General features: G+C 31.8%; 6 protein-coding genes across 8 annotated transcripts; 4 read left to right on the forward strand and 2 right to left on the reverse strand.

Annotated features, from left to right (window-relative positions):
- Window positions 1–14,698: 14,698 nt before the first annotated feature.
- On the forward strand, window positions 14,699–17,550 carry LOC143084454 (pendrin-like). Its single transcript, XM_076260810.1, has 2 exons — window positions 14,699–14,784; window positions 15,093–17,550. The coding sequence occupies exon 2, from the start codon at window positions 15,093–15,095 to the stop codon at window positions 17,328–17,330; it is 2,238 nt and encodes a 745-aa protein (XP_076116925.1). The 5' UTR covers window positions 14,699–14,784; the 3' UTR covers window positions 17,331–17,550.
- Window positions 17,551–32,902: 15,352 nt separating this feature from the next.
- LOC143082516 (dynein axonemal assembly factor 1-like) lies at window positions 32,903–48,994 on the forward strand. Its single transcript, XM_076258226.1, has 14 exons — window positions 32,903–32,997; window positions 35,909–36,054; window positions 36,516–36,612; window positions 37,707–37,798; window positions 38,399–38,620; window positions 38,875–39,041; window positions 39,475–39,549; window positions 40,243–40,307; window positions 42,881–42,966; window positions 43,679–43,894; window positions 44,620–44,667; window positions 45,837–45,865; window positions 46,195–46,257; window positions 46,849–48,994. Exons 2-14 carry the CDS (start codon window positions 35,931–35,933, stop codon window positions 47,320–47,322), a joined length of 1,758 nt encoding a protein of 585 aa, XP_076114341.1. The 5' UTR covers window positions 32,903–32,997; window positions 35,909–35,930; the 3' UTR covers window positions 47,323–48,994.
- A 2,601-nt stretch (window positions 48,995–51,595) lies between these two features.
- On the reverse strand, window positions 51,596–76,578 carry LOC143082522 (V-type proton ATPase subunit C 1-A-like). Of its 2 annotated transcripts, none has more exons than XM_076258234.1 (13): window positions 76,419–76,578; window positions 71,874–72,016; window positions 71,134–71,201; window positions 68,869–68,954; window positions 68,188–68,282; window positions 67,482–67,573; window positions 60,463–60,561; window positions 59,257–59,325; window positions 57,527–57,619; window positions 56,743–56,836; window positions 56,220–56,317; window positions 52,350–52,476; window positions 51,596–51,800 (listed from the first exon to the last, which is right to left on the reverse strand). In XM_076258234.1, exons 2-13 carry the CDS (start codon window positions 72,003–72,005, stop codon window positions 51,705–51,707), a joined length of 1,149 nt encoding a protein of 382 aa, XP_076114349.1. In that variant the 5' UTR covers window positions 72,006–72,016; window positions 76,419–76,578; the 3' UTR covers window positions 51,596–51,704. The 2 variants fall into 2 exon arrangements, with proteins under 2 accessions (XP_076114349.1, XP_076114350.1); XM_076258235.1 differs by lacking the exon at window positions 76,419–76,578 and adding an exon at window positions 76,293–76,405.
- An 8,678-nt stretch (window positions 76,579–85,256) lies between these two features.
- Window positions 85,257–113,536, forward strand: LOC143082517 (uncharacterized). Its single transcript, XM_076258227.1, has 8 exons — window positions 85,257–85,509; window positions 98,836–98,996; window positions 99,699–99,875; window positions 101,725–101,874; window positions 102,765–102,954; window positions 103,356–103,447; window positions 105,306–105,416; window positions 108,833–113,536. The coding sequence occupies exons 1-8, from the start codon at window positions 85,365–85,367 to the stop codon at window positions 109,037–109,039; spliced, it is 1,233 nt and encodes a 410-aa protein (XP_076114342.1). The 5' UTR covers window positions 85,257–85,364; the 3' UTR covers window positions 109,040–113,536.
- Window positions 113,537–116,204: 2,668 nt separating this feature from the next.
- LOC143082518 (uncharacterized) lies at window positions 116,205–128,559 on the reverse strand. 2 transcript variants are annotated; one of them, XM_076258229.1, is made up of 10 exons: window positions 128,472–128,559; window positions 125,461–127,314; window positions 125,004–125,113; window positions 124,391–124,597; window positions 123,959–124,072; window positions 122,326–122,424; window positions 121,793–121,870; window positions 120,713–120,823; window positions 118,697–118,780; window positions 116,205–117,314 (listed from the first exon to the last, which is right to left on the reverse strand). In XM_076258229.1, the coding sequence occupies exons 2-10, from the start codon at window positions 127,292–127,294 to the stop codon at window positions 117,255–117,257; spliced, it is 2,697 nt and encodes an 898-aa protein (XP_076114344.1). In that variant the 5' UTR covers window positions 127,295–127,314; window positions 128,472–128,559; the 3' UTR covers window positions 116,205–117,254. The 2 variants fall into 2 exon arrangements, with proteins under 2 accessions (XP_076114344.1, XP_076114343.1); XM_076258228.1 differs by having other exon boundaries at window positions 128,461–128,494.
- Window positions 128,560–130,587: 2,028 nt separating this feature from the next.
- Window positions 130,588–143,543, forward strand: LOC143082520 (uncharacterized). Its single transcript, XM_076258230.1, has 5 exons — window positions 130,588–130,753; window positions 139,893–140,097; window positions 140,484–140,628; window positions 141,342–142,193; window positions 143,089–143,543. The coding sequence occupies exons 2-5, from the start codon at window positions 139,903–139,905 to the stop codon at window positions 143,532–143,534; spliced, it is 1,638 nt and encodes a 545-aa protein (XP_076114345.1). The 5' UTR covers window positions 130,588–130,753; window positions 139,893–139,902; the 3' UTR covers window positions 143,535–143,543.
- The last annotated feature ends 636 nt before the right edge of the window (window positions 143,544–144,179 follow it).

A 144,179-nucleotide genomic window follows, 5' to 3' on the forward strand; every position in this document is an offset into this window, starting at 1 on the left:
AATATTAATTCAGCTGTAAACCATGGGGGTAACTTATCAGATTTTTTTAACATTGAACGGGGTTGTAGACAAGGCGATCCGCTTTCTCCTTATTTGTTTATATTGTGTGCTGAAATACTAGCTATTAAGCTTCGCAACAATAAGAAAATAAAAGGGTTAAAATCTGTTAGTATTGAAAATAAATTGTCTCAATTTTCTGATGATACTGCTATTATTTTAGATGGATCGGAAGAATCTCTAATGGAAAACATGAAAGACCTTAATTATTTTTGGGAAATCTCAGGTTTAAAAATTAACTACAGTAAAACCCAGGTTGTGTGGATTGGCAGTATGAAATACAGTCAGAATGAATTTTGTACTAGCTTAGACTTATCATGGGGTAAACATAATTTTTCGTACCTTGGAATAGACTTTGATGTAGATTTATCAAAGATGATACGATTAAATTATGATAAAAAAATATTGGAGATTGAATCTCTTTTAAAGCAATGGAGCAAGAGAAACTTAACTCCTATTGGGCGTATTACAGTGGTTAAAACATTGGCATTACCAAAGCTTATCCATCTGTTTTCACCATTGCCAAATCCAGACTCCAGATTTATTCAAAAACTTGATAACTAGTTTTATAGTTTTGTTTGGCAAAAACCAGTTGGTAAAGTTAAGAGAGAAACATTAGTGAAAGATTATTTTGAAGGGGGTCTAAAAATGATTAGTTTGAAACCTTTCATAAAATCACTGAAATGTACATGGGTCAGAAGTTTGATCAATAATAAAAAGTTACAGGAAACTCTTGCTTTTTATGGGATTGATTTTGATTTATTAGAAAATACAGGTGTTAAAAAACATAGAAAAAAGTATCAATGTATGCACAAATCCATTTTGGAAAGATGTTTTGAGTGCCTGGAAAGAAATTGTTGCATTAAATATTGAATATACATGGGAATATTTTTTGAATATGCCTTTATGGTTAAAATAGAAAATGATGTTGTTTTCTACAAAGACTGGTATGACAAAGGTGTACACATTGTAAATGATTTATTAGATGAAGCTGGAGAATTTTTTTCTCTGACCAAATTCCAGGACGTGTATCATATACGTACAGACTTTCTGAAATATTATGGCTTGATGAATTGTATTAAACAGTATTCACAACATTTTGTTAAAAATGCTGCATCACCAATTAAGAATTGTTACCCAAGCATTCCTAATAATATCAAGATTTCTTTTAAACATAAAAATGGTTCTAAAGATATGTACTTCATATTGAGAAAAAATCTTACAGAACCAACAAATAAAAAGAAAATTATGGAAAAGTTTGGTGTCACTAATGATGAAATGAAACTTATTTATACACTTCCATTTAAAACTACTACAAATAGTAGAGCACAGTGGTTCCAATTCAGGATAAACCACTTAGTTTTGACTACTAATTATTTCTTGGAAAAAATAAAACTTGTACAAAGCCCTCTTTGTACTTTTTGTAATATACAACCAGAAACCATTATACACTTATTGTGGGAATGTGAAGAGGTACAAATTTTGTTAGAAAATTTTGATACATGGACTTCATCTACAGCACATGTAACACTTAACTATAATTGTAAGACTTTTGTATTTGGTATTTTTGATGTTAGAAATTGTATTGTACAAAATAAGATACTGCTCTGTATTAAATATTATATTCATTCAAGTCGATGTTTGAAAAAAGTTCTATCACTTCAGGCACTCAAACATAAGTTAAATGTTCTGTACTGTACTGAAAAAACTGTAGCTATTTACAAACCAAACCAAGAACAGTTTGAGAGAGAATGGAATAGCTGGCACTTCCTGTGTTTATACTGAGAACAATCACACAAATACATGAGACTTTTGTTTTTTAAATTTGCTAACGAAAACCTATAAATCTGGCTATTTACTTTCCATCTTTCTTGAATCAGATACCATATAATTGCAGTGACATTTAGAGCAAAACGCGGTTGACCAATTCTTCTTTTTTTCTTAAAAATTTCAAAGTTAACTTGTAATTTTTTTTTTTTTTTTTGTTTTTTGTTTTTTTTTTTTTGTTTTTTTTTGTCAAATTTATGATTTTTTTTTTGATTTTTTTTTTTTTCTCTATCAAATTTTTTTTTTCTTCTTCAAAATTTTACTATAGAAATAAAACAAAACATAGACAAATTACTTGCAGCAGAAAACTCAAACTGTTCTTAAGAATTAGTAATTGTAAGAATGGTTAAAATTAACTAAATTATAATTATCCGACATTGTATTATCTGCATTGTAAAGAATAATTATATACCTTTGTATATTATCATGATTATGTATTGTGTTTTGATAAAATAAAATAAATATAAAAAAAAAGTTTACTGTATATGCAATTGGTTTCTCTAGATCTACGCCGATGAATACATTGGCTGTACCAGAATGAACTCTTATGTCTATTCTTTTGTCCCACTTTTTGAACATAGTGTTATGTATTAATAGAAACTTCCTAAGTTTGTGATCAAATATAAAGGTATGCAGTAATGACATTTATTAATCATTCTGCTTGCATGATCCTTCCTACATATATCATGCAAATCATACATAATGTATAAAATGAAACTACATTATGTAAGATATATAAAAGGAAGTGGCTACTTAGTTCACTATATCATAAAATTTATTCATCATTAATTACATAAAATATAATATGATGAATGCATACATGTACATCTTATGCAAGCGCAAATAAAAATGATACAAATAGAATTGATAGGATTATACTTCGTGTGGCTTTATTAAGAAACACCCATTGAGGCTCTGTAAGCAAACTTCTAAATTGGATCTGTACTCGGAATTTAGAAAAACTTTATAACATACAATTAATGAGACCTCTGCTTGTTGTAAACACATTAAAGGATTACACAGAATTTAATTATTTTGATTTATTTATATTCTAAACATTTGAAAATTATCCTTTTTCCTGCAAAATGATATATATTTTTTAGAATGTTCGTTTTGTTCAGAATAAGTCCTCATATGTTTCAATTAGACTATTTGGTTTTGCTTATTGTTGAAGGCTGTAATTATTGTGTCAATTGTTATCGTGTTTTGAAACCCTTGCTTAAGCATTGACGTATGCCTCAATAAAGAGGGAAACAAACTCACACTTAATTGTAGAGAGGCCGGAATCAGCAACAGGAAAAGCTAGAATACAATAAGTGTTCGAATTGTTTAATGAAGAATAAAGTTAAAACATTACAATATTATTGTTTTTTCCAAAGTAATTGTAAATTGAAAAAAATAATAAAAAATGAAACATACATTTTTAATTGTTCTTAATATAATTAAACAGTTATAATGAATACAGTGCTTATGATCTAAAAACTTTCTTTAATGAAAAATAAATAAATTTAACTATTAGAAATTATCTGAAGATAAATAGTGTATTTCAAATTATTTCAAACTTACCTTATTGTAATTACTGATTATCAAATTATCTTTGATGCCACGACCACTACTGATAAAATTTCGAATCATGGACGTAATGTTTACGATTATTGTTTAATTATACGTCCAATACTTGACCTTCAAATAAACAGAAACTAATGTAGCATCTGCTATTTGTCCCAGAATACACTCATTTAATTTTCATTATGATATAAATTGTAAAAAATTTGTTTATTTTTAACTTGTACTGACAAATAAATTATTTAACAGTCTTTGTGGAATTGAGCAACTCAATTTCCATTCTTATAACATCATATTGATACCAATAATCTATAATAATATCAGGAATAGTCTATACTTTATATTGAACGATAGCTATACCAAACACAATTATTAATGTTCTGTCGTTGTTCTCCTATATTTAATGCGTTTCTCTCAGTTTTAGTTTGTTACCCCGTTTTTTTTTTTTTTTGTCCATAGATTTATGAGTTTTGAACAGCGGTATACTACTGTTGCCTTTATTTACATTACATTTTAACCAATAGTCATTAACTTCTATATCATTTAGTCTCTTGTGGAGAGTAGTCTCGTTGGCAATCATACCATATCTTCTTGTTCTTATATTGGTACATATAACATAAGAATTAACTCAAAATTGTTTGAAAACAATGTTAAATGCAACTTAAAAAAAGAGTCGGCAATCTTCCAATTATATTTGATTGAAAGTATGATATTGTTATGGACGTCAAGTTGGTTACTTATTCCCTATTCCCTATTCGTTACCTATTCCCTATTCCCTATTCGTTACCTATTAGTTACTTATTCCCTATTCCCTATCGTTACCTATTCGTTACTTATTCCCTATTCCTTATTCGTTACTTATTCTATTTTTAATATCCTTCCCCCTTTTTAATTGTTTATACTCTTATATCTGGTAATAGTTCTAAATTTGTTGAGGTAAAATGATCTTTTTATGACCTATTTATACGTGTTTGTGATCAACCGATCCTTTTACTTTATGTTCGATACTCATTTGTTCCTTATTTGATTTTTATACGTTCTACCTTTTAACTGCTTTATGTCCGTATGTTTGAAGATGGATTATGGTTCGAAGGGATGAAATCACCGTGTTAGCGCTTTCATAAAAAAAAAAAAGATGTGGTATGATTGCCAATGAGACAACACCCCACAATAGACCGAAATGACACAGAAACTAAACTATCAACTATAAGATAATGTACGGCCTTCAACAATGAGCACAGCCCAAACCGTGTAGTCACCAATAAAAGGCCCAGACATGACAATTTCAAACAATTCAAACAACAAAACTAACGGCCGTATTTCATATACAAAAAAATAAACGGAAAACAAATATGTAACACAAAAACAAACGATAACTACTTAATTTCAGGCTCTTGTCTAGGGACAGGCACATACTAACATAATGTGGTGGGGTTAAACATGTTAGCAGGGTGTACATCGTTTCGGAGCATGCTATTACCTTGTTTAATTCGTTCCATCACTCGCTTATAATTCGCTTATAATACGTGTATCATACGTTGCACCTTTTAAAACATGATTTTCAATTGTTTTGTTGTCTCTGGTGGTAGATTTGGGTTCTTGGAGGTGATATAACTCTATAAGCGCATATGTACCCGTTCCAGCGCTCGGATAATACCCTGTTAAATATTCGTTACTTATTCGCTTTTAATACGTTTGTTGTACGTTGCACCTTTTAGAAAAGGATTTTCAATTGTGTTCATATCTCTGGTGGTAATAATGTGTTCTTATAGATGAAATACCCCTATTAGCGCGTAGGTACCCGTTCCAGCGCTCGGATAATACCCTGTTACCTATACGTTCCTTGTTCGCTTTTAATGCGCGGGGTAAGTATACGTTGCATCTTGAAATAAATCGTTTTTTAATTGTGTTCATGTCTCTGGTGGTAACAATGTGTTCTTAGAGACGAAATGACCCTATTAGAGCGTATGTACCCGTTCCAGCGCTCGGTTAATACCCTGTTACCTATTCGTTACCTATTCACTTATAATACGTTTGTTGTACGTTGCACCTTTTAGAAAAGGATTTTCAATTGTGTCCATGTCTCTGGTGGTAACAATGTGTTCTTAGAGATGAAATGACCCTATTAGCGTGCATGTACTCGTTCCAGCGCTCGGTTAATACCCTGTTAAATATTCGTTACATATTCACTTATAATACGATTGTTGTACGTTGCACCTTTTAGAAAAGGATTTTCAATTGTGTTCATATCTCTGGTGGTAATAATGTGTTCTTATAGATGAAATACCCCTATTAGCGCGTAGGTACCCGTTCCAGCGCTCGGATAATACCCTGTTACCTAAACGTTCCTTATGCGCTTTTAATGCGCGGGGTAAGTATACGTTGCATCTTGAAATAAATCGTTTTTTAATTGTGTTCATGTCTCTGGTGGTAACAATGTGTTCTTAGAGACGAAATGACCCTATTAGAGCGTATGTACCCGTTACAGCGCTCGGTTAATACCCTGTTACCTATTCGTTACCTATTCGTTACCTATTCACTTATAATACGTTTGTTGTACGTTGCACCTTTTAGAAAAGGATTTTCAATTGTGTCCATGTCTCTGGTAGTAACAATGTGTTCTTAGAGATTAAATGACCCTATAAGCGCGCATGTACCCGTTCCAGCGCTCGGTTAATACCCTGTTACCTATTCGTTACCTATTCGTTACTTATTCGCTTTTAATACGTTTGTTGTACGTTGCACCTTTTAGAAAAGGATTTTCAATTGTGTTCATATCCCTGGTGGTAATAATGTGTTCTTATAGATGAAATACCCCTATTAGCTCGTATGTACCCGTTCCAGCGCTCGGATAATACACGGTTACTTATTAGTTCCTTATTCGCTTTTAATGCACAGGGTATTCGTTGTACCTTGAAATAAATCGTTTTTTAATTGTGTTCATGTCTCTTGTGGTAACAATGTGTTTTCTTACAGATGAAATGACCCTATTAGTGCGCATGTACCCGTTCAAGCGCTCAGTTAATACCCTGTTACCTATTCGTTACCTATTCATTTATAATACGTTTGTTGTACGTTGCACCTTTTAAAAAAAGATTTTCAATTGTGTCCATGTCTCTGGTGGTAACAATGTGTTCTTAGAGATGAAATGACCCTATTAGCGCGCATGTACCCGTTCCAGCGCTCGGTTAATACCCTGTTACCTATTCGTTACCTATTCACTTATAATACGTTTGTTCTACGTTGCACCTTTTAGAAAAGGATTTTCAATTGTGTCCATGTCTCTGTTGGTAACAATGTGTTCTTAGAGATGAAATGGCCCTATTAGCGTGCATGTACCCGTTCCAGCGCTCGGTTAATACCCTGTTACCTATTCGTTACATATTCACTTATAATACGATTGTTGTACGTTGCACCTTTTAGAAAAGGATTTTCACTTGTGTTCATGTCTTTGGTGGTAACAATGTGTAATTAGAGATGAAATGACCCTATTAGCGTGCATGTACCCGTTCCAGCGCTCAGTTAATACCCTGTTACCTATTCGTTACTTATTCGTTACTTATTCGCTTTTAATACGTTTGTTGTACGTTGCACCTTTAAGAAACGGATTTTCAATTGTGTTCATATCTCTGGTGGTAATAATGTGTTCTTATAAATGAAATACCCCTATTAGCGCATATGTACCCGTTCCAGCGCTAGGATAATACACGGTCACTTATTCGTTCCTTATTCGCTTTTAATGCGCAGGGTATACGTTGCACCTTGAAATAAATCGTTTTTTTAATTGTGTTCGTGTCTCTGATGGTAACAATATGTTCTTAGAGATGAAATGACCCTATTAGCGCACATGTACCCGTTCCAGCGCTCGGTTAATACCCTGTTACCTATTCGTTACTTATTCGCTTATAATACGTTTGTTGTACGTTGCACCTTTTAGAAAAAGATTTTCATTTGTGTTCATGTCTCTGGTTGTTACAATGTGTTCTTAGAGATGAAATAACCCTTTTAGCGCGTATGTACCCGTTCCAGCGCTCGGCTAATACCTTGTTACTTATTCGTTACTTCTTATTTCAAGGTGCAACGCATAGCACGCGTATTTAAAGCGAATAAGGAACTGAAACGGGTACATATGTTCGAATAAGGTTATTTCACCTCTAAGAACCGACAGTTATCACCAGAGACACAAAAATATTTCTTTTTAAGGTGCAACGCATAACACACGTTTTAAAAGTGAATAAGAAACGAATAAGTAACAGGGTATCAGTGTTGCGCTGAAATGGGTAAAAATACGCTAATAGGGGTTTTTCACTTCAGAGAACACACAATTACCGCCAGAGACATGAAAGCAATAGATAATCGATTTATTCCAAGGTGCAACGTATATCACGCGTATTAAAAGCGAATAAGGAACGAATAAGTAACAGGGTATCAGTCGAGCGCTGAAACGGGTACATATGTTCTATTAGGGTTATTTCACCTCTAAGAACCGACAGTTACCACCAGAGACACAAAAATATTTCTTTTTTAAAGTGCAACGCATAAAACACGTTTTAAAAGCGAATAAGGAACGAATAAGTAACAGGGTATCAGTGTAGCGGTGAAATGGGTACATATGTGCTAATAGGTTTTTTTTTCAACTCGGAGAACACATAATTACCACCAGAGACATGAAAGCAATCGATAATCGTTTTATTTCAAGGTGAAACGTATACCACGCGTATTAAAAGCGATTAAGGAACGAATAAGTTACAGGGTATAAACCGAGCGCTGGAACGGGAACATACACGCTAATAGGATTATTTCATCTCTAAGAACACATAGTTACCGCCAGAGACAATAACACAACTGACAATCAATTTCCAAAATGTTCATTTTTATACAAGCGCTAAAAGGTGATTTCACCTCTTCGAACCAAGAACCAGATCTTCAAACATACGAATATAAAACATTTAAAAGGTAGAACGTATAAAAATCAAATAATAAATAAATAAGTATCTAACATAAAGCAACAGAATCGGTTGAGCACAAACACATATAAATAGGTCATAAAAAGGTCATTTTACCTCAACAAATTTAGATCTATAACAAGAGATAAGAATATAAACAAGAGTGCACACGCTGAAATGTCTCTCCTTCTTTACTAATCATTGATATTATGTTGATAGTCTTAAGTATAAAGCTTTATAACAACTGTCACATAACTTAACATTAACCAAGATAACAAAGACCAATGAACCATGAAAATGAGGGCAAGGTCAGATGAAACATGCCAGACAGACATGTACAGCTAACAATGCTTTCATACAACAAATATAGTTGACCTCTTACTTATAGTTTAAGAAAAATAGACCAAAACACAAAAACTTAACACTGAGCAATGAACCGTGAAAATGAGGTCGAGGTCAAATAAAACCTGCGCGACTGACATACAGATCATATAATATTTCCATACACCTAATATAGTTGACTTATAGCATATAGTATTAGATAAAAAGACCAAAACTCAAAAACTTAACTTTGACCACTCAACCATGAAAATGAGGTCAAGGTCAGATGACACATGTACACCTTACAATCATTCCATACAACAAATATTATAGATCTATTGTGTAAAGTATGAGAAAAGGAGACCAAAACACAAAAACTTAACTATAACCATTGAACCATGAAAATAAGGTCAAGGTCAGATGACACCTGCAAGTTGGACAAGGACACCTTACAGTCCTTCCATACACCGAATATACTTGCCCTATTGCTTATAGTATCTGAGATATGGACTTGACCACCAAAACTTAACCTTGTTCACTGATCCATGAAATGAGGTCGAAATTAAATGAAAACATCTGACGGGCATGAGGACCTTACAAGGTACGCACATACCAAATATAACTATCCTATTACTTAAAATAAGAGAGAATTCAACATTACAAAAAATCTTAACTTTTTTTCAAGTGGTCACTGAACCATGAAAATGAGGTCAAGGACATTTGACATGTGACTGACAGAAACTTCGTAACATGAGGCATCCATATACAAAGTATGAAGCATCCAGTTCTTCCACCTTCTAAAATATAAAGTTTTTAAAAAGTTAGCTAACACCGCCGCCGCCGCCGCCGGATCACTATCCCTATGTCAAGCTTTCTGCAACAAAAGTTGCAGGCTCGACAAAAATTAAAAAGGGTGAGGATATCAAAAATCGAATAAGTAACGAATAAGGAATAAGTAACAAATAGGTAACGAATAGGGAATAGAGAATAAATAACGAATAGGTAACGCATAGGGAATAGGGAATAAGTAACGAATAGGTAACAAATAGGGAATAGGGAATAAGTTACGAATAGGTAACGCATAGGGAATAGGGAATAAGTAACGAATAGGTAACAATTAAGTAACAGGGTATTAACCGAGCGCTGGAAGGGGTACATGCACGTTAATAGGGTCATTTTATCTCTAAACATATTGTTACCACCAGAGCCATAAACACAATTGAAAATCCTTTTCTAAAAGGTGCAACGTACAACAAACGTTTTATAAGTGAATAGGTAACGAATAGGTAACAGGGTATTAACCGAGCGCTGGAACGGGTACATGCACGCTCATAGGGTCATTTCATCTCTAAGACCACATTGTTACCAGCAGAGACATGGACACAATTGAAAATCATTTTCTAAAAGGTGCAACGTACAAGAAACGTTTTATAGGCGAATAAGTAACGAATAAGTAACAGGGTATTAACCGAGCGCTGGAACGGGTACATGCACGCTCATAGGGTCATTTCATCTCTAAGAACACATTATTACCACCAGAGATATGAACACAATTGAAAATCCTTTTCTAAAAGATGCAACGTACAACAAACGTATTAAAAGTGAATAGGTAACGAATAGGTAACGAATAGGTAACAGGGTATTAACCGAGCGCTGGAACGGGTACATACGCTCTAATAGGGTCATTTCGTCTCTAAGAACACATTGTTACCACCAGAGATATGAACACAATTGAAAATCCTTTGCTAAAAGATGCAACGTACAACAAACGTATTAAAAGCAAATAAGTAACAAATTGATAACAAATAGGTAACAGGGTATTAAAAAAAACGATTTATTTCAAGGTGCAACGTATACCCTGTGCATTAAAAGCGAATAAGGAACGAATAAGTAACCGGGTATTATCCGAGCGCTGGAACGGGTACATACGCGCTAATAGGGGTATTTCATCTATAAGAACACATTATTACCACCAGAGATATGAACACAATTGAAAATCCTTTTCTAAAAGATGCAACGTACAACAAACGAATTAAAAGCGAATAAGTAACAAATTGATAACAAATAGGTAACAGGGTATTAACCGAGCACTGGAACGGGTACATGCGCGCTATTAGGGTCATTTCATCTCTAAGAACACATTGTTACCACCAGAAACATGAACACAATTGAAAATCCTTTTCTAAAAGGTGCAACGTACAACAAGCGTATTATAAGTGAATAGGTAACGAATTGGTAACGAATAGGTAACGAATAGGTAACGATTAGGTAACGAATAGGTAACAGGGTATTAACCGAGCGCTGGAACGGGTACATGCGCGCTTATAGGGTCATTTCATCTCTAAGAACACATAGTTACCACCAGAGACATGGACACAATTGAAAATCCTTTTCTAAAAGGTGCAACGTACAACAATCATATTATAAGTGAATAGGTAACGAATAGGTAACAGGGTATTAACCGAGCGCTGGAACGGGTACATGCGCGCTAATGAGTCATTTCGTCTCTAAGAACACATTGTTACCACCAGAGACATGGACACAATTAAAAAATCCTTTTCTAAAAGGTGCAACGCACAACAAACGTATCATAAGTGAATAGGTAACGAATAGGTAACAGGGTATTATCCGAGCGCTGGAACGGGTACATGCGCGCTAATAGGGGTATTTCATCTATAAGAACACATTATTACCACCAGAGATATGAACACAATTGAAAATCCTTTTCTAAAAGGTGCAACGTATAACAAACGTATTATAAGTGAATAGGTACCGAATAGGTAACGAATAGGTAACAGGGTATTAACCGAGCGGTGGAACGGGTACATGCGCGCTAATAGTGTCATTTCATCTCTAAGAACACATTGTTACCACCAGAGACATGGACACAATTGAAAATCCTTTTCTAAAAGGTACAATGTACAACAAACGTATTATAAGTGAATAGGTAACGAATAGGTAACAGGGTATTAACCTAGCGCTGGAACGGGTACATGCGCGCTGATAGGGTCATTTCATCTCTAAGAACACATTGTTACCACCAGAGACATGGACACAATTGAAAATCCTTTTCTAAAAGGTGCAACGTACAACAAACGTATCATAAGTGAATAGGTAACGAATAGGTAACAGGGTATTAACCGAGCTCTGGAACGGGAACATGCGCGCTAATAGGGTCATTTCATCTCTAAGAACACATTGTTACCACCAGAGACATGGACACAATTGAAAATCCTTTTCTAAAAGGTGCAACGTACAACAAACGTATTATAAGTGAATAGGAAACGAATAGGTAACGAATAGGTAACAGGGTATTAACCGAGCGCTGGAACGGGTACATGCGCGCTAATAGGGTCATTTCATCTCTAAGAACACATTGTTACCACCAGAGACATGAACACAATTAAAAAACGATGTATTTCAAGGTGCAACGTATACCCTGCGCATTAAAAGCGAATAAGGAACGAATAAGTAACCGAGTATTATCCGAGCGCTGGAACGGGTACGTATGCGCTAATGGGGGTATTTCATCTATAATAACACATTATTACTACCAGGGATATGAACACAATTGAAAATCCTTTTCTAAAAGGTGCAACGTACAACAAAAATATTAAAAGCGAATAAGTAACGAATAGGTAACGAATAGGTAACAGGGTATTAACCGAGCGCTGGAACGGGTACATGCACGCTTATAGGGTCATTTAATCTCTAAGAACACATTGTTACCACCAGAGACATGAACACAAGTGAAAATCCTTTTCTAAAAGATGCAACGTACAACAATCGTATTATAAGTGAATATGTAACGAATAGGTAACAGGGTATTAACCGAGCGCTGGAACGGGTACATGCACGCTGATAGGGTCATTTCATCTTTAAGAACACATTGTTACCACCAGAGACATGAACACAATTAAAAAACGATTTATTTCAAGGTGCATCATATACTTACCCCGCGCATTAAAAACGAATAAGGAACGAATAAGTAACAGGGTATTATCCGAGCTCTGGAACGGGTACATACGCGCTAATAGGGGTATTTCATCTATAAGAACACATTATTACCACCAGAGATATGAATACAATTGAAAATCCTTTTCTAAAAGGTGCAACGTACAAACGTATTAAAAGCGAATAAGTAACGAATATTTAACAGGGTATTATCCGAGCGCTGGAACGGGTACATATGCGCTTATAGAGTTATGTCACCTCTAAGAACCCAAATCTACCACCAGAGACAACAAAACAATTGAAAATCATGTTTTAAAAGGTGCAACGTATGATACACGTATTATAAGCGAATTGTAAGCGAGTGATGGAACGAATTAAACAAGGTAATAGCATGCTCCGAAACGATGTACACTCTGCTAACATGTTTAACCCCACCACATTATGTTAGTATGTGCCTGTCCCTAGACAAGAGCCTGAAATTAAGTAGTTATCGTTTGTTTTTGTGTTACATATTTGTTTTCCGTTTATTTTTTTGTATATGAAATACGGCCGTTAGTTTTGTTGTTTGAATTGTTTGAGATTGTCATGTCTGGTCCTTTTATAGGTGACTACACGGTTTGGGCTATGTTCATTGTTGAAGGCCGTACAATGACCTATAGTTGATAATCTCTGTGTCATTTTAGTCTATTGTGGGGTGTTGTCTCATTGGCAATCATACCACATCTTTCTTTGATGCAAGCGCTAACACGGTGATTTCATCCCTTCGAACCAAGATCCATCTTCAAACATACGGACATAAAGCAGTTAAAAGGTAGAACGTATAAAAATCAAATAAGGAACAAATGAGTATCGAACATAAAGTAATAGGATCGGTTGAGCACAAACACATATAAATAGGTCATAAAAAGATCATTTTACCTCAACAAATTTAGAACTATTACCAGATATAAGAGTATAAACAATTAAAAAGGGGGAAGGATATTAAAAAATCGAATAAGGAATGGGGAATAAGTAACGAATAGGTAACGATAGGGAATAGGGAATAAGTAACGAATAGGTAACGAATAGGGAATAGGGAATAGGTAACGAATAGGTAACGAATTGGGAATAGGGAATAGGTAACGAATAGGTAACGAATAGGTAACGAATAGGGAATAGGGAATAGGTAACGAATAGGGAATAGGGAATAAGTAACCAACTTGACGTCCATGATATTGTTAGTGACATTTATGCTAGGATATAAACCGTTAAGCATATTTCCAAGCAACATAACAAAGCTCTTTTCTGTTTAAATTGCTTGTATGTATATAAAATAATTTACCACAAAACAGTATATATGCTAATTAAATAGGGTTTTTTATTAAAAAAAAAATAGATGCAACAATAAAAAATCCTTATTGCTAACAGACTAACAGAACAACTGAGAGGTGATTTATAGTTGATGTGTAGTTGACGTTTTTTTTTTAACTCGGCATGCATATCGTAGAATAATCGTGTACATTTCATTTTAAACCAATTGCCCCTTTTTAATATATATTAGCAGGATATTTATGGTTCTGCGGTACCTGTGAAAATAGTATATATCAAAATTCTAAACCAGTTATTGTATGAGAGCGTATTCCAGACACCTGCCTAAACTATCATGTATATAGGGCTCAGTGATCAGGGAATGACACCTGCTTTAACTATCATTTATTCAGAGCTTATTTAGACCGAAAAACAATTTCATCACGGTCGTCACCTTTGTCATAGTATATCTTGTATTGAGTTTCAATACCTATAATAACGTATATGATATAAAGTTTCATTGTTAGACCTTATTAACTTAAGTATCATAAAAGAAATTCCTTGATTGCATAGTCTACCTTTCGAGAATATAGAACTCAATTAGCATTACCAACAAATCCATATTTATTTCGTTGTTCAATTGAATTCAGAAGGTTTCCATTCTGTTTCTATGGAAACCGTTTTTTCTCTTTGAAATATCGTATATCTCTTTTCCCTGTGTATAATTATCCTGAAAGCTCGCGACATTTCCTCAAACCTACCTGTGATTTAAGGGTTAAAATTCCGTCATTATTCAATAAAAGACAAGCAAATTACAGCATCAAAGGTAAGGATTTTCATTTTCCAGGCTAAAACTGATCTCAAACCAGAAACAAGACAGTTTTTAAGTTCTTTATTAGTGATGATTTATTCAATTTTTAATATTCACAAAGGAACTACAACATAAATACAAGATTAATAAAGAACGAAGCTGAACACACTGTAAAATAGGAATTTTGTACATTCTTTTTCGATATTCAGTATAAATCTTTTTGCAATTATACTTTCTTCTAAATATAACAATTTAAAAGTAAAAACAGCTGTTTATTTTTTTCTTATTAATTTTCAAAATTCTTTTGTAATCCATTTCTTCAGATGCTGATGGACGAAACTGATCAAATATCTTTAAAAAGAAGATTTTATTCGACAGAGAAATTGGACGAAACATATCGCAGAGTAAATCCGCAGAGGAGGTCTTTTTTGCAAAATTTCAAATCTCAATGTTATTGTTCCAATAAACGGGCATGGAATATTCTAACAACCGTCCTTCCGTTTTTGAAATTTTCTGTTGAATACAAAGTTAACAATATAGTATGTGATATCATCAGTGGATTAACAGTCACAATGCTGCATATAGCACAAGGTATAAGCTTCGCCATGTTGGCCGGTCTCAAACCGCAATACGGGTTATATACATCAATATTTCCAGTTGCAATATACTTTATCTTTGGAACATCTCAGCACATTTCCTTTGGATCAAACGCAGTGTTGGCTATTTTAACCAGAAATGTAATACAGAGAGAAGTTGAACTGCAGAGAGAAGGTTATTATTTGAACACTACAACTACTGTCTATGCAAGACAGTTTCCTATAAATGCAAGTGAAGATTACATGTCCTTTACAACGGAGTCCACTATGATTTCATCAGGGGCAATGACTGCAAATACGTCATACCAACCTGTTAATTACACTACTACTACAAAAAGAGTACCAACAACCGATGATGATGACTACTCTATGCTAAAAGGAGAAATCGGTGTTATTGCTTGTATGCTGACTGGTATTTGGTTGACAGGATTTGGAATCTTACGATTGGGATGGATTTCGAAGTATCTGTCAACTAGTTTTATTGGCGGTTTCACAACTGCATTGGCCATTCATATTTCATCATTAGAAATTCCAACCATGCTTGGTATACAAGTTTTACCTCGTTTTGGTGCAGGAAGATTAGTATATCTGTATGTTGACCTATTTACAGAAATTAAGATGACCATTCTCGGTGACTTCACAATTGCCTTGGTTACTCTCGTTATCATCTTGACATATAGAATTATAACAAGTAAATACAAAATACATCTAAAATTCCCTATACCTTTCGAACTGCTTATGGTGGCAATCGGTATTGTTGCTTGTTATTTTGTGAAACTGGAGAGCAATTACGACATTACGGTACTTGACGAGGTACCAGTCGGATTTCCAATACCTTCAGTGCCTACATTACAACGAAGTTCTAACATGATTTCTGATTGCTTAATTATGGCGCTTTTAATATTTATCATTTGCGTTTCAACAGCAAGAACAGCAGGGGAAAAAGAAAAACAGTATACGGACTACAACCAAGAACTGATAGCATATGGGCTCTGCCATGTTTTTTCTTCTTTCTTTTCTTGCTTTCCTCAAGCCACTTCACCACCAAGAACAATGACTCTCAAACACTTGCGCGCTAAGACAACTTTTCACGCGATAGTAACTGTAATCATAATGGTTTTAGCCATTTTATGGATGGGACGGGTTTTTGAATCCTTACCTGTGGCAATGATAGGAGCCATCGTTGTGGCATCGATGATAGATTTGTTTGCTCAGTTCTCTAAATTACCAAAGTACTGGAAAGTTAACAGGTTTGATTTCTTCACGTGGATGATCACTTTTCTGGTATCAATATTTGCTGATTTAGATTATGGATCAGTTGCTGGAGTTGTTTTTTCGTTCTTATCTGTTGTCATTCAACACCAAATTGCAAAAGGGCGCACAATCGGGTTTTCCGATAAAGAAAGTGTCACTTTTGATGAAAAGAGAAGAATTCATGTAAAAGAATTTCCATCAGTTAAAGTATTTATGTTTGATGCTCCAATTATTTTTGCAAATGCTGAAATATTCAAAGACAAACTTTATCGACATGTTCCTAAACCTCAAATTAAGACGGAAGCTGCTCGTTTGCCATCTAATGATTCTGTTGGGAGCAGAACCAATGAAAGCGACTACTGTGATAACTTAAACGTAAATGGTCAGATGCATGTAAAGAATGACAAAATTTGTTCAGTGGCCAAGTTGAAACACGTGGTTATCGATTGTCAAAAGGTGAATTATGTTGATATTTCTGGAGTAGATGTTCTTACTGAAGTAATAGAAGAATTCAAGGAAGTTGAAATCAATGTTTATTTTGTTAACTGCTCAACGAGAGTCATAGATGCACTAAAAGCTGCAGGTTTCTTCACAACATTCCCGAAAGATCACATTTTCTACGATGTATTTGATGCTATATTTGCAATTGATAATTCTTTTCTAGCTACCCCGCTTAAAATTTCAACGGTCGAAGAGATAACAAAGCTATGAAAAAGATTGTCAAAGAGATATGTTTTGTTATTAGTCACTTTTTTTATCAAAATCTTTGAAGTTTGATGTTTGTGGCCTTGTGTGTTAGATATGACCAGAAGACAATGTTGGGATAAGTTGTTAAACATTTCTGTGAAGTTTTGAAATATTGTCGTATATAACTTTACCTTAATTTCGAACGTTTTACATTTTGCATAATAAACATTGTCGTGGTTAGTAAGTGTATGTTGCGTCTCTTTTATGAAGTATTTCGTTTCGTAAATGCAAAAGACTCGAACGAACAAACAATCCTTATTTGAAGCAACATTGTCAATCGGTTATTAATAGAAAGCACTGAGGTTTCACTAATTGTACGAAAACATCTTTTTGACATTTGCCTTTTTTCAAAATTGGTTAAAATTCTTGGTAACTATTTCAAATTAGATTTCAAGGTCTAAACGGCTTTTTTTTTTTTGCTTATGTGTGGTAAATGGTAATATTATCAATCTCAATAAATGGATCGCCTGTCAAGTTTGTTATATAATTTTCACAGACGACACATATATTTTGAAGCAACATTGCCCTCTTTAAATATCAGTAGAAAGCACAGAAATTCCAGTAATTGTGCGAAAAAGTCTTTTTGACTTTTGACTTTTTCAAAATTGGCAAAAATTCTTAGTTACCATTTGAAATAAGTTTCAAGGTCTACACGTGTTTGTTTTTGTTGTTGTTGTTGTTGTTGTTTGTGTGTGGTTAATGGTAATCTCAATAAATGGATCACCTGTCAAGTTTGTTATATAATTTTCACAGACGACACATAACTTTTTCGTGTGTGACTACTAGATTTATGTATTAGTCTCAGTTTTTATACATAATCCTTTCAAATTTGAACTCAAATCCAGTTGATTATATATAAGAATGTTTACAAAAACGAAACCACATTAATTTGAATATGAGAAAGCTTTTTATATTTCAAAAACATTGTTGTGACCTCCTGTGAATCTGTATTGTCATATTCACATATTATGTAATTCTTATAAAAGATGATGAAAAACTAATTTGATGACATTATATTTGTACGTTTGTTAAATAATCAGTGTGTTTCAAATATAGGTGGTTGATTTATGTTTGCTTATTGTCCAGTGGCAAATATGTCATACATGTTCAGAACTATTCAAACATTGAAACATCATAAACTCTTATAATACTATCAATATATAGGAAGTTACTTGTTGTTTATCAGTCAACTAGATATCCCCGTTTGTTCCATGGTATTATGTCAATGGAACGCATGAAACTTAATCAGACAATAATATGTTTACGTTGTAAATGATAGTTTTACGCTCGTCCATTATAGATGGACGCCGGTCAGATGGTCTAATTGATTTGACTACCATGTTGTTAAAATTAGACTAGAGAACTTCGTAAATGCATTTACGGCTGTAAATTATAATTAGCTCGTAAATGAAATGATGTGTCTGTATAAAGTATCATATATGCAAGATATCAGACGCTGTTGATATTGAAATATGTCGTTTGGATCAACAACAAAAAAAGAATATTCATTGCAACTGTAAGTTGTAGTACTTACTAGGTAGTTTAAACACAAATACAGGCAATAGATACAAGAATATGTGGTATGAGTGCCAACGGGAAGACTCTCCATCCAAGTCACAATTATCAAAGCAAACTGCATTAAAGTTCAAAGTACGGTCTTTAGTGCCTGAGTTAGTGCATTGATTTACTTTTTGTATATAATTATAAACACGCAGAAGGGTGTGTCAAATTCAGTACTCGTATTAGTTAACCAAAAAATAGTTGTCTTGTATTTTGGAATAAATCCAAACTATGACAAGGAGTTCAAATTTGTATTACAGACAAAACCAAATCAAATTAAGGTGTTCCTAAACATCACTGTTTGCTAAAGCCAATGCTTGATCAGCTAAATAGATAGACGAAAATGTGATATGAGTGCCAATGAGAAAACTCTCCATCCAAGTCATAATTTATAAAAGTAAACCATTATAGGTCAAAGTACGTTCCTCAACACGGAGCTTTGGCTCTAACCGAACAGCAAGCATAGACATTGCACTTTATTGGAGTGCTTTATTTATTTAAACGTAAAATACTCTACAAATTTAGTTATGTTATTAAACCTGTTTCGTCAAATGCGGATATAATTTAAAGATATCAAATAAAAAAAATATTCCTCAAATGCAAATGGTTATACACATAAATAGACTGATAAATTGTCAGTGAAGCATGCATTACTTTAACTTTTACTTTAAAAAGTCACCTTTAGTATAATAAACCAGTATCTTATGAACTATATGAATCAGTGCATTCAATAATTGGCCATCTAGATCAGGATTATTTGCATTAAAAAAAAATGTCGATTTATGTACGATAATACGTGGTACGATGTTAAGTTTTTTTTATTTAAAGTCGTTCACACGAGTTGAATAAGCATTTAAATCCGTATCCAAGCAACCTTTGATTAACCTTTGGTATGAGATGGGTTGCACATGTACTTAGAATGTTCAGTGATTGACAGAATATCAGCATAATAAGTGAATCAAGAATATGCAGCAGATTTTTGCGGGTGCGAGTGCTGCCTTGTAGCGGCATTAGCCTACTCTTTTTCGAAATCTACAAGGGTGTCTTTAACGTGCAAGAGATATGACTCTCTCTTAACACGGGTCAGCCATTTATCGTCCCCTTCCGACGGACTATTATCGTTTCCTCAAGACCATACTCGCAAATGGTGTCAAGGGAGAGCCGAAAATCAGTCCTTAAAATTTTCATCCTAGACAGGAATCGAACCAGGAACCTTTGTGTTAGTAGTCCGATGCACTAACCACTACACCACGGCTCTCAATGAAACCAGTGTAAGGAAGGTAATCCAAATATATTGAGGTAATCCAGACATGTTTGATTACCTCCCTTACACTGCTTTAAAATTATGTGTAAAGAATTTTTTCCCATATCAGATTTCAGAAATTAAAAAGAAAAAAGTGGGGAATACATTTTTCTTTTCTTCTTCGGATTGTGGTCATTATGCAACAGCATAGTGTATTGCACAAAATTAACAAAAAAAGGAGGGTATTTTTTTTATTTTTGGAGGGGGTGGGGCAATTCGCAACAGTGTAGTGCAGAAGCAAAAAATTAAGTATAAATTTAAATTATATAACCAATTTTAAGTTCTTTGACTACAGTTATTCTGAGTCAGAAACCTATTATGTGTCAAATATTTAATTACATTCCAAATTCAGACCTGAATCAAGCGTGAATAGTGTGTCCATTTTGTGTTGAAACGGTTCAGGGTTGGACCTCTGCGGTCGTATCCAACTGTGTTCATATTTTAACGCATGTTTCTTACGACGAGTGCCTTGGAAACGGTCGCTTTAAGGGGTCTTCTCAAACATAGCTTCGACGACCTTGGAACACGGGCGTGTATGAAAGCACCCTTGACGATGTAAATAAGGCTAAACGTTCTTCAAAACAGGGGTCCAACTTGTTTCACAAAGGATAGGCGAACGGCGAACGGCTAACGGCGTACGCCGTATTTTGACTCAAAACAAGTAAACCGGCATATCATCCAACATTAGGAAAATAATAATTTAGCCTTTAAATCTGCATTTTTGCATAATTACATATTTAAGGAGTTTTATTAAAACATTGACGAAAATATTCATGCTTTAATATTTTTATTATCTTAATTTAATTGTATTTTAGGTTGTCATTGCTTTGTTTTTAAAGAAATTTTCTGTTTCGTAATAGGTTTAGAGATTAATTATTATGTTTTAAAAAAAAAAAACGTTTTCTCTTCACCATCTTCGAAGTATGAAGATAAATTGCACATAACAATAATATTTTTTCGTTTACTGGTTGTTTTTCAGTATTTGTAACCTTTAGTTTTTCTCACTTACACTCTTTCCGCCATCTTGAAATGAAAATGCGCCGCCTTCGCATGAGTCCTGAGATAGGCGAGGGCGGCGTAAGCCGTTATTACGCGCGCATCCAAAATTTTGTGAAACAAGTGCACCGGGCGTTCGCCACCGGCGAAAGGCGTAGGCCTTTTTCCGGAAACAAGTAGGACCAGGAAATACGAACGGTCAGAAATTCACAGTGCTTTCTTCATTTTTCGCATAAAAGACTAAAAGGAGAAAAATATACATGATTTAAGCATAACATTAAAAAAAAAGAATTATATATAAATACTGACAAAGTCACATGTATGACGTCGACGGTATTTGGTGCCGCTTCGCTCCCAAAACGCATTCTCATCTTACACGGTCGCCTCTTGGGTCCTTTCGTACCATATTTTGAATTCACTTAAATACCGGTTGAATTAAATGATGTCTTGGATATTTATTTTTGAAAATGTTTTGCCAATGACGCAATGATTAACTGTAAACAAATGATAGCGATGTAAATAACTTCATGTCATCGTACAGCTTTCAAAAACAGGTAAACTTGTGACCCGTATCAGAGACATATATGTGTATATGTCTCTGCCCGTATAGTATGGTTTACAAACATCGGGGCGGGTTTGTTTTTATGCTATAATCCGTTTGGCGTTTTATAACAGTTTGTTTCTGTCATAAATATGTTAAAAACTTGAAATATCTTTATTTCCAAGTATTTTTAGGAGTTTTTTCCCGTGTATACGATATATTTTTCCACTGCAAAATTTTGATAATTATAGTTATACCAAAACAAATTTGAACATGCCAATTTTCTAACAGACTTAATACTTAACATTTTCATTTAAAGATTTGTTTACCTGCACGAAACATGCGAAAATCATCTGATAATTTTTCTCGTAACACAATTCTATGATTTCCGGAACACTAGACTAAGTCCTATAATCTAAGACATCGGGGCCAATGTTTTCTATTTTTATGATACTTTTCTATTATTTATTTTGTGAATTGTTATTTTGTTGATTTGCAATTTTCTGTTGTATCTATCAATATGTCAACCGAGTTCATATTAAAAAAAAAGAAATATCAGCATTAAAACTAAAATAATTGAATCAAAGCACTGAATGTCATTAAAATAGACTAATGGATCCAGCAACTTTCCTATTTCACTAAAATCATTATTTGTTTTCCTGCAGAAATAAAAAGACACCTCAATAATTTGCTGTTTTCCGCCTTTTCATGAAGATGAAAATTGATCATTCGGGCGGATCCAGCGGCATTTTGAAAGGGGGTTCCCAACCCAGGACAAAAATGGGGTGTTCCAACTATATTTCCCCATTCAAAGGCATTGATCGTCCAAAAAAGGGGGAACCCGGAACTCTCCCCCTGGATCCATCACTGTCAAAAGTAACCGGGACTGGCCTAGTATTCCGACCTTATATATCGGTCTATGATATAATTCCTAAATACTGCATGCTTTGCGGAGAACCGCAAAATTTTTGGTTTCACCATGTCGGGATTTTGCTAGGACATACACCCGCAGCGTGTCGGACAGTCTCAAACACTACTAAAGACTTTATATATAAAAAAAATCTATACTACTACTAGGTTCAGGAAAAGTTTGGATTGTAATTTAAAAACTACGCCCTGTATACACAAGCACGCTATATTAGCCGGTGATGTTGGCAAACTTTAACTTCTATCTTAATTTTTGACATGTTTTTTTAAAAGGTAAGCTAATAAGGAAAGTTCTTGAGTTTCATTGGCAATCATACCACATCTGCTTTTTTTCATATCGTATGGTTAACATAGAAATATGACTAATCTGACAGATGACCCCTTGATTATACAGGGTGTTGAAACAGCTGGATGTATACATACGAAGCCTCGTAGGGTAAAAAGGGGGAAATTTACCTATACATGCACCAATAATTGTCCATTCATTTTTTTTATGGCAGTCCATATATCTAGCTCCCGTCTTACTTTGCATAACATTCATAATTGATACTTATCTGCATGTTCTCATCCGTATTATGCTTGAAATACTTGCCAGTGATCATTCAGTATGCACAACTTTAATTTTCATTATGTGCAGTCATATAAAAAAACGTAATTTCTGGGACTTTTATTTGGTTGACTATGTGGTATATCAGTTTATAGTAATTATTGAAGTCCGTACGGGGACATAATTGTTATCTTCTATGTAAATTGGTCTCTGTTGAAGAGTTGCCTCATAAACAATGATACCCCATCTTCCTATTTTTATACCCTACGCAAGGAAGTGGTGCAGGGTATAACATTTTTGACCCGTCCGTCCGTCCATCAGCCAGTCTATCAGTCCTGTTTCTTGTCATCACAACTCCTCTCAAACCGCCCAACAAAATTTCATGAAACCTTTTTAGAAAACAAGGACATACTATGCAGATGTGCATATCGACAGGAAATTACGATTCAAACTTTTTCTATGAGTTATGCCCCTTTGAACTTATTTGCCTCAATATACTACTGCAAGTTTGTCATCGCATCTCCTCTCAAACCGCACAATAGAATTTTATGAAACCTTTTTAGATAAGGACATACTATTTCGATATACATATTTTTTTTCTAGGAGTAAGGCCCCTTTGAACTTATTTGCTTCAATATACTACTGCAACAGTTTGTCATTGCATCTCCTCTCAAACCGCACAACAGAATTTCATAAAACCTTTTTAGATAATAAGGACATACTATGTAGATGTGCATATCGACAGGAAATTACGAATTGTTTTTCTAGGAGTTATGCCCCTTTGAACTTATCTGCTGCAGTATACTACTGCAAACAGCTTGTCATCGAAACTCCTCTGAAACCACACAACAGAATTTCATGAAACTTTGTAGATAATAAGGACATACTATGTACATGTATATCGACAGGAAATTATCGTGATTTAATTTTTTTTTCTTAGTTATTTTATTTCTCTAGTGGCAATGTGGGGACTGACTGCCAAAGCGGGGTTAGCTTCAGTTATTTGCAATATAATCCACCAATGAGCCCCCACCCTATGTTGGACTCTGTAACAATCATCCCATCAACCAAATATTTTGAAACATATTTAGAATTCAAGAAACAGACAAGTCCATGAAAATGAGGTTAAGTTCAGATAAACCCTGCAAGACAGACATATTTGTTATTCATTTATTATTTTGTACATAAATCACCCATTAGTTTTCTCATTTGAAATGTTTTATATTGTTCATTTGTCATTTCGAGACCTTTAAAACCAACTATGCAGAACATGTTTTACTCATTGTTGAAGTCCATATGGTGACCTACAGGTATAGTTATTTCTGTGTTATTTGGTCTCTTGTGTCTCATTTACAATCATATCACATCCTCCTATTTGATATTTTAATTTGTTATAATACATTTAATAATCATTTTATAGACCAAATATACATGAAGATGACCTATTGATTACACAATATAGCATATTAAAAGAGGACTTACTGTTGACCAATGAACCATACAAATGATAATGTGGTCAATGACAATTGCCATACAGAATTGTAAATTATTTCACCCAAATAGTTTATCTACTACATGTACCTATTAGTATTTATTATTCTTGAGTATATGTCCGACATGTTGACGACGGACAGTCAATGGTATACCATAATATGTCCTGAAAACTGGCGTAAAAAAAAGGCTCAACTAAATCAAATTTTTGAAACGTGATTGATTTTCCTCTAATATCTATGAGATCAAATTTATAAAACATCTATTAATATAATTAATTTCAATGTACTAGTATACATGTAAGAATTGTTGCCATTTATACATCATGTGTACACATGTACAATCATTAGCTGATCAGCTCTATATTTTCTTTATTTTTATTCTCCTTCACTGTTTTTTTTTATATAGGAGTAGACTCAGATCTGTATTTATCATTGGGACAGGTATTTGGAGGTTTTTAATGCACCTACCTAACACTCGGCTATATGATATATCTTTTGAAAGGTATTTTATCGTACATTCAGAATAGCCTGGTCGTCAAATTTGGAAATGGTCACACTTTTCTAAAAACGTCAAAAAAGGTTGAAAAATATAAGTAATAATTTGACGATATTGTTCGAAAAATAAAGTTTAAAAACAAATTCATCTGCAATATAATATAAAATACATGTATATCATTTGATTAACTTAAGTCTATCTTATTTCTGTTTCTGAAATAATATTTTAAAAAAAGTGTTTAAAATGAAAAAATCTCGTATTTTTGTGAAAATCATAATTTTTACGGGTGTTGACGCAAAACGCTCGGTAATATTTAATTTTGCATCGAAAACACACAAGTTTTATATTAATAACATGTTTAACTAGTTTTTCAAGTTCTAATGTCTCGCCTAGTATGTTTTTTATACCGACAAAATATTGATCAAACTATATTAAAACATACCGTAAAACTGGTTAAAAACGCATATTTACCATGTTTACAGCACAATTAAAAAAATATATTATTTTGGTCTCTTGTTAGCTCGACAGTTATAAATGCATTATGGTTTAATTTTCTTAAGCTTGCAAACCACGTCTAGGTCGAAGATCACCAGCAAGGTTTTTTATTTTTATTTTTTATTTTTTTTAATATTTTTTTATTTTTTTAACTACCACTATCATGACTATCATCGCATACAGAACTTAAGTACGCAACCATTTATCTCAGCTGGTATAGTTATAACAAAATCACAAATTTAATAATAATATACATATTGCAAGAACTTAAATCTTGCAGAAAATCGGACGTCATCATACCTAAAAGTAGACTGGATCCGGGCCATGTGAACTCTTTTTCCATCCGTATTCATAAGGAAACAAAGGATTTGGGTGATTGAGATGTGAGGACATCCAAATTTTCGTTTGAAGACATGACCGCAAAACATGTTCTTTGAATGCAGGTTTGCTTGGTTTCAATCACAACAAACTTGTGTCTTTGCATGTTGCAAGTTTAACACGTAACTTGTTTAAGTCAACATGTGATGGAGCGAATTTGTCTTTTGGGTCATACAAGCTCTCTGGCTGCTGACAACGATTTACTTAACTCATGGATTGGTATGTACCTTCTACAGTCCCTAAGTGAATAAGCTGACCCCGTCAAAAACCACATTTGTTCAGTCGACACAAAAACCTTGAAATAATGAACACAGAAAACAAGAACATCTGTAACACTTGAACACTTGATTATGATTCGTCCCCTTATATCCAACAGCTGAAAGAATTTATCAGAGTGTATAACATGAAGCAAGATTCTTGTGTCTGCTTCTTCGTGCGAACAGAAAAGGTCTTGGAGATCGATTACATGCTTATTAGAGAGTTGTCGCACTATTTCTGAATTGGAAAATGCACTGGCAAGAACTAAACATTTATTTTCCTCCTGGAACATATCAGACAAATTTCTGCTCAGATAATTCCCAAGGAAAGTTATCAGAGCTTGCTTGTTTTTGCTGTTTGATAGAAAAAAAAAATCCAATCTGGAACAGTTCGGCCTTCAGCGATAATGATAAACTTTTTGCGTAGTTGTTGTTCCCCATCTCTATGTCGCTCTAGATTTTATGGAATGTTCAGTGTCATAGCGATCGAAGACATCAACAACCTTGTGTATGAATTTGGAAGCATGATTGTACCTACATAATGTAAGATTTGGCTAAGTCTCCAAATGTGGACATCCTTTTAACATCAAATGACTGAACTAAGCTCATTCCATCTCTAATTAGTACGGTGTTCGAATGGAGGAATTTTAGGGACTGATCGTACTAAATTTTCCAATTAATGGGCAAGATCAGACTTATTTGTCTTCCTCATAGTTTGGGAACTTCCATCATCATGAAATAATGCAGTGGGAATGGGACAAATTGGATAGGACAAAACAGTTTTCACAGATACGTCATCTCTACATTTAGTTAGAGATAGTGCACGTCTAAACACAAGCTCGGGATTCAAATGACCTTTTACAACTTGCCCAGATTTGCATTTTAGTTGTACTTTGGGGTTCATATCTTCAAAGGTCTTCAATCCTGATCTTTGGATGGGATGGTAAAAGCTACCTGCCTTATCTGTTGATAGAGCAGCTGACTCAACAAATATCTTCATTCTAGTTCTTCCAGTTTCAACTGATTTTAACAGTGACTCTTCAATGTCGTGACTTGCATTGAGACCAGTTGAAATGTTAATAAGCTGACGGGTGATTATCAACGTCAACTGGATTTGTCATATTTTCTGTTATATAGTTATATAAACAATTAGATCTTGTACATGTTTTCCATCCCTTTTCATTGCAGCTGGTTTCGCCTTATCGTGACATTGGTCATCAACCTGGACAATACACGCACGTGCGTGCTATCATTGCCGTTGTTATCTGATAAAGCACATGCCTTGTAAGATTCCATGTTATCAACGAAACCTTCTTCCTTGTTAAACAAACAATGCCTCTTATGTATCAACCTCACTCACAAACAACCTAAACACATCATCTTGTCTTTGCCGTACAGCATTCGTTAAGGTTCTAAAACCTCTATCAGTTGGCATACTGAGAGTCTCTTGTGTAATATTTTGACATATTATACAGCCTTGCCAATTTATGGACATGCGATCTTGCTTCATTGGAGGTGGCGCACATTTCACAAGACTTGGACACTCATCCATGATTTTAGAGAAGTCGTCAAACATTTATTATCCATCATTGAGCTTCGAAATGTGTCGTAATCTTTTCAAGGTATATTGAATTCATAAAAGCAAAAGATATGAGAGTTTTAATAAGTCATTGACACTGACAATCTTAAAAAATATGGTATTTTTTTTTTTTACATTTTAGGGTTGGTCTGACAGATATCTCTGAATTAACTAATTTTTCCTAAAATCTTCTTTTTTTTGGATTCGATGTCTTTTTAGAATGTAGTCAATGCTATCTTAGATAAAAATGAATAATATATTTACAACAATGCCGATATATTCAATGTTAAATGTCACCATATAATCCATAGTATTTCGACATGTCAGTGTTCTCGTGAGATTTGTAAGAAACGTGACCAGAACTTTGACGACCACCCAAATTGTATGCTCTAGAAGTTTTTCTTTCATTTGATACCAAAATTAGCTGTGTGTTAGATAGGTGCATTAAAAACCTTAACGAGAGGCTTTTTCTCAAATCGGCGCTCGCCTATAAGATGTAGTTGAACATTTAAATATAGAAGCATCAAGAACCTTCAAACTCCGAATAGAAAAAGACAATATTTTGTATACGGTTATTGCATATATTCTAATAGACCGATCTGAACTTAAAAAAACTAGAGGTAAAATTCATTTGAGAGGTTCATAGGAATCATGCAGCTTGATAGTTATCAAAGGTACCACGGTTATAATTTTATAAGCCAGACGCGCGTTTCGTTTACACAAGACTCGTAAGACTGTTATGCTAAAATTCACTATCAAATAAGCCCAAAACAACAGTTTAATTCATTCTCGTATAACTTCGATTGAGGAAGTTAACAGAAAAAAAAATCACAGAATCTAATGAAATACATATTATGTTTAGGACAACAAATGGGATAAAGTGTCCATGTCGGCTGGACAGTCTGATGCGCGAAGCAATTATCTGTAAATTTGCGATATATATTGAAAATAAGCTACATCTATCTTCTATACTATTAAACGAGAAGACCTCATTTTGTGTGTCGCTTCTCTTCCTTCCACAATAAACCAATCATCATGCCTCTGTGTCCTATAGTTACATGCATAGTCGCATTCGTCATCTATTCTTATGATTATTCAGATTGCGTTATTTTGGGAGAAAAACGACAAAAAAGAAGTCCGGATATGATTCCGTCATCAGACTGACTTTTAGTCATAGATATAATTTCCGGTTTGAAACATGCATAAATACAACCAATCGTATGATAGATAACAAAAATGAAAAATAAATAAGCCTATCAGAGCGTTCTCCATATAATGGTGCATTTTAGATCGCAAGAACCACAACTATTATACCTCCTTATAGAGGACAATTATTTTTCGCTTTTATCTACATGTAAACCACGATTATACTACTTTTAATATATAGATACTCTCTGTATTCTGTCTACTGTTTTTTTTTTAAATGTTTACTATTTAAGGGGTCATACCAGTTGCATATATATTAAAATAAGTAAAACATGAAACACAAGTACAACCAATCGTATGATAGATAACAAATATGAAAAATAAATAAGCCATTTAGAGCGTTCTCCATATCATGGTGTTTAGTTCACAAGAATCGCAACTATTCTACCTCCTTAGAGAGGACAATTATTTTTCGCATTTCATATATATCATGGTGTTTGAATCGCAAGAACCACAACTATTATACCTCATTAGAGAGGATAATTATTTTTCGCGTTTATCTACATGTACACTACGATTATACCACTTTAATATATAGAGACTCTCTGTATTCTGTCAGAGACTTTCTATGTTAGTATAGAAAGTCCCTGATTCTGTCTACTGTTTCTTTGAAATGTTTACTATTTAAGGGGTCATACCACTTGCATATATATATTAAAATAAGTAAAACATGCTCAACTTCATCTAAAACTACCTCGACCAAAAACTTTAACCTGAAGCGGGACAGACGGACGGACGGACGGACGAACGTATGGATGCACAGAGTAGAAAACATAATGCCCATAAATGGGGCAAAACAAAATATTGTTGAAAGGGGAAACAGTGATTTGGCAAAAATGATAGTAGGGTAGAGATTAGAGGGAGGCAGGACCTTTTTCGGGGCGTCGGGATCGGGTGTTTTTAAGCTCGGGATTTGGGGATTGATCCTTACGGGATCAGGGAATATATTTTTCGATTTCGGGATATGCATTTCTTTAAATTCTGCATCATGGGCTCGGGATTTCATGGTTATAAGCCCGGGATTTTGGGATCAGGACCCATTCGACCACCCCTCAAATTAGCCTTAACTCGGTCTTAGTCATTTATATAAACCTGATTCATATCCTACCAATGGCATGTTAATAAGGCTCTTAAAAGAAAAAGCACTGATGGGTTGTCCTAGACGCATATTTTGTTAAACTCATAATGGTCTATATACAAGCAGTTACATTTATTACATGTTTGAAACGGTGCAAATTTTTAATTTGATTTAACGAAGCATTGTAGCAAAGGAGAAGAATAATTGTGGTCTGAGGCCAGAAACACGAAAATGAATTGAATTTAACAGAAAGGAAACAAATATCGGACTTTGGAAAAAGGGAGAGGGCTTTTGGTACCTTTTATGAAATTCTTCATACATAATATCTTTTACAAAAAATCATCCTACAAAAGTTCACAAGCTGTATGCCCGCGATTTCGCGAGTGTGTTCTAGTTTAAATAAAACGACATACATCAAATAATACAGCAATAAAAAAAAACACAATTTTACAACAAAAACATCTGACATTAAAAATATTTGTATCTTCATATTGTTATTTCTGTTTATTTCAATTTCAAACTGTTCATTACTGAATATACATCAAATGGTAATAAAGATATCGATTTTTATTCTAAAAAAGAAATAGGAACCATCACTCTACTAAGCTAATGAACTGTATATTGCGTACTATACGTTTCTGTTTACCATACAATTGTTCATATTACAAAATCCATATTGTTATTGAAACACAACTTATTTTTATTGTAATAACGATTTACACAGGCATATCATATATATATTACATTTTCAAATAGACACATAAAAGCTAATCTCTACCAGTTGTTAAGAAATTTTTATTTTTTTATCATTCATGCGTGTTTGTTATTAAATCAAACATATTTTAAATCATTATGAAACAGCATTATATCAAATTATATGAGTGTACAATGCTTTATGACAACAAAATAAAAACACAAATACTTACAAAATATTCGTGGTGTCTTTTATTTTAGGTTGAACAGTCTGCCGGTGAAACGGATGTGAAATCGATAACAAATCAGGAGCAATTCAACAGCCTGATGCAACAGATTAATTCTAATACAAAGGATGTAATAAAGGTGAACCCGGATAATGGTTTTCTTAAGTACACACGACGCAGTATTTCCTTGGAAAATGATATATAAATTTTACCACCCCAAGAAAATGAAATTGTAACTGGCAATGTTGATATCAATCAAAACCTCAGCGACCTTTGTAACTGTAATGCTCTTAAAATAGTTCAGTGATGACAGTAAGACTGTTCAGTCCTTCATTTAAGATTTACATAATATAAAAAAAGGATACATTGTATTAATACTTTTGTAATATTAAAGTATATATATATTGACCACTACTTCTCTTCGATGGGTACACATTTGGCATGTCACGTTGCAAGGCAAAATTATCCCACCTCCAACCTCTTTTCCTTTCTTGGTTGCATTCTATTTTGCCTGTCATTTATCAATTTTTACATTTCGATTACCTAGTAAGTCACGTTCAAGATAAGACAATACAACATCTGTAATACAGCATTCAGAACAAGTCTGTATTGAAAAAGTTGGATTATTTAATAAAAGTGTAAATTGTTATGAACTGGCTGTTTCTGTATTGGCACTGGTATAGATACTCGGTCAGCTGTATTGGCCCTCGACCCGTAGTTAATAACACTATAATATAACCGAAAACGACGAATATATCAAAAACATGTAAAAAGGTACACTGGTAAAACATTTGTTAAATTTAGATTGATGATTTGCGCGTCTTAGACTTACATGAAGAAATTCGATTTAGATAAATTAGAAGGAATTTTCGAATGCTGATGCGATGAATACAATGTTAAGAATCAAAACAACATATTACAAGGGAAATTTTAAAGGTCGATATTGACGATATCGACTCTAGTTTAAGATTATTACCAAGTAAAAGATATACAAAGTAAAGAATGAATGTTACACATTACAAGGGAAATTTACATGTTGATATTGAATCGATTTCGACGACATCGGTAGCATAAACAATAAATAATACGACATTTTTTGAAAGAACGGAATTAATGCTTCACATTAGAAGGAAAAATTAAAATGTTGATATCGATTCGATGTCGTTGTTATCGTAAATATCGACAAAATTCAAAGCAACCAATGACCAGGGAAATTGGAAATTACGATATCGAGTTTATATTGTCGATATCATCGATATCGTTCATATCGACACATACAGATGAACCAGGACAGCTAACTATTATCCATGAAGTAGATAAATGGGGATCTATAGTAGTTACCTGAACATCGATATCGTCGATATCCACACTTACAGATGAATCAGGGCAACGAATGAAATAGATTAATGGGGTTATAGAGTTCAAGTTAATATCGATATCGTTTATATCGTCGATATTGTGTCTCATTGGACATACCTCAAACCAAGGATTTGCATACAAATCCTTGCTCAAACATTTTGACTTAAACGTTTGCTGTGATTTCTGAGATTTGAATGCGTCGGATATCTTTTTAAAGATATCACTTTTAAGTAGTTACACCACTGCAAATATCGATTTTTAGAGAGGTGCATATTGGCTTCTTTAATATTTAACCGAATATTTTTAATTAACAATAAAAGTTATTATAGTCCCTTGTTGGAGTATGTGCTATGTAATTATTTTCTGGTAATTAGCTAAACCAGCAGGTGCCCACAAAATTATCTCCCTTTGCTGTTGTTACTACGCCGCCATTATTGTTTACATCGACGCGTGATTTTCAAGTTCTGACAGAGACTCCGAAATCTATAAGATTCTTGTAAGTAGCAATGTTGTAAATGATTGTTAACTCCTTAAAAAGATACAAATGACGAAATACGGGTTTAACTTCGATATCTATTTATGTGTTTGATTTTTATTTAAAGATATTTAAAGCATTGTCTAAACCGCCGAAGCCGGTACCATAGAAGGTTGTGGATTGTTCTAGAATGAATAAAGAATATCAGAGAAGCTGTCCGTTGATATAAAGAATTCGTATCATATTGTTAATTTCATGTAATTTTTTTAACAACACAAATTGTAAGTTCCAACATTTAAACTACTTATTTTTATTTTATTTTAGTTTTTAACATTCATGACAATTAAAACCAGATATGACTGATATTGGTGTTTCACCTACTTAAAAATTGTGCTAATTTTCTACAAAACTACTGATATAATTTGCTGCTGGATAACTCAATTGAAAACAAAACTAGACTATAATAAACTTGGCCAACAATTATTTGTAAAAAATGGTAAAATCAACAAACTCAACCTATGTTTCATAGAGTTGCGTTTCCTTTGTGTTTATCGCTGTTTTAAGGGTTTTTTGTTTTGGCTAACATTAATTATAACATTTTCATTTTGTATTTCATGAGATAATGATACACATTTTTTAGGAATACGTAGATGTATAAATAAAAATACATAATCATTAATGTTACATACACTTGTCACCAATATTATACATACACAATTAAACGTATGTATGTATGTATAATATTGAAATAAAATGTAGCAAGATAAATAAATATATATAAGTTATTTTAAATATTCTTGCCAATAAGTTTAGTTATGACAACCTTGAGAATTAAAAAAAAATGTATTTTGTAAAGTTCAATTTTCTGTCCATTCTAATCTTAATTTGTTTCATAAAGGGTTATTCAAATTTCATGATTTAGACATGAAGTACAGGATTTGGGCCCCTTGTTTTGATTACTCAATCGTGATCATGAAAAAGACAATAAACATCATATTGTGAAAAGGAGTAGGTTCGATATGGCCCTAAAATGGCCCTCTTTTTTACCTTCAATTTCAAATTAGTATTTATTGACCGATATCATAAGGAATCATAGCTAATACATTGACTAGATAAGAAAAAATTCTTTTTGTTGAGGATTTATGTTTCTGCTTTCTACGTATACTGATGACGTCAAAAACTGTCAAACAGTATTTATTTTTATTTTTCACAAAAAATCAATGAAAATTGGTAAAATTTGCATTGATTATTGAACAGGAAACATAGAGCGCATACGTGGACAAAAAGTTCTTTGAACACAATGTTTGTAGTGACATTTTACATGTTAATTTTGAATATCTAGTTTGTCGACGTATGTGCTCTATGTTTCCTTGTTCTAAATTTGGATGAAATCCGGCAGATTTTGTCAAATTTCGTCAAAATCTCTTATTTTGACCTTTTTTGGATGTAGAAATCCATGCTTTAGGATAAAACTTTGACACAAATAGTTCTATTTTACTTTCTCGCATATCTTTAAGACAACTTAAAACAAATTCTATCTTGTACCATTCAATTTTATAATCAGGGCCATATTTGGCCCTTACCGAACTTACTTCTTCGCATGCTAAAGTTTGTTAGATTTTAAACTTTCCCCATGTGAGACATCTGTAATCAGCAATATACTACTATGTATGAAATAGATAAAACCAGAGACATCTGTAATCAGCAGTATACTACTATGTATGAAATAGATAAAACCAGAGACCTCTGTAATCAGCAATATTCTACTATGCATGAAATAGATAAACAGAGACATCTGTAATCAGCAATATACTACATTTTTGTACTATGTATGAAATAGATAAAAGCAGAGACATCTTTAAACTATGTATGAAATAGATAAACAGAGACCTCTGTAATCAGCAATATTCTACTATGCATGAAATAGATAAACAGAGACATCTGTAATCAGCAATATACTACATTTTTGTACTATGTATGAAATAGATAAAAGCAGAGACATCTTTAAACTATGTATGAAATAGATAAACAGAGACATCTGTAATCAGCAATATACTACTATGTATGAAATAGATAAAAACAGAGACATCTGTAATCAGTAATATACTACTATGTATATATACGTATGAAATAGATAAAACCAGAGACATCTTTGATCACCAATATACTACTATGTAGTCTATGTATGAAATAGATAAACAGAGACATATGGAAATATTGTGATGTCACATCATGGGACTCACATGGCCCTAACAATTTAATGGCTATGGTAACATACAAATCTTATTTCTTAAACAACACAAAACTATTTAAAAATACCTTCAATACCCTAGACTTTAATTTAGGCATTCAGGTTTGATAACAGATTTTACCAATACAAAAACAAAAAAAAAGATTTATCAGCCATACAAAAACCATACCACTATTTACATTTTTTGGACTTCATTAATTTTCAGTTTCTGATATCAAAGTAATTTGAGTTTAATTGTTTAAAAAATGTTTTATGAAATCTTTAATTGTTTAAAAAATGTTTTATGAAATCTTTATTTTAAAAAATACATTTCTAATCTGTGAACCATATCTGGATATATTCTAAAAAAGGGGAAAAAAATAAAAGAGAAGGAATATATATGTATGTGAAATAGAAATTTAAAAAGTAATCATGAGAAAGCTGTATGCTATTTCAAAAGATTATATGGCCTTTTAATGAGGTTTGAACTTTCCAATCTCTGGTAATATTTGTCTCTAATAAAATCTAGCATTTTTCCACACAAAAATTTCAATTGGCATTCATTCATTTACATGCCTTCATTTTTGTGTATTCATAGAACTTTGTAATCCAGGCAAATTCATAAATAATGAAGCCTTATATTTAGGAAGTTATCATACTGATACTGACTGTACATATATTTAAAATCCAATATCATTTCAGAAAAAGAAAAAAAAAACACACAATGCCTTTGATAGAAGAAATATTTGAGGATAATGTTGAAATACCTCAGAAAGAAAAGGCAGTAAAGGTCAAAATAGAGGTCATGGAGGATAAAGAAAACAACATCAATGTTAACAATACCAAAGGTGAGTACTATAATCTAGTAAAATTTTCCTGATTTGACAATTGTTGATGAAAATTGATTTTGGAAGTTTGTACAATTTTGTATTTTTTTTCATAGAATAATTTTGTTGTACATGTATATACATTATATTTATACCATTATATCAAATTTCATGTTCAGTACCATGTAAGGTAGTACCAAACACCTTGACAAAAATTAATTTGGTTTGTTTAATTTTCATAAAATTTTGACAAAATATTTACTTTTAGTCAGAAATATAAAAATTTAAAAAACCTTGAACCACACACTTTCTAAGAAAAAAATCATTGGATACAATGTATATATAGCAGTTTGACAAACACTCATTTTGATCACTGTGAAGCTTGGTATTTCCTTAACAATACAACATGGTTAAAACATTTAGCAGAGTTATCTCCCTGTAGCGTTAGGTACCATTTAATCTATTTTTTCTGTCTTTTGAAGAAAATTTGAAGTCTGATGGATCTGGAGATAAAACAGAACCAAACAAAAATGGAAAACAGAATGAGATAGAGAAGAAAGATAAAGATAACTGGCCAAGGTAAATAATAAAATAGTTGAATATTGGATGTTCAATCATACAAAATGTATTCAATAAACATTACACTTTTATAATGGCCTTCAAATACCGTTACTATTCCTAACATCACTGAAGAGACATATTAATTGTCGAAATCCAGATATGGTGTACACATTTTTGAATCTCATTTTTGCAGTATACCATTTTTTCAGCAAGTTTGTTGTTTTCTTTTTGGTAATAAATTGATAATAAAATCCATTTTGTTACATCTTGTGATTGATTTATTTGGCAATCACCAATGGCAGTCAGCAGGGTTTAAGAACACAAGAAAAAGTTGTTTGACCTGCGTTTTGTTAAAATGTAAAAATGATGTATTTAGACCCCTATACCAAGAAATTTGTTTTGCATGCACACATATAAAAATTGAATTTTTATCCAACACAATCAGAGGTTTGAGCGTTGTTTCAATTTAGACTTGCATATATTGCATATGATAAAAACATAGAAAATTATCAGTCAGTTATGGCCAAAATAGAAGCCAAATATTAAAAACCACTTTTTAACAGTTTCATATGACCCATTTACTGAAGTTGTTTCCAATAATTCATATAATTAGGATTGTAGCATGAATCACAGAAGTTCGTTGCAGTAAAGAAATCACAAACAATGTACTTCTTTATGAATTCATCAATTTACATTTCATATCATGCATACTATTTGTCTGTTAACTACACCATGTGACAAATAATGTCAGAAACTTGTTCTTCTATTGTTTTTATTTTTATCTATCCTAGTCTAACCCATAAGATGCCAAATATGTATTAATATCAGGTGACAGTTTTTTGGGACTGTTAAAAAGTTTTAAATGACTGTTTTCACTTATTGTTCTCAAAGATTATATTATAGTAATAAGACTAAGTTTCTAGATGAGTTTTATTCCTGTGTAACTGTAGTTGAAAGATTAATCTTTTTTAATGAGCATTGTTAATAACATGTATGTGTCATTCTAACATATATGTCAAATATTGCTTTGCCATTTTTTTGAGATATCTTAACTGTTTTGCCATGCTAATAATCTTTACATCGTACCTTAAGCTATTTTGCATTTTTTACAGGTTGACAAAAGCATTTCTAAAACAGCATTGTAAAGATATGAAGCTTTATCGTACCCCACATCTAAATGATGTTTTATATCTACATTATAAAGGTAAGTAATTTGTCATTCAGAGGACTGATCAGTTAAAACAATGATGTTTTATATCTACATTATAAAGGTTAGTAATTTGTCATTCAGAGGGCTGATCAGTTAAAACAATGATGTGTGTATATCCCAACTTTGCCACAAACAAAAGTAGGGAGGAGGAGAGGCATGAATATTAACAACTGGTCTGTTTGTTTGACCATCAGTTAATAAGTCAATCAAAATTCAAGTATTCCTCAAGCTTGTCACCAGTACAGAAAGGGTTCAATATCCCTTGAGCTATCACCAATACAGAAAGAAATAAAGAATATCTTGAGCCCATTACCACCATAGAAACTGTTCAAATACTCCTATAGAAAGAGTTTAAGTAGTCTGTGAGTCAAAGTCATCATTAAAGAAAAGTTCCTGTGTCTATAGTTATTTTGCAAGTTGTACTTGATGAACTAACAATCCAACATGCAATAGAAATTGTCAATTTCTCATTCTCCAAATAAAACTAAAAAAAACCATATATACTTTTTTAAAAACAAAACCAGCCATATATTTTTGTTTGAAGTTTGTAGTCTTTTATCACATTTTTTTTTCAATCATGGTTTATTATTGTAGGTATTTTCAAGATTGAATCATTAGAAGAGTACACAGGATTGAGATGTTTATGGTTGGAATGCAATGGATTGAGGAAAATAGAAAACCTGGAAAATCAGAAAGAACTGAGATGTCTGTATCTTCAACAAAACTTGATCTCAAATATAGAGAATCTGGAGCCTCTTGTTTGGTTAGATACACTTCAACTCAGCAACAACAGAGTCAAGAAAATTGAAAATATATGTAAGTTTTTGAAATATTGTTAGGAAATAAAAATTTAAATGTCTGCATCAAGAATTTTGTTAAAGTCAATATCTCAGCAACTTTGAACAATGTGTCAAATTTATTTAGTCAAAATCATTGTAAGGTATACATGTCTGTCTGACAGTGGCCATTTGATCTGTCTCATTTTCATAGTTTTATCATCAAAGTTTAGTTTCTCAGTTAGTTAGAATAATATTGAAATATATTTTGCCATTATAATTGATCTTTTTCAGCATGTCTACCCAAGATAAATTCTCTGTATATCTCACACAATAGAATTGAGGATGTTGAGGATATTGAACACTTAGCAGAATGTGATTCACTGAGTGTAGTAGATCTGTCACATAACAAACTAGATGATCCTAAAGTTCTAGAAGTCTTTGCTGCTATGAAAAATCTGGTAAGGCATGAGACATATTTAAATTTTTATGATAGCCCTGCTGAAAAGGGTTAGGTCTACCAGGAATTTTGTAATCCTCTTGTCAGTCAAACTTTAAGTTTCCTCTGATTTTTTTTTTATTGCTGAACAAAAGTTTTAAAAATAATTTACAGACTATCATTGACATGTATGTGTATACTTGCAATATAGCAATGTGTATGACAAGCTTAATTCACTTTTCTTTAAATTCAAGGAACAAATACTAGATGGTGTAGACACAACTTTTAAAATGAAAATTAAAAAATTAAAGCACAAATATGTCCAAAATACAATACAGAAGAACTTCAAACACATTTTTAAACAAATTCAAGTTTTAATTTTGCTTCAAGGTTTTAACTGTTATATCTCACTTTTATTCGCCCGGTAATTAATTAAACGGATTTCTATTTTTCAGAAAGTATTAAATTTAATGGGTAATACTGTTATTAGGAATATCAAGAATTACAGGAAGAATTTCATTGTTAAATGTGTAAGTATCTAATCATACAATGGTGTATTTATATACATAGCAAGTTACATGTATGACTTTAAGGAGATGATGGTCAGTTGATTTTTACCAAGACATTTCACCATTCAGTCTATCAATTCTGTGTTTTGGGTTCAAGACATGTTCCTGTTATTTGGCAAAATGGAGTGTTGTTACTTGTATTCACTCTGCCATTTTATGAGTTAATGTTAAGCATTTTCTAAAGAATGAGGATTTTCCACAAAAACTTTGTTTTGAAATTTTTATGAATGATTTGAAAATAGGTTATTGTCAACAACTGAAAAAAAAACCCATCATTTTTTGTTTTAAAACTTCATGATTATTTGAAGAGGGAACCCATATCCCCAGAGTAGTCAGCAAACACATGAACTGTTTTTGAACCAGCAAGAATAGGGAATTTGAATATTTAAATAGATCATATGTCAGGGTTAATAGGCTTTTTGTTTCTTTGTGGTCCTTGTACAAGGTGATTTCAAAAGGTATACCTATGAAGGACATATACTTGGACTCTTTACAATCCTTTATTCATTTGAAAATAACATTAATAACAAAAACTATCAAGTTTGGTAAGTAAAAATTACAGAATTTGTATCTTGAACAATGATATAGATAATAGAATCATTGTAACTTTATTCTAACATATGTTTGCAATAATTACTGTTTTCAATATTACAGAAACATTTGAATTACCTTGATGACAGACCAGTTTTCCCTAAAGATAGAGCTTGTGCTGAAGCATGGTAAGATACATTTCAATACAGATTTATAATTACAGATTTTTTCAATGGCATTTTACTATTTAATGAAACATATTTTGTAAAAATTTAAGAATGCACAATTTGTGATTTTATATTTTTCTTTGGATGACATATTGCTATTTAATGCAATATAGTTTGTAAATATTAAAAAAAAATAGTTTGCAGACTTCCTCATATTTCATGGAAGACTTTGGTGCTGTTAAATGCAGCATATGAGACAATATCTGAAAAAAGTCTAATTTCCATGTCCCATCTTTCACCAGCAATTATTTTTTTATTCAGGCATCTTTTTGGAAAATTTTAAGTTTTAGTATTAACTAGAGTATATATTGCACCAACTGCACCAAATTAATATAATTTGAAAGGTCAACCACCCCCAAAAATCATGTTGTCCCTGTTATTTTCTGAAAATTAAATCATTCAAATTAAAGAATATCTAAATTAAGTAAACAGCCTTCTGGTTTTCACAAATCTGATAGATTATATAAAACACTTCTCCATTACTGGTCTGAATTTGTTATAACTAAAGCATATAAGAAAATAATGCATTTTTTTAGGGTATTTTAAATGTTGTCCCCAGGGGTAATTTCTTTCCTGTTACTGTGGGTTTTTCCACCTGTGGACACATTTGAAAGACCAAATTTTATTTCTCTTAATGTAATGTGAAGAGAATCATTTCCTGAATGTATGACTCCACATGTTTAGGTGAATAACAGCCAGTTTGAAAAATCTAAACTCCCCAAAGATCAGAATTTGGAGAAAAATAATTTTGTTGTTCTCTCCTGTTACAGCCTTTTTGTGTACCTTCTGAAAATATTTCATTGTCAGCACTATAAGGGTACATGTGTTTTTATAGTATATTATCAAATTGATATGTAAATGGAAGTTAAATTCTACACAATTCGAGTAAATGAACAAAAAGTACTGCGTAATTCCTTTCTGTTACGTTCTGTAACTTCTGCCATATGTTACCTGATAAAAAGTAACAGCATAACCATAATCAGTAACAGGAAGGATGTTCAAGACAATTTCACTGATGAATCAAAAAGTTAATCTACTATATGCCAACCATTTCATTTAATATAAGTTATCATCACCATATTAAATAAATTAAAAAAAAAATATACAATATATTGAATGAAAATATAGGTTTTTTGCATTTGATAACATGCAATTCTAGTATAGTAGATAGCAACAGAAAGGAATTTATTTTAGAATTTTTCATTACCTAGGCAGATTTTTCATCTTGCAAATACAGTTTTAAAGGATAAATGACATTGTTTGCTGTTATCTTCCAATTGTGACCAATCTGAAATTATGTGTTTTTCTTAAACTATAAAATAAAGCATTTTTTGGAGAAAAATGTCCTTTCTGTTACCAACTCTGTCCTATTACCGTTGTCCTGTTACTCAAGAGTTCATGTTACCGACATTATTAATCTGACTATATTTTAGTATATTTCTAAACCTTTCGTATTGCAAACGCTAAAATCAATAATTGGCATTTGATAAACTATTGCAGGATATACTAGTAAACCAGAAATAGTGTCTATAGGTTATAAGAGCGCAATTATTCGTAATGCATTTTCCATAGGGTACCACTAGTGTTCCGTATTTTTTTTCTCGAAGACTACACAAATTAGGGAAAAACGGGAAGCAGTTCCTGTTACTAGAAATGCCAGTGTTGCATTACAACTAAAAAAATATATAGGGTCATGCGGCTCAAATTGACTTAAAATGCCGTTGAAAAAGATCGTCTACTTTTTTCGCTTAATGAAAAAGGCATATTTTTAATGGGTCCAACGTGCAGAAATGGAAGATATTTTCTATACTTCGTAAAATGTGAATATGATTTTCGGCAATTTTTAAACCTAATTGGATAAGCTTTCGATTAAATGTAATTCTAATCCTGTATCAACCAATCAGAAGCCGTAAAGGATTCTATTCTGAGTACTATCTTGGGGTAAAAAACTTGCTGGTAAAATGTAAACAAATAATTGCGCTCTTGTAACCTTAAACTTATTCCTTATTCCCATTAGAAACTTTTTAAAATTGATTCACTTTGGTAACAGGAAAGAACTGGATTTGTTTTGTACCATTTTTAAAATTGCCATTGTTACCACATTTAACAATTGTTTGAATTATAGACAACAGTTCCTAGATCCTCAATGTGTGTTCTTCGATTTGTGGCAGTGCTATTAAAATACCGGGTGTAAAGACATTTTTTGGGGTTTTTTCTTATTGCCAAAAATTAGACTTTTTCAGATATTGTCTCATTTACATGTATGATAAAAAAAATAGTTTGCAATGCCAAGTTAATCATGTAATGGAAGCATTTCAAAAGCTGCATTAATTTCAAAGCATATTTTAGTAATATTCATTACTGTATATACAATTAGTTTCATAATATTTCAAAGGGTACCCGTCAAATGCATATTTTTAATCAATGCTACATTTAGATATAAATCATGTCGACAATATATGTTTAAAACCTCAACAAGGTCTATAGAACTATTAAGAAACTTTTGTAAACAAATGGGGACATTTTTACTTCAGGGCAGAGGGTGGTGTTGAAGCAGAAAAGGAAGAAAGAGAAAAATGGATAAATAAAGAAAGACAAAAGATAACTGACAGTGTGGAAGGTAAGAAAACAATAATGCAAAATACCATAAAAGGAATTAAACTATCAAATGATATTGAGATGCCTCTCTTAAAATTCTGCAAAAGGAAGTGGTTACTCATTGAACTAATTTACATGTTAAGAAATTCACAAGATAAGTATTACTTTTTATCTATGATTCTGTCATCAGTTCACTGAATGGCAAGTAATTCCCTGCCACCAAAAAACAATAAAGGGAGATAAATCATCTTTTTGATAGACTTTTAAGAGCAAAAGAAAAGAAAACTGACAAGTTGATTGTTAGTCATGTATGGCATCAAAAATATTTTACAGTGCAGAAACAAATCAGAAAGTATCTTTTGGTCTATAAAAAATCATTCATCTTTGATCCAGCCATCAAGAAAAATGAACTGCATGGCATAAAAAATATCTTACAAGACAGAAACACATTGTAAAGTATCTATTGGTCTTTACTAGAACATAATGTTTACATCACGAAAAAAGCCAAAAAATGGTTCAAAGTTGTTCATAGGAAATTAATCTGTAGCCACATACATGTTGAGGCCCAAAAGGTTGGATTTATACTATTAATGCCTATGATATAACTATTGAATAAAATTATAATCTTAATTCAACTTTGTCAGTACGATCAATAGCATTTCTTTTATTTTTAAATTTTATTCCTATTGAAATTCTTATGCTAGCATAAATTATTATCTTTAAAAACCTTACAGCCTTGACCAAAATAAGGAAAGCAAATATAAAGCAGAAAATAGAGAGAGAAATGATTGAAAGAGGAGAAGAGGGAGAAGTTGATTTAGAGAGTGTTGATTGGTTAACTGGATCTTACAAGCTCAAATCAGATATAAACAGTGAACAGACAGAGGAAGAAATGCCAATCATTACAGGGAAGCAGGCTGAGGAAGAGGAGGGAATATTTTCTACCAAAAGTTAGTTTCATTCTAAACATTGTGTGTTACTGTAAATTCAGAAACTATTTTGAAAAATGAGACAGGGTTATAATTGCAATAATTTAAACTCGCATTTAGAATTTGTTTTATATAAATTTAACAGGATTTTTCTCAATATAACAAAAATTTGAATTTCATTTTATTAGTCTAAAATGACTAAATAGCAATAATTAATGCACACAATAATTTCTGAATTTACAGTATTTGCCAAAATATTTTGTATATAGAATTATTACTCGGTCTAGGTGTCCATCAGACAGGGATAAACTGACCTTGACCTCATTTCATGGTTCATTGATTGGCATTAAGTTTTAATTATTAGGTCTGTATTTCATATACTGTTACAAATAGATGAACTTTATTTGGAGTATACATAATGATTGAAATGTGTTGCTGTCCTTTTATTGGTTTCATCTGAATTTGACCTTATTTTCACAGTTCACTATTGGTCAACATGTAGTTTTCCTGATTAGGTATGTTTCTCCTGTATTTTCAAGGAATAGGTCAACTATATTTGGCTTTATGGCATCAGTGTAAGGGATACCGTTCGAGAGATTCATGTGGTAGGACCTAGCTTCATCATAGAATTCTTGTTTATAACTTCTTCAATATTAAACTGAATCTTGCTAATAACACATTTTTTTTTGTGTTTTATTTTTGGAGATCCATTCTAATCTTCTAATTTAAATCTTTTTTATTTTCAGAAAATGTAACAAAGGATGACTCGACAAGAATATTTATCACAGACACAGGTAAGATTAACTTTCAGTCAAATGAAATGTCAATGATAATAATAAAAAGTAGAAATGAAAAAAGTCAACAGAATTTGCTTTTAAACAGACAACTGAATGTACAAGACTTAGTGATGTGATTCATGATTGATGTTACATGAAATATATGTATACCCAAACTAAATTAAGCCTGATATCAAGGTCACTGTGATCTAGAGTTATACAGAATCATTTCATGAGTGTTAATACTGATGCATCTAGACAAAATACTTTTAAAAAATCCTTTTAAGATGACCTAATTTGGCTTTATTTACACTTCAAAAAAGTCAGAAACGTATTTTTAAAACAGTATTGGAAAACTGAACTTCATGTTTTTATATGTCAATCCCTGCTACATGGGTTTTCACGCATAGTTGACTGTTGTAGTCAATTACAATCTGTCTACAACACACAGTATAACAAATTTCAAAATCACTTACAAATTACTGTAGTTATTTGTAAATGGAAGTTTCACATCTCAGTTCTACTTCTGATATATCTGATATCTTAAGGGAGCTTGCGGGTCTAAATCAATTTTTTTATTTAATATAGGATTTCGCTATATTTTTCTATAAATGAACTTTATCTTATACTTAAAAGAAAAATGAAATAAAAATGGGGTCACCGTTCATTTACACTCACTATCTGCCTTCGAAAGAAGCATACATTTTTGTTAATGTCCATTTTTGCTGTTGAACTAAAAGGAGAAATAGACATAATATTGAAATAAAAAAGAACTAAATTACAGAAATCACTGAAATTTTACAATTATTTAGTTTATGTACAGCTTATTTGAAAACAACAATAAAAAGTATAGGTCACCCATGAGTTAAAAAAGATATTTCAATTTAAATGCCAAAAATGGCATTTTTTTCACCAAAGGGAGATAGTTTGGAGCTTTTTCAATGATATCTACATTTTAAAAGTCACCTGGGGCCAACACACATTGATTTTTTGGAATGAATTTTGTACCATAGGATAAAGTAATAACTACTAAAGGCATTAAATAAAATTTGTAATGAAAAATAAATGTTTTTTATACCCGCCAGCCTCCTTAATGATGGTAACTGAGGATGTGATATTTAAAACATATACATATATAAAACAGGTATTCAATACATTATTATAACGTAAAATTTTGTACATTTCAGGAAAAGAAGATGAAGATGATGAATTAGAGGTATGTTATCTAATTGCTTCAGTTTTTGTCTAAACCTTCTAAAATGAGAATGCAGGAAAACAATTTTATTTCATTTTGAATACAAATGTAGTAGAAAACATATCAGTTAAAAAAGTAGAAATGAACTTAGTACAAAATATGTAACCTAACTAAATTCTCCTCATGAATGTATATGTTACATTGATGTTACATTTCTTATATATATGAGGATGTAAACTATGTAATATGTATAGTGCCTTATATTTCACAATACTGCATGATATTAATTTTTTTTTCACGTTTTAAAAAAAGTTTTAGAAGTTAGAATTATTGAAATGTTATTTCTGTAGGATCTACCTGATTTAGAAGATGTAGATGTCACAGACCAGATCATTACACAAAGCCAGGATAAGGTACATTATTTTGCTTAATAAAACTTGTTGATTAATTTAGATTTCATTTAACCCAAATGACTGGTATGAGAGATGATTTTTATAAATACTAATAATATAGAAAAGTCGTCAAGATCAAAGAAAAACAACACAACCACATTAAAAAAAAGACAAAAAACGTCTAGATGAAAATATTTTGTGAGGTATGATTGTCAATGAGATTTAATTTATCCACTAAAAACTTGAGCACAAGGACACATTTCTAGGTCACTGTACAGCCTTCTACAACTATGAGCAATAACATACCATAAAGTAAGATATAAATAGTTACCTGAAGAATACTCATGTTTAATTAACCTTGGTTTACAAATAAAATTATCACTAATGGTCATTTGGTAATGATTTTACAACTTGAAGTCAGATTTTTAAAATGGTTACAGTTGCAAGTCAAAATCCGGTCTTACCTGCTAAATAATTAGTTAAATACAGTAGTTCATTTCACCTTGTATGTGATAGACTTAAACACAACAGCATTTGCCAAAACTTAACAACAACAAGAAATAAGAACAATACTTTGCAGCTCATCTGAAATATTTTTTGATTAATTTTCAGGCTTTCAAGCCTAGGATTGAAGTCCTTGAAGACAGTGAATCAGAATCCGAGGATGAAACAGGCAACCAGTCATCAAAACCAGTCATACAGGAAGTGAAATCTGCCTCTAAACCATTGATACAGGATATTACTTCATCATCTAAACCTCTTATTGAAGAAATTTCACAAAACACTGAAGAATTGACATTAGATATTGAAGAGAATAAACCATCACTTATAGATGAAATGAATGAGTACGCTGTTGAAGAAGAATCATCAGAAACAGATTTAAATGACATCAATCCCGACTTCACCCCGTCATATGATTCCGTCCAACATGAGCACTCGGCACAATTGTTACAGGAAATGAAATCAATGGATGATACAAACTTTATTAAAACAGGTGTAATGGACCCTAGTAATGTTATTGATACTAAACGTCCCAAAACAAACAATCATCCTTTAGCTGACTGGGATGATTCAGAATTGGATTGAAACCTTATGGAAAAAAAAACTTCTTGGTATTAAATGTGTTCAGAAATTATTTATATTTATGCAGTCAAAATTTGAAAAAAAGTGTAAGGGTGAAAGGACCTATTAATTAATGAAAGAAATTGCTTCAAGATATACAATAAGAATTATTTCATCATACAAGGCAATATTTTATGAGCTGCATAGGATAGAAACAAATGAATTAAAAGAAATAGTATTAAAACATAAAAAAAAATCACTTTAAATTTTGTTGATGAAAAGAAATTTTGAATCAAGGTCAATTTAATATCAAGGAATTGTAAATTGTTATTAATTCCTTACATTATTTATCAGAATATTTTCAATACTTTTCAATTTATTTTAAATACATTGTACTATGTATTTTTTGTTAAATTTTGTATTTATCTTCATAACCAAAGCATGTTATTGACTATAACTTGTAATGAGATCTGTACATCAAAATGCACCTACTGTTTTTAATATATTCAAGTTTCAAGAGCTATTCATTTACCATGTATATTATACATTATTGATCATAGCATATATTTTATATATTTATTGTTTCATTCAGACTTGTCAAAATCCATGCAAACAAAAAACTGATATTGAAATATCAAATCCGTCCATTTACAATAGTATGTAGATAGTAAATAGTCATTTCATAGTGTGTGTGATATGTTTATATTTATAATCTTTTTACAGGAAAAATTCCAGCCCTTGGTTTTTAGTCAGTAAGATTTTATGTAATATATCTAAACTTAGGGGAATATATTAAAAATGTTGGAAAGTTATTCCTTGGCTTTTTGTAATTTTTAGCTATTTTCCCAGTTTCTATATCTATGCTCAAGTGTGGAGAACAGAAATGTAGGATAAAAAGGGGGTGATTAAAATATTGGAAAAATTGGTAAACAGTTTTAGGGTAAACTGTTTTAACATGTCTGAAATTGGAAAAGGGATGAAACTTTAAAGGATTTCTACCAATAGACCGATGCCCTATGCCCCTTCTCTTCTATTTTCCTTAATTTAGTATTAATACTAAAGTATGTTAAATTTGGTATTTACTATGCTTTAAATATTTTACTCCAAGGGGAGACAAATCTAAATACATTTCATTGTTATGATTCATTCATGTTCCCTTCATTTTATGGCATTGATTGAGTTTCTACAGTCAGTTACAATAAGTCAGGGATCAAAAATGGTGCAGTATCATTCCATAAACATCAGTTTTACAGTGTGAAATGCAAATGTTTATTATTATTCACTAAGATAACTTTATATTTTGTGACAATATTATATTGTGTAATGTTTACTTAAATTAGATGCATAATTGCTGGCTTTCCTGTTTTATTTAAGTATCTAACTGTACATAAATTCTATTTCAAACGTCTATTAACACAACTTTGTGTTTCTGTATATTTCCCATCTCTAATCTATTTCAAATATGTGAGAATTTATTTCAGTTTGTGGCTTTATTAAAAACAAGCCAGTATCATTTTTATGCTTCCATTTTCTCACTTTTATTCTGTAATTATAACCATTTGATTTGTTTATTTCTTTGTTATTAAAGCAGTATATAACTTTTTTGTTTTGAATGTGTGACTATTAAGAATTTTTATTGAAATAAAATTATTTGTTTATTTATTAAATATGTAAAAATAAAGTATTTAAAAACTCATTTCTTCGATTGTTTGTAATTGTATAGAATTATAGAAGATCATATCACTATTAATTCTTAATGTATTATTGTCATCTCTAAATACATGTATAATACTTTGATTGATTGATTGGTGTTTAAAGCCACTTATAGAATTATTGGGCTATTTCTTTTTGGTCAGTTTTTATATGGAAGCTAGAGAGAACCAATAACAAAACTGACAATCCTAGTCAATTAAGGTCAGAGGGCACCTGCAATGTGCAGGATTCAAACTCACAGTGTTGACAGGCTATTGATACAGTAAATGGACTAGTTATATTAGACCACTTGGAACCAAGGCCCCTATAATACCTTGACACTGATTTGACAGGATAGTACATTTCCTTTACAAATCATTTTGCTGTAGGTATCAAATGATGTTAAGATAAACAGGACTAATGTCAATCAAAGGTCAACCATGAATTTGAATAATCCATCAAGTACAAATTTTCTTGAATGCAGAACTTGTCAAAACCATGAAAATCAAATATCCACAAAATTGCAATGTTCCCTGGATAAAAGGGGAATGCATTTGGAAGTACCAGTAAGAGTAAGGACCAGCTGTCAGCTTAGTCAGAATAATGACCGTTACCTTGCAAACAAGCAGATTAAAAATCCAGCTATTGTGTCAATTTTAGTACAAAGTAAAGTTCATATTAATTTCCGTTTTTTAAAACATGTTCTCCTCCTGAATATGCATTAACCGATAAATGACCATTGGGGAAAACAACTATTAATTGACATTTTGTGGCCATTGAATTACTTTTTGATGACATTTTTCATACCTTGAACTCAGTCTGATCTCCTTTGTCAGATTTTGATTACCACAATGGAGATCAACCCATTAAACTGGCAGATGGAAATACCTTAAATACAATCATTCCATGAACCAAATATAGATGACATAATGCTTAAATGAGACTTTACAACAAAAACTTAACACTGACCAATGAACCATAAATATGGAGTCAAAGTCAGGGGACTCCTAACTGACAAACAGGTAAACCTGGCAAGGATCCGCTTTATAATAAATTTTGTTATCCTGTACAGTAACTTATAATTAGTGAGATTTACATGATGAAAAAGTTTTCTAAAGCAGTCACCGAAAATGAGGTCAAGGAATATGGACATATGACCTATAATGGCTTATTTTACAAATTGTGACTTGGATTGAGAGTTGTCTCATTGGCACTCATACCACATCTTCTTATATCTATACATGACAAACTAAAACGTTGCAACATAAAGTTTCTGTATACAAGGAATCAAGTTCACTGAATAAGCATTCCAACGTCATACATATAATTACTTTTTCATTGCAGACTAGAAAAAAAACTTTTCTTATTTTCAACTTCGAAATAAACTAGTGGGGCTGAAAAAAGTACAAAAGTTATAATAGGTTATTTTATTTATACAATTACAGTGTTAAACTATCTACATCTGTATATCACACTTTTCTCACAATATTGACTAGCATGGTCTTGGTTATTCAAAATCATATGTACACATTCATTCACTGTTGTAATATTCTATTTAAACTGATTAAATAGTGAAACTCACTAATTTATGATACAAAATATGTCATGATTAAAACAGCTGATGTCAAAATTTTCATCTTTCTTAGAGTTTTTAATTAAAAGAAAACAAGATATTACTCTTAAACAATTCATTACATTACTTTAATTGAAGTTCCACCAACTAACTACAAGCTTTTATAAAATCTTATGAAAAACAGGCCCAAAAGATTTTTTTCTCATTTTTATTTTTTTTTCTCTCTTCATTTTGGAATTATAAAGTTGAGATAAGCATTGTTTGAACAGCAGTTTCCATGCAGCAGAATATTTTAAATTGGTATTCTTTCCAAGACAATTCACCTCTTCATAATTTAATCATATAAAGGACTGGGCAATTATAATGTTCCTACCCCAAAATGATAACAAGGTCACAATACTGATTGAATTTCTGTTGTAAAAGATATTTTTAGGCAATCTCATCATTTTACTGTACACTTAAAATATTACCCAGATTGTAAAAGATTGGGAAAATGTAAATTACTTTTTTCAGGTATGTTGACCCTATAATAACTACTTTAAACCACTTTTTTTCAGGTATGTTGACCCTATAATAACTACTTTAAACCACTTTTTTTCAGGTATGCTGACCCTATAATAACTACTTTAAACCACTTTTTTTCAGGTATGCTGACCCTATAATAACTACTTTATACCATATCAAAAAGGAATTTTCTTGAAGGTTTATTAATCAAATTTGCTTTACACTGATACTTTCTTGAAAATAAATCCATTTTTAAATATTCTTTTGACATTAAAATTGAGAAAGGAAATGGTGAATATGTCAAAGCGACAACCACCCGACCATAGAGCAAACAACAGCCGAAGGCAACCAATGGGTCTTCAATGTAGCGAGGATTCCCGCACCCGTATATCTGATTAATATTTGTACTATCAACCTTCATTAAACTTTAACCTTTCAGGTCCTAAATTCATACAGGACTATGCCATCATTACCGTAATATAACTTCCTCCTATTGAATAAAATGTCAGCAAAATATACCATTATAAATATATCTCAACATTTAATAGACATGGAGTTCCTAGTTTATTGCAATGTACAACATTTACATAAATAATGTGGAATGTTCACTACTGTATGTTAAATGATATCTGCTAGCCTATTTCTCTATAAGGTCAGTTGTAATTTTATAAAAAACATAAGGATAATAGTCTACATTTCCCATCATAAGCCCTGGAATGTCCATCTGGCCAGCCTGAAAAATAAAGACATCATAAATTATTTTTCACATAATCGATCTTAACAAAATGTACATTTTGTAAATTACTACTGCCTTTTTTCATATTCAGGACTTAACTGCATCCAAAGTATCTTGAACATTAAATGATGCTAAGTTGGTTTTTTTTCGTGAAGAAAATGAGTAGAAGTATATCATAGGATAAATCATATGTTCTGTTTGGTCCCAAAAACCTTTTATAAACCAATGAAAAGTATCAGTAAAATCTTTTCTTTCAAGTTGATAAATAGTTGACTTTTAAGAAATTTAAGTTTTAAAATGTGTGCTGTTTGCAAAATTGAAAAAAGGGAAATAACTCTTTTTAAAATTGTTATAACAAGAATATATGAGTTAGAACTGTTTGAAATGTTTGTATTTTATGCCAAATACAATGTTTTAGGTGTGGCATTAACTTCAGCAAATAAAATTCCAAAATGACAAATATATATAAAATTTGTGAAAACATATAATTTCTCTTATCCAATCAAAATACACATATGCTGGAATTAATATAAATATATCACTAACCATATCCCCTGACATTGCACTGTTATCAAGATGACTATATAAATCATTTAAAACCTCTCGTAATTTTCTCAGCGATTTCTTATGTGGTAATAATAACATAGCTTGGAAATTCACTGGTAATCCGTATCTACAAGTATACATAATACATATAATTCTATTTTATTTGTACGACTGTTTTTTTTTTTTTTTTTTATATAAATTCACAATTCTTCATGTTGTTTATTGAAAATTAAAACTTTGCCTGAATAAGGGAGATAACTCAGTTATAATAACTTTATGTATTTCTATCTGATATGCATTTCATTTTGGAAAAGTAATAGTGGAACTAAGACAGTGGGAAAAAAATATAGCAGAACAGTAATTAACCAGATGCTCCGCAGGGCGTAGCTTTATACGACCGCAGAGGTTGAACCCTGAACGGTTGGGGCAAGTATGGACACAACATTCAAGCTGGATTCAGCTCTAAATTTGGATTGTGATTAAATAGTTGACACAGCATAGGTTTCTGAATGAATGTGTTCTAATGAACTTAAAATTTTTGTTTTCTCTTAGAGCAATTCACTATGCTGTTGAATATTAATCCTCTCAAAAAAATGTTTGAAGAAATTTTCTTTTTTATTTATGAAATTTCAAATGAGAAAAATTGAACCCAATTTTTTTAATCACAACCCCCTTTCCCTTATTCCAAAACTAATCTCAATTAAAATTTCTAATGGAGTTTGCAACAATAACTACTCATTTAAATACATCATAAAATATTAAGATGTAAAAAAACTGCTTGTTATCACTGAATGGTAAAGATTATTTTAATTTATCAGTTGGTAGTAAAAAGTGAATATACATTGTATATTGTATATAACAAAGATTTAAGTTGATTCTGGACAAAGAAAGATAACTCCAATTAAAAAAAAAATCTTGCTATTGCACAATATTTTGCAATTAGATATTTCTTGCTTACTATTCTGGACAAAGAAAGATAACTCTAATTAAAAAAAAATTTGCTATTTCACAATATTGTGCAATTAGATATTTCTTGCCATTACGCAATACTGTGCAATTGAAAAGACTTGCTATTGCACAATACTTAATATAATAATTTTAGATCCTGATTTGGACCAACTTGAAAACTGGGCCCATAATAAAAAATCTAAGTACATTTTTGGATTCAGCATATCAAAGAACCCCAAGATTTCAATTTTTGTTAAATTCAGACTAAGTTTAATTTTGGACCCTTTGGACTTGAGTGTAGACCAATTTGAAAACAGGACCAAAAATGAAGAATCTACATACACAGTTAGATTTGGTATATCAAAGAACCCCATTTATTCAATTTTTGATGAAATCAAACAAAGTTTAATTTTGGACCCCGATTTGGACCAACTTGAAAACTGGGCCAATAATCAAGAATCTAAGTACATTTTTAGATTCAGCATATCAAAGAACCTAACTGATTCATTTTTTGTCAAAATCAAACTAAGTTTAATTTTGGACCCTTTGGACCTTAATGTAGACCAATTTGAAAATGGGACCAAAAGTTAAGAATCTACATACACAGTCATGACAGTTAGATTCGGCATATCAAAGAACCCAAATTATTCAATTTTGATGAAATCAAACAAAGTTTAATTTTGGACCCTTTGGGCCCCTTATTATGTTGGGACCAAAACTCCCAAAATCAATACCAACCTTCCTTTTATGGTCATAAACCTTGTGTTTAAATTTCATAGATTTCTATTTACTTATACTAACGTTATGGTGCGAAAACCAAGAAAAATGCTTATTTGGGTCCCTTTTTGGCCCCTAATTCCTAAACTGTTGGGACCTAAACTCCCAAAATCAATACCAACCTTCCTTTTGTAGTCATTAACATTGTGTTTAAATTTCATTGATTTCTATTTACTTAAACTAAAGTTATAGTGCGAAAACCAAGAATAATGCTTATTTGGGCCCTTTTTTGGCCCCTAATTCCTAAACTGTTGAAACCAAAACTCCCAAAATCAATCCCAACCGTTCTTTTATGGTCATAAACCTTGTGTCAAAATTTCATAGATTTCTATTAACTTAAACTAAAGTTATAGTGCGAAAACCAAGAAAATGGTTATTTGGGCCCTTTTTGGCCCCTAATTCCTAAAATGTTGGGACCAAAACTCCCAAAATCAATACCAACCTTCCTTTTGTGGTCATAAACCTTGTGTTAAAATTTCATAGATTTCCATTCACTTTTACTAAAGTTAGAGTGCGAAAACTAAAAGTATTCGGACGACAACGACGACGACGACGACGCAGACGACGACGACGACGCCAACGTGATAGCAATATACGACGAAAAATTTTTCAAATTTTGCGGTCGTATATAAATAATCTGCACAATCTGTTTGATTTTTGGGTCAATCATATATCTATAATATGAAAATAAGTAGATGTGGTATAATTGCCAATGCGACAACTTAGCACAGCTATCCAACAAAGTTTAAATGAAGTAGATGAAATCAATTATAGGCAATTGTACAGCCTACAACAATGAGAACCAGATGCTATGCAGGGTGCAGCTTTATACGACCGTAGAGGTCGAACACTGAACAGTAGGGGCAAGTATGGACACAACATTCAAGCTTGATGCAACTCTAAATTTGGATTGTTATTAAATAGTTGACACAGCATAGGTTTCTGACACAGAATGAATGTGGAATAATGAACTTGAAATTATTTTTTTTTGCTTTAGACCAATACACTATTCCTGTTGAATATTAATCCTATCAAAAATAACATTTTAAGAAATTTTCTTTTTTAATTTCTGAAATCTGAAATGAGAAAAATTGTACCCCGTGCAAACTCTTATTTAGCCCCTCCCCCATTTTTTTTCACCTCCCCAGGTTCCCCCTTATTCCAAAAATAATCTCGATTCAGATTTCTAATGGACTTTGCACCAATAGTAACTTCTAAAATTTTTACAGTTTATCATCTCAAGACAATCATCATTTCTTAATACATAATTTTCAAACAGTGTAAACATATGTATATAACAGTATTCTTTAAATGGAATTTATATTGGATTTCTCTGCTTTTAAATTGTTTAAATTGTCCTTAAATCAGAGAAACCCTCGTTTCCCCCCTTTTTTGCTCCTAATTGCTAAATGATTTGAGCCATAACCCCCCATAACCATCCCTTTGAAGTATGGAATCTTGTGGTCTAATTTCAGAGATATTTATACACTTAAACACAAGTTATTGACTGGAAACTACAATAATGCTTATTTGGGCCCTTTTTTTGGCCCCTAATTCCTTCACATTTTGAACCATAGCCCACATAATCAATCCAAGCCTTCCCTTTGTTATATGGAACCTTGTGGTACAATATGTCAGAGATCCATACAGAAAAATGCCTGTTTTTGGCCCCTTTTTGGCCCTTAATTCCTAGACTGTTTGCCCAATAACCCTTAAAATATATTCTAACCTTCTACTTATGGTATTAAACATTATGGTACAATTTTAGAGCAATTGAAATACTTATACACAACTTATTATCCTGAAACTAGAAAAATGCTTGTTTTGGGCCCCTTCAGGCCCCCAATTCCTAAACCTTAGGGACCATAACCCCCAACATCAATTCCAAGCTTCCTTTTGTGGATATAAACATTGTCATTGTGTTAAAATTTTATTCATTTCTATTTACTTATACTAAGGTTATTATTCGGAAACCATCTGTCTTCGGACGATGCTGACGATGACATGATACCAATATACGACGGCAAAATTTTTGTGGTGGTATAAAAACCCATACTGTATAGTCGGCTGTAAAAAGCCCTGACATAAATAGTAAGAAACTATTCAATTGAGAAACTAAAAGCCTAATTTATTTCAGGTTAATACCTTAGAACTGATTCTACAAACACTCGTAATGCTTTGACATGTATCCAAGCAGTAAAACATTCTCCAAAATTAACTTTCAACCACTTCACTAATGGTCCCTGCAAAAACAAGTTAAAATCATTACTTTTTTCAAATACTTTCTGTTACGTACAATTAAAAAATGTACAAATCAAGAAAAGATTGACTTGTTTGTGATTGCTTTACACCTCATCAGCACTAAAATGTACATGTATATTGTGGCGCTAAAGAAAGTTTCATTACTAAATTTTGTAAAATGAAATTGTGATGAAAAGTATGCTATTTCTTACACTTAAATCTTGCAAAAGAAGTACTTAAGGAGAAAACTCTGATTGTATTAGGTTTTGTTACTTCTCTATGCAACTAAATGTCTTTTCAAAATGAAACAAATTATTTTTTGTGCAAGTCTGTTTTGCAGTTTTTTTCTGTATTTGTGAAATCTCATAAATCAGTTATTCATAATACTGAGTCATAGAACTTGGTAATATCATTATTTTACACTTACATATTGTTTTTTCTTATCAGCTTCTAATTTATTGATTTCAGTTTTACCAGCAGCCATTTCAGTCTCACTGTACTGAAAATCACGAACATTAAATCTGAAAGTAAAGTTTTCTGTATCAAAGATTTTTTAAATTTTTAATTAATGCAAGAGTTTTAAACTAAAAATAAAATACATCTATTTGTACTATAAACAAGAGTATATGAGAATATTTCATCTGCTTATTAATTTCCTTTACATCAACTTCTGCCTACAAGGTGTCCATCGTTTGCATAATGTGCTAATACATTTGAAGAGCAATTTCATTCCTAGATACTGTGGAAAAAGCATATTAAAGCTAGCATAAACAAAATAAAAGCAACTTAAAAGCTTTTTATCGATCTTTCAACCATTCCTATTATTAAAATTTTACGGAAATTACAAGAAAAGAAAAAAATAGACTCCAACTTAAAAGGACAGGCATTCTACCATCATATTTTAAGAAAGATTTGTGAAATATTCACAATGTTTCACCTTATAGTTTCCAGAAGACTATCAATACAACATACATACCCCCCTTTTGAAGAATAGACAAGAATAAGACAACATTTAGCTATAAGAAACCTCATATTCATTTGGATCAAATAATAAAGTAGGAAACACACAACACAATTTTAAAGGGGTGAAAATTATTACACAAATTCGTATGGAAAGATTTGGGAGTATACATAGAGCAAGTACAGAGGAATAAATAAACATTGCTATAGAAGGACTAGTAATTCAAATTTTGAGTTATGTCTATATTTACTTGTTTTCTCTGCATTTGTGTCTGAATTCATCCACAACTCTTCTGAACAATGTCACAGAGACTAGGCAATTCTCATCATCCTCATATAAAATTCTGTAAAATATAATTATCAACTAAAAGAAAATGTATCATATGTAAAACACTCTATTGAAGCTACACATCACATCTTCTAAAGTTTTGTAAAGAGTTTTGCGAAACATTGTCTAATCCCTGCTATTGCTGCTGTCAGAGTAAAAATGTTATGTTTACTGCCAAAAACTAAGTCCTATTTATCAGTATAAAATGAAAAATGGAAAAAATGTTTTGCTTTTGATCTCAGGGGTTAAAATTAACTTATAAAGGCCAGTAGCAACCTGGGCTACCAGACTTTAAAATCAGTTAGCCCAGACAAAAAGTCAGTAGCCCACATAATTTTACTATCACCGGTGAAGCCCGCAAAGCGAGCTGAACTTCCTAGGGGGGTTTGGGGACATGCCCCCCCAAGAAAATTTTGAAATTTTAGACTCAAAATCCTGCATTCTGAGCATACCTGGAGGTGATTTAGATGCCTGGGAAAAAGTTATTTTTTTCTTATCTTTATTGTTGACTTCAATCAAATTTCATTAAAAAAAAATATATTTGCCAAATTTGCAAAATGGGAATCTTCATGCACTGTGTACAGATTTTTTTACATATCTTTTAAAGACAACTAAAGAATTCTCTGTTCTGGAATACATGTAGATGATAGATGAAATATTTCATTTTATTTCTACTGTATAATAATCTAATTTATTAAATATCTTGGTCGATTTATTTTGCGTATTAAACTACGTACATTTGTAAACAAATGACCCCCCTTTTTTCTCGACTATTTCACGTATTCCAAAAGCATTGTCATGAACTTGATATCTTCTCTGGTTTTCTTTATTTTTGTAAACTGTTCAGTTAGTAAGGAACATAAAAATCATTTTTAACTATAAATGTTATTTATTGTGGTCGACAATACTCGACTTTCGTTTTTGACCTTCATTCTCTGTACACCACGTGGGCTTTGAAAGTGTAACTACAAAAGATACTGTTTTCCAGAATCTTAACAGCATTATATATATCATACTTTCTTTTATTTGACTGATAATACTTCATGACATGCTATTGTCATCTTCCCTGACTTTCTTCGCTTTCTTGAAGCCAAAACCGTGATTGCTTCATATTGTTAATGACCATCGGAACACCTCTCTTGTTATCCTTGCAAGCATACGATACATTCTGACTTTAAATAGATGACCAATCAGTGACCTGAATTAACGTGAACTATATTTAATCACAGGTAAACACTGATTTGACATCCTTGTTTATCGCGACAGCGACTTTGATGCAATACATTTTAAAAAGATTTGTCTTTTTGAATTTAAATATAAATTTTTGTCCGTGAAGTATCCAGTACTTGGAGTCACGGTAAATGGCGGATTTCAGTCAGTCAAGAACTTGTTTTCAATTCCCCACCTAGGCTACCACAACTGAGTAAAAAGATTGCCCAGGTCAATTTCTGGTCGCGACCGTTAATTTTTTTCCCTGGATCTTTAAAGTTTGTCCAAGCTTTGTAAAATTCCATGAGATTTGACAATTAGTTTTTTTCTGTCACTACATTGTCATTCGAAACTATTCTGGGTCAGTTGATTTTTTTTCATGACAACAATACTGCTTTTTTGTGTGTAGGAGGGGGGTGAAATTGAAGCAGACATTAGTTTTACCTAGAGGATCTTGGTACAACCATGTCTGTCAGCTGTTCATATTTAGCTGCCCATTCATGGTGGAATGATCTGAAATAAATAAAGACATGTTTACTATTATGTATGATGAACTGAGTTTTGGCGTTGGTGCTAAGGGGAGTTGTAAGTTGTTACTGAGTTTTACCACTACACTCTACTCAAATGATCCTGTATTATCAATGACATAACATCACATAGAAATTATCACCCATAACCACGTTGTTCATAATAGCGATATATTCTTGACAAGTCCCAAGACAGATAATATTGAAATTTTTTACTTAACTTTCTGGGTCATGTTGGTTTTTAAATTTTAAGTTATATGCTATAAAAAAAATTTTTTGCAATGTTTTTCATTGCACAATTTGAAATGGGATTGGTTTCACATAAAAAAAAAAGATTTAAAGTCATATGAAACTTCAAATCTAAAAAAAATAATGCATATGATGGATAGTTTTCATTATAAAACTTATGTACACATACTTTTTTTTTGAAGAAAACTCTTTAAATTGTCCACATTTAGAAGAAGTTTACCATTTTATAATTGCTTGCTTCCAGAAAGCGATTTGTCGACATATTTTCAGTATGCAAAGTGACCTTAGACCTCTCGTAAAAATCTGGTGATTGCAATACGCATGGATCCGTCATTTAAATAAGCTATTCACTGATTGTACATGTTAAGCACATGCTCATTATGCATGCTCCTTTGTTGATTGTTTACTATATGGTGACAATCGGTAAAATACGGCTTCAAAATATGACAATTAAGTAGCCGCCATATTTTCACCTCATAACAGACAGAGAGAGAAAAAATGACGATTATACGACGTTTTTGCATAAAAAAATGATAAAATTGTGCACAGAAAACTAAGTTTATGATATAAACATGCAATGGTTCAAAAATTGGATTAACATTATTTTTCACCAGTCACTCGTTTCATATGACTTTAAAACTTTAAAACTTTTTTTAACTGTTTTTTTTAAGAAATCACAATAATGTACCTTGAATTCATAACCAAAATACAGTTATCTTCAGTCAAATGTAATAAAAAACTTACTGTGTGTCTATCATGATTTAGAAACAACCATGTCTGTCAGTGTCTAATATTAAACTGTAATATCATTTTCTTGTCATGTGAAATATTAAACGTAAATAACCTATAATTAAAGCTTTGTAAAATATCTTACTTGGGGACTACGACCAGCAGTGTCTGTAAGTATTCAGAGTCGAGTACAAAGTCCTCCTTCTTTACCAAGTCTCCTAAGTTTCTGGTTAGTAAACTTCCACTACAACAATATCATAAAACTTCTCAGTCCTTTTTCAAAAAGTGTAAAAAGCATTGCCAAAATTCATAATAGTTGATTGCTTTATTGAAATTCTACATATAAATAACTTTTTACACATTGTGACTTAGGCCGTGTTCACACCAAACGCCATGTACAGTAAACTTGTTTACCATTAGTTTAATGTATTGGACATTGGTTTCACATTAAATTTGTTCACATCTATACACCTTGTTTAATTACCTGTACATAAGATTTGTTCACACTTGTAAACTCTATGTCAATTAAATGTTCATTACGTAGAACCGAATGCAAAGTTTTCTGACAACTTTCTAGCAGTAAAGGAACGACCATTTGACTTCAAATCTAGGGGGGGGGGGGGGAATATCGATGGAAATATTCCGAACCCCAATTGGATAAAAAAAAAAAAAAAAGGTCCTACAGATGATACAAAAATATTCTAAATCAAGAGTTTCCCCATACATTATAGTGTTAAATGTTGGAAAAAAAATTGATTACCAGCATCGAAAAAAAAAACCGGAATAAAACGTTTGCTTGGAAAAATTTCTAGCTCAGATAATTTAACCAAATACCCCCCCCCCCCCCCCCCCCCCTTCCCCCTTTTTTTAAGTTAAGTGGTTGCTTCTTTATGAAAGCCATTTTGATGATTTGCAGTAGTTTAAAAATAATAAAGATGTCTCGATTAAGCATTAGAAAACGTAGGCTGCAGCAGCGTGCTTACAGGCAAATAATATATATTTTTATTCTCATAAAGCCAATGCATTACATGTACATCGGTACAGAGATTGAAGGAGAAGAAGGAATGATATATTAGGGATCACTATATTCCTATCTTTTCTGTTTGTTTCAAATGGTATTTCTTCTCCAAGGAGTATTTGGCAAAGGGATGGGGTAATGTTTTTTTTTATAGTTTTAAGGGTAATTTAACGGATCCGAGATACATGTACTAGACAAACAATTATTATACATTTACCTCACACTTTTTAAGTAATGCATTTATGAGTGAATCGTTGTTTGAGACAAGACCAGTAGCAAACATTTCTGTGGAAGTCAAGTCGATTCGGAAAGACCTTAATTTTCAAATGAATTATGTGTTCGGCAATGATGCTGCTTTGAGTCTTGATAAGGGCTTAATAAAGCTACGTTAAATTTAAAAAAAAACAAAAACAAATAAATATATCAAGTTTAGACAAATATTTCTGTAAAGAACTTTATTAACAATTGTTATAAATATCAATTTTATTCAAAAATTGTTTCTTCTTTAAATATACACGGTGAAACTAATGTTTTATAGCGAACCCTATCATAGTTTTCCATAGATTCACCTGCAAGTTACCTGTCCATTTAAACTTTTGTAAGTTCTATTGTCCCATTGAACAAATACAACAGGTATTGTTCTCTGTATAGTTTATTTGATGGGACCTTTAAATTTCTTCCAAGAGAAATCTATCACTCATTGATTAATTTACCTGAACAAAAAATTGAACTGTCAATGATAAAAATACATGTACAAATAATAAAAAAGAACTCCTGCAAAACTGCATGTGGCATTGTATTTATTCAATATCAATATTACATTTTTTAATAGTTTCAATATAAACACTGATTCAAAAATTAAAAGTTGATTTCTAAATCAAACTTTTGTATAATTAACCTACCTATAGGAGGGTTAGCTTGTCTAAGGGGGTATTAGTTTTTTCATACTTCAGTATTTATGATAGTAAAATGAATCTCAGCCAAGTGTGCATTGCTATTATTTAGTTAAGTTAGTTTGCGAAATAAATTTCAAAGTCATTTTCAAAATTTCAAAATTATTCAAGATGCAAAATTACGTTTTTTTAATCAAATTCATCATGTAATTCTTAAAATATTTTTTTATCTAAATTGATGTAATGTGTAAATAATGTATCCAATGCAAAATTTGCATTTTGTATGAATCAAAAGAACTACATAATAAATGAACAGTCAGACTCAACAATAACCAGGGGAGATAATTTTAATGAATATATCCACAGTGTTTAAAAATGTTCTCAGATTTTTCAAGCGTTATTCCATCTATAACTGCATCACATATTGCAGCTCTTGTATGGTCAAAAGTAAAATCACTGTTTGATCTTAATATTTGCTTTATTATGTGAAAGCAATATTCACAAGAATTAAGTTGAGGGTGGTAAGGGGGTTGATATTTCAAGGTAATTCCAGCTGGTCTTAGCAGATGAGGTAAGTTAGTGTTGACTATACGTGAATGATGAAAAGCACAATTGTCCATAATGATTGTGTCTCCAGGCACAAACAGGGGTTGATGTCCATTAGCTAGTTTATCATTATTTATATCAATAGCCTCAGCAAAAAAATTAATAAGTTCCAAACTGTTAGATGATCCATCAATAACATTGAAATAGTCCACACCAAATCTTGAATGCAACAGATTAATTGTATAGTTTGCATTTGAAGCATATCTTTGTAATTCAAATGCTCTAGAACCTTTGACTGAAGTTCCATAATTTCTATTGCCAGATGTTTTTATTACACCACTTTCATCAAAAAAATGTAAAGTACTTGGATTTTTCTGGCTTATAAATTCAACAAAGTTATCAAATTGGAGCTGGATATCATCTTTTTGAGTTTCAACAGGTAAAGTCTCCAATTTTTTATATGAGTATCCAAGTTCATGTACACAAGAATGAGAAAGATATTTGGTAGATGGAACATTCTGTTGATTGCAAACACAATTTACAACCAGTTTGTTCCTTATTTCAGAATAAGTTAAAGATGGTTTTGAATATTTAAAAAATTCCACACTTTTTAACACTTCTTCGGTCATGATGTCTCTTTTAGGCTGCTTTACTTTATATCTATTTTCAACACCACAAATGTATTTACTAATAGTTTTTTGACATATACCAGTCTCCTTGGAAATAGCAGAAAAGGTTAATCCAGATTGATGCATTCTTTTAATTCTAGTTATTTCGATTTCAGGTATTTTTTTCCCTACATATGGCCTCTCTTGTTTTTCTTTAAAATCCATTCTTAAATTTCATGCAAGTAGCATGAATTTTAACTGATTGTGTATAGTAGAAGAAGATGATGGTATTGTCAACCTGTTCTAAAGTTTGTTCCATTTTACAGGTGAAGATAGGTAAAAATCATTTACCTTCATAAGAATCTATACATACACATACTATGAAAACACCCCCATCTTTCATTTGATTCTTCCAGTTTATTTTTAATATACCAAGTCTAAACAAAAAATTGGCATTAGTAAATTTGTTCTCTTGGAAAGTAAGAGCCATTTTTGGTAATAATGAGTTTCGAAATGACTTCTGAAGACTTTTTCTTACAACTTGGTCCTGATTATAAGAAGTACTCTGCCACATTTAATGATCATGGATTTACAGATGTTGAAACTATCTGCACAATGGAGACCAAAGAAGACCTGTTAACCATGTTCCCACATGAAAGTATGCCCCTAGGTCATAGGAGAAAGATTGAAGCTGCAGTTAAAAATTTGAAAACTGCTACCAGTGCAAAACCCTATGATAATTTCAGTGATAACAAAGAACCATGCAGAGGAGATGAAGAGAAAGGAAGTCTATCAAAGATACAAGGGAAACAGGTTGATAAACTGAAAGAATTAAATGACAAATTAGGGAAAGCTGTTGCAGCTCAGAAAGAAATTGAAAAATTTATCCCATTACCTGAGCCTGAAGGGCCTTATAAAACCCAGACATGTTCAATTTGTCATGTTCGAGGCCATAAGTCGGATGGAAATAAGGACAGATCCCATTGTATGAAAGAACAATGTACCTCATGGGAGTATTGTGGAAGAAGAGACAAACACAAACCAGAGGTCAGCAGAATGAAAAAAGAGATGGAAAAAGAAATCAAAGAATTAAATCGTGATATAACAGAGGTCAAAAATGAAAAAGAGCAAATGGATATATTTGCAGAGAGGTCTCAGTCCTCGTTTATGCACCTTATGAAACTTAGGTTGAAAGCCATCAATCCAATGAAATATTCCCTGTGCACAAACTTATTAATGAGAGATTTAATAACACTCAAAGAATTTTACAACTGTAAAATTCCACAACATGACCCAAAAGAGGATAATGTGGAACTCCCTAAAGCACTTGGAATTGTCAGCACACTTAAAAGAAGGTCGTCATATAATATTTTTGATGATAATAGTAATGCCACACATGCATCTGCCAAAACTAGATGTGCAAGTCCTAAGAAAACAACAACTGATATAGTAATTCCAGTTACCACTTGTACCATAACCCGTCCAGTTTCATCTGATCAAGCAATGTCTGCACAATCTAGTCTATATCAACCAAATTATATGTATCCATTTATGCCTTACGGATATCCTCAAATGGGCTACTACAATCCTTACTATCAATATCAGTATCCCCAACAGCCTCAACAGCCTCAACAACAACCTCCAATGCCAACTTCACCACCACCAACCAATCCACCACTACCTAAAGGATCACCACCTATGTAACTTTTATTTGTTTTATACAAAGTTTGACTTTTATTCAACAGAAGTTTGATGTAAAAATATTAGTGATTAATTCTAAGTGGAGATAACTCTTAAGTCATTTTGTTAAACTAGTGCTTGTTAGCTGGCAACAAACGAAGACATATTCATTAGTTTGTAAGAATTATATGTTGCTGATTTGCACTTTGTGGATATACTAAAAACTTCCATAAATACCTGTGGAGTATAGTAACTTGAGACACTTTATATATCTAGCTTCAGTGATTGTGATGAAAATTTCAGTGGAAAATATTTAGGAAGTTTAAGTGATAAAAGTAAAAAGTTTGATGTATACCGTACTAGTCTTTGCTAAGTGACATGCATTCAAAACTCTATGACACAGAAAAAGTTATTATAAAGTTAATAAATTTGTTGGCTATTTTGGTTTTATATTCATATATTTTCTTTGATTTAACTATAAATAAGAGGTAAATGTAAATGAAAGCATATGGGACAATATCCAATTCAACAAAACTAGGGAAAAAACCAACATAACTCTGCTGAATTATGACCAAACTGCTTTCACTATTTATAATATAAAAAAGAAGATGTGGTATGATTACCAATGAGGCAACTCTCCAAAAGAGACCAAAATGACACATAAATTAACAATTATAAGTAACCATATGGCCTTCAACAATGATAAAAGCCCATACCACATAATTGGCTAAAAAAGGCCCTGAAATGACAATGTAAATCAATTCAAATGAGAAAATTACTGGCCTCATTTTATAAAAAAAATTAACAAAGAACAAATATGTAACACATAATCAAACGACAACCACTGAATTACAGGTTCCTGACTTGGGACAGGCACATACATACATAATGTGGCGGGGTTAAACATGATAGCAGGATCCCAACCCTCCCCTAACCTGTGATAGTGGTATAACAGTACAACATAAGAACAAACTATTAAAATCAGTTGAAAAGGCTTTACTCATCAGATTAACAAAAATACAAGTGGATGTGGCCTGGTACTAATGTACATCAAAACAACAATAAGACACTAAAAACAGATCTGAGAGTACTTGCAATTAACTGACAGTTAGTTCAAAGGCACTAACAACTAATAAAAAAAATCATGTTTCTAAGACTAAATTTTCAATCTGTACACAATAACTTCATAAGAAATGTAATATTCATTATTACAATGGCAAAACTTCCATAAAGTGTTTGAAGATTTGGAATCACTTATTAACAAAAGATTCCTTATTTTACACTGCATTTACCCCTATTTATTTATTGCAATCCAGCTGAAAGAAATACAAATAGAAAAAAAATATGCAAATATGTAAACCAACTAATTTTTGCAAGCAATTTTGTGGTGTTGTGTCTTATTATAAGAGTACAAATAAATCATTGTACAAATGTTACTTTTTGGTCTTCCCTTACATAAAAACAGCAAGAAAATTATTAATCTATTCAGATACATAGCTGAGAAATCAACATAAAAGGAACAAGTTGAGATGAATAACTATTTGTGAAAATAAGTTGGTTTACAGAATTTGAAAAATAAACAAAAAACACACATACATACACCTTGGGCATCTATTATATTGATTTCTGTCCTAATAAATACACTATTGACATCCTTTCATGAAAACATAACAAAACCTCAGTTTTGAATGAAGAATAAAAAACAACAAACAGGGTATATTGAACAATTACAAGTGTATTTTCATTTATTTGGAAGAATTTTTTTTTACTCAGGTAAATTAATCAATGAGTGATAGATTTCTCTTGGAAGAAATTTAAAGGTCCCATCAAATAAACTATACAGAGAACAATACCTGTTGTATTTGTTCAATGTGACAATAGAACTTACAAAAGTTTAAATGGACAGCTAACTTGCAGGTGAATCTATGGAAAACTATGATAGGGTTCGCTATAAATGCCTAGTTTTGTGTACACTTATCTACACAAAGCCTACATCGAGTATCGACTGCATGTAGACAAAACATGTTTTACACTACATGTAAACATTGAATTTTATCAATGGGAACATAATTTTGTTTAGTTTACGTGTGAGTTACACTTACACAACACTGAGTTTAGGTCAATGTGAACACGGCCTTAGATGAAGAGTTGTCTCATTGGCACTCATACCATGTCTTCTTATTTCAATTCAACTATCATGACTATTGTACAAAATATATGTGTGTTATTTATATTTACAGAAAGAAAAAAAAAAACTTCATTTGTTTAGCATATCATAAAATGTATGAAATGCAATATTTTGGCTGAAATAATGTTTTGTACTTGGCCTTATAATTCACATAAAACATCATTATGACTTTAACAAATTACATTACTTTTAAGAGACAATGTCTTCTTATATAAAGATAAAAGAACTTACGTAGCTTTTCTTTCTAAGTTCTGTAGATTTCCCTTTAAACTGTTGTATGCCTGGGATTTAGTTCTAAGATCTGTTTCTATCTGGGACACTTGCTGTCAACATATATACACAATTATTCTACATGTGTAAATTCATTTTTATAAATAAATGAGGTCTGTATCATTACATTGTCATATAATAGGCAACTAGTTTCTTACTGCTGTATTTGGTTTAGTGTTATGCAAGTTTACCTTATGTTATCTTGAAATTTTATAAAAATATTCTTAAAAGCCAACTTTTCCTAAAAAATAATGTACACAAAAAAGTTGAAGAAAACTATTTTTTTGCAAAATTTGAAAGAAAACCCATTTCTATATAAGACTTTCATAATCATTACTACAAAGTTTTTACTCATATTTGGCTGAATACTTTCATACAAAGAGAAGATAACATCGAAAACATGAGAGTACAACTGTCGTTAGTAGCTAATATTTTAATAAGCAAGCTAGAAAGAAAATTCATTACAACATTTTGTCTGTACCTGATCAACAAAACCACTGAAACTATTTTAGTTCTAATCCTGAACCAAGTCAGGAATATGTTCTCTTTTCATTTAATGTGTTTGAGAATTTGAATTTGATAAGGGATTTTCCAATTTGAATTTTCAGTGTTGTTTGGTATTTTCATTACCGGGTATTTTACTTTTTAGTACCTAGTTCATGCATACCTTTCCAATAATTTCTGCAATATTCTTCAATGACTGTTTGATTGGATATTTGGCTAAATCCCACTGAAATCTTGTCAAATAAGTCACTAGGTCAACTGTAATTAACAAATGCAAAAGTCAACAAAATATTTCATTTCTTTAATACAAACTTGAGGCTTACAAATCTACTGAATATTCCTGATTTAAAATATTAAATGTATTTTCAAATCCCTTACAAATAAGAAAAATAAATAAAAAAATTTAAAGTTCAAAGAATGGCTGTTTTTCCTATTTGCTATTTATAAAAAAAATAGTTTTTCCTATTTGCTATTTATAAAAAAATAGTCAACATCTGACCATATATTTGGCCAAATTGAAATAGTATTTAGCTATCAAATAACACTGTAGCCCCAATAAACATAGCATACAATATCATCTGGTTGATCATGATCTTATTTGTCAGTATCTATTTAAGTTTTTTCCTCTTCTGAAAAACCAGTATAATTTGCCATGTTTTATGAAATTAAATATTTACTTTGCATTCTACCATGCACATAATGTTTCCATATACCCACCAATATTTATTAATGTTTGTTGACCTTTTATACTCTAGAAATGGTTTGTACTTGAAAGCTTTGAATTTTATATCATTAGAAAAATACACATAGTGGATGCTGTCTTCATTGATTATCAGCCACTGACCTCCATTTGCTACTAAATTTTCCTGAAGTTTGTCCCTCTGTGCTTCCAATACCTCTCCTAAATACTGTGCTATCTTCTTGGTTACACTGTAAAACAAAACAAAAAACACAATATAATATGTCAAAAAACAATCACTCAATTCAATTTTTCTCAGAAGCCGATCTAAGCATTCCTAGATTTGAAAATTTAAAACCTATGTTTATGACATACTGGAATGCTGCCCTGGCATATTATAATTACCATCATCTAGAATAAATACATATATAGGAATATATAATAGGAAGACTCTTCAGGATTAATGGTCGACAAACAGTTTAATTATAATATTGGTGAGTGGTAGCTAGTAATATAATGTTAAAAACTGTAAGCTTTGTAAAATTTGTACTGTTTGTTCTTCATGAGGGCCTCAAGGTAGATTAGTGAAAGCTATTTCAGCAATCTTTAAATAAAGTCATTACTTACTTACTTACTTACTTAGTAAAAACTAGAACACACCCGCGGAAAAAGCAGGCATATACAGCTTGTGAACTGTTGTAGGATGGTTTTTTGTAAAAGATATTATGTATGGAGAATTTCATAAAAGGTATCAAAAGCCCTCTCCCTTTTTCCAAAGTCCGATATTTGTTTCCTTTCTGTTAAACTGAATTATTTTCGTGTTTCTGGCCTCAGACCACAATTATTCTTCTCCTTTGCTACAATGCTTCTTTTGGTAAAAGTCAAATCAAATTAAAAATTTGCACTGTTTCAAACATGAAATAAATGTAACTGCTTATATATAGACCATTATTAGTCTAATAAAATATGCTTCTAGGACAATCCATCGGTGCCTTTTCTTTTGAGAACCTTATTAACATACCAATGGTAGGATATGAATCATGTATAAATGACTAAGACCGACTTCGGCTATTTTGAGGGGTGGTCGGAGGGGTCCTGATTCCGAAATCCCGGGCTTAAAGTCATGAAATCCCGAGATGCACAATTTAAAGAAATTCATATCCCAAAATCCCGTGATTCCCGGATTCCGTAAGGGTTAATCCATAAATCTTGAGCTTAAAAACACCCGATCCTGACGCCCGGCCGAAAAAGGGTTCTGCCTCCCTCTAATCTCTATCTTACTTTCATTTTTGCCAAATCACTATTTTCCCTTTCAACCATAAACTTTTATGTCCCATTTATGGGCATTATGTTTTCTAGTCTGTGCATTCGTGCGTTCCTTCGTTCGTTCGGTCGTCCGTCCGTACGTACGTCTGTCTGTCCCGCTTCAGGTTAAAGTTTTTGGTCGAGGTAGTTTTAGATGAAGTTGAGCATGTTTTACTTATTAATATATATGCAAGTGGTATGACCCCTTAAATAGTAAATATTTCAAAGAAAACAGTAGACAGAATCAGGGACTTTCTATACAAACATAAAGTCCTGACAGAATACAGAGAGTCTCTATATATTAAAGTAGTATAATCGTAGTTTACATGTAGATAAACGCTGAAAATAATTCTCCTCTCTAAGGAGGTATAATACATGTAATTGTGGTTCTTGCGATCTAAACACCATGATATGAAACGCGAAAAATAATTGTTCTCGCTAAGGAGGTATAATAGTTGTGATTCTTGCGATCTAAACACCATGATATGGAGAACGCTCTGAATGGCTTATTTATTTTTCATTTTTGTTATCTATCATACGATTGGTTGTACTTGTGTCACATGTTTTACTTATTTTAATATATATGCAACTGGTATGACCCCTTAGATAGTAAACGTTAACATTTCAAAGAAAACAGTAGACAGAATACAGAGAGTCTCTTTATATTGAAGTAGTATAATCGTAGTTTACATGTAGATAAACGCGAAAAAGAATTGTCCTCTATAAGGAGGTATAATAGTTGTGGTTCTTGCGATCTAAACACCATGATATTGAGAACGCTCTGATTGGCTTATTTATTTTTCATTTTTGTTATCTATCATACGATTGGTTGTATTTGTGCATGTTTCAAATCGGAAGTCTTATCTATGACTAAAATTCAGTCTGATGACGGAATCATATCCGGACTCATTTTTTGTCGTTTTTCTCCCAAAATAACTCAATATGAATAATCATAAGAATGGATGACAAATGCGACTATGCATGTTACCTATAGGACACAGAGGCATGATGATTGATTTATTGTGGAAGGAAGAGAAGCGACACACAAAATGAGGTCGTCTCATTTAATACATGTAATAGTATAGATGGGAAGAAGTTCAATATAATGTAACATAAAAGAATCACCTTTCACAGTAGGCATCCAACTTTCCAAGGTCATCTGATAAACCAACTAATATGTCTAAAGTACCAACCTGTGGAGAAAATAAGATTCAATCTTATGGGAGATAACTTATAATATATATAATTTATTAGAAAAAATAAGGAAATCAAATACTTACAATCATGACAAAAATTGAATTATATCAAAAGTGTGAACCATCTTGAAAAATTCAACGATGACTTTTAATTTTTTTGTTATTAATATTTTCTGCTTGGCATTTGAAAAAGAAAACAATTTCATAGGCTTTCTGATAAAAGCTGTATTCAGAGCATTATGAATATGCATCATATATAAATGCCCAGGGTATTGCTTATTCTGATATAATAATTTCTGTGTACATGAGCCATGACACAAATAAAGTCTTTCTGCCATCAATCGTATACATATTCTGATATAATAATTTCTGTGTACATGAGCCATGACACAAATAAAGTCTTTCTGCCATCAATCGTATACATATTTGCTCTATTCCTTAATTGACCATGCAGGCATGTAAAAAACAAGTATTTTGTAGAGTTAACTCAATGGTGTAAACTTATAAATACAACCAGGTAATGAACCAAACACCGTCTACTATGCCCTGAGAACATGGAAGCAATAAAGTACAGCAGTTTGTCCCTACAAATGTACATTTATTTTCAAAATGATAATAAGCAATTTATAATTTAGCTTTACAAATTTTAGAAATCTCATATAATTATACCTTCAGATCAGGAATAGCAAATTTATAGTTTGTAGATAGCATGTTCTGATTAGCTGTTGTCATGCATAATTTGTCAAAAGTTTGTTGACATGTTTTGTCTCCAGGGGCTGATACCAACCAAAACTCTGCCATGGTTCTCGTAACTGAAAAAGTAAAAAAAAACATTTTCCACCAATATGTATTTAAGTTATAACAGACAATATCAGGTATATATGTTTATTCAAATTAAGATTCATTTTCTGTCTAATATCTCTATTATGTATACTTTTTCTTTGATGCAAGATGTAATAACCCTAATCTGTGACATGAAAAAGTGTCTACAGGTGTTATGGAATTCAAAAACATTGTATTGTTAAAGAACATAACTTATTACTGTAAAATTCCACATTTTCATGTGAAACTGATAGGTCTGTAAAACATGTTAAAGTTGATAAACAATATTTTCAGTTTTTCAAAATGGATGTGGCCAAAACAAGCATCAATCGCTTTTTTAGTTTTGTGGTTTGGGAAAAGTGGCATCAGGTCTGTTTGCTCCCAAAACGCACTTGCACCCTACACATACACCTCCTGAGTTGGTTCTCCACTTATTTTTATTCAAATACCAGTTGAATTATTAAATGTTTTTTTAAAAGAATAAATCAAAATTTTAACATGTACATGTATACAATGTATTGTCATTAATAAATATTCGTGTATTTTTCAAATATTGTTTTTTTGTGATAAGATGATAGATTTACAATTCAAAACTACAGTTAATTGATCTTAATTGTTATTTACAAAATTATTATTTGTAGCAATACACTAGCTAAAGCATGATGAAAAACTAATAGACAACTTTCAACTGTGTTCTCTTTCTGTCCAAAACTCATCTTCGCTAGCCAAGGGTTGCGACCCACTCCCGTTCTCTTCACCCTTGGCAAATTAAGCCAACATTTGTGATAACAAGTTGCGCCATCTATCGGAAGATTAAAGTCATGCCAATTCCAAATACATTATTCTTGACCAATGGTAGCACTTGGAACTCTTCAATTTGGAGGTAAAAACACGGTAGCGTCTAGATTCTACTCACTTGGTAAAGCCGGAAATGAAAATATACGTCAATATTCATGCATTTGTGCATGAAACATACACAGGAACTTCTTTCAGTTGATTAATCAAAGACCAAATTGCTCTGAGGGATATGATTGCCATTGTTTTCATTGACACATGTAGCTGGATAATATTATTTTCAAAACTAATTCAACTGCACATGTAAAATGTAATTAAAGTAATCTGAATAGTTACAAAATAGCCAATCCAGGTTAAAAGTGTATGAACAATGTACTTAGGCCTATTGTGTTTTATTTTTGTACTATCAATTCCAAGTTTACTTTCCACAGCAGTCACTGAGACTCAGAGTGAGAGAATCACCTATTTTCCTACGTTAATTCTAGGAGGAACCCCATTCCTAACTCTTTAAATATTTAATTTCCTTTGGGTCAGTTATCATGACTCCTTTCCGTACACATTCCTCTGTTTAAATTGCGATCGTTTTTAATATAATACGACGTTTATTGACAGAACAAGTTAATTTTTCTCAACATGTTGTTTTGATTCAGAAATTTACGGAAGTGACTTCCGGAAGGGAGACAACTCGAAACGATACTATGGAAGACTCCATTTCGCCTGAAGGGGGGGAAGTAAACCTTTACACTGTGGACATAAATTTTTTTAATTTAAATGATGCATATATAGGATTTAAAATTAAGCAATAACAATAACCCTCAATAGCAGACATACATAGAAAGGATCCCATGAGTTATAAATTAATCAATTGAGTGGGGAATCCAGAGAAACCATTTAACCTAGTACCCCTTGAAGTCAAGAAAACTCTACACATGCGCATAATTACCTAAACAAACCCTGTAGTAAGAACGTATATTAAACCTAAATGGTTCTCTATTTTTTTATGGAAGTACAATATCAAATATCAGTTTAATAACGGTGACATATAAGTAAAACTCCACTTCAGTTCTTATATGACAGAAATAGACTTATCGGAATTCAGAGAACTCTCGCATTTTTATCACAACTGGGGAATTCCCTCTCACTTGTTCCTAAATTTATAAAACTACTTCATGTACTTAAATATAAATATAAATACTGCTTGAAATATATCCCAAAAACATTCAAGTTGTCACTAAATATAGTCGTATGTTAAGGGATGAAAATACTTGTCATGCTTGTTGCACAATAAACATGTGGCAATTGTTTACAAGCACTTTCTACATTTACACATGATCATGTTATAGGTGCTTTTTGATTTGATGCAGCAAGTTTCGACTGCAAGCAATAAAAATCCTTACCTTGTGTCTCTGAAAATTTATCTCAATCCGCCAAGGGCGAAGAGAATTTTTTTTTTATTTTTTTATTTATTTTTTCAATAGTCAGGATTTAACATCACCCTTACAGCGCCACCTGACTAAGGTGTTACAGGGTTTCAAATATATAACAACAAAAGACTATTGTTTTATCAAGATTAACACAAACTAAAATATAATTTTTTTGAAAATCTCTTTTTTTTCTCTCTCTCTTTCACACTCTCTCTCTCTTTCTCTCTTTTTTCACAATCTCTTCATATAGAAATATCTATAGATTATTTAATAGAAGAAAAAAAGGGTTTATATGTGCTATGCATATATTACATACTGCTCTGTTCCATAAATAGGCCAAAAAGATATATATTGATATAAATTTTGTTGTTAGATTACCATTCAGGATAAATAATTAACATAGGGGCCCAAAGTTTTTCTAGTTCAAAAACTTTGTTGTATTTTCTTGCTGTATATAACTTTAAGTTATAAAAGTTTTTCAATCTATTTTTTAATTCAATTGCATTTGGAAGCTTTTCTTCTAGCTTGCATTTATATATGTATTTTTTGGCAAAAATTACAAGAAAATTTAAAAACAAGCTTTCTTCTACAAAACCAAGAAAAAAGTTTTTTTTGTTAAAATCAATGTTAACATAGAAATTTTTCAGACAAGCACAAAACATATATAAAAAATTTGATGTCACTTGACAATCATAAAATAAATGTCCAATAGTTTCATCTTCACATCTACAAAAAGAACATAACTTTGTATCTTTGATTTTAATCTTATATAAAAATGTATTTGTAGGAATAGTCCTATGTAAAAACTTATATTGGAAATTATACAAATATGTATCTCTACAACCTTTCTGAAGTATACAAAAGTATTTCTTCCAGTCTTCAATATTAGAATGCAGCTCATCCTCCCATTTTGAAAATTTTACAACTGGAGGATGTGCACATTTTACAATAAGATTATTATATATGAATTTGATATTTTTACCGCTAGTAATTTTCTCCAAAAAATTTTCATGCGGAGTAAAAGGGCAAAGAGAATGGGAGTGGATCATACATGTAACCCTTGGCTAGCAAAGATGTCCAAAACTTTGGTTTTAATGAACATTACTTGTACCTGTTTAAGGGGCATCTTCACTTCCATTGCTATGTTGAGCGAGTAGTTGAAAAAAGTATGATGCTACATTGCACAAATTTTTCTGCAAATCAAATTCTTATAATTGATATACAGAACTGCCGTCATTAGGGACTAATGATTAAGAACTTATGGAAAAAATATTGTTTCTTCATGTTCTTGTTTATCCTGCATAATGACAATCACAAAGACTCACTATGAACTTTAATATTATTTGTCAATTTAATATCATAGAGCAGGGATACAGGCATTTCCCTGGTAAATGTCGTCACAAAGGCGCAGAAAATTGACCAACTTCTTTGGTGAGGAATATGTCTATTTAGCAAAACTTTAATAAAATGAAAACGGGTGAGAACAGATCCAGTGTGCAAACGTGTGGGGTGTGAACGACTGAAAAGAGAATGAGAATAGAGGCGACCATGATTTTGGGCCCTTCGACACCATACACCTTACATGTATCACTAATCCCGGCTGACCCGGAATGCTTGAACTTTTGACGCATACAACAATCACTTTTCCATTGTGGTGTCAGATATTATGTTTTATGACGTCAAAATTTAACGGGAACCTGTGTGATATCCAGTAATGGCTAACAAATAGCGATAAGGTGTATTGTCACAGATTCAGGAAAAGCAGTCATGGGCGAGGTAAGCACAGAAGCATGAGCATTGGTGGGCAAGGCCTACAATAAAACTAGATAAAAAAATCAACTGTAGTACATCAAATGAGACAAGACCAAAAAGCAGTATCAGAAACTTTTCATGTGACCACCAGAGAACATCCCATCAGAGACAGAGAGCAAAAAATTAGCCAAGTTGACATGGTGTATTCTTTAGTCCCTAGATAATTTATTCATGCATTCAATTTGGAACCACGACCCCTTAAAATAATATACGATCCACTTTATTCAACCCTTACGATATATTTTGCCTGCTGCAGTTTTAATAGTTATGTTACTGTGCAGCTACCCAGTTGAATGGTTGAGGAGAAACAAATCCCGATCCGCTTCCGCATAATGGTGATAAATTGACTTTTTACACTCACCTCGTCTAAACAATGAAACAATTCCGTGAATTTGTAAGCAATTAAGACTCTTCTGAAGAAAAATGGCCAATTCAAGTAGGATAATTACATGAAAATCAAATGTTAAAGGTTAAGAAATTCACCGAAACATATTCCTCTCACGTGAAGATATGTTCGGAATAATATTATGATTGACTTTATCATTGATTCATACGTATCTTTCGAAGTATTCCGAAGCAATTGTGACTAAACTATAAAACAAATTACGGATATGGTTGGAAAATGTTTCCGCTTTCGTTAGTGTTTTTGTGTTGTTTTTTTTTTTTTTTATTTTTAGTCAAGATTTTTTTATAAGGGGTTTGAAATCTTAATATATGTTTGGCTTGAATGTTAGACAACTATGGCAGACTTAAGTGGACAAAAAGAGCTATTTTTCAATATTAGAAAATTATTTTCTAATATTACAGTAGAAAACAATTTTCTAAAATAAAAAAATTCCGTATTTTTTAATATTAGAAAATGAATTAGGTTTTGAAAAGATAATAAACAAGTGGTTAGTTAAAACCCCTTAGTGGTGTAGATTGTATTAATTGTAACTATGAAAGTTGACTTTTTTAGTATGAATTATTAATATTAGAAAATGATTTTTTAATATTAGAAAATGATTTCTTGATAGTAGAAAATAATTTTAAATATTAGAAAATGATGTAGTTATAGCAATGAAAGTGGTTAGTCAAGACTCTTAAGTGGTGGAGTTTGTTACTTGTAAATGTGATACTTGAAGTTGATTTTTTAATATTAAACTAGAGGCTCTAAAGAGCCTGTGTCGCTCACCTTGGTCTATGTGAATATTAAACAAAGGAAGCAGATGGATTCATGACAAAATTGCGTTTTGGTGATGGTGATGTGTTTGTACATGTTACTTTACTGAACATTTTTGCTGCTTACAATTATCTCTATCTATAATGAACTTGGCCCAGTAGTTTCAGTGGAAAATGTTAGTAAAAAATTACAAATTTTATGAAAATCGTTAAATATTGACTATAAATGACAATAACTCCTTAGGGGGGTCAATTGACCATTTCGGTCATGTTGACTTATTTGTAAATCTTACTTTGCTGAACATTATTGCTGTTTACAGTTTATCTCTATTTATAATAATATTCGAGATAATAACCAAAAACTGCAAAATTTCCTTAAAATTACCAATTCAGGGGCGGCAACCCAACAACGGGTTGTCAGATTCATCTGAAAATTCCAAGGCAGATAGATCGTGACCTGATTAACAATTTTACCCCTGTCAGATTTGCTCTAAATGCTTGGGTTTTTGAGTTATAAGCCAAAAACTGCATTTTACCCCTATGTTCTATTTTTAGCCATGGCGGCCATCTTGGTTGGATGGCTGGGTCACTGGACAAATTTTTTAAACTAGATACCCAAAGATGATTATGGCCAAGTTTGGATTAATTTGGCCGAGTAGTTTCAGTGGAGAAGATTTTTGTAAAAGATAACTAAGATTTACGAAAAATGGTTAAAAATTGACTATAAAGGGCAATAACTCCTAAAGGGGTCAACTGACCATTTCGGTCATGTTGACTTATTTGTAAATCTTACTTTGCTGAACATTATTGCTGTTTATAGTTTATCTCTATCTATAATAATATTCAAGATGATAACCAAAAACAGTAAAAATTCCTTAAAATTACCAATTCAGGGGCAGCAACCCAACAACGGGTTATCCGATATATCTGAAAATTTCAGGGCAGATAGATCTTGACCTGATAAACAATTTTACCCCTTCAAATTTGCTCTAAATGCTTTGGTTTTTGAGTTATAAGCCAAAAACTGCATTTTACCCCTATGTTCTATTTTTAGCCATGGCAGCCATCATGGTTAGTTGGCCGGGTCATCGGACACATTTTTAAACTAGATACCCAAATGATGATTGTGGCCAAGTTTGGTTTAATTTGGCCTAGTAGTTTCAGGAACATCAAAAATGTGGTGCACACTTAATAACCCGTGTAGTAGGTTATTTTAAGGTGTGCAGCACATTTTTTATGTTATTTCGAATAGACAGATAAAATATAACAGTTATTTCTTATAATTTAATTCTAAATTCCATTTTAAACCGGAGTAAACCATGAAAAAACGTTGATTACGTCACGATCACACGACTAAATTATGTCTAGTATGAGCTGATAAACAAAACGACGCCAGTCTATCAGAAGACGCATTACATCCAAAATTATTAAAAATTACGAAATTAGTGTTTTTCTTTTAAATATTAAAAAATAATTTTCTCATATTAAAAAATGAATTTCTTATGTAAGAACATAGCTCTTTTTGTCAACTTTAGCTTGCATTAGACATTTAAATTTGCAACCAAAATTTCTAGAATTGTATTTTGGCGTAATCATCATTTCAAATGCAATACCGATTCATTTGTAATAAAACAAAAATCAAAAATAAATCGAATCTTGTATATAAAAAAAAGTGATGGTTGTTCCTTTGAAATGACCTGAACGCAGCTTTTTATTAAGAAAATATCACAGGTTTATTTATCTTGGCCATCCTTTCAAGGCTACGGTTTCCGTGCGAGAGCTTATATCACCAAAAATGACAAAAATACAAGACAATGTTTTTAAATCCTTTACACATCAGTCCAAATATTCTAATGATAATCAGCATATTTCATTTCAATAAAATTTGAAAAAATAAGACGTTCCTTATAAGATCGAACACACCAGATTTATAAACTTAGTGGAGATAGTCCAGTCAATCTAGCTTAAATTGACCATAACCTTAAAGTAATTGCAACAGAAGTTTTTTAAGTTTTAATCTTTAGCATTATACCCCAAATGTACACCGAAAAAAGTCTCATAAAATCTTACTTGATGAAGACTAAAAAATCACGATTTCAAATTCCTATGGAGATTTGCATTGAAAAGAGAGATAATTCTGCAAAAAAGGCAGAAATATCAATAAAATTAAATTTTACCGCTTCAATTCAACAGAATGTATTGATTCTTGATATTTTCGTCGTCTTTATAGTAAAATAAACAACTTTAAAGAGGGCCCTCATGGGGTTTTTGATTATGTGATTACTTGGCCGTTTTATTAATGATTATTTGATTATTAAGCCAAATATTTCATGATTATTTGATTACCTAGGACTGTATTTTTAGTTTATGATTATTTGATTACTAAAGATAAGCAAATATTTAATGATTATGTGATTATATTGGCAAAAAAATGGTGATTATGTGATTACTAGGACCCCCCCCCCCCCCCCATGAGGGGCCTCTTTAAAGGTGTTTCATATCTTTTGTCAAGCTACAATCTAGATTTCATAATACATTAGCTGACAACTCTTATTGAATTTTTCAACATATCAACGTAAAGACCTAAAATTTAATAAAAATGATTAAGCATATATTCTTCTTTTTGTGGTTTAAAGTTTCTTTAAACAATGTAGATGCTGAACGAATATCATATACAGATATAAACAATACCAAATTTTCACATTGTTTTTTCAAAAAGGTCACAAAGCCACAAATTTGCAATTTCTTTAATAAAAAAATATACCAACAAAAAAATAATACCCACAACTGACTTCGGTTTTGTACATTTCATCAGCAGAATATTTTATACTATAGTTAAATACGAACTTATAACCCCATCAAAGTATCATACTTTACATAAATTTTAAGAAAATCAACCAAAAAACAGACTAAAAAAGACTCATTTTTGCAGGGTTATCTCCTCTTCCAATGTTAATTTCCATAGGAAATTAGAAATGCTGATTTTAAGTTTTCCTCAAGTTAGATTTTATGGGATTTTTTTCCTGTGTATATTTAGTGCTTAATGCTATAGATTTGTACTAAAACATTTTCTGTTGCAATTAGTTTAAGGTTAAAACTTAGTTTGACTGGAAGAAGATAGCAAATAGGCAAGCAAACTTCGAAAATCGAAAAAATTTTGACATGAAAGAACAGACCAACAGACAAATCTCATGTAGTAAGTCATGAACCTTTCATTAAGATCAACTTCAATCGTAAGATTTTTTGAGAAAAAAATTGCTGGCCCGCATGGCACACAAAAAGTTAAAATGAAGTACAAAGCTGTTAACTCTATTAGTGGTAAAAACTCAATGTGGATTGTTAGAAACTCTAAAGGACTTCTGGATAATTTTGAATTTCGATCTTTTTCTGAAATAGATTTGATCAAATGTTATAATTAATTTTATTCAACACTGTATGACACCAATCCCCATGTGAGTTTGAAAATCTTCTAAAAGAATATCCCCAATTCTTTTCAATATCAAAATGGTAGCATACGCTATACATTTTTAACTTTGGAATACCATACGGCATGCATATTGTGTTATAGTAAACAAACAAGGTAAAACATGCTGCACAGAGAATTCGAACAAGTGATCAGTATACACGAGTTTTTTAATTATTGACAACATATTGTGGAATATGGATTTTCACAAATTCTCGGCATTCCTTTGGTAACGAACTGAGCGCCTCTCCTTGTCGACCTATTCTTATTTTCATATGATCGAAGCTCCTTTAGACACTCGGTGTCAAAAGCCGGAAGATAAAAAAAAGCCAGATCATTTAATTTCACATTCAGATACTAATATATTGCGGATGTCCATTCAAATTACAATCCTAACTATTCTGATTGTGTTACTTTAATATATCCCCAAACACTAGAAAGAAAGAAAAAAAAAACAACAGACAGGGCTTCTTCTGTTTCATTTTTAGACTTATATCTCGAATTTGACCTTTTTTTTTTGTGGTTATCATCAGTCACAAAACTAGAATCTATGTCATACGACACGATTTTTAATTTGCAATTATCAATTTCTCTCACCTTTGTAACAATATAACAACTTCACTTGCATACGGAATAAATAAAATAAAATAAATAAAACATGACACAGACATTCACAACTATAGGTCACCGTACGGCCTTCAACAATGAGCAAAGCCGATACCGCATAGTCAGCTATAAAAGGCCCCGATAAGACAATGTAAAACAATTCAAACGAGAAAACTAACAGCCTTATTTACATAAAAAGAAATGAACGAAAAACAAATATGTAACACATAAACAAACGACAACCACCGAAGTACCGATAAGACAATGTAAATCAATTCAAACGAGAAAACTAACGGCCTTATTTATATAAAATAAAAATGAACGAAAAACAAATATGTAACACATAAACAAACGACAACCACTGAATTACAGGCTCCTGACTTGGGACAGACACATACTTAAATAATGTGGCGGGGTTAAACATGTTAGCGGGATCCCAACCCTCCCCCTAACCTGGGACAGTGGTATAACAGTACAACACAAGAACGAACTATAAAAATCAATTGAAAAAGGCTTAACTCATCAGATGGACAAAAATACAAGTGGATGTGACCGGGTACTTGTACATCCCTGAGAGTACTCGCAGTAATCTGACTCCTAGTTCAAAGCCACTAACAACTAATAAAACAAATATTGCATCTAAAACTAAACTATCAATCCTTACACTTCCAACATCCAATGAATTTAGTGTAAAGACGTCATAAACAGCCTGAGAGAAAAACATAACCTTGTGCAATGCCAAGTTACAGGTATCGACAGATTGTAGATCCATGAATGTGTATATGTATATAACATACTAGTAATATTTAGTTTGTTTTTAATTTAATGATAACAAAATCAATATTTATACCAATAAAAACAATATTCAATTATCTTATTACAGTGTTGAATTGGTAACCTTTTAGAATAAGTTTATTTAAAGGAGCGATAAGTTTACATGGATCATTTCGAAATTTCCGGGCACGATTAACAACGTTTCCGTAAAAATGAGAATGTAGTTTAGTGATAATAAACGTCATACTAAACTCCAAATTATACACAAGAAACTAAAATTAAAAATCATACAAGACTAACAAAGGCCAGAAGCTCCTGACTTGGGACAGGCGTAAAAATGTGGCGGGATCAAACATGTTTTTGAGATCTCAACCCTCCCTTATACCTCCAGCCAATGTAGAAAAGTAAACGCATAACAATACGCCCAGTAAAATTCAGTCCAAGAGAAGTCCGAGTCCGATGTCAGAGACGTTACGCACGGTTTTCGATCGGCTATCTTTCATTTGATCATTTCTTGATGCATAAGTAGGACAAAAACAAATAAATTCTACGTCTTATCAAATAATTACTTGTCTTGGTTTATCATTCAAAACCCTAATTTTGATATATTTAATTTTATATAATTACATTAGATGTATGTTTCATTATAATACTTTATTTTGATTGGCTAACTGCACATCACGTGTTATTCCGTAAGCAGTTGCATTGCTCAATACAACTTTTCATTCATGATAACACGTGGCCCAACAATAAAGTGCACAGGTGAATTAAATAAAAAAAATATATAAAATTCGTATTTTCATGATCATAGCTAAAAAAATGTAATTATAAGTATTGAATGCTTCTTTTTGTAACTTTATAGGGTTGTAAAAGCGTTGACCGTGCATGCGCACATTTTTAGAATGAAACGCTTCCTTGCTTCATACAAAATGTACTTCGGTCAACGCTTTTACACCCCAATAAATTTACAAAAAGAAGCATTCAATTCTTAAGTATTATTACATAATTAATCAATAAGTCCCGTGTGTATAATGCCATTTTTGCCGTGTAAGACGTAACAACAATAACTAACCATACAAATACACATGAAAACAAATTTAAAATAATACTGAATGGATTACGATGAAATTCAAACAGGTGGGATATAATATGATCATATGCTAGGTTTGAAACGATTACGATATAAATATCATGTCAGTTCTCATTCTAGACAGTGGCCAGGCCCATTTTCGAAATTCCGGCCATACAGCTGTCAGATTTGAAAATTCGAGTATACAAAAATGAAAGCAAGCATTTCGATATTACAATATTTTCACATAAGTCATAGAAAAGGTTCGCCACCTCTACATGCAAACGTGATTTTATTGAATTTTACGAACGCATATTTATTTCTAACATAGCTTCTCTCATTTTATTTTTTTTTTTCAGTATTTTCCGTGTCTCCCTTAAATGTTACCATAGAGCCATTGTTTAAGATTTTTCAGTACCATGCTAATTTATGGTATCTTAAATTTGTGACAGACAAATGAACTATGAAAATAAATGTTACTACTGAAATGTGATTTTTTTTAAAGATTTGTTTAAGCCTTCAATGTTACGGAAACGCTAAATTTTTCATCAATTTCCATCAAGTTGTCCATGTCTCCCCAAAATGTTACCACGTCCAAATTTAACGTTTTTTTGCAAGGAACGTCAATGTAACGTAATTATATATATTTAATTTTCCATAGACTAAAAGTTTAGCATTTTTGTGTCTTAAGCATTTGACACGTTCTGTTTAATGTCTTTAATAATATATTTTTTTGAGAGAGTTTTCAATTTATTCTGAAAACTTAATTAACAAGAAAAATAAATTAACAAGAAATTTGACTTCAATCAAAGTTTTGCAAACCAAGTGCTGATTTTAAAGGCGTCGACGTTTTTGATAAATGATAAGTTTTCTATTATACTGTATACCTTTCGACTTTGGGACCTATAACAAAGAAATGTTTCTGCTAGAACGAATGTTTATTGCATACACTAACAGTTATTTCCACGCACCCGACAAACTGACGCATGTGAAAAATACTCATCCTATTTCAAGGACTGTAGATCACTTTTTAATCTTAATAAAATGAGCAATTTCAAACTGCCGTTTTACTTTCTAAAAGCTGAGGATGAAATTGATATTATAGATCAAGCAAAAAGAGGATACATATAGTAGCTGTTGCTGCCGAACAAGAATGATTTTTCATTATAATCTTCTCGAAAGACACATATTTGAGATGTTGGTAGTACGGATAGAAGGACCCTAAAATTATTTCAATAAGTTAAGATTATGAGGAAATAAATAAAATCGAGAATGGAAAGATTATTTGTCAAAAATATATACTAGTAATCAGCCATGTTCACAGTCTATGATTTTTTTAAAAGTTTAAAGTAGTCAAACATCAAAAAGCCATATATGTATTAAAAATAGTACAGAAGTCGGTTGAAATAAATGAAAATTACGTCGATTAACGTTACCATTACTAAACCGAACACAGTCACTGTGCGTAACGTCAGGAGAGGTAACAAAAGAAAATAAACAAAATGACAATAATACATAAATAATGAACAACAGACTTATTAGCAGTTACTGACTGCATGCCAGCTCCAGACCTCAATTAAACTGTTTGAAAGATTATGTCTTCATCATACGAATATCAGGCACAATCCCTCCCGTTAGGGGTTAAGTATTATACCATCATAAAATATATGAGATGAATGTACACTGGCCTAAATCTAGACAACATAAAGAGAAGGAACACTTGTTACAGTTCCTACTAAAGTTCTAATGGGTATAACAGGGACCTATAACGCCCGTTCTCTACGATATATTTAATATAATTCCATAATAAACATTTTAGTTAACCTTTTGGAATCTAAGTGCCAATTTTTTTTCAACCAAAAAAGTCACGGGGGTGCGGACAATGAGGACAAATGTTACTGACTCGCTTCTTTCTTATCTAAATTGAATTCGGTAATATTATTTTTTTAATTGTTTTTGAGCAAGTAGAAAGTAGTCATTTCATTTCAATACGTTAAAATTAGCAGTAAAGACGTCTTAGGCAACAAACAACAGAAGAAAAGACTGTCGAATTTTTGAATGTAGTATAGGGACGAGTTTGAAAAAGGGCGAAAAACCCATATTCCCAACGGAAAATGCGTTAAAAGATTGCGCACTGACAATTTACCCTAGCAGTCGACGCAAGTGACAAACAATATTAATTTTCATTGAAATAATATACTAAAAGGAAATGATGCTTCATAAATCGGACTGACATGGGATGCGGCGGGAGTACAGATAGCCCAAAGGCTGAGCATGGGAATCGACGAACTTCAATCTTTGCAAAACCTGTGGTCAATCTGGAAATAGGAGAAAATGTTAAGCTGAAGGATTCAAATCCAAGATTAATATTTGTGTTCGGTAGGTGATTGTAACATAAAAAATATAGACTACATTACCACCCCTTACAAATCCGTTAAAGGAATATGGTGCTATTTATATTGTTTAACTGCTCTGGTCATCTTTAAATTTCAATACTTAATCAGCTCAGGCAGCTGCAGATTCAGTCACATGAACTTTTCTTTGATTTTTTTTTTTACATATGCACATGTTTGCCTTCATTTAACACATGATTCCCAACGAAGGTTTGTGAGAAATTACAAGTTCCTTCTATAGTCGCAGTCATGAAAAATTGGCCACATCATTTTTGTCGAAATTTTTTTAAATATCGGCCATGTTTTTGTGAGATGATGTTTTCAAAAGTCAACTTTCGAGTACGATGCATTTCCGTCAAAAACTTTGATTTAAGTGAACATCATTCGTGCATTTAGGGGTGTCGTCACTTCCTGTACAATGTTGAACGAGTGGTTGGAAACTATGATGTTATATTGCATGAATTATTTGGCAAATTGAATACACCTTATTGCTATTTGTCTGCCATTACTGGATATCACACAGGTTCCCTTAAAATTTTGAAGTCATAAGGTCCGAGACCACAATTGTCGTCCCTTGATTTTCATTGTTCACGAATATAGTCCCTAGTGTTGACAGTGGGTTACTTGCCATTAATTTTTATACCCCTTCCAAATTTTTTTCTCCATGTGATAGATCTGTGTTTTACTTGCTCGGATACTAATATTAAAAACACATATTTTTGTATCTATTCTCTATTTTTAAAACTACATATGTACAGTTATCCTACAAATCTACAACTCCCAGTTTAGGCTACACGTGCTGATCTTATCTATATTAATGCATATTCATTACCTATGCCGGTAGGCGTGTCAAAATCGTATCATACGCGATAATGACCAGCCAGTACACACTGTAATGATTTCATTAACCAGTATTAAAAAGATAAACATAACATCCCCCGCCCACAAATTAGAAATTTCTAAAAATTTCTTACTGGTAAATGAAATCTATTTATATAAAAATTATGAATAATAATAATAAAAAAAAATTTAAAATCTGAAACAATATCTTGAAGCAAATACCAATAATTTATTGTACTTTAATATACACACAGTTAAAAAAAAAAATCATAGGTCCTCATTAGATAATAAAACTGTTTCAAATTAAATAACTTCAAAATTTGTAGTCTATAAAAATAAAAACAGACATTTTTAAAATATCTAGAATAAAAGGTTTCTTTTTCATCGCTAAAATATGCAGTAAAAAAAAAATATAATGTCGAAATAAATAAGAAAAAAAAATAAATAATTAAACATTTGTATCAATTAAAATCAATGATCATGGTTTAAACTTAGTTCCCAGTGTAATTAATGTAGTCTTGAAACGGAAATTCTGTTTATCTAATCTGTCAAAATGACAAGTGTGCAGAAATTTTATAGTTACAAATCAACTAATCTAACCACTAAATCTCATTAGAACTCATTATGTAAAAACCACAACAACATTAATATCTCTCTGTGAAATCCCAGACACAGATGTTCGATACCATAGGTCGTAAGACCAGCCAGTACACACTGTAATGATTTCATTAACCAGTATTAAAAAGATAAACATAACACATGTTTAATGCCTCAAATTGCAAGTGGGGGGGGGGGGGGGGGGGGGGTGAAATTACACTGTAAAAAAATTTGGGTCCAGAATTTTAAATGAAAGTAGTGATTTGGTCCAGCTGAAAAAGGTTGAAAATTAGCACTTCGGAAGCTGTCAAAAGATTTCAAGACGCCCTAAACATAAAATTGTCCATATTTTGAGTTATAGCCGATGAAGTTTTCTATAATTTTGATATAATTTGTCCAAAAAGTAGTACAACACACTGTAAAAGTTTTTTTGCGAAAGCGCAGTTGGGATTTTTTTTATTTTCATTTATGTTCTAAAAGAAATGCACTACGAAATAATTGTGTTCTCGGACCTAAGAGGTGAAATCTGTAAATATAGAATCTGTACTTTGGCAACTTCCCTAAATGTTTTGATGGTGTCAATTTGTCAAATAGCATGAAACTAAAGGATTTAAACTTTAATGTTATAGAATTTCTGCAAAAATGACCAATTTTGGCATTTTATGGTCAAAATAGGCATTTATAGCTTTTTCAATATTGATGCATAAATGGCATCATGACTTTCTATCTGACAGGTTTTCATGTGTCAATATTTGTGTTTCTATGCCTTTATCTAGTTCTTTTACTTATTTATGAACTCTGAATCTACAGAAAAGAAGATTATCTCAGACAATATGTGCAAATGTGTTGTATAAATGACCCTTGTCTAACGCCCTGTTTGGATGAAGTAAAAAGTGGGGAGCTTGGTACATAAAATTTGAAGTCCATAATAAAGACCTCACTAAATTTGTATCAAAAGCACTTTACAGTGTCTATTGTACCTGTTCCATTTCACATAATATCTTTCTGTTCTTCTGTAGGATAGCAAGTGATTTAAATATAAGCCTGTTGAGAATAAATTGCATGCAAGTTTTTCCCTAAAAAGGCAAAAATCTTTGTATCAGACCATACTGTTTGTAAGAAAAGTTAATTGCAAGAGTCTTTTTGTGCTCAGATTTGTTGTATCATGTCACATGAGTATAGAAATGATAAAAAAAGACACAAATTTTTATTTCTTATAGCCTTAGTATGCAATTTTTAATGTAAATATATGGCACCGCCTAAATTGACCCTAAATATTTTCCAGTCTTACTTGGCCTAAGACCCTTTTAAACTAATATGATATGTTATTTGTAACTTTTCTTTCCATTTAAAGTACTTTCAATACATATGTAAGGATCATTTATAACTAAAAAGCTTCACAAATTTAAAATTGCTGGAAAATATTACATCTTCATGTAAGGCTCCCCTTCATTGAAAAACCTCAATTTTTAGCCGCAGGCTCATATAAATTTTACTTTTGAATAATTATGCCAAGTCTGATAAATCAAATGAGTACTCTATTGCTTTTAGTACAGGATAAGTTATATATTAAGGCATTTAAAAAGTATTTTTTTGCAATATTTTAATTTTTAAAGCCCCAAATGTTGATAATTGAAATTTTTCAATTTTAACGTCAAAATTTTACGTGCAAAGATGAGTATAGAACTTAACCTATTGTCTATAATATACATCCTATTGTCATGAAACTTTGTAAGCAGTGTTATAATTTATTAAGCTTTGGTCATACCAAGTTTTTTTTAAGTTTTGTCAACTCTTTCTATCCTATTAGGTCTGAGACCACAATTGTCGTCCCTTGATTTTCGTTGTTCACGAAAATAGTCCCTAGTGTTGACAGTGGGTTACTTGCCATTAATTTATATACCCCTTCCAAATTTATTTCTCCATGTTTAATGCCTCAAATTGCAAGTAGGGGGGGGGGGGGGGGGGTGAAATTACACTGTAAAAAAATTTGGGTCCAGAATTTTAAAGGAAAGTAGTGATTTGGTCCAGCTGAAAAAGGTTGAAAATTAGCACTTCGGAAGCTGTCAAAAGATTTCAAGACGCCCTAAACATAAAATTGTCCATATTTTGAGTTAGAGCAGATGAAGTTTTCTATAATTTTGATATAATTTGTCCAAAAAGTAGTACAACACACTGTAAAAGTTTCTTTGAGAAAGCGCAGGTCATACCTGTCAACCTCTGAAAATGAAAAGTCAGGTCATGACCTGCATTGAGAAAAAAAATCTCAGGTTATAACGCGTACGACATTTTGCTGGCTCAATTGAAGAACAAAAATATGTTTATATATAATTTATATAGTCAATATGTATATGAAACAGTTAGAACATGTATACAAGTTTATTTCAGACTATTGTTATATTCCATAGTAGCAGACTTGGCATTCTTTAAAAGAACTGCACTTGGTTTCAGTTCATAGCAATGCAAATGTGTATTAATTTTACAAGAAAGAAGAGCACACAGTGTATCCTTATTAAGATCAGCCCTAAACTCTGTAGCTATTTTCTTTACTAAAGAAAATGCCCTCTCACTGTCTGCATTGCTGTTTGGCAAAACCAGTAATGTTTTAGCAAGTTTTGACAAAACAAAAAATCTTGGCTTGTTTTCAACTACCACTTTGTTATTTTCAACTGAAAGGGCCCTCTTTACTATTTGGGTTGTTTTAGTTTTTCCACAGGAATAACCTGAAGCTATTTCACTGTCAGAGAACATTAATTTACACGGTACGTAGCTCAGGTAAACAGTCCTACATTTTGACTTTTGGTTACATTGAAAAAGACCGATAAAACCGAAGGTCGTATTACTTCTAAATACCGGAAACAATTCTGGTCAGAAATCCGGGTGAAACGGGTAATGTTAGAAATTCCTGGGACCCGCCGGGTAAAGAAAAACTCCCGGGTGAGAGGTGAAAATAACGGGTGTCACCCGCAAAAAACGGGTGAGTTGACAGGTATGGCAGGTGGGATTTTTTTTATTTTCATTTATGTTCTAAAAGAAATGCACTACGAAATAATTGTGTTCTCGGGCCATAATACAAAATATCTGACGCCACAATGGAAAAGTGATTGTTGTATGCGTTAAAAGTTCAAGCGGCTGGGTCAGATGGGATTAGCGATAAGGTGTATTCTCAGCCTAGCATAGCGAGGTGAAAACATTTTTTGACCCTTTTTTTGGGGAAAATGAATCTTTTTTAAGTCAAAGATGGTTAATTTTGAAGTGAAGTATCAACAGTTGAGTGTTTTGCCATACATGTATATCAAATCAAAGACCTAAAACTGACTGAAAAAATAAAAAAATTTGCAATGTGCGTCAATTTATTATGCTTCAGAGAAAAAAAGGGCTAGAGAACTGGATCATCTCATGACATATATGTTAACATCATATATGTTAACATAAGAAAAAAAAGCAATTCAAATAATCAATTTTTAATATGGTGAAATATGAATGTGATGTTCGTATGTAAATAAGACTGAAGTTTACAACCGAGGTCCTTTAGGAGGATAACATTTTTATTTGCCTAGCATTGTTAAACATGTCAATAACAAAATCAATGAACGTGTAACAGTGCAAGTGAAGAAATTCTTTCCTGTCCCATGGTCCACTCAGATACTTTTACTTGTTTCATAGCGATGAAAGGGCATTCAGTAGTAGAGGATGGGGTTGCATGGTGAGAAGTATTTGCAGAATACAGAATAATGCCTCATTCACACGAACATTTAATTTGAATTGAATTCGAATCGATTGCGAATCGAATTTGCTTATTGCGTTCACACACTTTTCTTTTTCAATTTGAATTGATTCGAATTGGCTAATTCGAATTATCCAATTCATATTAGAAATACGCATTTGTTAATACGAGTTAAAAGTTAACGTTGTTTGGACAGTAAAGTGAATTTGACGCACATTGCAATTCGAATTAGAATTGACGTTGGGACGTAAAACGTTTCGAATGCGAATTAAACTAATTCGAATTAGTTAATGCGAATCGAATTCGAATTACGTGTGAACTCAGCATAAAGTTTGGGCAAATTTATTTCGGTGTCATCTCCAATGTTGCACAGAGTTGGCCTTGTTTCTTAGATGGATAAATATCATATCGCACAACCCACCTTTTAATTATACCCCACGCAACGAAGTTGCGGAGGGTATAATGTTTTTGACCCGTCCGTCCGTCCGTCAGTCCTTCAGTCCTGTTTCTTGTCATCGCAACTCCTCTCAAACCACACAACAGAATTTCACGAAACCTTTTCAGATAATAAGGACATACTATGTAGTTGTGCATATCGACGGGAAATTGCGATTCAATTTTTTTTCTAGGAGTTACGCCCCTTTGAACTTATTTACTTTAATATATTACTGCAACAGTTTGTCATCGCAACTCCTCTCAAACCACACAACAGAATTTCACGAAACCTTTTCAGATAATAAGGACATACTATGTAGTTGTGCATATCGACAGGAAATTGCGATTCAATTTTTTTTCTAGGAGTTACGCCCCTTTGAACTTATTTACTTTAATGTACTACTGCAACAGTTTGTCATCACAACTCCTCTCAAACCACACAACAGAATTTCACGAAACCTTTTCAGATAATAAGGACATACTATGTAGTTGTGCATATCGACGGGAAATTGCGATTCAATTTTTTTTCTAGGAGTTACGCCCCTTTGAACTTATTTACTTTAATGTACTACTGCAACAGTTTGTCAACGCAACTCCTCTCAAACCACACAACAGAATTTCACGAAACCTTTTCAGATAATAAGAACATACTATGTAGTTGTGCATATCGACGGGAAATTGCGATTCAATTTTTTTTCTAGGAGTTACGCCCCTTTGAACTTATTAACTTTAATGTATTACTGCAACAGTTTGTCAACGCAACTCCTCTCAACCCACACAACAGAATTTCACGAAACCTTTTCAGATAATAAGGACATACTATGTAGTTGTGCATATCGACGGGAAATTGCAATACAATTTTATTTCTAGGAGTTACGCTCCTTTGAACTTATTTACTTTAATGTATTACTGCAACAGTTTGTCATCACAACTCCTCTCAAACCACACAACAGAATTTCGCAAAACCTTTTCAGATAATAAGGACATACTATGTAGTTGTGCATATCGACGGGAAATTGAGATTCAATTGTTTTTCTAGGAGTTACGCCCCTTTGAACTTATTTACTTTAATGTACTACTGCAACAGTTTGTCATCGCAACTCCTCTCAAACCATACAACAGAATTTCATGAAACTTTGTAGATAATAAGGACATACTATGTAGTTGTGCATATCGACGGGAAATTGCGGTTCGATTTTTTTCTAGGAGTTATGCCCCTTTGAACTTATTTGCTTCAATGTACTTCTGCAACAGTTTGTCATCTCAACTCCTCTGAAAACACACAACAGAATTTCATGAAATTTTGTAGATAATAAGGACATACTATGTATATTGACAGGAAATTATTATTCAATATTTTTTCTTATACTTATTTAATTTCTCTAATGACAATGTGGGGACGTGGGGTATGTGAGCGTGCTCACTAAGGTTCTTTAATTTCATAAGGAAATTGATTTGTCTTCTGATTGAAGATCAGACTCGTAGGCGCGAAATATTTGAATTTGATGGTCCTGATTCAAACTTTTCTGATTGTTTGGAAGAAGCATCTTGGCAAGAAAACAGTCCTCTGAATTGACAAGACGAACTCGTAGTTCTTTTAGTAGATGGTTTAAAAATTGTATTTAATGGTTATATACGCACAACAAAACTGACCTTATAGAAAACACGGAAACCTCTCTAACAATTTGAAACACCTATATATATAGTGACAGTCAAATTGACAATCACACTCTTTCTTTTTTTGACTGTTTTGATTTTTTAATTATGATTTTTTCCGGCCATTTCATTTTGCACGCAAGTGTGTTGTTGCGTCAATGGTAGCTACGCCACTGACTACTGTCATCAGGGATTTGGGATTAAGTACATTTTTTTTACCTACAGAATAAAGATCAGTTCTTATACTTCTAGTTTATCCTGCACGATGACAATCACTAAGATGCTTGATGAACATTAATAGTACAGGGATACAGTCGATCCCCTCTACCTGGTAAATGAGGTCATAAAGGCGCGCATAATTGATGAGTTTTTTCTGGTGATGGACAAACTCAAAAGTGATATATTAACGGAAGACAAATCCTTTACAAATATCCACTCTTGCCCTACCTTTTATTGTGTTTGCACTATAATCCTGACCTTCACATGATCCAAGATCATTTTCAGTGGTGGAATCCGACATTGTCACTAGGTTTTTTAATTTAGGCCAAATAAAAATATATGTGTGGTTCCAGTAACCCAACCGACCCTAGTAAAAACCCCAACCCTAGAACTTTTTTTCATTTTTGAAAAATAAAATTTCAAACGATCAAATTTTGAGGATTGTGAATTAAAATAATCAAATTCATAGATTTCTGTCATCTGAATTTCCATCACAATTATCTGTTATGGCTAATATGCAAGAATTCATAACAGAATGCAACAAAATTAACTAAAAACGTATCATGACTGTTTATTTTACAACCAAACACATGTAAAAATGGCGGACTTCCGGTTGGGGCGTGTATAATACCGACCTACCGACCCTATTTTTTAAAAGTATGTAACTAGTTCAGGGAATCTGAGGTGAAAAATGGCTCAACCTCAAAGTAATTGCAACAGAAATGATTTATATCAATTTTGTTTCATTGGATACCTGTTAGTGACATATTAAAAATCGGCGTTTCACAGACCACGGGAAATTTGTGTTTTGGGGGTAAAATGGGGATTTTTATGTAAAAATCGCTAAAAACTGGAAAAATTTTTTTTTTTTTTAAATTTTTTTACTCAAACTGGAACCACACATATATTTTTATTTGGCCTTAAGAAAAAGTCCTTTTCATTGTATGCCTTATGGTCATTTAAAAATGAACAATAGAGAATTATTGTGATACTGAAATGAAAATTTTGTACTGTGAAGCAGACTCAGCATGCTCAGACAAGACATGTTCAAGATGTTTGCCAGGCTACCATTTTGATTTGATAAAGCCAAAACCTTAAAGGAATCCAACACAAATGTCCATTTTGATCTAATGTGTTTTTGGGGAAAGACATGTTCAAGCCATGGGGTTGACCAGAGTGACATTCCCTCACATCATTCATTTTGTTTTTATAGTATGGAAAACCCCCAAACAAATCTTACTGAGATTGATGAGAAGGAAACACACAAATGAATAGATTGACTTTCAACACTTTTCTACACATTTCCCTTCTGTGTCTAGCGAAATTATCGTATTTTGAGCTCTCTTTTACACTATTTACGTTTCTTTTACACTCCGGAAAAATCAGTATGATGAGATATTCTAAATATATCCAACCTACATTATATTTTATAATGACATCATTGTTGGAATGCCACACTATGCAGTTCAAGCAGGGATATTCTTCACTGGTTATTTAAATCATTCTCAGAGTTCGTGCACTAATTATAAATTGTTATTTGTTAAATTTAAACATAATTATGTTTGCTGTAGATCATTCAAACATCAACATGCAATATTTTAATTTGTAGGTCAACAACTTTCAAAGTAAACAATGATCGTGGAGATACATGAGATTGGGGAGAGAAAAGATTTTTTTTCATTTTTTCAGTAAAATTCTGTTTTGTGAATCTTCCTCCAAATCAGGAGCACCTTAATTGATGAGTAATTATCCACTAAAATAAAACTTAAAATGTGACATTTAGTATATGATAAGTAGTCCTCCATTAAAACTAAATTGTGTGTACCAACAAATAAATCATTGTAATGGTAAAAAAAAAAAAAAAAAAAAAAAGTTGCATTTTATTGTTTAAAACTATTTATTCATGTAATTTACAAATATTTCAAAATGTATGATCTGGAAACAAGCTTCACACAGTTTACATCCAATCTTATTAACACTTGCTCCTTGATTTTTTATATGTCGCCGCGACATATAAAAAATCGATGAGCAAGTGATGAGAACTTATTTTAATAAGATTGGTTTACATCAATCATATTATTTTTTATTAGTACCTGTATCCCTGTGATGAGAGTTGTAACTGGGAACTTTTTCAATGGAAATTTAAAACTAAATGGATTTTTCAGTCCCAACTTTCTTAAGAAAAAAATAAAAAATCTTAGAGTACTGTCACAAAAAATGGAAAATGGCCTAGCCTGCAGTTCAGTGGTACACAATTAAGATTTCGGAAAACATTGTAGTTGTTGTTAAATGACAGAAATCATTGAATTTTACATAATTAACTATCAACTTTAATCAAATGTTTAGATTTAGATCTATGCAGATCTCTTGGTCCAAATTGAATCCTAAACTAAGGAAATAAAATTAGATTAAACAACAACAATTGACTTCAAATTCAATATTGTCAACCTTTCTACATGTTCTAGCTGTTCTTTTTTTCATTCTTTATATGAAGACTATTAAAAGAGACAAGGGTCGTCTTTCCCCTCAGAGCTATTCAGCTCTTTGATTCTTATTCAATGTTATTGTAGCATCATCATGCAATTCATGTTCTATTGGAATTAGACCATTACTTTGTTAACAAAGCCAAAGAACAGGAAGAAGAACCCCATATAAACTCTGAACAATTAATTTTTAATTCGAATATCATATAAGAAATAAAAATTAATTTTTCAGAGAACATATGAAGGTCTTCACACATCAATTTTTAAAATCATTGATGAGAAGCTTCTTTCGGTTTACTCAAAGTTACTTTTGACATCCAAGCATAGGTTTCTTCATACTGATTCAATTAATAAATGTGTGTATATATTTTTTGCCTGTTATAAGGGAGATAATTGCCAACCTTCTGGTCTCTCATGATAGCTTTTTTTACACTGATTCCAAAAATATATGGTTTCTTTATACTTTTGCCTGTAGTATGGAATATATTACAAGGTACTTCCGGTATAGTAATATTTACTTCAAGTGATAGGTTTATGTAATACAGTATACATATTTAGTTTCTAGGTACTTTTCCATGAAATAAATACTTTCGGTTTACTCAAGGTCACTTCCGGTTGATATTTTTCAAGCTCGCATGGCACCCAACAGTTTGCAAAAGACCCCATGGTTTAACCTTTACAAAGTTGGAGAAATTATCAATTATCTTAAATTGAATCATTTCAGGTGCATTAACTCTTTTAAGATGTCATTGGATTTTTCAGACCAAATGTATCCTATCTTTTATTTATCACAATTAGGCAAACATTTTGCACAAGTTCTTTTATATATATCTTTAAAAGTGACAAGAGATAGTAGAACAAGGAAAAGTCAATTTAGAATTTGACCTTGACCTAGTTTTCTATTCTTTGAACCAAGGACCTCAGTCGTCAGACCCTATCACTTATGGAGCAAAATGCATATTACTTATTACAAATACATTAAAGGGGAAATAACTCTCAAATGGAGTCTTCGTATCGCTTCTGTCAAAGTTAGAAATAAAATCCTGAGAATATAGCGAGCAAATTTGGTAAAATAAATTTGCCACTTTCTTAAAGGATACCGAGGACATCTGAGACTCACCACAAAGAAAACAGTGTTTGAGTAGATAACTCTTACAATTTAAAAAGTTTTCAGCTAAACAGGGTCAGTCTCAAAAGGGAAATAGCTGTTCCATACCATATGCAAAAAATCTAAGCGACATCTTGCGAAAACCATTATATGAATATCACAAAAATGAAATACAATAATGAATGTGAAACTGATCGACATCTGTCCTCAATTTGACTGAAAATCTCTGCAAACGGACAAAACCAAAAGCAAAATAACAAAGAGAATAGATTTCAAGTAAAAAAAATCTGAGAAATGAAAAAATGTACAAAATTTCATAAAAATGTTACTTCTTTAGTTTAAACTTGAACATACAGTTATGAAGAACACTTTATGAATGCGAAATGATTTTATTTTATGAATTCATGTGACATCAGTGATGGCACAGTTCTGTCTGCACATTTGTATAGACATTGTTATAAGTGTTAGTATAGATTGTCTCTGCTTCAACACAGCATTCTGTAAAGTTGATAGAAACAAAGGGATATTTAATGTATTACATATAATATTAATTGACATGACAGTTCAAATTTTAAAAATATATAATTCAAGGATTTAATCTTTGTTTCTGACACCATGAAAAAGCAGGAAATTGATCTTTGGATAGTGAGATTGTGTTGACTATATAAGTAACATGGTTTGATTAAATAGTGGTTTAAATGGTCTAATTGATGAGTAGAGTCATGATAGTATACACTCAAGAATATCATGCAGGTTAATGGAGATTTCTTTCTAAAAAATCAAATATCAATCAATACTTTATGCAATGTCGTGAGAAAACATTGATTCATAACAATATTACTGTTCAAGATAGGCTTGATTAATCTAACTCAATACAGAATCCGTTCTCATTACTTTCTGTTAATTTCAGTTTAGTGATTTTGTGTAGGCTTTTAATGAAGCATAAGGCATAGTAATCAGAAATTTAATATTGTAAAACTACATTGTATTTATAAAGGGTCTGTAGGTTGTTGCAATTGATAAGAACCCTTCATTGTGATAGGAAGGAGTTATTTATGTCTCCTTAAGGACACGTCTTTGTAACAGTAATCATTTATAAGAAAAGCAAATATAAATCTGAAGAGTAAATACAGGGAATAATCAAATATTTACAAACCTTTTAATATACATGTTAATATACTACTGTTTGTTTTCATGGTTCAAATTGGTCTATTTTTCATTTGTTAGATACTTTAGTTTATTCAGACTACTTTTAGCGAACAAATGGAATAATTATTGTGTAAATTGTTACAAAACTATTATATATTTTAAAAACTTAATAGAAACTTTATCAGGATAGTATGGGAATTTCAATGTATGTTTTCACACTATTTGAAAAAGAAATTATAATGATCTTTAAAAATTCTGTATTCATGATTTTATTTGTTTTTCTAAGCTTTAATTATTCTTAAAAACTCAAAGTTTAATAAAGAATTTGAAAACTAATTGAACATAAATTGATGTTTGCATGACCATTGATGACCTGTATTTTAATCAGTTATTACAGATATTCATATACCCTTTTGCTATGTAATGTATGGGTTGTACAGTGATCATGCTAACACACTCCATTATCACTGCCAGTGTCAGACAATCTTTAGTACCTCTAACTCCAGCTTCACAGGAGTGGGAGAGTGTACTGATTTACCTCTCTGTCAGTTTCTCACATTTTCTCCCAAACTATAAAACAGAGTATTCTGTTATTTGGTAGCACGATTTATGTGAGGATGCTTTACTGCGATGCATTTTTACATTCATTGCTAACTATACTTATGTACATGTATTTAAATACACAAGGGCCATATCTGAAATTCAGAATCAATCTTCATGTGAGTCTGCAATAACATATAATGCAGTTTCACATCCTTCAGTTTACTGAATACTTGTGGTGGGGTATCATTAGTGAGCAACAATAGGCTTATAGCTCATCTTGTATTTAGATAATTTATTTCAAGGACAAATTCATAGAAAACGGTCCTCCATTTACATGTATACAGTGAGTGTAATAATAAAACTCTTTACTTGAATATATGTTTTGGTGTACCCTTTGTCATAACTACAAGGTGATGGATAATCCATACTTTTTAACTGGAACTTTTTAGTCTGTATTTTAGATTAGAGATTTCTTTCTCATTAACGTAAATAGGTTTTATTACCACACTACCTCTTATTCAGATGCTTATTCTTTAAGTTATTTTTTGCTTTCAGGTGGGCCTGGTTCCAAAAAGGGGAAAATGGTATACAACATAGCTCAAGTGTTTGGCTTTAACACTCTTAATGTGGAAAATATAATATTGGAAGAACTGGCAAAGAAGATAGAAGAACCTGATCCATCTCGACTGACAGCACAAGTTCAACAACTTATCAAAGTAAGTCAGAACTTATTGTTTCTCGACTGACAGCACAAGTTCAACAACTTATCAAAGTAAGTCAGAACTTATTGTTTCTCGACTGACAGCACAAGTTCAACAACTTATCAAAGTAAGTCAGAACTTATTGTTTCTCGACTGACAGCACAAGTTCAACAACTTATCAAAGTAAGTCAGAACTTATTGTTTCTCGACTGACAGCACAAGTTCAATAACTTATCAAAGTAAGTCAGAACTTATTGTTTCTCGACTGACAGCACAAGTTCAACAACTTATCAAAGTAAGTCAGAACTTATTGTTTCTCGACTGACAGCACAAGTTCAACAACTTATCAAAGTAAGTCAGAACTTATTGTTAAAAAACTAATTCAACATTGTGACCCGTTGATATATTGATGGAATTTTCAAACTTACAGAGTAGGGTAATTGGCTGAAATGATTTAATTTACTTCCCTTCAATTATCTAAAACAATAATGTTCATATTTGCAATTAGTAGTAAATTAGAATTCAGATAATTTTCTTCAGTTCTATGTAGGCAACAGACATTGGCCTTTGCATTACATTGATAAACTGAAGTATGTGTACTTTAAATATTTTAAATGTTTATTTTTTTTTTGTATAGAAGAGACATAAATGCTGAGTTTTTGTTGTTTGTTCATGATTCGTTGCGTTAATCAATCTTTATGGATATATAATTTGTAGGCACAACCAGAACTACTCAGACTAGATGTTGTATTGAAGTGGGTTGCCAAGGCTTTGACTGAAATGGACAAAGACAAGACTATATTGGTGGACTGGATGCCCAATTTGAAATATATGCAGATGGTTTCTACATTCGTTAAAGATTGCAATCATGAATTTAGATTTTTTGAGGACAAGGTAATCATTTTGGGCGAAAAAGCCACTTGAAAACCTAAAGTTTGTTCAAGATGGTACCTAACACTACAGGGAGATAACTCTGTAAAATCAGCTTAACGTTTTAATTATGTTGTGTTGTTAAGGGAATATTAAGCTTCTCAATGATCAAAATTAGTGTTTGTCAAATTGCTATATAAGCAGTATAATATTTCTGACAAAATGGTTGGTTCACATTTTGTGAAATTTTTATAGTTTTGTCAAAGGGTAAAAGTAAATACTTTGTCAAATTTTTTTTAAAAATTAAACAAGCCAAATTAATTTTAGTGAAAGTGTTGGGTACCACCTTAAAGCATTTGTCATATTTTAAAACTTCAAGTAACTTTTATACCTTATTCAGCTAATGTCTTTGTGTTTATTCAGTAGAAATACTGTTAAAGTTAAACAATAATCCTATGTAAACAAATGCATTAGACAATACATAGTTAGAACCATTATTAAGCAGTTAGACAGAGGAATTTATGTTGGTTTGATATAATACAAGAACAGTCTTCATGTACACATTAATAAAGAGATTATATACATATTTTCCTTTGAACATCAATATTGTAGTGATTCAAGGAAAGTTAGATCAAATGATTATTTTCCATAAATGTCCACTAATTACTTAAAAATGATGGCAAATAATTAAAGACTCAAGTTAAGATCTCTTGATCAATAAATTGTAATGAAGAACCATGCAAGATGAAAGAAGTACAAAGAAAATACTTACAGCTGTTCTGGTCTGCTAAAAAGAACGATCAATGGCTAATTGGATTGAGTAATTGGATTGTTTATATATTTTACCATGTTTACTGGAAACCTGGAAACTAAAATTTAAAATACACTTGTTTGCATAAATAAGAAGTGTTTATCTGTAAAAAGTTTATTTAAATTGTTCAGGGAAAAAGAAAAGTGATAAAATGACAAGCCTACTTGAAAAGAAGGCAACAGTCAAACTCATAGATCGAAAATAAATTGACAACACCATGGCTAAAAAAAAAGACCAACAGACAAATAATAGTACACAAGACACAAGATAGAAAACTTAAAGACTATGCAATACGAACCTCACCAAAAACAGGGGGTGATCTAAGGTGCCCTGGAAGGGTAAGCAGATCCTGCTCCAAATGTGGAACCTGTAGTGTTGCTCCTGTCATTACAAACCTGGTAAATAGTCTAATTCGATAGATCCCATTCGTGAAAAGGGAAGGAGATTGTAGTTAACGAAGATATCTGATATAATCAGTGAAAAATTTGACCATAAAAATATTGGTGTTTTTTATATATAAAAATAACATCTCATTAAAGAAATAATCTTTCCCCTATACCACAGACACTATGAAATGAGTTTGAATATGATAATTGAGATTTATGAAGATGAATGGGTTATCTAGAAGGTAAGCAGTTCCTATTCCACTGTTAGGCCTGCGTGTGTACCGTACTCATTTTGGATATATATATATATTGGAGTTAGGAAAGAAAGACAAGTTAAAACTCTTTCCACATTGGAATTTTGTTGATTTTTCAGTTGACTTGCATACATTGAAGGTAAAACATAAATTGACAATTAATCAATTCAGGGATTCCCTTTAATTTGTCAGGTGTCAACAAGTTACATTGGTTGAGAAAACATAATAAATTTGATATATAATTCCAGAATATTTTCAGTAATTTCAGTCAGTATTAAAAAGTCTTGTTTGCTCTCACTTCAAGTTTCTGTAACACTTTTACATGAGGTAGAAAGAGAAAATATTCAAAAGTAATGGTGACAGTATAAAGCAATCTTGAAATCTACTTTGTTTAAATTTTGAATTTGTTTGATTAATTTCAGTATCCTGTATCATTTGCCTTCTACATGTTAATATCCCAAGAGAAGTTTGTAAAGAAAGCTGTAGCAGAATGTGCAAAACACCCTACAGCAACCCCTAAAGGAAAGGAAGGGGCAGCTCAGACTGATGAGGCTGATGTTACTAGAACCTCTGTAAGATTTACCTTATTTATACCCTTAGAGTCAGTTAAAACTGGGTGCTTGTTTGACAAGCTGATGGTTAAAAAATTAATATGTGAAAAATTACAAACTTTAGTCATATCTCTGTCAAAAGTTTATTACACTTTAATTTAAGGTTCTCTGCTCTCCAAATCAGCTAAAATATTTGAGCTCAAACACTTATTAAAGGAAATATGTGTAATATCACTGCACAGCAATTTTTTGTTCACAATTTTATAATTGAGATATTGACCCAATATAGAATTAGCACTTCTCTATAGATGTTATTGATGGGTGTTGAAAAACCTCATATCTCTTAATGCTGTACATCTGATTAACCTTATCTGTATTTTGTTTTGTCAATCTGTGTTGTTATATTTTTGTATATTGAAACATAATAATTGTATACTATTACATGTCTTTTTTCTAATAGCCTTATTTATACCATATCATTGCAATATGGTTGTCCTGGACAGAAATATGAGTCAGCAAGTCTGCATTGTTATAACAGCATTACCGAGAGTCTTCTTTACAATTATATCTTTTGTAAAAGAATATAAGATATATTTCACTTTGAACTGATCTGTTGATGTTTTTTTTGTTTTACCAATTTTTTTTTTATCAATATACAGAAATTAAAAAAAAAAAACAAGGATATGTGGTATGATTACCAGTAAGACGACTATCCACCATAATTGAAATGAAGTGGATGTTAGCAAATTTTTATAGGCAACCACTGCTTTCTACAATGAAAAATACTCTGAGCATATAGTCAGCTACAAAAGGCCCCCACATGAATATATTATGTGTGGTAAACTGATTAACAAGGAACATATACCAAGACATTTTGTTAAGAAATAATGCATTGTATTCTAACATTTCAGAAAAGAGCAACATTGTTTACAAATGCAGTCAAACCATTTATTGACCTGTTTACCAAAACTGGCAGACTAGCAACATTAGATATGAGTACTGGAAATGCAGATGATTTATGGGAAAAAGTAGTGGAATTCTTCTCTGAATTGAATATAAGTTTTACTAGAAAAATTGACAATGTCATTTTATTCACATTTAGTAAGTAGATTTTCTTCATGTTTTTAGATACATTATGTTGCTTGATAAAATTTCTTGAATACCAAAGGATAAGATTGAAAAAGATTTTATGTTCAAATTTTAGGAAATCTTTCAAACAGAAAGTTGACTACCGTTGAAGTCTGTGATCAAGTCAGTGTAAGGGGAACAACTAATGATAAGTCAATGATATCTGGTAAACAGGCGAGATATATTTATATCAACAGTTTATTTACTTTGAGTGTTCCAATTTAGGAAAGGTTCTATTTTTTAAAAAGTGATTTATACATTATAAATATTTGGATAAATATAAATCTTTGTATGAGTGATTTTGGGTCACATACACAAAATGCTGTGTTGTGGATATAAACTCATTAGCTTCTATATTTCATTTCTATTTTCAGCTGAAGATGACTGTGTAAAGCTTGAGATAGATAGATATAACATAGATAGAATTTGTATCAAAGATTTACCCATTGACCTTGGTCAGCCTGCAGTAAGTATTGAGATAATATATGCACAGTTTAAAGGAGGTTCATGCCATGATAGGTAGGACTTGATATTCACACTACAATTTCTATACTATATAAATATAAGGAGATATGGTATGAGTGCCAATGAGATAGCTCTCCATCCAAGTCACAATTACTCTTACATAGGAAAACTAAACACCATCAAACTTATATCAGATTACCTTGAAATGATGGTACTACAAAAACAAGATGAAATTATCCGTTTGATTCCACGAATTGTGAATAACAATTATATATGAAATAAGATGTTAAAAAAATTATTTCAGTACATCAAACGATGCAGGTATTTGTCAGTGTGCATCTGTTTAAAAAAAAAAAAAAAATATATGTATATATATGTAAACCTCAGATCTGTGTACAAGCTCAAATCTGTGATCGTTTCTTAAATCTATGCCCATTGTGACGTCAATCGCTAATCTATGTCCGTAAAAAAGAGTCGGCCTCAAATCTGTTTCCGATTTTCAATCGTGACGTAATTCGCAAATCTGTGTCCGTTAAAAAGATAAGGTCTCAAATCTGTGTAATGTATTTTCCAATTTGTTTCGCCATTCGCAAATTTATGCTCGTCTAATAAGTTCCGCCTTATAGGTTTTCTATTTCATTAAGTAATTTCCCATAATTCAATATTAAGTTGGTGTGTGTTCTCCATGTATGTGCAAGAGCTGAAGTATAGTATGCGTTTAAGAAAATCCGGCTAAATTATTTAGCTGGTATTTATAATATTGTTTCAAGTACGTTCTTATATTCTTTTTGTTTTATTAAGTCATTTTTCCATGTGTGGTTAAAATCTTTGCATGTGTGGGTTATTATTGTATGCCGTCTTTAAGAATGAAACTACACATATTTATTTTACTAAAAAAGACAGCAAAGAATGAATATTTGTTTGCAACTTCAACGTACTTTGTTTTGTCTTATGAATTTGTTCATATCGCTGTTTCATTGACATTTATACCACTTTATCTATGTTTTTCCTTGAATACTAGTATCAAAAAATCATTCTAAATTGATACAAGTAAAACGTTATTATATTTGAAATATTTGTGAATCACAATAAAACATATATCAATTGTTTGGTCTTAGCTGATATGTATTTAGTTCAAATGTACAACTTGTAATAACGAAAATATTTCCCTGAGAAGAATCATTCTTTATGTTTTGGCACATTCCTTCTCTCCAGAAACCAGATGTAAACACTGCAGTCCCTTTGTTCATGGCTGGATTTGATTTGAATTATAAAAATTCTCTAATAGTAGTAGTAAGTAAAGATATCCCGATAATTGTCAGAAAACATTTCAAGAGGATAAATCTGTAGTTGACGTTTATGAAAATAATCCATCAGTCCACTATTCATAACAGATTTTCTTCCATAACATAAAGCAATTTTAAACCATGTGTATTAATAGATAAAATGTTAACCTTGCTTTTGTCATATAAACCACTTGTTCAATGTTTGTTCGGTGTAAGTTAATGCTCCGTGTTAAAGGCCGTACTTACACATGTAATTGTTAACTTTTCATTGTTTACTTGATGATGTTTTGTTATATGTTTTACGTCAATGAAAGGACATACATTTGAGCCAAAAATGGCCATAGATTTGAGTAAATAAAGGACATAGATGCGAGACAATACAGGACATAGATTTGGAACGTCTATGACGCAATATTAAAAAGGACATAGATTTGAGGCTTACATATATAAATATGTGTAAACATTGCATTGTACTTTATTTTCAATATCAGAATGTTCTGGATAAGCAGTTAATTGACCAATTAAGTTTCCTCAATTATACATATACTTCATATGAGATCCTTTATATTTCAGGAAAAGTTGATAAAAGTATTTGTTAAATTATTAGACACAACAGACCCTATAAAGAAAGTATACAATATTGATTGCTCAGGTACCGGTATACAAAAAGACACTTTAACTGAGGTGAGGAAATGGAAATGATAGTAAAAAATCACTAAAAGCTACCAGACAGAAATTTGCAATCTTAAATTTCTAAAAATAGGTCTTTGTTACAGCAAATTTCCTAATGCATGTAGAGGAAGACTTTGGTTAGATTGCTTGCTTTGATTGTATATTGTACAATTGTAATTGGGATAACGTCCAATCAAATTAAATATAATACAGGTTTAACCCTTTCGCAGATGAGTCCCGGTTTACCAGGGTTCACGCTTCAGACAGCTGACGATGAGTCCCGTTTTATCGGGATCAGAATACATCTTTTATATTTCCCGCTCAAAACAGTGCAAACATGAGTTATTTTTCTTTAATGAAAACCCGAATGAAAGTGTAAACATGGCGCTTCTGACACTTGGAATGGACATCTTTCAGTGTGATGAATTTGTACAGCCTCATAAAATTTTTCAAAAGTTTGCCTTTTTGGGTTAAAAAATTACGATTTGGGGTCAAAGAGCAGAATTTTGAGAATTTCACCTAAATAATGCCGAAAATTTGAAAATTTGAATATTTTATGAAGAAAAAAATATCAAAACATAAATAAAACTGTGAACATGGTATTAGTGAATGAAATAAATACACAAATAACTACAAACAAGTTTTTATTGGGATACGATTGCTTTCAAGCAATCTGTAGACTTATACCGGTGGCTCAGAGCAATTTCCCTCACGTCAATCGTTTTATTCTAAACATTAAGGAACATCTCAGATTCTTATGATTGTCTTGCTTTAAAAGGTAAAAACAAACAAAGGGATTGAACTTAATCAACTTTCCTATAATGTTCTTTTCATAATCTTCATGATTGATAATTCCCTTGACTTCGATGCATGTTTTTAACAACACGGAAAATCAGAATTAAGCAGTATTTATATTTAGTGTAGTTATAAATTTAGAAACACGTCAGAGGGAATTCCCAGTTTTGATAAAATGCGAGAGTTCTCTGAATAATCTATTTCTGTCATATAAGAACTAAAGTGGAGTTTTTCTTATATGTTACCGTTATGAAACTGATATTTGAGATTGTACTTCCATAAAGAAATTGAGAACCATCTAGGTCGTTTAATAAGCATTTAATATATCTTGCCCCAGGGTTTGATTTGGAAATTATGCGCATGCGTATAGTTTTCTTGACTTTAAGGGGTTTTAGATTGAATGGTTGCTCTGTATTCCCCACTCAATTAATTAATTTATAACTCATGGGATCTTTTCTATGTATGTCTGCTATTGAGGGTCATATGCATCATTTAGATTAAAATAAATATATTCCACATCGTAGAACACCCCTTCAGGCGAAATGGAGTCTTCCATATTATCGTTTCGAGTTGTCTCCCTTCCGACCGGAACTTCTGTGAATTCTGAATATAAACAAGACGTCGAGTATTAGCTTGTTCTGTCAATCAACGTCGTATTATATTGAAAACGAATGCAATTTAAACCGATAAATGTGTACGGAAAGGAGCCATGATGACCGACCCAAAGGAAATTAAATATTTAAAGAGTTAGGAATGGGGTTCCTCCTAGAATTAACGAAGGAAAAAAGGTGATAAGATACGAATTGAAATCTACTTCTACATCTACATCATACGACGATCCATCAGCACATTGATGACTATACGTCGGCGCATCGCTAACAGACACTTAATAAAATATAATAACCAATGAGTGAAATAAAATACCTTCTCTCACTCTGAGTCAGTCAGTGACTGCTGTGGAAAGTAAACTTGGTATTGATAGTACAAAAATAAAACACAATAGACCTAATTACATTGTTCATACACTTTTATCTGGGTTTGGCTATTTTGTAACTATTTTACATGTCTGTTTGTCATTTGAATTAGTTTTGAAAATAATATTATCCAGCTACATGCATACATGTAGTCCAAATAATTATGACATTTTGAAAGGCTATTATAATTTTTTTCTTTGACGCCTTACTTCGACCGTCAAAGAAAAAAATTATAACAGCCTTTCAAGACGTCATAATTATTTGGACTAGCATACATGTGTCAATGAAACAATGGCAATCGTATCCCTCAGAGCAATCTGCTCTTTGATTGACATTTATTATGAAGATCTCCCACTTGAGTAAAAGTAACCAGGGAAGCCATCGTCTCAGAGTAGCTTCTGTCTGGGCAGCAATCGGTGAAAGGGTTAACTATGTTCATATACATTGTTTGAAGATGTCAATCTTAATTACAAAGCATGAGTAAACATTTATACAAAGAAACCAAACAAACCAACCAAAGCTTTACCTTACAAGTATTAGGAAATTAGCTGTAAGGGATGTTGAAAAGTAAATATCACATGAGGATGAAGTTTCAGCTCTTCAAACATTTTTCATCTATCAAATCATGAGTTCATGTGTAAAATCAAAGCAGGTTGATGTACATGTATTACCCAAAATGAGCAGCAAATGTTTCATTTATATTGCAATCAGCTAATACTGAAATGGAATTCGAGGAAGTGATCACAATAAGTGATGGCATCAAATAACCTCCCTTTGGTGACATTATTTTTTTTTTTTAAGATGGTGGGCAATGTTTTCATTATCTCTTTAAGTGTGTGACAAATTAATCTATCAAAGTCATCCCATATCAATCAAAAAATTAAATTTGAATTATAAAAGAAACAAAACATTACTATATTTACAGGATTTTAATTTTTGGTTAAAGTATGAAATGTTATCCAAAAATTCTGTTTATTTACTAGTTAAATAAAATTTATTCTTTTTCGGTTTAAGAATATTCATGATATGTGACCATTTTTATGCACTTAAACATGTGCAGTCTTCTTTCTGACTAGTTGTATTAAATATAGCCTTCACCCTTTCCTCCATAATGACCTCTTTTGACACCACCCCCTTTCCTCCATAATGACGCCTGTGTAGTGCCTCAGTTGAAACGTCTTGCCTACAAAAAATCTGTATCAGTCTTAAATAAAATTTGCATCTTATATAAAAAGGATATCTGACTGGAATATCATTGATGAAATGTTTGGTTTAGCAATGCATTAATACTTTAAAAATGAGGATTTTTTTTTTTATTGAAAAAATCCTATGCGAATCAAGTATGAAAAAAAAAATCCATGGAGGAAAGGGTTCAGAAGAGACACATTTATTCACTCATAATTTAATGATACCATGTGGAATTCTTGATATTACTTTATACTGTGCTTTATTCAATATTTAAAAATGAAGTATTAAAGTTTAAAGTAAGTTGCACACTTACCTTCATGTCAGATGTGCCTATTTGTTTGTGGTAACTTAACATTAACGCCCAGTTCAAGCTATTGCCATCACTAGATACTGCCTTGTTTTACATTTCAACGAATCTCTAGGTTTTTGTTAACTGAAATTTTACAATTTAATCTTTGATTTATTTTTCAGGAGTATAAGAAAAAGATAGTATTTCAGGACTTTGGTTCATATGAACTGACTAAGTTTGTACCTCTGATTCATCCTGGGAAAGTGAAACCTACTCATCTGAAGGCTATAGCGTCTACAGAAAATGAACTATGTCTATTCCCTGATGATACACCCATCATTCTATGTCATTGGATTGTCAGTGTGATGAGATCTGCAAGAGATAATTGATATTGTAGTTAATGTTTATCCTTAGATAATGGCAATACTTGGTTATTGGGACAGTTTTATATCAAATGATAATTTTTTCGGTAATGCCAATTTTTACTTGTAAGTTATTTTTTTCTAAAGAAATCCACAGATGTAAAAACTGAGACCTTCATAAGGACTTGAAATCTAGAATTAGAATTTATTTTGTATGACTTTTAAAATATGAATTGGTAATGTAGCATTTCTGTCATGTGAATAAATAATAGGCTATAAATAGAATAAGCTGAAGTGTATATTATGTTGAATAATATATTGTCTATGCAGGTGTTTTTTTATTACTTTCAAGATTATCAATTTTTCAGTAACAAGCTTTAGTTAAATTTTAATTTTATGCCTTGAAACTTATCTAGGTTATGTTTATGTTTCAAATAGTAAAAAAATGTCATACCATCACCTCAATTATTCATTTCAAAAATCAAACAAGATGTAGATATTTTGTTTTATCATTTTTGTAGATTATAACACCTATCTTCCCAAATTTAGAATTAAGAATAAAAAAGGAAAAAAATGTTAGAGATGAATTTGTGTTATAACTATTAAACTGATAGGTACATTGTACAGTTGTTAAGTTTTCTTGAGTTGTTGTACGAAGATAAATATATTTAGTGACCATTAATCTTTTGAATTTGTTAAATTTTAATCTTTAAACTGTGTGTGGTATGATCGTTCTTAGCTCTTCAATGTTTGAAAACTCAGCATGGTCTATTCCTTAGTTTGCAACTTTGAATGAACAAACAGTGACCATGATTGCAGAGTGGTTCTTCAATCCTATTTAAAAGTTGTAACATATTACTAAGTTACTTATTTTTCAGAAGTAATGTTATTCTCTCACTACATTTAATCCGTATGAATGGCAGCCAACTTTTATGTTTTGTAGCTTGTGTTTTCTGTTGATAGCGAGTAACATTTGAAAAAGGAACATGTTAGTGATTTAAGTTTATTTTATATCTGTCACATTTAACAGTATAAGATTAAACCAGATATGATATTCTTGATTATTTTATTTGTTTTGTTCTTACTGATTTTGTATTCAGTAATTGGTATATATTATGCTTGTTTTGCACAAATTATTATACATTTTTTTGAGGGGTTTTGGTATGTTTTTTAATTCATTCTCATTGTTGAAGAACATTAAGTTGACTAATATGCTATATTTTTTTGCTCTGTGTATATGGGGTATTTTCAGGGTCTCATCTACGCAAAACTTTTTAAATTTTCACACTCATGAGGTCAACAAAGAGGTGAACATGATTAAACAAATTGTTGAGAAAAGGCATTAATGTTTTACCACATGTGGTAAAATTGGCAGAGAAGTATTTGAATTTGATTTTGTTTTCATTAGAAAATTTGCATGGATCATGGTGCTTAAATGAATTTTTTCATCAACCTATTTTAGCTTTTTATTTCTGACTATATGTGACATTTCTTAAAATGTTTGTGTTCCTCATGACAGAAAGATATTTTACTTGAATTTATTTACTTTTATCTTATATGCATTAGTTGTTGTTGTTGACATCTCAGTTATTAGGCCTCTGATGGATTATTGTCTCCTTATTTTCATATTTAAATTTAATTTTACATTTTAAAGGCATTATTTTTTTGTTCTCTATATTGTGTTCAAAGATTTCAATCAGCATTTGTTCAAACACTCCAACCTCTATAAAATGATTTAACAAATTGTTATTAATGTATATTATATCAATGTGCTTTTCTGTGGGACTTCAAAGGTCTCTCAAATCAAAACACAAGTTGCCATTTTTTTCAGATTGGGATTAGTATGCACTCATTGCACAACTACTGAATTAGTGGAAAAAAGTTTTTAAACATTTCGGTAGACAAATGTGTTTTTTCCAATTTATGCATAAATAAAAAAAATAAAAATTTCAAAGCAAAGCAGATTTTGTAAGTAAGGTTTATATATCTTTACTAACAGTACATTATGATTTAACATACTTTTGGCTGTTAATTAACAATTTGGAATATTCAGTAGCACTAAATTTTTTTATTAGTTTAATCATATTTTCAGATTATTTTAGAATTGTTTTTTTTGCAATATTTAATGATATTCTTTACTGTGGCCTTATTGGTTCCTTTTTATGTTATTGTGCTATTTTTATTATTTGTTATCTATAATTTTTCTATAGTTTCTAGTCACTGGCATTCAATTTTGCACTCATTCCATCCGTCCAGTGTATTTTAGATAAATATGTTTAATAGTATTGTTTTGCTAACAAAAACTTGTAATACCAATCTTCACTAATTGAGCAGAGCTTGTAACCCTTTTAGAGCACCAGAGTTATGACCCATATTGTTTTGAGTTGATCAAGTGGTTGTTTGACTCTTTTCTTCGCTATATATTTTCAATTGATCAAGAATAAGTTAATAAAGAGCATTAGGAAGCACTATCTGTCAGATTACCGCTCTGTAGTGTCAAATTTGCCATTTGTAAGCTATTACCAACTCTTTCAAAGAAAACTAATCTGTATTATCACTTGGTAAATTGCATTTAATTTCAGTTCTCATAATTTATTTAAATGCTATGAACCTCCAAAAAACGAACAACTAACTTGTTTTGTAGTTCAAAAAATTATGACTCCAGCTCCACAATTTTTTTACAGAAGAAACAGGCAATTCATTATCACTGAACTAGTATATATTTGTTTAGGGGCCAGCTGAAGGACGCCTCCGGACGCGGGAATTTCTCTCTACATTGAAGACCTATTGGTGACCTTCTGCTATTGTGTTTTTTTCTATGGTCGGGTTGTTGTCTCTTTGACACATTCCCCATTTCCATTCTCAATTTTAATTTTAATGAAAAGGTCTGACCTGGTTATTTTTTCGTCTTTAAACATATAGATCTGTACATTGATGTTACTCAATTTTAAATTATCGGAAGATTTGTATTTTTAAAGGAAATATTTATTTACTATTTTGGGACCAACCATCTTATTCCTTTATGCATCTTAATTGTTGTAATTTCATCATTTCATTGCAAAATATTTGTACGTTTAAATGTAATGCTCAGCTGTTTCATAAATAAAGGCATAATGCCTTTTCAATTAATTGACAGGAAGGCCAATAGTAATCAGCTTGTCTATCCTTCTGTTGTTTCAAATCAACAAATCAGCTTTTAAGTTTGGTAATTTATTTAAAACTTTGCTGAACTAAATTATTATAAATCTTTAACCTTGTTTACAGTTCTGTCTGCAGTCAGTTTCATTTGATGTTCACATTTTACCTGCAATACTGTAAATTCAGAAATTATTGCGATTTTAATTTTTACGAATTAGAGAAAAATCCTGTTTAGTTCATATAAAATATTTCAAAATGCGAGTTTAAATTAGTGTGTGTACAACTCTGTCGCATTTTTTGCAATAATTTCTGAATTTACAGTGCATATTTCTTAAACCTGTATCACTTTAAGAGAAAATGTGAAAAAAAATTAATTCCATGACTGATATTAAACTTTTGGGTGGAATCTATGAATTATATAAACTATTTTAAAGTGGCATTGGCACTTGTGCAAAGTTGAATTTTTTATTTAAAGATAATTAGACTTTTTGTTGTATGAAGATATCACCATAGAATATATTTTTAGTTTGTACATTAACTATTCTCCATTCTGAAAAAGAATGTTTCAAAATTGTAGGTCTTGTTTATCTTAGATGCATAGATAAGTTTTAAGTAAAAAGGATATGTAATTCATAGATAGTATGTATGTAGAACACTCACATGTTTGGTTGGTTTTTTTTTTTTCAAAAGTTATAATGTGTTTATGTAATTTATGTAGCTTTGACATTCCAAATAATAATAAGATATTCTTCTTTCCAATTTGTTTTAGAAGATTCTACTATAAATAGCTTCATAATTGAATGTACCTGGCGTTTTTAACACAATATTTTAAGTCATACTTTTCTACATTTTTAGCTTCTTAAGTTCATGATTGTTGAGATTTACTGTTACAAGTTTGCTTTTTGTTGTGGTAACAGACTAAGTAAAATCATGATTGACTCTTGAAGTTAAGGACATCAAAATAATTTAGTTTGTTATGATAAAGATAAATGACTTACTGCATTTTTAGTTTGCATTATAATGGTGAACAGAAAGACCAGCTTATTTCTCTTAATGTTAGGATTGAAATTTAAGAGGAATATTAAACAGCGAATTTGATCGGCTTGAACACTGAAGCTATCCATTCAATTAAAAATCAAATGTGTTGTATTATTTGCATTTAGAAATGTAGTTCTTTATACATGTACCAACTTTGGTATATTTTATAATACAGTTTCGAGGGTTTGTATTGTTTTAATACTCCAAAGTTCCAGGAATAATCCTATTACAGTGCATAATATTTATGTAATGTGCCCATTGAATCTGACCAACTCATTAGAAACTGTACCTTATTTATTGTTATTTTTACAGTAGTTGTTATACAATTTAAATAAATCTAAAAAATTATTTTGTATTCCTTTTTAATGAAAACAATCACACCAAATAGTTGATATTTCTCGTAATTTCTTTGATGACACCACTTGCTAATAGAAGCATTATGAAGTTACTCCAAACATGTCTGGTAATTTGCTCTCCCTTTATCTTTAGTGGCCACCCCATGAATGAAGCACTAGTGAAGACAATTTTTTTACTGTATTTTGTTTGATTTCAATAATGCTGAACACCAAAAAAAAAGCCCAGTTGTTTTGAAATCAAATAGTAATGACTTAGGTATTCTGAAAACAGCCAAAACTATAGATTTTGCAATAATTGTGTTTAAAGGTATGAAGAACAGGAGTCATTCATCCTTTATTGTTGTTGAGTTATAGACCTTAAAGTAGTGAAAAAAGATACTTAGATTGATTTTTGCCATTCCATTTTTGAACCTTACAAAAAATTCTGCATTTTTTTAAACCAGAGTTTGCAAATATCATTTTCACTGTAGGAAAATCCTGTTGGCTGTTTTCTTCTCTTCAGAGTTTATTAGACTATTTGGCAGTCTATTGTTTTTAGTTTCTCTCTAAGTATTATTATTCTCCTGAAAGTAGCACATACAAAAAAAAACATAACAACTGGAGTCAAACACCTTCAAATTAAAAGGATGAGTCATCATATAAGACCAATAACTCTTATAACTTGTCAACTTGAAGTTGCACATTTTAAAAGAAATTGTGTAAATCTGACTTTGATTATGAGTTTGTTCTGTGACGGTTTTTATACGACCGCAAATTTTGAAAAAATTTTCGTCGTATATTGCTATCACGTTGGCGTCTGCGTCGTCGTCGTCGTCGTCGTCGTCGTCGTCCGGCGTCCGAATACTTTTAGTTTTCGCACTCTAACTTTAGTAAAAGTGAATAGAAATCTATGAAATTTTAACACAAGGTTTATGACCATAAAAGGAAGGTTGGTATTGATTTTGGGAGTTTTGGTCCCAACATTTTAGGAATAAGGGGCCAAAAAGGGCCCAAATAAGCATTTTCTTGGTTTTCGCACCATAACTTTAGTTTAAGTTAATAGAAATCTATGAAATTTTGACACAAGGTTTATGACCACAAAAGAAAGATTGGGATTGATTTTGGGAGTTTTGGTTTCAATAGTTTAGGAATAAGGGGCCAATAAAGGGCCCAAATAAGCATTTTTCTTGGTTTTTGCACAATAACCTTAGGTTAAGTAAATGGAAATCTATGAAATTTAAACACAATGTTTATGACCACAAAAGGAAGGTTGGTATTTATTTTGGGAGTTTAGGACCCAACAGATTAGGAATTAGGGGCCAAAAAGGGACCCAAATAAGCATTTTTCTTGGTTTTCGCACTATAATGTTAGTATAAGTAAATACAAATCTATGAAATTTAAACACAAGGCTTATGACCATAAAAGGAAGGTTGGTATTGATTTTGGGAGTTTTGGTCCCAACAGTTTAGGAAAAAGGGGCCCAAAGGGTCCAAAATTAAACTTTGTTTGATTTCATCAAAATTGAATAATTGGGGTTCTTTGATATGCCGAATCTAACTGTATATGTAGATTCTCAACTTTTGGTCCCGTTTTCAAATTGGTCTACATTAAGGTCCAAAGGGTCCAAAATTAAACTTAGTTTGATTTTGACAAAAAATGAATCGGTTGGGTTCTTTGATATGTTGAATCTAAAAATGTACTTAGATTCTTGATTATTGAAGTTTTTTTGGTCCAGTTTTCAAATTGGTCTACATTAAGGTCCAAAGGGTCCAAAATTAAACTTTGTTTGATTTCATCAAAAATTGAATCCTTGGGGTTCTTTGATATGCCAAATCTAACTGTGTATGTAGATTCTTCATTTTTGGTCCTGTTTTCAAATTTCAAATTCTACATTAAAGTCCAAAGGGTCCAAAATTAAACTAAGTTTGATTTTAACAAAAATTGAATTCTTGGGCCTCTTTGATATGCTGAATCTAAACATGTACTTAGATTTTTAATTATGGGCCCAGTTTTCAAGTTGGTCCAAATCAGGATCTAAAATTATTATATTAAGTATTGTGCAATAGCAAGTCTTTTCAATTGCACAGTATTGTGCAATGGCAAGAAATATCTAATTGCACAATATTGTGAAATAGCAAATTTTTTTTTAATTAGAGTTATCTTTCTTTGTCCAGAATAGTAAGCAAGAAATATCCTATTTGTGCAATAGCAAGAATTTTTTTTAATTGGAGTTATCTTTCTTTGTCCAGAATCAACTTAAATCTTTGTTATATACAATATACAATGTATATACACTTTTTACTACCAACTGATAAATTTAAATAATCTTTACCATTCAGTGATAACAAGCAGTTTTTTTACATCTTAATATTTTATGATGTATTTAAATGAGTAGTTATTGTTGCAAACTCCATTAGAAATTTGAATTGATATCAGTTTTGAAAAAGGGAAACGGGGATGTGAAAAAAAAGGGGGGGGGGGGGTTAAATTTTTCTCATTTCAGATTTCATAAATAAAAAGAAAATTTCTTCAAACATTTTTTTGAGAGGATTAATATTCAACAGCATAGTGATTTGCTCAAAGGCAAAAAAAACCTTTTAAGTTCATTAGACCACATTCATTCTGTGTCAGAAACCTATGCTGTGTCAACTATTTAATTTTAGATTTAAAAAGTTTGAAGAAGAAATCTTTAATTGATTTGTAAAATCTTGGCATTTGTTTTGTGTAAAAAAAAAACCATGTAATGTCAAAAATTTGATCACAATCCAAATTCAGAGCTGTATCATGCTTGAATGTTTTGTCCATACTTGCCCCAACTGTTCAGGGTTCGACCTCTGCGGTCGTATAAAGCTGCGCCCTGCGGAGCACCTGGTTTGTGTTATAACCCAAACTGCAAAAATTTATAAAGTCATAATTTTTAAGGACCATCACTCCTAAAAGAAGACATGAAGTGGCACTTGTTAAAAGTTGTGTAAATTTACTATCACAAAGTTGTCTGCCAACAAAGTTTAAACTTGAAATGTGAAGAAAGGTATTTATTGAATGGACTAACTTTATTTTAGATTGTCCTCAGATGAGCCATCTGATCACTCTTTCAGTTTGGCATGCTTAAGAAGTCAAAGCATATTTTGTACAAATTCTGATATAAATACATTACAACATATCGAAGTCAAATCAAGTAGCTGTTTCTTTACAAATAAATGAATATTTTGGTATGCACATATCGTAAATTGATGGTCAAAAGATCATAATAAATACCTTTGCCCAGGAGACATGTGGTAATTCCCGTTACTATATTTCTACATATCTTATGATAAAATGGTTCTTTACCAACACTATATTTCTTGTTTGAATTTGGATTGAGCATGCAAGTATCCACATTTGAATATATAATGATTTCAATTATGATACATACATATGTAATTTAGTTTTTTTTTTTTAAAGAATGAAAAATAAAATAATAGTTAAATTTTATTTCTATTCGCAATCACTTGTTTAGCATATTCCTCTTTGATCTGCTAACTTCAATGTTTCCTCTCCTCTTTCCTACTATATGATAGGCTGCACTATCAGCATTTTGCAGTTTCCCATGTCAAATGTGGCTACTCTATCTTTTATTTAGTCCAAATAATTGTGACGTCTTGAAAGGCTATTATACTTTTTGCTTTTACGACTTACAGCCAGAGTCATAATTATTTAAACTACTCAATCATATGGTTGTTTGTTTCTCTCACGTTTGGTCTAACACAATACTTCTAGATATCTTGAAAACCAACAGAAAACAAGCAATCTGCAAATTGAAATTGTAAAAAAATATGTAGCATGTACTGTCAAATATTTTCCTAGCCTACAATTCCGCGAATATCTTGTGGTTTATATGTCACACCACAGTCTCATTCACAGAAAATAAAATATGTCATTTTTTTATCACATTTTCTTAAGGTTCACAAAAGGTAAGTTTTACTGTTGACAGCGTGCCTCATATGCATATCATTCTTTTCAGTGACAGCAAAAGAGAGATTTGTTTTCTGAATCAGATGCTTGCAACGCAAATTAACATGTGTTAACGACTATTTATGTGTGCGTTTCTCTGTGATGAGTATTTTTGCGTTTGTGCTTTATCTCTATCTGACACGTAGTGTTGTCATTTTAGCGATATTTTTTAACATTGTCATAAAACGGATAGTTTTGCTAGCCATAAAATCAGGATAAATTCACCCTTTTTCTTTGAAAATGTCATGTATCATATCAGAAATATGGGAGTTTTATCAAATAATCCGTGTCTATGAATGTTGGCGTTTGTTTTAGAAACAGTTCAGTTTTCTGTTGTTCCATTGTTTTCCTCTTATAGTTGATGTGCTTCCCTCAGTTTTAGTTAGTAACACAGATTAGTTTCTCTCAATCGATTTATGACTTGAACAGCATTATACTACTTTTGTCTTTATTCTTTTGAATAATCATGGGACACATAAGAATTTTTCATATCTTGGTCGAATGATAATTTATAAGTTTTTCTTATTTTTTTAAAAAATATTCTGAAAAGAAAACAAGTTCTTTCACGTGTATTGTTTCTTTTTAAAATGACAACTATATAATAAGGAAAACCAAATGGCAAATATGGAATTAGCCGCATAGAGATTGTGCATATAAACTGTCGAGGCAGGAATATCAAATGTGCCCTGTTCTAAAATACACTTTTCCAAATCTATTTGTTTCTGTCTTCTTAACATGAAAGCAATATAAATCTCTCTTTCAAGTCAATTTAATTTTTTAAGAACACGCATCTTAATAATAATTTTCCTGTCGTATAAAAAAACTGCCATTCATGTTTTGTGCATGGCCAAACATATACGACACGATAGTCACACATAACAGTTAAAATATGTCTTTTATACCACATGAATAGCCAGTTCGGGTTATAGGATAACAAAACAAAGAGTCTTCCTCAACTATAATTTATTTAACTGAAAAACAATTAAATACACAGATAAGTGCGTTCATTCCATTTCATATAAATTATAAACAAGGTCAAATACTTGGAATAAGCACTTGGAAAATTTCCAAAAAATACCTTTTTAAATTTTCGGGAAATCACTTGCATAAATTACAGTACTTTTAAGCTTATTTCCCATCATATCTTATTTTCTGAAAACACAATTTGTGATGTCATACCTCAAATAAAAAAAGTCCTCCTAAAACTCCAAGTGTAATCAAGCTATTTTGTACATACCAAATCATCACCATTTCTAAACAGCCCTATAAATAAATAAACAGAATGACACTTCCGAGTATTTTTGCTTTTAATAACTGCTTCTATTTCCACTCTCACCCGAGGTCACTTCGAAAGTCACACACCTTTTTGTAATATCAACAGAGGTCAATTATTATCTTGCACTCACACTAGAGGTCACTCATCCTCTTGCAATCTCATTTGAGACCAACCATCTTCTTTTACTCTCAGCAAAGATCAATTGTCCTCTTGTTTTATTATCAAAGGTCAGCACCCTCTTGTACTATCAACAAAGGTCAATTTTTATCTTGCACTCACACTAGAGGTCACTCATCCTCTTGCAATCTCATTTGAGACCAACCATCTTCTTGTACTCTCAACAAAGATCAATGTTCTTGTACAAAAGGTCAGGCACCCTCTTACAATATAAACAAAGGCCAGACAAACTCTTGTATTCTCCTTGTATTCTCACCAGTGGACAATATTCCTCTTTTCCTCTCACTACAGACCACATACCCTATTGTATTCTTACTAGATGTCACTTATACCATATGCTTTCACCATACGTAAATTGTATTGCACTACTAATGATTTTCTATTGAAAAGCATATTAAATTTGGTCGGGTTTATAGAAGAGTTAAGAGAAATAATATTGCAGTTGGGAAATATAAGGAATTGCGTAATGACATTATTTTCTCAATTAATTATCCAGTCACACTTAACACGCACTTACTTTTATTTAGATCACAAGCTCTAACTTTAGACCAAAACAAAGATATTTTTGGAAAAGTACAAAAATTCTTACTAAAGTGCAAGAGATTTACAAATTAAATTGTTATACATTATTTTCACAAAGTTGCATTTCATCTAAACATGTGTGTAGTATTTAAGCATATTTTATTTCTATTTTTTTCTTCTAATTTTCTCTATTTTGTTTTTTTCTTCTTTTTTTTTGTATTTTCATTATTTAAAAAAAATATTCTCTTTTCTTTTTCTGTTATATAGTTACTTATTTATTCTTATTCCATATCATTATAACATTAATAAAATTGAGAAAGAAAATTGGGAATGTGACAAAGCGACAACAACCCGACCATAGAGCAGACAACAGCCGAAAGCCACCAATGGGTCTTCAATGTAGCGAGAAACTCCCGCAACCGGCGTCCTTCAGCTGGCCCCTTAAAAAATGTATACTAGTATAGTGATAATGGACGTCATACTCAACTCCGAATTATACACAAGAAACTAAAATTAAAAATTGCATGCTATATTTATGTTATCGTTAACCGGAGTTGGTATTTCAAGGAGACGGATTATTATAAAAGAGGGACGAGAGATACCAGAGGTACAATCAAACTCATAAATCGAAAATAAACTGACAACGCCATGACTAAAAATGAAAGGACAAACAGACAAACAATAGTACACCTGACACAACATCGAAAACTAAAGAATAAACAACACGAACCCCACCAAAAACTAGGGGTGAACTCAAGTGCTCCGGAAGGATAAGAAGATCCTGCTCCACATGTGGCACCCGTCGTATTGCTTATGAGATAACAAATCCGGTCTAATTCGGTAGGTCACATTAATGAAAGGGAAGGGGATTGTAGTTACGACGTAAGGAACATATCCGATATCATTTGTGAAACGGTTATTCCATAACGGTCAACCAACTCGTCATGGCGTCCGTAAAATTTACGAAGAGATGATTTCAACTTCACCATAAACCATGTACAGCTTGTTTCCGAATCCTATCATTATTGTGTATTTTGTTTGATGATATATTTGTAATGATAATAAAATATTTTTAAACTAAGAGTTAAGAGAAATACTATTACAGTTGAGACTGGAAAATCCCATTTTAAACAGGTATGGGATTGAGACAAGAATTTAAAATTTCTTATTTTAACATGATTAGTCTGTCTGTTGAACAAAGCAGTTTTTTCATTCTATACCTTCTGGTGGTAAAATCCACTGATCTGCAAATTGCACATCATTGTATTTGTTGGCTCAGGGTCGATATAGTTTTTTTCTTTAACAACACAACAACTGTTGGGAAACATTTTCTGAAATTAAAATAGCATAGAGTCAAATTTGATCAAACACTTTAAAATTGTATAAGATGTGTTTTTATTCCCTAAACTTGAATTTAAAATTGGTTAGGAATTATCTTGATTTTATTTCAATATTTCAAAAGTAGAAAAACAAATCTGATCATACTGTTATCAGTGTATTTCACATGAATTTCAAAAATATATCAAAATATTCAAAACAAGAATGTGTCCTCAGTACACGAATGCCCCACTCGCACTATCATTTTCTATGTTCAGTGGACCGTGAAATTGGGGTAAAATCTCTAATTTGGCATTAAAATTAGAAAGATCATATCATAGGGAACATGTGTACCAAGTTTGAAGTCGATGGGACTTCAACTTCATCAAAAACTACCTCGACCAAAAACTTTAACCTGAAGCGGGACAGACGGACGAACGAACGAACGGACGAACGGACGAACGGACGGACGAACGGACTGACGAACGGACGCACAGACCAGAAAACATAATGCCCCTCTACTATCGTAGGTGGGGCATAATTACTACAAATAGGCCAATAGAATGCAGGTTTACATGATTCAATCCTGCATGCTATTCAGGTAAACTAAGAAATAAAAGTATTTTCATACATCAAAGTTGGTTCATCGTGATCTGGTTTTCTAGCACCAGGTTAGTTTGACTTTGTTTTAACTAGATCTGCAAATTGCCTTGGGTGTCCCAAAAAAATATTTTCTGCACATTTGTTTTAATGTTACGAAATGGCAACAGTTAAAAGGTGATTTAAATGAAAAAAGCTGTAGTTTATTTAATTGCTCTGTATATTTGTTCGTGCATTCAAATTTTTGAGTCACGCAATTAGATTATTTTAAGTAGAAGGATTTAATATCTAGTACATGATTTATCTTATGTGATGTTTATTATTTATTGGACTTTAATATAGATTTATTATCCATTATTCTAAGAGTTAAAAAAACCCATTACCTTTGGATACGTTCTAGAATTATTAGTCCAAGCACTGTACGCATAGTCCTCTATGCCATTGATGCCACAACAACTCTTCTGTGAAAACAAAATAGTCCATGAATATTTAACGTTGTAATATTTTCTTTTTATTGTATAAGAAATGTAACTTCATAATTTCTTTAAATCTAAAATGTAACAATGAGAGTTTCTTATTCATACAGTACTCCAAGTATGCGTGCAACCTCATCAAATGCCTGTTTTAGGTAATCATTGATCATGAATACCATGTTTCCGACAAGATTGCAAAAACAAAATAACTTCTAATGTTCGTTAAAATGATGACACATATAGGCAAGAACATTTCCTCCGTTACTTAAGGGAAACAAAAAAAACAGTACACATTTTACTTTCACCATATGCACATTTCGAAAATGAGGATTTCTTTGACGACTTATGCCATTGTATTTGAAACCTTACATGATTGTATTGATTTTGTCAATAACGCAATAACGTACGATAAAAGAGGGACGAAAGATACCAGAGGGACATACCTCGATTTGTATTCTGTTCCAGGATAGGGCTGCAGGTGATCCATCTAAGTAATTGTTCTTCAGTGATTCCTTCAAAAACGTGGCTAGATTTATTTCTACCTAAAAGCAAATGTTTCATTATTTGCGAGGAAATTATAATAGGAGATTCATAAATTTAGATACTATAGTTAATTCATAAGATTTGGCACTAATCTGCTGAGTGAAGGCAATGAAATTGTCTAGGAAATAAACACATCCGTATTTGTTTCCTGTGATTCTCAAAACGTTTTCTGAAAATGAAGTCAGTGATATAAGGTTATTTTTTTTATTTCTTAGATGCATTCATCAAAAATTTGTCTTAAACATCTTCAGATTTTAAAATAATATCGGCAATTGAATCGCTTGATAAAAAAAAAAAATTATAGTCTAAGAAATATGCACAATCAGCAACAGATTCCATATTTTCAACTTACCATCGTAAAATCAGACGTCGTACGATACTTTATGAATTTCAATTCCTACAGATTGTCTTCTCTGTTAAACTTTGAATTTTTAAAGAATCAGTTAAAAGCGTTATTTTTAACTAAATCTGAGATCAAAAACTTTATTATCGAATCGAGAGTGCATCATCCCTATTTCAATGTGTGCAAAGACAAAAGTAAGAATTGCTGTTTGCTAGTTCGTCAATAGTGCCTTTGTTTGCAACTTATAAATAAAAGCAACAGTAGTATACCGCTGTTCAAAAGTAATAAATCGATCTAGAGAAAACAAATCCTGGTTACAAACTTAAACGGAGGGAAACACTTCAACTTTAATAGGAAAAACAACGAAACAACAAAAACACTGAAGAGTAACAAAAAACAAACGACAATGCAACAAACATAGAAACGAACTATTAGCTAACAACTGCACTATTCTTGAATTAGTACAGGATATTTTAAGAAAAAACATGGTGGGTTGAACCTATTTTTGTGGTTAGCCAAACCTCTTGCTTTATGGCAATGTTAAATATACCGCAAAAATGACAACATTACATCACATGAATTCAGTACAAATAAATGAAAGAACACTCAGGTCAGAGAAATACAGAGTAACTGACAACGCCATGGCTAAAAAGTAAAAAGACGTGCAGACAAAGAATAGTAAACAAGACACAACATATAAAACTAAAGACAAAACAACACGAACCCCACCAAAAACTGGGGGTGATCTCAGGTGCTTAGGACAGTACACAAAAACAGTATAATATAATTACGAACCATGCGACAAACGAATGAATAAAACTGTAAGTGTTAAAATTATTGTCAGTTAATAAAATCATGGGACAAGTGAATAAAAGGTGACGACCGAAAAGCTTTGTGACCATTTCAAATAGCTCACAAAGAATTCATAGTCTAACAAACAACTAAACTAAAATGTGCGCACTAAGTAATTCCTCTAGTCGAGCTTAACAAACAAGAATACTTAAAAAGTTGTGCTTATAGCAAATGATTGAAGAGAAAATATAGAACAAGGATATTTCATACGTTGTGCGCTTAGAAACATCAAAGGTGATGCTGAGGTAAAAGAAACAAGCCAACTTAGAAACAATACACCAAGAAGTTAATTAAAAGTGAAATACTCTGAGTATGCTATCAAGAAGGTTTTACTATACCTTCTCTGTGACTAATGTCAATAATGGAATATTGTGTAGACTGTCCAATTTCAGATAAATTAAAGCAACGATTGCAACAACCAAAACAGCGCCGCCAATTTCTGCTGACCAATGCTAGAAAAGAAAATGTTAAATTCATTTAAAATAAGAATAAGCACAATTGTCTTCCTTTTTTATCCTTATTATCCATTAAATTTGGAAACTCAGCCACGTTTGATGTATTGGGTTATCAAGCTTTGTATGACTTTTTAAGAAATCGTACGAGTAGTGTTTTCAGTCCTATTTTCCCCTCAGATCTTTTGTAGATGAAACGCGCGTCTGGCGTAAATATAAAATTCTAATCCTGGAATCTATGATGAGTTTATCAATTATCAAAATTAGAAAAAAAAAAAGAATAAGTGTCATAATTTCTAAAGATTCAACTGTACATACCACTTTTAAACAGCACGGATTCAGCTTTAAGAGACCACAAAATCCAAATAACATGGCTATAGTAGACAGGATGCCCAAGAAACAAAGTCCATAACAAAAGTATAAGAAGTTCTGGTTGTCTTTTTCTTGTGTAACCTCTGTGTACATGGTAATGTCCTCATCCATCATGTTCCAAACTCCTACACCAATCACCCCAAAGCCACATAGCTAAAAGATATGAGAAAGTCCAAAGGAGGTTAAAATAGGAAAAATATTTTGTGATTTATAGGTTTATCTATACAACGGACAGCATATATGGTGATAAAAGGCTGCACTGATGCGTGTATACCTAAAGAGTGGACTGCAAAATCGTTATAGTGGTTGTTCATGATTCTATGCCAATGTATATACATATGAAGAATATGCGTTCAATAATATTCCAGAATAATATACAGATAATGTACTATCATTTCGATTTTAGCTTGTTAATAGGATCAAAAGAGGAAATCGATCGCAGATTTCTATAACTTGGCTTTCTGATATTTTCCTATTTTCTTAAATTTCATTTTAAACTTCAGTCAAATGCACATAATATAAGACAATTTGTGTCTAGGTACTATGGTAAAATAGTTACCCCTGATATGATGGTCATTATTAGAGCCAGTGGACGAAGCTTTCCAGCTTTCTGTATCTTTTGTTTCTTTTTACTGCGAGTGTTCTTTGGGTTTGTTGTTGGCGGTAAAACTGAAAATATTGTAATAAAACATTATGCAACTATTTGTATATTTCCGTGCAATAATATTCATTTCAATGTTATGATATGTAAAACAAGACTAAAACCACTGGTTACATTAATTTAAGTACAGCCTTTATTATTTATTATGGTGATTTTTCATACAATACATCCACTTTGCAAGGTCATATTTTGTAAAGAAAGTAAAAAAAAAAAGTGAATGTTTATGAGAAAACACATTAAATATTTTTTCAACCCGGCGTAAAACATAAAATATAACCTTAATTTACAAGTTTGAGTGAATAGCGATTGTAGTTCCTTGTTTGTACTATTGATTTAAAAAAAAATTTAAATGCACCTTTATTTTCTTTCTTTTCCTTGCTTATACGAGTATCTTCATTGTCTTCATCCGGTTGGTTGACTGTTATGCTGCAACTATAGTCGTTTTTTGTTGGGTCATTTGGTTGCTGTACGATTTGGCCAATAGCATGATGTACCGCCTGTGTCACCTGATTGATATCTTGAAATAATAACGCGCTTGGGAATACAGTTTGCGGCAATCCAGCTACTGCCGTATTATCATGTGACAATACGGGTATCGTTGAGTAATTATATGATAAAGCAGGTACCTGTGTAGTATTGTGTAACAGTCCCTGAGTACTGGCAGACATATTATTACCATGTGTGGTAACTGGGAAATGTTGCGATACAGCGTTCTGATTTTGGAATTGTTGATTTGTGTAGTTATTCTGTGTTGGATAACGAGTACCATTTGTTGATATATTGTTATAATGTACTGGGTAATTTGTAAATCCACAATGATTTGAAATTCCGTTTTGGAAGTTGTTAGTTCCTTTGTTTTTGCAAGTGCTTTTGTTACACGTTTCACAGGTTTTAAAGCTACCGTTGCCAAAATGGTGAAAACTTGAGATGTGATCTTTATATAAATTGTCAGAACATCGAGAATCACATAAATGGCCTTGTGCAAATCGACAATCATTCATTTTATATTCTTCATGTCGCCCATCTGTGGCAAAGTGTGGTCGGTAAATATTGTATCCGATATTTTTGTTATGTCCATGATTAAATTCATATGCATCACACTCATCAAGATATTCCGATGTTTGACGATAGTTGCCGCTATTGCTTCTTGCTTGAGATAAAATATATGCCTTCATCTTTTCAGTGGTAGACATTCTTTGGTTAGATGTTGGAAAGCGCTCTGCATCACAATTACCAACCGATAAACACGTATCGGTTGTAGCCATAGATCTTCGGTCATTCAAATCTAAAGGCAAGAATCGTTTTGACGTAGTGCTGTCTTTGTTCTTGTTCCTTACATGTGGTAGTAAATCCACACCAGAATTATTGCTGCTTGTATTTATTGTATCTGTGTCAGAAGTTAGATAATCTTCCTTTATATTTTGCTTCCTTGTTTGATTATCAGAGAACATCGCTTTCATATCATCCAGTGATACATGTAGAAGAACCCCATTGTTAGTAGCCTGTTCCCTTAACAGCCAGTTGTCATCTTTACTTGAGACGGACATGTCATCTCTGTCATGAAGCCCTATTTTGACATTCTTAGAACTCCGTTTCCTTTTAGATGAGGATTTTTGATTATTTGATATTCTATCGTTTAGTGCGATGGTGATCTTTTTACGTATGTCATCGTCTGACTCCGAATCCGTTATCTGAGCTTGGTTTGCTGTTGTTTTGGTATAGCGGTTTTGGAGTGCTTTTTCAAATTGGTTTCTTTTCGGTTCCTGTAAATAATCTTGGCCATGTGAATCAGTCTTCCCACTTGTTGTATCTTTTGGTTTGTTATTGTCTGAAGATTTGTGATTTCCAAAAAGTAATTGCTTTGATATTCTACGTTGTGGTTCATGTAGTCCTTTTTGATCCTCCAATTGTTTCCGAACAATCTGAAAATTTCCAGATTTGTTTTGTCGATCTTTTATTTCTACTTTTGTCCGTTTTGTTGGTTTGTCATTCCAACCATCATTCCAAAATGTGTTACTGGCATCACTGACCTGATGCCCCCTTTCATTATAATCTTCATCGTCGTCGGCAGAATATGGATAATCGATTTCTGGAGATTGTGATGTTTGACTAGCAGTTAATTTAGAAGTTGACGTAACGGAAGTTCGTCTATTTCCAAAAACGTTTCCAAGGAAAGAAAAACGTCTCATATTCAGTTAGTTAAACAACTCTGAAATGAAACAACATTTATTCTGTAGTACACAGATTAGTTAAAATTATAAGTTCTGTCAAAGAGAGGTTATTTTTTAGTTTCTTTCTCACTGATAACCAGATGATGAAATTTAAATGACTTTTTTTTTAAAGCGAGCATATTAAATTTTACACAATGAAAGTAACTCCTCATTTTAAAATGCATGCAGAATAGGACAAACATGCTGTAGGTTCAGAAACACGCTTTCGGGAAAAAGAAACTCTTTAAAAACGCATTGGCAAATCAAATATATTTTGAGCTGTCATCCAATAATAGAATTCTAAGACTGTATCAATAGGTAAACCTGGGCAAAGGATATTTAATCTTGGCTTTCACATACTTTGATCTTAGCGTCACTGATGAGATGAGTCTTATGTAGACGAAACGCGCGTCTGGCATATCCAATTGTAAGCATGGTACCTTTATAACTATAATCAACACACTATAAATTACAACAACATACCTTCATTGTTTGGGGGCGTTCAAGTTCTCAAAAAAAGAATTATAAAACTAAATCACTAGTAACGGGTTTAAAAACTGAAATGGTCATTTTAAACTGAACAAATCTTAAATGTTTGAATTATTCGAAATGAAACATGTCAAGATCTTTTTCAATTATTCAGCACGTGTTCTTTAACCTGGTCCGCACAAGAGATCTAACACAGTTCATTACTGCCTCAGGTAATTCAGGGAAAACGCATTGCATTCGATTCAGTAATACAAGAACTTTTGCGTGCAAATCTGTACATTGATAAAATAGAATAATATAGAATTTTCTAATTAGAGATCATGATGAAATTTAAGACAAAACAATGTCTATTGACCTACATTATACCAAATGCATGAGTAAATTTTGGTTAAAATCAAATTAGCTTATGTTAAATTGATTTAAGAAACTTAATAACCTTTCCTTATGTCAGATACCAGCTATGTACGTAAAAGTTTCCTTTAAACGTATCAATATATATATGACATTTGTTAAATCTGAATCATAGCTTTGTCTGTGGACGCCATTCATGCATTGTGCCATTTACACGAATGAAGAATTCACAACCGATGAATAACCGTCAGAAAAAAAGTCATGCAGTTATTTTTTTTGTTATTTTCAGAAAATGTTTAACATACTATATTACTACCTCTACTGTGATCCTCTCCAGCGTTTCAAATAGTAATAATTTATTTGATGAAATTGTCATATATTTGTCTACAAAGTAATAAACCGACAGATGGTCAGTAATGAGACAAATTGCTTAATTAATTATTCTGATTCATAGAATAATCAAGTCAGGTAATTCAAAACGTTAATAATTCTATATATGTAAGCAAAAGTAGCCACAGTATTTAAGTTAATAAAAATAAATTCACAAAAGCAATCTAATCTTAATATCAAAACAGTACATTTGATTCGCCAATAACAAAATAAAAAATCAAATAACGAAAGAGGGCACGTCTTTTTTCACATTTTTAAATTGGAACACTTTATTTGTTTGTTTAGTTTTTTAGTTTACATTCCATATGATTTCAACTAGCACCCTTATTTTAATGTAAACTGGTTAACAGATATTTATATAATGTATTTTACAGTGGGATAACTGGTGAGCCGAGATTGATATAAATCTTAACTCTTCGCACGATTAAGGTGACAAAAGTGAATAATCACAAGTCAAGATCAATTTACAAAACTAGAGAAACATGTATGATTCCGTTTTAAGTGAAACATATATATATATAGATATATAAACTACTACAAGGATTCTATTATCTCTGAAATAACATGAAAGTTCTTGTTAAAAATATATTTGTTCTGGTTGTGTTAAAAATTGATTAATTGATTGTTCTTTGCTTAACGTTCAGTTACAAACAGTTCATGTATGACGAATGCGAGAACGTATTAACAATTTTACACCATGTAGGTTCAGTAAGGTGTGTCGATGAAGGAAGGTAAATAACAGTTTTATTTGAAGGATTATTCTTGCTTAGTTTATAGTGAGAAATATTTCCTGTATATTTTGGACAAGAAATAAAATGAGCAATGAATACTATATGGACGACCTGCGATGTTGGTCGATATGGATGAAAGAACGAATTGAAACTTTCCCTAGAAATTAAAGCATGTTTGATATGCCTAGACATTTTGCATTGTATTGTAGTAATTGATACAAAGATTCTGTATGGTGTAGAAAATATGACGCTTTCACCACACAAAGCATTGGATTGTATGCCCCCTTATAGACCGGATGTCGATTTTTTTTTACACACCATCGGATGGATGATATTTTATATGACCCATTCAAAACATTGGACTTTATTTGATATCCTATGTTGATATGCAAATCGAATCGACAAAAACATTTACATGTATACAGCATTTATAGGAATACGAATACGACTACTTTATCAAACCAATTATCGGGCGATAAAGGCATGTTAGTTACAAATAATCATTTCAAGTAGATATATATAAAGAAATAATAATGATAATTGGCTTATGAAAATAAGAATTTAACTTCAGCAGTTGTTTTCTTATTGTAAAACATTTATTAGAAACCAAAGCCACCGAATGTATATTTCTTCATGTTCACATACGAGAAGCCAAATGTTTACTGTATTACGAATTTTGGAATTATTACATGTTTTTAAAGCAGAAACTAACATAACTTGTCGTTGTTGTTCGAATACTGGACATTCCTTCAGATGTTATCTTCAATTGAATTTACAAATTATTTCATCTTTGTCAATCTTTCTATAATGACCCTGCTCAATAGACTGTTTATGACCATTAATTCTTATTCGTGTGAGGTGACTTTTAGTTTCAAAGGTCTTCATACTGACAGGTTTGAGAATATCTCTAAATTTGAAATAAGTACATATTTTACCATTTTTCACGGTAGCATTCTGTAAAAGCTTATCGTTCTAAAATTGTGACTGTTTATGGTTTTTAAAAAAATTGTTTATTCATATAGTTATTAATTCTTATTTTAATATTTATATGCTACATTTTGTAATAAAGCAGATTTTTCGAATACTTATTTTGGTGTTTTATCTGCTAGCCCTTCAATGATGAAAAAGGACAAATGAAAGAGAGTCTTGTACATGACTGTTTATATGGATACATTTAAAGTGTCACACGTATTTCGTAACTCAGTCAGTAAAGGTATGCATAGATAAAACATTCAAACCTTTAAACTTTGGTAGTTCTATAAATAATCATTTGTATATGTACCCTTCACCCGAGCCCATGTGATTATCAGCCCTAGATATCGACATGGTAGGTACACAGCGACCGAACCCACCGAAAATGGACCCTCATTAGATTAGGAATATACAAAAAACATTGTTTAAAATATGGAAGTGTGTTAAAAACATGGAAGTGGAAAAATATAATTCAATGAAAGGATATATAATGTGAAAAATATAGGTAAGTTCAATAACACTGCACTCCTATCGCTCCTTGATGGAAAACCCATTTTAAACTATGTCAAAGTGAACCGATATCATTTGTGTGGATACCAATTTAATGAAGTATATTTCATGATTTATAATTGATATGAAGTTAAAATAAATATGGAATTGAAAGAAAGCTGTACAATTTTAGTACTGAATTTTGTAGCAGTTTATTAGTAAGTAAGTAAGTAAGTAAGTAAGTAAGTTCTGCCTTTATTTAAGAAGGATGACTCAATTAGCACACACTAATCTACCCTAAGGCCCTTACTAAGAACAAACAGTACAAATATTGCAAAGCTTACAACTTTGAATACATAATGTAGATGCAATATTCAATGGTAATATTACTTACACTTGAAGCGAAGTTTGATAGAAAAGCGACCAGACAAATCTTTTTTCTGGCGTAGCCAGTCTAGATAAATTAGTATGTGTTTAGTAACTCATTAAATTAACATGTCGTTTTAGAAAAAAAATAGTTATTGCTAGTTCTGTTACATCTGCGTATGAATATTGTCGTTACAGTATTGTCACATAAGTGACATGAAAAAAATGTGATGCAGACTGTGCAAGTTATGACAGTATCAAATAAACACGATGACTCGGCTGTGGTATGGTTTCCAATGCGACAACTATCCACCATAGAGCAAATGACGTGGATATAAGCCACTGTTGGTTTTAACCATCTTTATAAATTGTTATATTAAAAATCGATATTTATTTTTCATCGAAATCAATAACATTCAAAAACTGGTCATGATTATTAATTAGAATTATACCGTGGGTACGATTGGAGTTATCTTTTTCTGAGTACATTGTATTTCATTTTTATATGTTTGTCTGTGTTAATATAGAATATGGGGCTATATAGGGAAATGTACTTATATTTCTATTATAATTTTCTATGTATTGTTAAATTGCACTGATTTTTTTTGGGTAAGTTTTGCTAACTATCAATGGGTGTGTAGATGAAATGTTAGTATTTCTTGGACCTTAGGGCCTGACCATCATTGACTAACAATGACCAAGAACATATTTAAACAGTTAACTGACTTACTTTCATTTTGATAATTCAGAAATAAAATGTGAACATGAATGATTTAGAAATAAACGGATGCAGATCAATCAATGCCACAACGTTTGTTTTGTGATTTGATTTTGCCATTTGATTAGGGACTTTCCGATTGAATTTTTCCGGATTTCAGTATATTTGTGATTTTACTTTTGATCCCTGTTATTCTTTAAAAAATGATACAATGGATAATACTTTTGTAAAGGGTAATTATTTGAGCATATTCCCCAAGATATGTATACGTCAATGTACCTGATACTTTGGATACATTTTAAATTGACCGACCTCTAATAAAGCAAAGTTTGCTATAAGCATTAATAAAAATCTCAGTCCCTCCTTTTTATTGTGTCTGCTTCATGAATCAGAATAATTTGACACAATATTTCAAAATATTTTCAACCATAAAGTATCAATCTTCAGAAAAACATATATTTTAACAAATAATATATACATAGACTTTTATTGATAATGGACAGAGCAAACAAAGCAACGATATATGTTTTTGAAGACTATTTTTAACTCAAGTTGAAACTTTAATCTAGTGTAAAACTATAAATTAGACATGATCTATTGAATCCTAGACAGTATAATTCAAACAATATGGTATGTGTGAATACTTAAAATGACTTGCAATTATCAAAACCAACGTATTCTGGTGCAAATAAGAAAGGAAAATGTATGAGTTTGGTTATGTAATCAATATTAAGTAGTAAAAACAGACGGTGGATTTGAATTTTACATTTTGTTTGTAGCATTGCAATGTGATCCCACGTTTAGTCATAAAGTCAATTGACACAAAATCCAATCATTGACCACTCCATAGATGAAGTAATTATTTAAGAAATTTAAACTTATGTCAATAATATTTGTATAACGTGTGCACTATAACAACGTCCTTAAATAATCTAGATTAAAAACAGGTGACAAATCTTTAATCTGTTTACTCGAGCTGATTTCACATAGAAAAACGTGCCAAGAAAAGTTCACGTCTGCGGCCGAATGGCGAATTCTTGGAAATATATTTTAAGAAGCTTTCCTTTTTTAAATTAAGAAAAAGACCTTACTTTATTCTCTTGCATTTACTCATCTCAACTTTGTACTTGTTTGGCTTTATGAATATTTTGATATGAGCGTCACTGATGAGTCTTATGTAGACGAAACGCGCGTCTGGCGTACTAAATTATAATCCTGGTACCTTTGATAACTATTTACACCACTGGGTCGATGCCACTGCTGGTGGACGTTTCGTCCCCGAGGGTATCACCAGCCAAGTAGTCAACACTTCGGTGTTGACATGAATATCAATAATGTGGTCATTTTAATAAATTTCCTGTTACAAAACTTTGAATTATCGAAAAACTAAGGATTTTCTTATCCCAGGCATAGATTACCTTAGCCGTATTTGGCACAACTTTTTGGAATTTTGGATCCTCAATGCTCCTCAACTTTGTACTTGTTTGGCTTTATGAATATTTTGATATGAGCGTCACTGATGAGTCTTATGTAGACGAAACGCGCGTCTGGCGTACTAAATTATAATCTTGGTACCTTTGATAACTATTTACACCACTGGGTCGATGCCACTGCTGGTGGACGTTTCGTCCCCGAGGATATCACCACCCCAGTAGTCAACACTTCGGTGTTGACATGAATATCAATAATGTGGTCATTTAAATAAATTTCCTGTTACAAAACTTTGAATTATCGAAAAACTAAGGATTTTCTTATCCCAGGCATAGATTACCTTAGCTGTATTTGGCACAACATTTTGGAATTTTGGATCCTCAATGCTCTTCAACTTTGTACTTGTTTGGCTTTTATGAATATTTTGATATGAGCGTCACTGATGAGTCTTATGTAGACGAAACGCGCGTCTGGCGTACTAAATTATAATCCTGGTACCTTTGATAACTAATTAATGACATATGTTCACTATGTTCATTTGCTTTCTTCTGTTTGTTATAGACTCAACTTATGCATTTCTTTCGGGTTTTTTTGCAAAGTTTTTTATCAGTCTTGTTTCATTTAGGAACGTAATATTAGATAGATATTTTCTAGTATTTAAAATCTCAAACATTATATCTCTTATTTTGTCCGAAATCATAGTAAATGTACAGTAGAAAGCCCATTTTTGTCAGACAAATATAGATGTTTTTCAGTGTTCGATATGCCAACATTCTGTAAAGTATGCCAGAAAAGGGTTTAACCTTTCATCTCAATTTTGATAATATACCATACAGGGTATCTATGACCTTCAGCATAGAAAAGTTTTCAGTCAGAAGTGCACAAGATGTGATAACGCTTGTGATCGAGCTAGATAATGAACAGGTCAAAATTCTGGCACTTGTTTAAAATACCAAGTATACGTTTGTCCTGGTTCTATATTATATATACCATATAGTTATCAAAGGTACCAAACTTATAATTTGATACGCCAGACGCGCGTTTCGTCTTCATAAGACTCATCAACGAAGAAGAGGACCCTAATTCCAAAAAGTTATGCCACATACGGCTAAGGTTATCTGTGCAGCGTATAGGGAAAATCATCAGTATTTAAAAAAAATCATAATTTTGTTAATAGGAATTTTTTTAAAAATGACCGTATAATTGATATCCATTCAGATGAGACAAACAATATATTTAGTGAATGACATTTGTCTATCAAATTTTCAAATTTGGACGTTTCTGTTGGGATACAGCACCAAATGTTTACTTTAACACTACCTTTACAGTGCTCGTTGATAAACTATCAGACCCCGATATATCCACTAATTGACAAGAATATACATTAGATATGAATTAATATACATTTTTGTTTAGCCGAAGCGTCTCCGTTGCGGGATTTTCTCGCTGGTTTGAAGACCCAGTATTGGCCTTCTGCTGTTTTCTGCTCTTCGGTCGTGTTGTAGTCACATTCCCCATTACCATTCTTAATTTTATGGTTTACAAAGTTCGGAGTGTTTATCAACTTTGAGGATCAATGTTGTTTAATTTGGTAGTATCTATTTCGATTCGGCCTAATTCGGTCTAATAATGCTGTTTTATGCAATTGCTTTGTATATTTGAAAACCAAAATATGTATATATTTAAAAAGGAAAAGTACTGTCCAGAGTACTGATCCACTCAAACAACAGATAGGATAAAAGTCTTCGTGATGAAAGATCATTATATGTTGAAATTGACTTAAATTGATTACACAATATTTGAAATCACTGAAGTCTAGTCCGTATCAAGTTTTTAAAAACAAAATTCGGTCAAAGCTTTGTATACCATAATCAATATAATTTAATTGTGTACATTCCTAACATACATGGTTGTTTACGTGATAGAGTACAGCTTAGTGTATATGTTCAAGGTTATATATGACTAGACGAATTTTACAATTGATATAGTTTATACAAAGACAGAGTCGAAAGGGTATTTTGTTGAGAGCTATAATTTTTGTTTTACTAACCCTTGACATTGAAAAATAGGAGTATCAGCTTTCATAACACGAAAACCAGAAAATTTACCTGTCTGTACTATACCCATGCATCGGTTACCCTGAGTAAACAAATATATCTCAATGCTCAAGATTGATTAAAAAATACTACTGAGTTATTCAACAAAGACAAAGAAATCTGTCCGAACCTGTTATCACATAGCTTAAAATGTTTATTTGATGGAACATATGATATTATTATAGAGTGATGTGCGTTTCCGCAGTCTTCTTTGGTGTACCATGGGCGTTTACAAAGACCAAGACCAAAGGAGATTGTTAAAAAACAAACAAGTATAACCTCACCCAATGTTCTTAGTCAGAAATATCATCAGTTATTGTCTGTAGATCATTGATCACAATGCCGAAAATGAAACAAAATTATAAAATACTTTGTTTCATTATAATTATTGCGCAAGAGCTTCCAAAACATTTGCCATGTGTAAACATTTTAAAAGTTTAAAAAAAGTCTTGTGAATGAGTTGGTTGGGATGGTAGATCTTTGATATAACTAGATTTAAATTCTCAAATTGTTAACTTGTGAAATCCAGCTCTGGACATATAATGGAAGATCGACGTCTATCTTGTGTTGTAGTGTTAATTGTTATCACATTGGCATATATTCAACATCTGTATAGTATCTATGTTAATATGTTCATTTAGAAGTAACACGTCATACCTAGATATAGGACCCTGTTAATCTTAGTAAATGTTTACAATAATGTCGAGCAGTGCAAAAACTAAATACGTTGTTACTTTGCTTGCTGGTATTAGCCGACCAACAAATGTGGTGCCAATACTAAATTGAAGCAATAACAAAACTATAAATTATCTAATTTACTTTAATACGGATTACTAAATTTTCTCCATTCAAAAGAAAAAAGGTAAAAAATAAAAATGTATAAAACATATAATAGCATCAATGATAAATATATTACTAGTAGTTAAAATTTTAAAATAACGCTTATTCCTCCTGTGTGTGTGTGTGTGTTTGTGTGGGTGTGGGGGTATGTGGGTCCTTTTATTTTAGAAATCAATTGTTTGAAACTGAAATGTTGTTGTTGTTGGAAGTTAAGAAAATGACATATGTGTGCTTGCAAAGAAAAACCTCTCCCATACAAAAAGATTCAAGTTCGGGCATTATACTTTTATTTTTCATTTGTTAGTATTATATCAGATCCCATAATTTTGACTATATAAATGAATGTAGTATATGAATCAGCAACAACTGTGATATGCAACCTTTCATTTACGAGGCGCATGAAAGGATGACAGGATGGACTTCATTCTTATCTTGACCAATAAACCTTCTGAATTTGTTTTATTGTCCGCTCCTTTACAGCAATATTTGATGTTCTCATTTCTTTTGACAAATCCTTCATCCCTCACTGGTTTAACTGTTATCAATTATCGAACTCAAACATCCTTTTTTGTGGCAAATCCTTGATCTCTCGCTAGATTAACTGTTGATCGAACTCGAACTTCGCTACAATTTATAGTCTGGTAAAAATGGATGGCATTCTTTAGCTTATGTTGGCAAGTGTGGTTGCAAAGTTTGATTCATTGACATCCAATTAGCAATTGTTCGATTTTTAAGTTAAAAGAAACCCTTATTTGAACTATTATATTATCATAATTAGGGTTAAGAGGACTTCTGTTGAGTATCAATGTACTTACTATTAGATTCATATTCAATTAAAAATTTGCACTTGTTGTGTAATATATAGCATTTATATGAAAGATAGAAGGTTAACAATGCTTACAAAAGAACAAATTCTAATTGTGTATTTTTTATTCGGTCGAATTGTTTTCATAAATGAATGTGTGGAAATTTCCAATGGAAATTTCCTAAATTTATTAATAGTAGCAAGGTAATTCTCAGTGTGTACACTGCATTTTACGAGATTAATGTATTTAAATTTAAATGCCATGCTCAAATATTCAAATGTTGTCCAAAATATAGTACTTGTACGACTTTGCCCCCCGCAGAGCTATAGAAAAACAGTACATTAACGGGTGTTACACGGACTCTTTTTAGACGATACACGGACTCTTTTTAGTTGTTACACGGACACTTTTTATGAATAGAATCACTCGTGCATGCTCAGTGAGTTCATGGGCACTTTATCTTTCAATTAGATTTGAACTTTTTGGTTCACCGACTTATTTCCCGTCTTTTTATTGAACAACATCAATATCTTTTTTTTTCAAACATTTCCAGTTAATTACTATTCACATCAGTACACTAAGGGATTAGACATTTAACTTCAATAGTGGGGGGGGGGGGGGGGGGTATTTTCTCCTAAAATAGATATTTTGGTCCCAAATTATATGAGAAAAAAATTATTATGGTCAAGCAGATGACAAATTAATGTTTTGAATGATTCCTGATTTTCCAAATATCGTTAATAGTGCTCATTGGCGGATCCCAGGGGGGGGGGGGGGGTCCGGGGGTTGGAACCCCCCTTTTTTGTTGGCCGATCAATGCATTTGAATGGGGACATATAGTTGGAACCCCCCTTTTTAAAATGACTGGATCCGCCCCTGGTGCTAATTTAAACAAAAACATTTGGGTGATGGCGTTGAAAAGTAAATAGTTAATACTGAAAAAAGAACATACCGCCCCCTTTATGAAGCAAAATATTCCGTCAATAAATGTTTTCTTAAATATATGGACATGAATAGTATTTTGGACAATGCTGAAAGTAAAGAAAGGATGATACTGACGTGAACATTTCAATAAAAAATAAGACAGGAAATAAGTAAATAAAAATCAAATCTAATATCAAAAGATAAAATACCTATCAACTCACCAATGCACGATTGATCCTATAAACAAAAAGTGTTCATGTAATACACGTCCAAATAAGCAGCAAATCTAGAAGAAAATCATTCAACTTGTCATCAATTTTGGGCGGTAAGCTGCGATTGGATCATATGGTAACACGTGTTTAATCCCGATCAACACTTGCAGATCTAGAGACGAGCATGAATTTAAAAAAAATCAAAGTATATTCCTGAATATATATAATATTAAGACAAAATCCATTTTTTTCATAAATATTTCATTCACTAATGAAGTAGGAAATTCATTCTTTTGATACCTTTATATTGTTATCGAATGTATATCAGTGGAGGATCCATGTCTAAATCCAGAACAAAACAGGGGGGGGGGGGTCCAACTTTATGTCCCCATTTAAATGCATTGATCTTCAAAAAAAGGGTTGTTCCAACCCGCGGGACCCCCACTACTGCATATTAAATTCATGTATTTGGCAACAAACGCGCGATTTTTACGATTTTTTAAAGGGGGAATGGCGGGATTTAATGGCTCATCCTGCATTTTTTCATCAAAAATAAAGATCACAGCCTGTGTATTTTAAAATGAATTAGCCCCCCTCCCCCTCCCCGCTTTCCGTTTTATTCATAAAAATCAAACATTATCTTACTTACCACTAAAATATTCCTTAATATATTACTTTTTTATGAAGTTGCATTTTAAAAAGTCTTAAATGTGTACAACATTTATATTTTACTTGAAATGGTTCTTTTTTTTTTTTTTTATCAAATTATTAGATTCCTGATTTTTTTTCTTGAAAAAAAATCTCGGTTGAAGGGAAATGAAAAAAAAATGTGTTTATACTGTAACTTACATTTACTGCTTTATGGCTATCAAAGATTCTCAAATGTTTAGTCTTGCTTAACGTATTATTACTTGAAACATCGTACAAGTCAGATAAAAAACAAAAGTAACAAAAGAAACAGGCCGGTAACAACCAGCCGAATAGTTTTTCTGCACTTGTAGTCAGGTCAAGGTCCTCGGCTATCGCCTCGGACCTTGGCCTGACTACTCGTGCAGAAAAACTATCCGGCAACGGTTGTTACCGGCCTGTTTCTTTGTTACCTTTGTATTTTATCTAATACATAACATCCAATAAGTGTTCCGGTGTTATAGTACAGACTGAGTCAGTTGGTTACTCTGAAAACGGGAAAGTATTACTCAATAAATTAAAAAAAGAAGCTCATTTTTTTTAAAATTTGAAATAAATTATATTTTTTTGTGACAAATCTATACTTATTTCACTGACTCGTAAAAATTATTAGAACAGAAAAGTATTACATTCCCATATTTTGTCTTAGCTAGGTGTGCTCTTAATGTGACACAAAAAGAATTTTGACAAAAGAATTTCTAATTTATTGAACAAAACAAAAAAAAAAAAAACGGATCAATGAAGTATCCTGTGGTAGGTACATAAACATAGACGGGTATGGATATTTTTATGAGCTTTGGTGAAAATCTGTGTTTCGGTTTGACAGATAGATATAAATACATTTATTTCAGATAAATCATAAGGGCGATTAGCGCATTAAACATTTACAATATAGATAGTACAGGGCAAATATGGAATATAGCATGAGCTAATAATGTAACCATAGCAGCCATAATTTTACTGAGTGTTCGATGACCATGTACCAGAGGAGTATTATATTCATTATGAGTTAAACTTTTATAGAGTAACAGTTACTGTTCAATATATTAAGTTGGGATTATATTTTACATTCTAGATAAACAAAAATGGCGCACGGTTATCCTCTTCATATCCCCGATTATCCATTATACTACATTGGCCTGAAATATTTACCAGAAAGTGCCTTAGAAAAGTTGGCAGATATACTAGATGTACCTGGTAATATTTGCATGGAGTTATTTGCTGAACATATAAATAGAGAGCATGGAAATAAGCTAGACCTTAATACTGGCAAACTACAGGTAATTTCATCTGAGTTGTACTATTTTTTAATCAATTGTAGCTTTGGTATAAGTATTTCATAGCTCATTCATCACTCATTACCAATGATATTTTTGAATAAAAATTCTAAGGTAGGTACTGTCAATCATCGCAATTTAGTTTTTCATAAGGCACATGCCTTTTTCAAATATTGTACTTACTAGTTTGTTTTATCACTGGCGTTTACAACTAACCTTTATCATCTTAACAAAAATATAAGAAATCCTATGTAAACTTAAATAGTAATATGTTATTGGATAGAAACAAAATGATTCTTACTAATTAATAAATATAAAAGAGTTGATTTATTTCAAAAGAAAATCCATCTTTTCTTCAAATGTTTAGATGCGTGAAATGTGTATTTCAGGCGTTTCGATGTCAAATGGGCCAGCGACCAACAAAACTTTTATTTAGACACTTAATGCAATTAGGAATTACAATTGGACAAGTACAATATGTATTGGATAAAATGGGGGCAGCGACTAGCGACATCTTTAAAAACTCGTACAACGGTATGTTACTATATAATATAGGTGATTTGTATAACATAAAATATTGTTTTATTTAAATCAGAATACATTAATATAATTCATTTTATATCAACGTTTTCATATATAGAATTAAGACTTACTTTAAAATTGATAGAAAACTTTCTAGGCACTTAATATATATAAACTTATAGTTTGGTATTAACGACACATTAGCAAAATGTGCATGAAATGAAGCAACACAAAACACAACGAAGGAAACAAAGAGCAAATAACAAGTCTTGATTGTTGGCCTGCATCTTCAAAAGTGTTTTGATTTATTTTGTTTGTCTAAATAACGAGCACATTTAGGTAACTTTTCTTTATAAATAATCTAAGAGCAAAAACACTTTCCATTTCTGTTCTGTATCTTAAGTAAATTCTTAAGCAATATGTAATCTCGGACTGGTAACGTGCATCAAGGTGGAAATTGATCAATCGATTGATTTTCGGTGTGCTCTTCGACTTTGTACTTGTCTGGCGTTATAACTATTTTGATATGAGCGTCACTGATGAGTCGTATGTAGACAAAACGCGCGTCTGGCGTACTAAATTATAATCCTAGTACTTTTGATAACTATTTTAGCTGATGATCATTAACATACCAATCGTAAAACAACTTTAACGACAAAATCATTCAATATATAAACCAATAAGACATATTTATCTTAATAATCAAATGCATATGTATATTGCAGATATTACCCAAATGTACAACCATGACATGATGAGATATCCCAGCACATCTACTACAACAGCATCAGAACACAACTGTACCTGTATAGGTTGTGAAGAAAGGGAACCAGATGGACCAATACAAAATGACCCTAATCATCAAATATATGTAGCAGGGAGGTCTCCCCCTTTCGGAACAAACCAAAACAACAGGACACAAGATCGACAAAGACCAAACGATTCGAGACATGAAAGTAGATATCCAATTAATGTAAAGCCTTCCCAACCTGGACAAAGGGAAATTGAGCTTGATTGGATCCATCCGTCCGAATGTGATTGTCAGTGTGGCGATACGAACTGTATAGAGTGCGAGGAAAGACGACTGATTGACCCAGAAGAAACAACGGTATTATCATCTTATCCGCTTAGAAGGCAACCAATAAACACGAGAAGGTCAAACAATCTTTCTTCTAGGACAACGGAACATGTGCCAGTGTATGATGGAATGAATGTAAATGAAATTGTGCAAACAGACTATATCAGTTACTCAGAAAATCCATCAAGTTCGTTCAGTCTTCGAGCATGTCCGGACGGCAGTTCTCATTCGTCTTCTATGAAACCTTCAATTATAAGTAAACACTCATGTTCAAATACAGATACACATAAATGTACATGTAAAAAACCACCTGTGTGCACATGCAGAAAAAAAGAGGTTCAAAGTTCATCTAGTGGAGATAATCCAAACAGATGGAGCGCACCAGAAGAATCATTATATCCACGGGGAATCGATTCCTCCAGAGTTTCAGTTACATCACATTCTGATGGAAACTTATGTCCGTATCCAGGAGATAGAAGGACCACCTTTGAGCAATCAGGTAAGAGGCTTTAACCCCGATGTAAGTGAATCATTTATTTATGTGTGTATTTGTGAACGTGGCTAGAAAACTATCAATGTATGATTGAAGGTTTCAAAATCTAACCGATTCCTTCTTTACATTTTGATACTAGTAACAAATTGTTCTCGGTCTTTTATTTCTCAATGGATGTTGAACATTTTGATAATCTTTCATTTTTCTTAAACAAACATTCTGGATTTCATTGAGTGATGATTTGGTATGCCATCTGCTGACAGTCATCGAAATTCAAATGAACACAAATACGTCATTGCTAGTCGACATGTTCTCATACTGGTATATATATGATGCAAACTAATGCAAAGCATTAAATAAGAAAATCCTCTTATTGCAAATATAGTGATGAGTAGCTATATCTGTGTCACAATTTTTGTTTGTTTTTGTAGTGGTTAAGATTATAATAAAATGTTGACTGCTGTATATTCTGACGTTTTTACCTATTATGTCTTTTTGTTTTGTTCACGCATCGTTGTCCATATAATGGAATTCGATGCGGCTGTCATGCAAAAAAGTAAAATCACAATAATACTGAACTCTGAGGAAAATCAATCGTAAAGTCCCTTATCAAATGACAAAATCATATAACAAAACATATCAAACGAATGGACAACAACTGTCATATTCTTGACTTGGTACAGGCATTTTCAAATGTAGAGAATGGTGGATTGAACCTGGTTTCATAGCGTTAAACCTCCAAGTGAGAAGTTATTGAAAAAATCTTTTCTTGAAAAAAGCTTGATAAAAATCTGTAATGTTGGAAATTGTCCATTATTGAAGATTTACATAAACCTAGATAAGCGACACAGACTCTTTCAATCCATTTATTAGTTTTAACACATTTAATTGATTTTTACAGGCAAAATTATTTTTATCTCGTACACCGATAACGATAAATCAAATGTGATTTGGGTAGCAGGGGAACTTAAACGCCAGGGACACACGGTGAACACAGACCTTCATAGAAACACTTATGTTTCAGCTAAGAATCAAGGATATGTCAGTGAACAAGACCAATACACATGGCTTCGAAACCGATACAAGCATGCGGACTATATCATTATTTCCTCATCCAAAGGATATATTGAGGCCATCAACTTGGACGACAAGGTTTGCCCTAGTCCACATTACTTAAACGCCAAATATATATTTGAACTTATTATGCAAGATCCACGAAAAAGCGAGAAGACAATTGAAATCTGCTTTCAAAACACGTACGTTAAAGACAAACTGTGCTTACCGTTTACCAGGAAATTCATTCTTCCAAATGAGATGGCTTCATTAAGTGAGCAAATACGAAGGTAACAGTCATTCCGTTAAGAGGATAGTTCTATATTTATCTTCTCAGTAACCAGTTAAAGGAAATATACGAATGACATATACAATTGCACACGAATCGTTATCTTATTATAGCAATTACTGATTTTCAAATTTAAATCTAAGATATCGGAAGTCAGGGACATTTCATGCAATCAATGCAAAGTAAAGTTTTTGTGAATGAATGCAGTTGTTTTCCTCCAGTCTGTACCATAGTGTTTGTCTTTTATTGACATTTTTTGTTGTTATTGTGAGACGATTACTGAAACTTAGTACAACATTAATAATTGCATTCGTCTCGATTCGGCCGATTCCGTTCGATAACGGATTTATCCAAGGATTACTCATTTAAATAATTGATGACATAGTTTAACAAGAGAATAATAATTCTGCTGGTCAGATGATTAAGTGTATAGACACAAGTTGCCAATACGATAACTGCTGTGCAGTTGTCCTTTGGAGGCATCTCATTACGCTTATAGATACATGTATATACAAAGTTATTGAAAATGATCTTAAGGTATTTTTTTATGTTTGTTATACTTGTATTGTTGATATTAAATAAATTTATAACTTTGAATATAAAAATAAAAACTAAATTGAAATATTTCGTGATTTTAGGAAAATATTTTA

The sequence above is a fragment of the Mytilus galloprovincialis genome, chromosome 7 (genome assembly GCF_965363235.1).
Source record: "Mytilus galloprovincialis chromosome 7, xbMytGall1.hap1.1, whole genome shotgun sequence".
Lineage (NCBI taxonomy): Eukaryota > Metazoa > Mollusca > Bivalvia > Mytilida > Mytilidae > Mytilus > Mytilus galloprovincialis.

Coding starts and splice junctions, on each gene's coding strand:
- LOC143084454 (XM_076260810.1), top strand. CDS start 15,093: ATGCTGATGGACGAAACTGATCAAATATCTTTAAAAAGAAGATTTTAT.
- LOC143082516 (XM_076258226.1), top strand. CDS start 35,931: ATGCCTTTGATAGAAGAAATATTTGAGGATAATGTTGAAATACCTCAG. Junction 36,055..36,515: donor CAATGTTAACAATACCAAAG/GTGAGTACTATA, acceptor TGTCTTTTGAAG/AAAATTTGAAGTCTGATGGA. Junction 38,621..38,874: donor CAAGAAAATTGAAAATATAT/GTAAGTTTTTGA, acceptor GATCTTTTTCAG/CATGTCTACCCAAGATAAAT.
- LOC143082522 (XM_076258234.1), bottom strand. CDS start 72,005: ATGGCAGAGTTTTGGTTGGTATCAGCCCCTGGAGACAAAACATGTCAA. Junction 57,620..59,256: donor GTTGTACCAAGATCCTCTAG/GTAAAACTAATG, acceptor TATATTTTACAG/AATTTTATATGAGGATGATG. Junction 56,837..57,526: donor CACAAATGCAGAGAAAACAA/GTAAATATAGAC, acceptor CTTTACTTTCAG/ATTTAATGTTCGTGATTTTC.
- LOC143082517 (XM_076258227.1), top strand. CDS start 85,365: ATGGGATGCGGCGGGAGTACAGATAGCCCAAAGGCTGAGCATGGGAAT. Junction 102,955..103,355: donor TGTCATTTTATTCACATTTA/GTAAGTAGATTT, acceptor TTCTATTTTCAG/CTGAAGATGACTGTGTAAAG. Junction 103,448..105,305: donor TTGACCTTGGTCAGCCTGCA/GTAAGTATTGAG, acceptor TTTATATTTCAG/GAAAAGTTGATAAAAGTATT.
- LOC143082518 (XM_076258229.1), bottom strand. CDS start 127,294: ATGAGACGTTTTTCTTTCCTTGGAAACGTTTTTGGAAATAGACGAACT. Junction 124,598..125,003: donor TAATGACCATCATATCAGGG/GTAACTATTTTA, acceptor CATATCTTTTAG/CTATGTGGCTTTGGGGTGAT. Junction 118,781..120,712: donor GTGGATTTTACCACCAGAAG/GTATAGAATGAA, acceptor ATTTATTTATAG/GGCTGTTTAGAAATGGTGAT.
- LOC143082520 (XM_076258230.1), top strand. CDS start 139,903: ATGGCGCACGGTTATCCTCTTCATATCCCCGATTATCCATTATACTAC. Junction 140,629..141,341: donor CTTTAAAAACTCGTACAACG/GTATGTTACTAT, acceptor TGTATATTGCAG/ATATTACCCAAATGTACAAC. Junction 142,194..143,088: donor GACCACCTTTGAGCAATCAG/GTAAGAGGCTTT, acceptor TGATTTTTACAG/GCAAAATTATTTTTATCTCG.